This window comes from Quercus suber, unplaced genomic scaffold (assembly GCF_002906115.3).
Source record: "Quercus suber isolate HL8 unplaced genomic scaffold, Cork oak 2.0 scaffold_106, whole genome shotgun sequence".
In the NCBI taxonomy this organism is placed as follows: Eukaryota; Viridiplantae; Streptophyta; class Magnoliopsida; order Fagales; family Fagaceae; genus Quercus; species Quercus suber.
The window spans coordinates 662144-806322 of record NW_027069571.1 but is presented as its reverse complement, the minus strand read 5'-3'; the positions used below and the strand labels follow the sequence as shown (position 1 = coordinate 806322).

General features: G+C 34.0%; 7 protein-coding genes and 2 non-coding genes across 16 annotated transcripts in view; 1 reads left to right on the top strand and 8 right to left on the bottom strand.

Moving 5' to 3' along the window:
• The first annotated feature begins 51103 nt into the window (after positions 1-51103).
• LOC112034269 (glycine-rich protein DC7.1) lies at positions 51104-52263 on the top strand. The gene is made up of 2 exons (XM_024067088.2): positions 51104-51294; positions 51907-52263. The coding sequence occupies exons 1-2, from the start codon at positions 51204-51206 to the stop codon at positions 52047-52049; spliced, it is 234 nt and encodes a 77-aa protein (XP_023922856.2). The 5' UTR covers positions 51104-51203; the 3' UTR covers positions 52050-52263.
• A 2580-nt stretch (positions 52264-54843) lies between these two features.
• Positions 54844-58419, bottom strand: LOC112005682 (GTP-binding protein SAR2). 2 transcript variants are annotated; one of them, XM_024037981.2, is made up of 4 exons: positions 58034-58418; positions 57811-57912; positions 56890-57045; positions 54844-55761 (listed from the first exon to the last, which is right to left on the bottom strand). In XM_024037981.2, the coding sequence occupies exons 1-4, from the start codon at positions 58118-58120 to the stop codon at positions 55450-55452; spliced, it is 657 nt and encodes a 218-aa protein (XP_023893749.2). In that variant the 5' UTR covers positions 58121-58418; the 3' UTR covers positions 54844-55449. The 2 variants fall into 2 exon arrangements, with proteins under 2 accessions (XP_023893749.2, XP_065631263.1); XM_065775191.1 differs by lacking the exon at positions 57811-57912 and having other exon boundaries at positions 58034-58419.
• Positions 58420-67760: 9341 nt separating this feature from the next.
• LOC112005683 (GTP-binding protein SAR2) lies at positions 67761-71927 on the bottom strand. Its single transcript, XM_024037982.2, has 4 exons — positions 71691-71927; positions 71492-71593; positions 69571-69702; positions 67761-68444 (listed from the first exon to the last, which is right to left on the bottom strand). The coding sequence occupies exons 1-4, from the start codon at positions 71832-71834 to the stop codon at positions 68118-68120; spliced, it is 705 nt and encodes a 234-aa protein (XP_023893750.1). The 5' UTR covers positions 71835-71927; the 3' UTR covers positions 67761-68117.
• A 784-nt stretch (positions 71928-72711) lies between these two features.
• Positions 72712-76292, bottom strand: LOC112005685 (small COPII coat GTPase SAR1A). Its single transcript, XM_024037985.2, has 4 exons — positions 75963-76292; positions 75764-75865; positions 74848-75003; positions 72712-73538 (listed from the first exon to the last, which is right to left on the bottom strand). The coding sequence occupies exons 1-4, from the start codon at positions 76047-76049 to the stop codon at positions 73215-73217; spliced, it is 669 nt and encodes a 222-aa protein (XP_023893753.1). The 5' UTR covers positions 76050-76292; the 3' UTR covers positions 72712-73214.
• A 5969-nt stretch (positions 76293-82261) lies between these two features.
• LOC112005625 (GTP-binding protein SAR2) lies at positions 82262-86339 on the bottom strand. The gene is made up of 4 exons (XM_024037919.2): positions 86094-86339; positions 85907-86011; positions 84954-85079; positions 82262-82742 (listed from the first exon to the last, which is right to left on the bottom strand). Exons 1-4 carry the CDS (start codon positions 86235-86237, stop codon positions 82419-82421), a joined length of 699 nt encoding a protein of 232 aa, XP_023893687.1. The 5' UTR covers positions 86238-86339; the 3' UTR covers positions 82262-82418.
• Positions 86340-102042: 15703 nt separating this feature from the next.
• Positions 102043-107688, bottom strand: LOC112005612 (uncharacterized). The gene is made up of 4 exons (XM_024037903.2): positions 107418-107688; positions 107225-107326; positions 105687-105811; positions 102043-102570 (listed from the first exon to the last, which is right to left on the bottom strand). Exons 1-4 carry the CDS (start codon positions 107559-107561, stop codon positions 102504-102506), a joined length of 438 nt encoding a protein of 145 aa, XP_023893671.2. The 5' UTR covers positions 107562-107688; the 3' UTR covers positions 102043-102503.
• A 30797-nt stretch (positions 107689-138485) lies between these two features.
• Positions 138486-144179, bottom strand: part of LOC112005678 (small COPII coat GTPase SAR1A) — a 9790-nt gene continuing 4096 nt past the window's right edge. For 2 of the 7 annotated variants that reach the window (XM_065775185.1, XM_065775190.1), the window contains exons 2-6: positions 142060-144179; positions 140485-141958; positions 140288-140395; positions 139952-140113; positions 138486-139012 (exon numbers count right to left, since the gene is read on the bottom strand). The exon at positions 142060-144179 is cut by the window's right edge and continues 513 nt beyond it. In XM_065775185.1, the coding sequence (XP_065631257.1) occupies positions 138602-139012; positions 139952-140113; positions 140288-140395; positions 140485-140547 (744 nt within the window). In that variant the 5' untranslated portion in view covers positions 140548-141958; positions 142060-144179 and the 3' untranslated portion in view covers positions 138486-138601. The remainder of the gene's footprint in view (positions 139013-139951; positions 140114-140287; positions 140396-140484; positions 141959-142059) is intronic. The other 5 variants (XM_065775187.1, XM_024037978.2, XM_065775188.1 and 2 more) reach the window with 5 other exon arrangements.
• Positions 143491-143610, bottom strand: LOC112005698 (small nucleolar RNA snoR83). The gene has a single exon (XR_010629654.1). It is a non-coding gene; the product is annotated as a small nucleolar RNA snoR83 (small nucleolar RNA).
• On the bottom strand, positions 143916-144035 carry LOC112005696 (small nucleolar RNA snoR83). The gene has a single exon (XR_010629653.1). It is a non-coding gene; the product is annotated as a small nucleolar RNA snoR83 (small nucleolar RNA).

The following is a 144179-nucleotide window of genomic DNA, read 5'->3' as shown; positions in this document are numbered from 1 at the left end:
CTAGGGGTCATTCAGATTGTGACCTATCATATGTAAAATTCTTAAAACTAACATTGTTTCATCACCACAACCCGGTGATCTTAGGCAATATAACTGAAAAACAAAAGAAAGAAGAAGAAAGATAAAACATAAGGAAAATAAGGATAATTTAGGTAGCTGGATTCTGTGGCTATTCTGGTTGAACGAGACTGAGATCCATAGGAGGTTGAGCACTTGGATCTTCTGGTTAGGGTTTGCTGAGGTTGGCACGATACTAGGATTACTAGTGATCTCCAAATCGATCAGCTCGGCGTGAGAGTCAGTAGCTTGCACTAGTTTCCTCATGCTCGAGGTGTCTTCATCCTCAGCTTCAGTAGGGTTCCGAGTTGGGGGCGGGGGTGGCTCTAAGTAGGGGATCTGGTCGGGGTTCCTAAATGGGGAAACCTCTGGTAACCCTATTGCCGTCACGGCAGCCATCCATCCTTCATCGAACCTATAATTTCTATTTTGAAACATAATAGGCTCGACCGAGTTTTCAACATCATTAAACCCCATATTATAATATTTATTCTCCCTCTCCTCTAGGGCAGCTTTGAGCTCTGCTATCTACTTATCCCTAGCAGTGATGATGCTCTTGGCACTAGCCATCTTTAACTCAGTTTCCCCTAGCTTAACCTCTGCCTCTGCCCTCTACTACTCGGTTTGTGCCTGGTCCTTTTCCACTCCCCGTGCCCACGCTTTAGCATTCTCAGCAACATCCTTTAAGGCTCTTTCCTTGTCAGCCTCTTCCATAGCATCCTTCAACTTGTCCTCCATCATGTAGGCCAGTTGTGCAGCCTGCCCGAGAAGTGTTAGTATATATCTAAAGAATGTTAAAATAACATAATAAAATGTAAAAAAGAATGAGAATCAATACCGCAATGCTGTGCCACTACAACCGAACAGTAAGGGCCTCATCACTCCTACCATCAATGTACCTTACATCATCAGGCAGTTGAAGAGCCTGCTCGAGGCTCTGGGCAATCCGCCCACCTCACCTTGGGCCCAGTTCCTTATGGTGGAGGTCATGGGCAGGGGCCCATTAAGTAGTTTGCCACCCAGCAGCAAGAGGGGAGGAGGAAGAAGCCACATTAGATCCAACCTACACAGTTGGGAGAGCATTGCCAACAGGCTCTCTGATCACCACGGTAGCTGCGGTGGGAGCTGGAGGAGTCCTTAAAGGAGTCTATTTAGGCCTTCTTGGAGGTTGCTCAGTATGGTGAGGCCTTTTGCAGTTGCAGGCGGTTGGAGGAGGCTGTTCCCTGTCTTAAGGTTGCTGTTGTTGCACGGTGGGGCGGCCACCAGGCAAAAATCGATTAGTAGTCATGTACCATCTCATCTTCGGCGTTCTCGACTTTGGCATTTGAGGAATTAACTGATTCGACCTCTGCTTGCTCGGTTGCCGGTACTTCAGTTCGCTACTCCTCAACTGGTGTATGCATAGCTTGGTCTTGGAAAACAGTATTAGCTGACCCGTCTTTTGTAGGTACTAACAAGCCAACTCTTATCAAATGGGGGCTGAGATCTCGAGCTTCACCAACAGTTAGCCTAGGAGGAAAAAAATCCTTGGTGCTGCATATCTATGTATGACAGCAATGGGCTACCTATTGTCAAGGCCTGCCCAGAAGGTTGGTAGCTGGTGTAAACTGGGGTAACACCAAGGATAAGATCGGAGGCCCTTAATTTTCCGTCGTAGTGGACAAAAATCTCCAACCTAAGCACGAAGTTGAGGTCTCTCACGTGTATGGCATTAAGGTTCAGTACGAACTTTTTACCGTTTGCATAATGGCAAAATATAAATTAATTAATATGCAATCAATAGAATAATAAGTGAGTTTTAATGTATAACAAAAAGAAATTTAGTGTGCTCGGCACCGACCAACATTTTGGGGTAAGGTCGGGCAGGTGAGTTCGTTGGTGTGCTAGTTGCTGCTCACTTGAACAAACTCTCCTGCCAAATTCCAATTAGAGTAAGGCAGGCACGATATCAGTTGTACCCGAGTATCTCTAACCTACAGGTAGTACCTAGTTCTATCATTACCACACGAACTGTACATATAGTTTATATCATGTTGATCTAATTGTAACACATAAAGGTGGTTTAGTTGGCTAACACAACTTACTACTCGGTAAAAATTTGGTGGAAGTTGGTCAGGACATAGGCCATAAAACCTAAGGGTTCTGAGTAACAAATGATCCATGGGAAATCTAACACCTCCTTCTAAGATACCCATTAATGAAAAAAGGAGCGGGAAAAGTCTTTTCAAGTTACTTTTGTAACTTCCACACGCGTCGCCTCGGTTCACGAATCGTTAGGTCATGATTACAGCTTAATCTGACAAGCTATCTTAACGCTTCTTTTAAAAGAGCATTAATAACTATCTTATCTACCAATAATGACTAACAGTTAAGCTTCCCGAGGAGCCGTTGGCTTGTTGAGGTAAATCCTTGATTTGTTCCCAGTTGCCAGACATGAATCAAAGGGGGGGGGGGGGCTATTGTACGGCATAAGGACATAAGCCCACTTATCTTGGCCCTCGGCCTGGACAAGCACATAAATATACTCAAGCCCAAGCCCAATACCATGACCGTCTCATTAGTCACAAGCTCGGCATGCGAATGCCGCCCATATATAGAATGGTCAGTAGATATCCCTACGATGGGTAGCAATTCCTCGGTAGCTCGGTAATGCCTTGGGAAATCGTGCTAAACGAAGCATATTTCTTGTCAGGAATAATCAATTTGGGCCCCACTCACAAGAGTGAAACTAGAGGGTAATCATAAGCACCCCACTAACCTTAAGTTATAAATAATAGAAAAGAATAGAGAGATGGGGTTGGTCATTTTGGAGGAAAGAAGAGAGAGTAAGAGAGAGACAACAAAGCAGTAGCTAGTGTAGTTTAAGATAAGAAGGAGGAGAGTTGTACTGTGTGGGTCAACTCCTTAGTAAGGCTCGGCCAAGAGCTACCTATGGTAGGAAACTCATTACCCACCATACAAATTAATTGTTAAGTCCAACACCAAGTCCGGTCCAATAAGGGAATTTGGACACGCACAGTAAGTAACAACTAGCAACAAGATAAGATTTAATACTAATAGTCACGGTCTCATAAATTATGGACAATTAATGTAATACAGTTTTTTGAGATTGACATTTGGAGAATCATCTATTCTTGTACTTGAGTTTTTTCATAGGTTGGTTGTGATCGATGACCGCTTGAATTCAACAACTACCATATTTTTATTGCCTTTTAGTTTTGATTGAGAGAAGCCAGCCTATGTAATATCCATTTTCTACTTTATTTTTATATGTCTCACCAAATGAACTTGGATATATATATATATATATATAGTACTACTTAGAAGCTTCTCTTTCGGTCTCTTTCCCAAGCTTCTAACCCCCTTTTGTGTTAATGTAATAGTACACAAATTTAAGAATTTTATACATTACAACCCTATGTTGTGCATAACCAGCAACTGTTTTGTGACCCTTTTTGTGTTTATTCCGTTGGATGCTAAGGCTTGCTATGTATTAAATAATCAGAAGGCTGTGTTTGTCTATCTTGGACATCTCTTGACTCTAGTGCGAATCATTTGTTAGGATATATTGCATTTGCCACTTGCGGGGCACTTCATCATCTGCTTAATTTAATTATTTTTATTGAATATATATAAGAGTTAAAGAGTGCATGTGTTTCAGTTTGTATAAATTTTATACAAAATGGGTACTTATAGTAAGAACCTAGCACTTCATATTAGTTTTATATAAACACTATCCATTTTTCTTTAGCTGAATAGTATAATTACATCCTTTGTTTTTGTCTTGCCAAAGTATCATGAGTCCATATTGGAAATATTCTTTGCTTTTTGCATGAACTCATATGTTCTACTTCTTTATCACTTTTCCATATCTTCCGCTTACCACTGGCCTCTTTATTATTTTTTAGAATTAGTAAGGTCTATTTGGATATTGCTTATTGTAAAGTTGTGATTTACAACTATGTTTTATATTGGCTTTATTCCATAACAAAATGTATTGTAATTACTTTAATTCATTTCCTTGTATTTTGTGGGATTTAATTATATTGGGTTTAGTATCAAGTTGGTGAAGACTCAAGCTTTATTGAAGATCAGTGGATCTCGCGGGTGTGTTGCTGGAAGCTAACCCGCGAAAGAGCCATGTGAGAAGCACATGACTGGAAGCTGAAAAGTCGTGCTAGGCTATCATTTTCCTGAGGGTCTCACAAGTAAGGCCTTCCCGCGAAACATTCTACTTGGAGGTTTTTTTAAGAGTGACTTTCTTACCCTTCACCCATACTATATATATCCTCATTACCCATAAATGTATGAGATACAATTCAGAGAAAAAAACCCTAGAGAGGTTTTCTAAAACACACACACCCATCTTTTGAGAGAGAGCTACTCATCCTTAGTGAGAAATCACTGTAGCCTCTTCTCCATCCCTCTCCCATTATCATACCTTGAGAGGAGATTTGTACCCAAACACAACCCACACCTATTCAGAGTGTAGAGAGTGTTTTGGAGCTGCTGGGAAGCATTGGAAGAAGCTGATGATGGCAGATGCAACATAGAGCTTATTGCAGGATTCGGAGAACTAAGACAAGACACAGTTCTGAGAAGCCTTGTTGGAGTAGGAGCTTGGAGGGCTTAGGTACATAGGGTAGATTAGGCTTGGAGGGTCTCTTGCTAACCCATGTATCCCAACTGATTGTCTAGTGAATCGATTTCTACTTGGAGGGCGGTGGAGAGGTTTTTTGTCGAGTTCTTCGGTTTCCTTTTCGAAAACACGTCTCAGTGTTTTCTGTGTTTGCATCTTTCTTCCCTACTCTTTCATATTCCATTATACTACTGTGTTGCTTAGTTTATGGATTAGAGTAGTTTATTTGTTCATCCGCTCGCATTTACACTATTCCGCATTTAGTATTAAGTTCGTGTAAAATCTATCGAGCCGTAATTTTAATTGGGGGTCTAAATTGCTCTTGTATTTTCAACACATTTTCGAGCTCTCAATTGGTATCAGAGCGGGTACACTTGTTTTGGTTTCATTACCTAAGTGTGATCCTTGACCCCGTGTGTGTTTTGCCATGGATAATGCTTTGTATGCTTCTATGGATGTTGTTGATTGTAACATGCCATATGTTTGTGAAAATGTCTCTATGAGTGATAATCCTCATGATTGTGATGCTATGTTACATGAATCCTTGGGTGTTGTTGATATTCCTAAAATAAAAACTTTGAAGAAAAATGCTAAGAAGTTTCAAAAGAATTTAAGCAAGTTATTTTGTGAAAAGGATGATTTGATTGCTAAGCTCAATGAATCCATCAAATTGGTTGAAAAATATAAGAAACTTGCTGAAAATTCTCTTGAAAAGCTGAAAGAGTTTGAATGTTTGAACATGGACTTGGATGATAAACTTGTTTTGTCTAACAAACTTGTTGATGATCTTAAATATGAAAATGAATCTCTTAAGATGCATGCTAAGTGTTTGATTGCTGAATCTATTGTTAAAAAGGATGAAAATATATGTTGCAATCATGTTGTGGTACCCGATTTTGTGCCTAATGTGTGTTCTGCTTCAAAGGACAAATTGGTGTACATTCCTCCATATAAAAGAAATCAAAAAGTGGAGAGAAAGGCTGTTAAGTCAAAGCCTCTATTTAGGTCCAATCCTAGGGAATTGAGTGGAGCTAAGTATGTTCCTAATTGCCACCATTATGGTGTGATCGATTACATAAGACCTCAATGCCCCAAGTTAAAGAGGGAACAAACTCATGTTGCTAGATCCCTTCCTAAAAGGCCTAATGGACCTAAACACATTGTTTGTCACTATTGTAGTGCCCTTGGTCATCTTAGACCTCATTGTTCTCAATTTCAAGTTTTTAAAAGAATCAAAAGAAAAGAGAAACTTGAGCTACTTGGAAGTTGTGCTTTGCATGATAAACCGGATTTGAGTGAAAATAGCATGTTGTTAAAGAAAGTGTTTAATGCTCTTAACTCCTTGACTATGTGCATCTCCAGTTCTCATTCTTCCAACCCTTGTCTCGCTTCTCATGAGACACTCATTCCAAACAATTTTTCCGTTTGGATGAGAAAGGGTTCCTATGGTTGAGCTTTTGCTCCTTTGGTCCTTGATTTAATTCTTTCGATCTTTGTAGGACCCTTCATGCATTGAATGTCATATCTTCATGCATTTGTGCATTTTGCATTTATTTGTGTGCATTGTTTTTGTTTTGATCTTACTTTTTTGTCTTTGTTTTGTGTGAGTAAAAAATTCAAAACCACATAAAAAGTGAAAAATTCAAAAAGTTTGATCATATATGTTTGAGCACATATCTCATGTGAGTTTAGCCTAGTACCTTCGTATTAATGGCGTAGTGCATTTACGAGCTTAGCTTGTTCTATATGCACATTTATCTTTGTGGAAGAAATCTTGAAAACTATGTGTGATTGTTGTAAATAGATCTTCAAGCTTGTCATGAATGATTGGTCAATAGTCTTGATGGTCTTGATACTTGTATAGACTTGTGTCTATATCTCTTCCCACTTTATTTTTATGTTTTTGCAAAAATAGCTCACCAAATGTAAATCTCCAAATGAAAAGAGATATTGAGCTGCAAAAGCCTGTCGCACATACTAGTATTTGACTAGGAAAAAGGGAAAGCGACTTTTGTTTTGAAATGTATGGTGCTCAAAAAGTCAAAGGCTAATCCTCAATGTTGAAATATAAAAAATTTCAAGTACCGATCTCAAAATGAGATGTTTTGTCCAAAAATGGATTAATTGTTATGCTTTATGCAGAAGCCAAATGAAAAGCTTCTAATTTGTGTATTCAATGTGTGGGAGGTCATATATACTCATTTCTATAATGGAGATAGTCCACTTGATTTCGTATCAGTTGTGTATGACTCGATTGAATTGATCATTGAAGTTTCACTCTAGTCTAAGGACTATTCCATACTTGATCCTCACACACAACACACAAGACTTTTGTTCAATGAATGTCTATTTCATTTGTGTGATTGTACATGTTCAAATGTGATGTGTGTGTGCTCAACCATATATGGTTCAAACTAAAAAGATTTTTGTTCTTTTTGTTTGCTTTTGGAAGTAATTTGTATCACCTATGTTTTTTCAAAGTTTTTAAAGTGTTTTTGTGTGAAAAACATGTTTTCTGGGTGTTTTCGTGACTTATTTCATGTGTAAGTTTAGTCACGAGTGAAAGGGTCCAATTCGCTAGTTTTTCAGCTTTGGACAGAGAGTTTCACGATTGTTTCGCAGCTGTTTTGCGAGTAAGGCTTACCTGCGAGATAACAGCGAAATTTTCGCGGGATTCTAAGTAGCGAGATACCAGCGAAAATTTCCAGATCAACTTTTTAAAGGGCATTTCATGGGTCATTTGTTTTAAACGTCTCCTATCTTCTCCCAAACCCCTGGTTTAATGTTTTTACATCAAAACCCAACTAAATTCAAGTATTTTTCATTTCATAAACATCTCTTAGGTAATCTTTAACTCTTTTTATTGATTTTGATCCTTAGATTACGTTTTTGGGGGGTTTTATGTTCATAGTTGGGATTTTCTCAAATGGGAGTTGGAAAACTTATTTTCTGTCAATCTTTTTGATTGGGCTTTGTTTTAAATGATAATTTGCTTTGGATGTTGGCCCCTTGTGGCAAAAATAACATGTAGTTAGGCAAGATTTTCATATGTTCTTGCATTGTTCATCATACATGTGTAGTGTGTGCACTCTAAGTGTTTGATAAAATGCCCATATAACATTTTCTCGTTGTTTTGGACTTCGATGAGTACCAAATTTTGGGGATCACCATAATTATTCATGTTTATCATGTTTTGATCTTTGGTGGTGTGTTTTGTACACTTTGCCCCTTGAGTGCCTTGCTTATGCATTGGTCATGCATCTCACATGCACACTAGATGCACAGTAGCTGCACCTTGCTACACACACTCTAACACTTGACATGTTTTTGCTTTCACTCATGCTAGTTAAGTTCTTTTTAGACCTTTTAGCACATATAACATGTTCTTTGTGTCTATGTCATGCCTTGGTCCTTAGCATGTCATGTTCTTTATGCTTTGTAACATTTTTTAAAAAAGTTTTTGTCTTATGTTTGAGTTTCATTTTCTCATTCATCTTGCATCCCTCATTCATCATCTTCATATTTTTTTTCCTCCTTCCTCTTGATTCATTTGTCTATTCGTGACAAAAAGGGGGAGAATATACCGGAGAGTATATCGGTGGTTTTCGTCATTTCTATATGACTCATATGCACACTCTTAGGGGGAGAAATTCTACCTCGTGCACATTCGTAGGGGGGGAAAGCCATAAGGGAGATGCATATACCAAGGGGGAGAAGACATTGTTTTTGAGAAAACCTTGATTTAATTTGCTTGTTTTCTCGTTGCTTTATGATGCTTTGTGTTACTTTTAGTATCTATGCTTTGCATCATGTTCAAGTGATGAACACTTTTGTGCCCATGTTGCCTTTGTAAGCTTTTAGGGTTTGTTTCTTTGCACTTTGTAGGCTTTATGGTGTTTACCTTGCTTTATGTAGTCTTTGTGCTTTGTTAAATCAGTACTTCTTGTACGGTTTAAGACCCCTTAAAACACACAGATTGCGTAGCCTAGATTAATTAGCCAAGTTGTTACTTAGTCAAATTAAGCAATTCTAGGTTAAAACAATCCAACAATCATATCAAGAATATATAGCAGCGGAAAAGTAAATAACACAAGATATGATCACCCAGGAAACCACACGGTAAAAACCTGGGGAGGATTTGACCCACCGATCCTCAAGGCTAACCTGAATTCACTATGAAAGAATTGAAGTTCGTACAAAAGGACTACAAGCTCCCCGCTCGACTTCCTAATGCTACCCACCAGTAGAACTTCCTGACACGACCACGCGCAGGCTCCGAATCCACGGACTACTTCTTTCTTGAATTCTTCAATCAGCTACAAGCTCCCCGCTTGCTTTTCTTTTAATCTCCAATGGTAGCAACCTTGTTGATCATCAAGATGTTGAAATAATCTCTACCTTAAAAACCCTAAGTTTATGTGAAGGAAAGCTCCTCAAGGATCTCACAAGAGATTCACATAAACCGCAAATATGAGCAACAAAGACTTAGAGAGGTTTGGGTACAAAACCCTAAAAATAAAAGGAGGCACAAGAGGCACTCTAATCTCTCTCTCAGAAGTCCCAAAAACGTTCTAGGGTTTTCCTTATATATAGAAGTGTTTTACTTGAACCCCAAGACGTTTAAATAGAGTTTGGGCTGAACTGGAACTCTGCAGAAAAATAAATCTGTACGTGGTTCGATCGATCGAGTCTAATTTTCGATCGATCGAGCCTTACAGATTTAGTCCAATAAATCTGCACTCACTCGATTCCAGTTTTACAAATAAACATACTTTGAGCAAGCCTAAACAAGACTAAACAACCTGTTTTGATCATGGTTTGCCAACAATACAAATTAGAGTTCTAAATACATAAGTTCCTAAATCTTTAGAACCTAACACTTCTAACTAAATGTTATGCATTTTCTTCTAAGTACTGTCACTCTTGTTCCCTTGTAGGATTTTTCCTAGATGCACATACTTCATGTACTATGCATTGGTTAAGTGTTGGTCATTCAAGTGATTTGCCTTGTGTTTGTCAACTTGAATGTCCGGATGTTCATTCCAAGTGTGAATGAGCATTGTGATCACTTAGTTATAGTGATTGCCTGTTTGGTCAAGCCTTGGTCTATTGCTTTATTCCATTTTGTTTGATCGCAGTTTACTTGTTGCATTATACTTGTCTTTTTATCACCTTATTTACCTTAAGGGTCTAATGTGTTTTGTGCAAGTGTTTCAGGTTACAGGTATACATGTTCCAAGTTCATCGCAGCTTCTAGATTTAGGTATGAATGAGTTTTGCCATTGTTCCCAAACTCATGTTTAAGTCTAGAGTTTGTTATAGGGTGTTTTGTCACGGAATAGCCAAAGGGGGAAATTGTGAAGTTGTGATTTACAACTATGTTTAATATTGGCTTTATTCCATGATAAAATGTGTTGTAATTACTTTAATTCATTTCCTTGTATTTTGTGAGATTTAATTGTATTGGGTTTAGTATCAAGTTGGTGAAGACTTAAGCTTTATTGAAGATCAGTGGATCTCGCGGGTGTGTCGCTGGAAGCTAACCCGCGAAAGAGCCATGTGAGAAGCACATGACTGGAAGCTGAAGAGTCGTGCCAGGTTGTCATTTTCGCGAGTGTCTCGCGGGTAAGGCCTTCCCGCGAAACATTCTGCCTGGAGGTTTTTTTAAGAGTGACTTTCTTACCCTTCACCCATACTATATATACCCTCATTACCCACAAATGTATGAGAGGCAATTCAGAGAGAAAAACCCTAGAGAGGTTTTCTAAAACACACACACCCATCTTTTGAGAAAGAGCTACTCATTCTTAGTGAGAAATTACTGTAGCCTCTTCTCCATCCCTCTCCCATTATCATATCTTGAGAGGAGATTTGTACCCAAACACAACCCACACCTATTCAGAGTGTAGAGAGTGTTTTGGAGCTGTTGGGAAGCATTGGAAGAAGCCAATGATGGCAGATGCAACATGAAGCTTGTTGCGGAATCCCGAGAACTAAGACAAGACACGGTTTCGAGAAGCCTTGTTAGAGTAGGAGCTTGGAGGGCTTAGGTACATCGGGTAGATTAGGCTTGGAGGGTCTCTTGCTAACCCATGTATCCCAACTGATTGTCTAGTGGATCGATTTCCGCTTGGAGGGCGACGGAGAGGTTTTTCCTCGAGTTCTTCGGTTTTTTCTTTGAAAACACGTCTCGGTATTTTCTGTGTTTGCATCATTCTTCCCTACTCTTTCATATTCCATTATACTACAGTTTATGGATTAGAGTAGCTTATTTATTCATCCGCTCGCATTTACACTATTCCACACTTAGTATTAAGTTGGTATAAAATCTATTGAGCCGTAATTTTAATTGGGGGTCTAAATTGCTCTTGTGTTTTCAACACATTTTTGAGCTCTCACTTATTACTGAAAACTGAAAACATTGTAACAAAATAATTTTTAAATATGTGAATAGTACCGTGAAACTCAGTTTTAAAATTGTTTTTCTAAAAAAAGTACTTGCGGGTCCCATGAATAATGCATAAGACCCATTATTGTTTTAGCTAAACCCTGGAACGCACGTTTTTGTGTGTTCCAAACGCACACTAAGACTGATGTACAAAGAAAAAGAAACAAAAAATTTGTCCGAAATTTTAAATGCCAAATATTATAATTACGCGCCCTACAAATATTTATATATCCAAATTTTTTATTAAAAAAAAAAATTAACACTACAAACCGAGAAATTAAAGTAGATACTTGTCCTCTACCAAGATGGACTTTAAAAAATGATTTATTTTGGAAAATGCAACTTCAAACAGTCATTCATGTCTACCTATATCATAGATGAGTATTTGTATATATAGCTAGGATCTACAGCAGAGGATGGCACATTGAAAGTTTCAAGATTGAAGTTAGTATTTATGTAAACGAAACCAAAAATAAACAAAACAAAACGAAATATGATATTTACAGACAATTTCTTTTGGGAATCAGTAAGCTTAATTAGTTGATGATGAAGAGGAGCCTCATGAGAAATGATATAAGAGAAAACATTCTAGCAGGACTGGTTTTACGCCCGCCAATAAAAAATTGCCACGTGGAAAACACTAAGTTCACACTTAAACCCCTCTCCAAACAGACTCCAAACAGAACGAAGAAAGAAAACCAGCCCTCAGACAAAAGCTCACACCTTCACCTCTACTTCCTTCACGCCGAACCTCCACCACCGCCACACAGATTGCTGGAGCAGAATGATTTCGAAGAAGAAAGAGTTCTCGCCGTGCCCTCTACTTCCTTCTCTGGGGTTGTGCCGTCCTTTGCTTGCCCAAACCTCCACCACACCACACACTGGAGCTCACCGCCACAGAGTTCGCCAGAGCTGTGCGTGGAGCTTGGAAACAAATCGGAGCCACCGTGAGCCACGATCCAAAGGTTTGTTTTTCATGATTTTTCCTTTTCCCCAATATGGATTTCAAATTGGGTGTTTGGATTTTTTGTTTGCTTCATCAAAAAGTTTCAAATTTTAAGCATTTCCTTTTTGATGAGAATAGAGGGTGAGTGTATGTCCATATCTTGTATTGTTCTAATGAAAGATGCTGTGTTGGGTTTTGATATGATTTGGGGTTTGTTTGGTTTTTGAATTAGGGATGCATGATTAATTTGATTAAGTTAGATTGACTGTTAGATAAATTGGCTTTAGATGTACAATGTGATGGGATTGAGTTTGGAAATGATAATTGAATATTGAATTGGAACTTGTTGTGAAGAAGTTGACAATTGTGTTGAAAGTTTCAAGATTTGTTTTACTTTTTCACAAGTGGGTTTTGTTTGGGTTGCTATAGCTGTATTATACTTATAAGATTGATATTGTGTTTTTTCTGATTTCTTTTGTTGTGGTTTGAACTGGGTAAATTTTGGTTTTTGAAGTTTATGTTGGGTTGCTGGAGTTTTTTTTTTTTTTTTGTATGTATATGCATATGTGTATGTGGGTTTTATGAAGGTGCTAATTCATTTACTGGAATAAAATTCATGCTAATTCATTTACATGGAACTCTTATTTTTCACTTTTTGCTCATGGGGCTGAATATCATTGGACTGTAATCAATGCAATTAGCCAATACTCACTTCTTATATTTTTTATCTTCCGTTTTTTTGTCTATCCCAAAATGTTCCCCCACTTGAATAGTCGTATATATTTTATCTTCAGTTTATATTTCAGTCCTCCATCCAACACATGAATGAATTTATATGATTCAGTGCAAATTAGTGAAACAAATTTGTTCCAATTCTCCTAGAAGTATATGGAAAATTTTTTCGTCTATCTTTGCTGACATTGCAGAAAACGATCTCCCATAATTGAATTTTTTTCTTGGATGGTAATCAATGGATGCTCACTTTGCCCGTTTAGATTGTTTTCTGTTTTCATGTGGTCTAACACCTTATTTTCCCATGTTAACTTTCTATCGAACAAGCACTCTGTCCTCTATCAAGCAATATCTTTCTTTAACACTAAAGTCATGAGAATCCATTTGCCAAGATATCTAATCTAGATAATTCAGCTATTTTACCAGTATTTTTAACACCAAAAACAAAACCAGCATACCTCAACCTTATGTTTCTTGCTGCCTAAAATAACGACTATACCAGTTAATTTCAGGAGTTTCGGGTAGTTTTTGATACACCAGCAACAGTAGCATTTTAGACTAAAACCCACTCTTCACTCTCCATCTCCCTCTCTAACCAAATCAGCACCCACCACCTTCCTTTTGTTGTAAGCAATGTTTCCTTTGTTGTGGGTGTTGCTTTTTTGGACATGGGTAGCTCCTCTTTGTATTTCTAGAAATTATTTCTAGCAGAAACTTCCATCTTGACTCGCCCCCTTACAAGCAAAAGCTAATTTGGAGTCCTCTATTGTGCACCTTACACGTTTCCATTGCTACGTTTAACCAAATTGGAATGATTTTAATAATATTTTAGGAAGTTGTTCCTTTGTCCTTGATTATGTGAAAAGCCCAATTATTTTTATGATAATCCGTGTTTGTATTTGATTTAATTCCTTTGTGATAGCCAGAATCTCTCTATGAAATGAAACTTTAATTTCAGTTTGTAATGTATCTTGCTTTGTTTTCCTTTTCGTGTGGAAACCATTTACAGGAAGAGCAAGGTTCGAGAGATAGAAGAAAAGAATCAACCAGGGGGAAATGAGAAATGGAAGATAAAAGGTTAGCAGTCGCAGAAGCGTGCAAAGCAAAGAAGGCACTGAAATATCTTCACCATTTTTTATCAGATATTTTGACATTTATAGAGCACATTGGAAAGAGTACAGTATCAAGATCAACCCAGAGAAATATTTGATAAACTATGATAATTTTACCTAGTGACATGAGAAACAAAATCCACTGAATTGATTTATAATTCATAGCTATAGTCACACGTGCCGTTTCTCTTTGATGTTAGCTCCTTGCCATAGTTTTCATTATAGAGTTGATCATTATTGTTGTAATGTATAAATGCATGCTTCTGGAAATAATATTTATTGTTGGGAATTTTGGTTATTTATTGATCAAAACAAAGATCTTTCTGGTTGATCGCTTCAAGAGTGGAGTAAAGTTCTTTTTATTTCACATTTACTTTCAGAACAAAGCTGGTTACCCTGACAAACTTATAAATTGACTAAGTCGCTAAGCGCTTAGTACAAATAGCAACAGGCCAACACAAAAACTTGTAGCCAACTTCACCTAGGAAGCAAAGTAGACCTAAGACTAATCATGCTTATTTGAATTATGGTGTTTTTGGACCCACTCGTTTCAATTATTTCAAATTATCTGAATGTAGACTAAACACATTTTCCACATTGTGAAGAGTATACATCATAATAACATAGAGCTTATTTTTCCAGGGAGAAACAAAATAGAAAATGCACCTATTGCCTTTAAAATTGATCAAACTCTTTCAACAAAAATGAAAAAAACCTCCATGCTTGCACATACACATATGCTTGCACAGGTTTTTTTTTTTTTTTTGTTAGCAGTTATTTATTTATTTATTTTATTTTGAAGTTTTCTGCAAAAATGAAACTTGAGAATACATTTACTTGAAATAAAACCTGTCACAATTTTTTTTTTTATAATAAAATTGTCTAATTTAGAATACATTTACTTGATATAAAACCTGTCACAATTTTTTCTATAAGGGTTTCTAATCGAGAATACATTCACCTAAAATAAAACCTGTCACAAATTTTTTTATAAAATTTTCTAATTGAGAATACATTTACTTGAAATAAAACCTGTCACAATTTTTTCTATAAGAGTTTCTAATTGAGAATACATTCACCTGAAATAAAACCTGTCACAATTTTTTCTATAAGAGTTCACCTGAAATAAAACCTGTCATAATTTTTTTTATAAAAGTATCTAATTGAGAATACATTCACCTGAAATTAAACTTGTCACAATTTTTTCTATAAGAGTTCACCTGAAATAAAACCTGTCATAATTTTTTTTATAAAAGTATCTAATTGAGAATACATTCACCTGAAATTAAACTTGTCACAATTTTTTCTATAAGAGTTCACCTGAAATAAAACCTGTCATAATTTTTTTTATAAAAGTATCTAATTGAGAATACATTCACCTGAAATTAAACTTGTCACAATTTTTTCTATAAGAGTTCACCTGAAATAAAACCTGTCATAATTTTTTTTATAAAAGTATCTAATTGAGAATACATTCACCTGAAATTAAACTTGTCACAATTTTTTCTATAAGAGTTCACCTGAAATAAAACCTGTCATAATTTTTTTTATAAAAGTATCTAATTGAGAATACATTCACCTGAAATTAAACTTGTCACAATTTTTTTTCTATAAGAGTTTATAATTGAGAATACATTCACCTGAAATAAAACCTATCACAATTCAATTCATAAAAGATCATATGATTGACCATACACCTTGAAATAAAATTTGTCACAATTCTTTTGGGAAATTTCTAATTGAGAATACATTCATCTAGAATAAAACCTATCATAGTTCAATATACAAAAAAGAGGACCCTATGTTGGGAATACAAAAAAGAGTATGATTCTATGTCTATCCACCACAATTTAAACATTATATAACCAAAAAACATTTGCTTCCCAATACATTCTCTTGGACACAAAACTTGTTTGTACATCAACTTTCTTGGAATTGTTGCAATGGATCCTACATAAAAGAATGTACAGAAAAATACAAAAAATAAAAATTAGAATGAACACAGTTAAAAAAAAATCATTATATTCTAATTAAACACTATGTGGTCATACTGTAAATGATGACTGGTTAGGATATATATGCATAGTAGATGATGATGTAAAAGGATATGTCACAGTTGGCAAAGAGTCCTAAAGATGATTGACAAATAAAAAAAAATATGAATAAATAACAAAAACATCTATTACAGAACAATTTATACTAAGTAAAAAAATCAAATACATCATACACATGTACAAAACTTGTGTCCCAGAGGCTAAAGTTGACGGCAGAGAATTCAATAACCACAGTAAGTAAACTTGTTGAAAAGGCACCTGTAAGAAGCAAAATTTTTCTATGTAATAGTAAGCCCCTTTATTTTAGAAAATAACTTTACCCTTACAATATCAGAAAATACTAGGAATTTGAGACAACTATTAGTTTATTATAAACTAAGATTAGATCTAATTGAAGAGTATATAAAATAAAAGAGACCAAACCAATTGCAACACAAAGACCCAGTAAGCACTCAAGTGCAATGATATTTATGGTGCAAGCACACCTCATAGAAGCACCAACAATCTTAGGCAAAGCACACAACTGAAAAGCTCTACGTCAACCAACCCCATTAGCAATCCAACCACTGAGTAGCGCTCTAACAAGGGCACAACCCAGACATGTACTCACAACCAGACCTTCATTAAAATAAATAACCTTTTAGATAAGGGAGCTAGATGCATAAATCAGACATCACATTAGAGCGATTAAGGAAAAAGATCAACTCAATGTCACCTGCTACCAAAGTATTCCAACTGAAACCAAGATCTACAGAAATGCTTTCAAGTGGTTCATTAACTACTCTGAATAGATTAGGTACCAAACAAAAAAGGGCAAAAGTAGAAATTTCAGTTAGTTTTAGTTAGTTGCTTCACACGTAAATAACACTCAGAAAGAGAAAAGAAAAGGAAGAAAAGACTGAGTTCAAGAAAGAGCACCAATCCTATATGGTAGCCAAATAATAAAGAAGATTCAGCAATCCTATCATACAATAAGTAACATTCTTTTGTTGTGTATGGCTTTGAAATGCTACTGTCGTTGGTGTATCAGAAACTACTCGAAACTCCTGAAATTAACTGGTATAGTCCGTTATTTTAGGCAGCAAGAAACATAAGGTTGAGGTATACTGGTTTTGTTTTTGGTGTTAAAAATACTAGTAAAACGGCTGAATTATCTAAATTAGATAACTTGGCACATGGTGTTAAAAAAAAGTTGGTGATAAAGAAAGATATTGCTTGATAGAGGACAGAGTGCTTGTTGGATAGAGGACAAAAGTTATGAACTTTTTTGCGATCCTAACATTTTTCTCCTATTTATTAATAACCATTGGTAATTAACCAATTCCATATTCTTGAAAGAGAGAGAATTGGAAGTCATCCATAATGAAAGTGGTCAATTTTGGGAGTGACACTGACATGAACATACATAGAGAAGTCATCCATTGAGTTGATCTGTGTTTTATCACAAATGAGAGTTATACTGAGATCAAATATTGAAGCCATGGTATCATGTTGACTATAAAAAATCACATGAGAATTATATATGGTGTGGTCAAATGGAATATGTAATTATATGGAGAATGATGATCACACCATAATATGATGCATCCTTATGTACTAAATTGTACCCATGAAAGAATGATTTGATTCACATACAATTATATAGTTTGGTGAAGAAATATGACCCTTCTACAACCCCATATATTCTTCTTTGCGACCAGCATTTTCAAACCCGTATGTTTCTTTCTTTGTTGGGCTAAGTATGTGCCTTTGCTATTTTATGTATATTTAACTCAAATGTCTGTCAACTTCTGCAATTGGTGTACGTATTAGGTTTACGTTAAGTGCACCCACCTAATGCCTTTTAATACCAAATGATGTTAAATTATCTGGCCAACTTATTGCGGAAAATATATGCACCAAATTTTGGATATATAATTGCATGTGTGAGTGTGAGGCGGCTCTGTATGTAGCAAATATACTGCCAAAAATCCTTGCAACCATGGTCAATATTATGTTTCCACTCCACTAACAACGGGAAAAGAAAACCAAAAAAAAAAAAAAAAAAATTCCAAAATGAAAATGCACTTTTATATTTGTTTAAAAACTAAGGGATTTTCATGTGAAGTACTTCAAGCTCTTCATTTTCATGAAAATGCACTTGCAACCATGAAGTAGAAAGAGACTACTTCATTTTCCTAATCCTTACAAATTAAACATGCAAAATGAAAATGCACTTTTATATTTGTTTAAAAACTAAGGGATTTTCATGTGAAGTACTTCAAGCTCTTATATTTTTAAAATCAAAATTTTTAAATGCATTTTAACACTGTAGTTACCCATTTAATTTTAATTCATTTTTGTTAAGAATAGTGTTTAGACTATGACGAGTGGAGCTGAGGAGACCAACTCTACTCACCTTCCATGATGGAGAGGCCTAGCCATGTAGGCGGAATGAGGATGGCCTAGAAACTCAAGCCAAGTGCCAAGTGCCATATAACCCGTAATCCATATGTATTTTCACATCGGTATTTACACAAGGACATGTTCAATTATAGTGGTACTTCCACACACACATATATATAAAGCCAAGTGCTTATAGAAATTTCAATTTAAATCCAAATTGACTTTCAATTGGAGTCTAATGCACCAAGTGTCCAATTGAACTTTCTTAATTTTGGTGTACCACCATAATGACATTGCTTCAATCTCAATACAATATACTTATTACTCAACTATTCTTAAGATGAGAACCCTACAAAAATGTGTGTCCCATTCATTGTTAATTTCTATCTTGGTGTCTCATTCATTGTTTATATATGTGTCACATAAGAAAATGAACCGGTGTAATAGTTATTTAAATAATAACAAAAATGCTATTATATACTCCTAATTTTTGTCAATTTGCTTCAAACCTTATATCTTCATTTGATAGTTGTGCTTCAGATTTAAAGTTAGATCTACGTTTCATTACTTCTTGGCAAAACTCTAAGGTATTTTTTCCTTTTTTCTTCTCCTTTTTATTCTTTAATATGTTATGTTATCTATGTGAATATCAAATGGATATTGTTGGGGAGTGGACTTGAGCCCACCCTCAAGACCTTAGCTTGAGGAAGGAAAACCAAGAAGTCGCCTCTATGGTAAGGGCCTAACCTAAATACAAACGAGGTACAAAGGGAGCCCACTGTTGGGAAGAAGCCTTCTGAGGACAATGTTGAGAAGATTCGAGAAGCTCGTGTTCCGGAGGAAATGCGATCCAACTGAGGAGTGCCCACTTGTGTTGCTAAAGAATCCTCTCTCCATCTGATCACCACGAGAACACATCAAGAAAAATGTAGAACCCAATGCAATAGTCACCTCTGCATTTAAAACTTCTTTTACCTAATCTCAGTCGCATTAAGTGTATGTTTGGTTTGTGCGTTTTGCGTCCATGTCTGGACGCAAACGCGTTTCAGCCTTTTTTTTTTTTTTTTTTCTTTCTCAGCTGTGCCGTGATTGTTGACTCTAGTACCAAACTTATTGCACACCTCAGCAACTTGTCAGCACTTTAATCAACTTTTCAGCATTTAAAAATTATTTTAATCAACTTTTCAGTACTTTTTACAGAATTTTTTAGCAACTTTTCAGTCATGGGACCCACAAATCTCATTTTTTTAACAATTTTTTCATTAAAAATGGGTCCCACAGTACTATTCACACATTTAAAAATTATTCTGCTACAGTGTTTTTCAGTTTTCAGTTTTCAGCTGTATCCAAATGGACCCTAAATGTTGATTGATTGGCTTGAACAGGGAGGACACCCCTAAAATCTACCTTCATGATCTAGAAATGACAGAGAAGAGTGCTGATGGAACAAGTATCTCCCCAAAATCCAGCTAAAGGGTAGGACAATTGGAGGAGGAGGAGGTGGGCTATAAAAGGGGGAGAAGGGCAAGAAGGTAGGGAGTTCGGAAAAATTGAGAGAGGAACTAGAGGGAGAAAGTGAGAAGAGTTTCCCCAAGTGTTCATCCCTTTGAATCATTGTAAGGGAAAACCCTTTCCATATATATATATATATATAAGTAGTTATTTAGTCATTTTCATCTTTGTTTAATTGTTTAGTTCTCCCATTGTAGATTTCCATCTCTCACCTATCTTAAATTAATTGTGTAGATCAAGAACACTCGAGTAGTTCGTTTGTTTTTATGTTTTGACCCCTATATATATATATATATAACATTAATAGTATTGCAATAATTGAACATGTTCATGCATAAATATGGGTTACAAGCTAGTTTTATTATAATTGAAGCTTTAATACTTATTTGAAGAAGTTTAAATTACTACTTGAATTGGAATCTTATTTTAAATTTTTTTTTAAATTACATATTTTAATGGTCTACTGTACTTTAATTTTGATAATTAAAAAAATCGGGTCGGGTTTTAATTAGCAATAGGCTTTTATCATTTAATTTAAGGTTTTTTTTTATTAGCTATTTTATTCTTCAATTTTAAATATTTGAGATTTTTTTACTGTTTATATATATGAATTTTAACCACCATACCATATATCACACTAGCCTACTACTAGTTCGTACGTATTAAACTATAACACTGTTTTCCATGTGATGATCACCCTATTAGGGAATTTTCTCTTGCATGCAAAGCGTGGGAGAACAAGTAAATTAGAAGTTAACTAAATAATATATAAGAATCTCGTATATGAGAAACAAGCTTAAGAATATATACTAAAATGATGTTAATTTTTGTTTTTAATATTATATTTGGAAATACTGGTGAAATTACTATTCTACTTCAAAAAAAAATCTTAAATATAAATGTTTTTAGTGTTAGATCTACAATTAAAATTGAATCCCTTTTTCATAAGTTCATTATAGATTTTCTTCCTAATTATATAATTTTTTTTTACCTAGTATTTTATATTTTATTCTTAAAATTGTATATATTGTATGATTTTGCATAGTTTTTTTCTTTTGACTTTTTAGCTAATTTGCTTATATAAAACTTTTTAAAAATCTCATTTTTTTTTAGTACAACAATAATTTTGCTAGCTTTCAGCAAATAAACAAATAAGTTTTCAACAAAAATCTAATCTAATTAAAAGCGCACCTAGTTTAACATTATTCCATGTTTAATGTATAACATGTATGTACCCCTTTTTTCCCTTCCTTTGTGGAATTAATTATTAAACTAGTAGAATATTAAAATTAATTGTTAGATTATAAAATTAATTATTTTTGGGTCATTCAAGTTTTATCTTTGAGTTTTTTTTTTCTTTTATTTATTTTAATTGAATGTGTTGAAAATATGCACTCAGACTTCTATATGCTTATGCATGCTCACTAGTTGCAAACAATTTTTATTTTCTTTTGAGTTAATAATTGCAGCGCAACTACCTGTCTCTTTGAATAAAAATCCAAATTTTCAAACTTAGGGAGTGTTTGGTTCGCTGTGATATGTTTTTGACGTGATGCATATTATGATAATATGACATTAATATTTTTGGTTTATTTTATTTTTTCTAACATTACCATAATCTAAAATTACAAAATATATCGCATCATCTTAATTTTATCACATTCTTAAACAATATAATGTTGTATTTTTGTATTGAGATTACATTAATATAAGATTAAAATAATGTAATATTACGGTACAATATAAAATCACGGCAAACCAAACGCCCCTTAGAACTAGGTCAATAAACCCCCAGTGTATGATCTGTGTGGCCTATATGCATGAATTAGATTCTGTGATCCCCATGTATGCTCTAGGAGGGATCTAGTTTAGTTAGATGTTTATTTGAACAAGGCCTTATTGATATAAATGGAGGTTGATCCTTGGATTCGGTGGACTTAGAGCATCCAAAGCAGTGGAGCCAAATTTTTAGTTTTTTAGCTCCACAACAAGTCATTTTATCTATTTTACCTTCTCGCATTTAACGACAGTGATTTTATTTTAGCTTTTAACATAATAAAATAATATAAACACTACAATAAAATAATATTTCATTCAACCACCAAAACACAGCCACAACTAAAAGTAGTGTGAACGCATGGTGGATATTAGGAGAGATATGGGGAGGTAGTGAGGAGAGAGACAAAAGTAGTGTGAACACAATTTTTTTTTTTAACCTTTCAGCTACAGTGCACAGCCAAAAGTAGCTGTGCACTATAGTTGTGGAGGTAAAAAATATAGCTTTGGCTCCATTGTTGCAGGGTACATTTTAATATTTAGTGGTGCTAAAAATAGTTATATAGCTATTTAGCACCACTATTCCTAGTGCTCTTAACTATTATCCTACTTTCAAAAGTTAGGTCTACTTTAGTAAGACCTATGCATAGAGGTCTAAGTTGGTTTCTACACTTCATTATATATAATTAGGTAACGACTTCTTTCTCCACCATAACCTCTAAGTTAGTGTTGTATTCTCAAGCCGATGTCTAAAATGGACACACGTCGAGCAACACCTAAGAGAGTCAATCAATTGGTAGCCACAAGCCTAATCAAGGACAAAATATTTGTCTAAGACTTTGCAAATCATACTTTTATTTTAATTTTAAAACTCCATTTATCATTAAAAAAAAAAAACTATTTATCTTATGATTATAGTCATATATTTTGTTCATGGATTTAATAATATAACAAGGTTGGAAATTAAAATCCCAACTAAAAATTGGTTCGTTTGGCTTGGTTTATAAGTTTATGACCTTTAAAAATTAGTTTTTGGCTAAGTTGTAACTCTTTGACTAAGTTGTTAAGAGTCATGTAGTAGGTTTTTTTTGTGTGTGTGTGTGTGTGTGTGTGTGTGTGTGTGTGCGGATAATCTGATAGTTGGGAGAGAGAGAATTTGAATCTCAGATGTATGACATACCAGAAGGTACCAACCAATTCAAGTACAAAGCTGTTGGCCATATTTAATAGTTTTAAAACTAAACATAAATCCATCTAATGCGTTACCTAAATTATCAAAATAAAGGTTTATCATCTTTAAGAGTTTAACCAAGCATAACACATCTGTTTAATTGATTAAACACAACTTTATGCTACCTAAAGCCATTAACTTAATTAGCACATAAATTTTGAGAATATTCATTTAAAAAAAAAAGATCCATTTCAAGTGAAAATGGAAAGAACACCTTTTAGAGTTAATGTTGTTTTTCTTATATCTAACTATGTATATGCTATACTCAAATAATAATAATAATAATTGTAAGGTCGCAATTTGAATCCTAGGCCCAAAAGTTAAAAGGATCTAGGCCCAAAGAGCCCAATACAATGAAATTGTAAAGAGTGGGTTCGAAAACTAGGTTATAATGAGTTAGGTAGTAATTGTAGTGGATCCAAATGACAATAAGGTAGAGATGAACTAGTTTTTACTAAAGAAAATAGTCTTCGGTCCAGTCCGAGGAGATTAGTTCTTGTAGATATTTCTTGACTTTGATTACAAGTGCAGTTCTTAATGTTACAGTATTCTTCTCTCAAATTTTTGATTCCCTTCTCTCAGGACCTTTCTTCTATTTTATACTATCTTTTTCCTTTCATCTCTGCCTTTCATGTGCAAAGCAGATTGTTGGTGTTGATCTTTGTCACATCAGCACCTTCCTGAAGTCTTTAGGGAGTAGCTATAAGGCTGAAAATTACTATTCAAGTATCACTTCCTCATTAATGCGGCCAGAGAGTTAGCTACAAAGCATTCAATGTGGTGGTAGCAGCTTTCCCTTAGATATTTCCCAGCTCCCCATTTGTCCTTTACATTCACAATGCATATCCTTATCAATAGAACTTCCTGAAATGTCGCTTTGGATGACATAACACACTTTCTGCCCTCGGCTTAGTTTTGCTGAGGAGATATTCCTTCTCGACCTACCTTCCCCAGCCTTCCCATTTGTAGCTTGCTCATGGAGCTTTGAGTTTCACATCTTCATTACTGTTTATCTGCCATCAGACCACTAAGCGTCCTCGGACAAAGCCCAAGGCCCAAAATATATTCTTAGGCTCCAAGCAGCGTTTTGTTCCCTGCATCTTACGGTGAGATGTAGATCCTACGGCTAACATTTCTCCTTGAATTTTGAGCGGGATAACTCCCACTTAATTCCGCCTCCTATATAAGGTTCCTGGTGGGTTCACTTTTTTCTTTACTTCACAAATCTGCGAACTCTTAAGACCTCTCAAACTCTTAAGCTTTCAAGACTTCCCAAATCTCCCAACTCTCAAGAAGCTCTTGAAGTGTCACCTGTTTTTATTTTCATTAGTCTTTATGTTCTTAAGTTCCTTTCTTCTCGGCCAACCTCCTCAGCCTTCTAATCTTCAGTTCCTTTTCAAAAAAATTTCCCTTACTTCTCTTTAGCTTGCTTAGATGGGTAGATTTAAGCACCTTGTAGATTCTCCCGCAGGTATGTAGGGCTTTAGGGCTAAGTACCACATTCCCCAGGGAGTTTCCCTGAGGTATTGCGCTCTAGACCAAGTGTTCACTCATAGGAACAAAGGGGAGGTTGTCATTCCCATGATAGCCTTCATAAAAGGAGGAATGACGCTCCCATGGGTAGGATAATCAGAGATTACTTAATTGCCCATAGGTTGTGTCCCTACCAATGCGCACCCAATCTATTTAGAGTCTTAGGCAGCGTTGATGCTTTCAACGAGCAAATGGGTCTGAGACTCACCTAGCATAACATCGTATACATGTACGAGTTCTATTTGCTTGCTGACTTGAGGTATTACCTCAAGTCCAAGTCCTTAATTGTTAGGCTTGTATCATGTCTTCCCAAGTCTAACAAGGGCATGAAAGACGACTACTTAATCACCTTTGAGGAATGGCACGGCGGTTTTCACTGCCTAACTCAAGAGGGAGAGCTAGGTGGGGTGCCCTAGGGTCAGGTCCCTTGACACGGGATTTAGTTTCCAAGTTTTGCTACTCTTACCTTTAACATTTCATTTCTTTTTTATCATGGATTTTATCGATCTGACTATGATTCTTCTCCTCGGCTATTTTTTGTAGATAAAAGGCACGTAGCACCTAGCCTTAACTTGGTCAACGTCGTAGACCTCAACAGAGTCCTAATGTCCGAGGTGTTCGTGAGTGAGGACAGGCAGCTGAGAGTGATCCACCTTATTCTAGACTTCGAACCAATATCAGACAACTTCTAGGAAGTGGGCCATGCAATCAGGGCAGTCGATCCTAGGCTTTGTAGGATAGACTTCTCTATACCTGGTTTTCTTGCTCGAGAGGACTTCGTGCTCGTTGAGCTGCCTCCCCTTCTTGTTCTCCCTGAAGCAGCAACTCCAAGGGAAGAAACTGCTTCCTCGCACTTATCACTCGAGAAGGAGAGAGAGGAGAAGGAGGCTCTTGTCATCCACATATTAGACCCTGAGGACGAGTGTGATAGGACTTCAGGTGTTCGTACCCCAGGCCTTATAGTTGCTAAAGTAGACGATAGCTCCAAGAAGGAAGAGGAAGAGATAGCACTTAACCCAAGGAAAGGCTTGAAGGATTTCCTAACGGGGAGGAACAAAGGGTCATCCTCTAAGGAGGCCCCTAAGTCTCAGACCCTTCCTATTCTTCCCCCTTCTCCTCCTTCTACCACTGGCCTACTCCCCATTCCCAACTTAAAGAAGAAAAGGAAGGAGTAGGAAGTGGAAGTGGGTGAGGTGGTCCGCTAGGAGACCAAGAAGCAACAAATGGCCCAAGACAAAGGGCGAGCCACCTCAATGGAGAGCCAGGAGGACCCTGTGTGGCCAAGGTGCGCCAACAACATCATACCTAGGCTCCTCGACTGGAGTTAGACGAAGCTGCCATTCTATGGAACTCCTCTATTAGGGAGTTTCAGAGAGAGCACTCCTCTTACGTGGCTGAGGCCCTGGAGCAGCCCCTCCTCTTGCCAAAAGACATGGCTTCTTTGAGGCATATGAGATAGCTAGACCTCTTCATGTCCCTGAAAAGGGATCTGGCCTTGGTAGGTTCACTGTCGTACCTTTTAGTTTAAATACTAAGTTATCCTTCTCGTTTGTTTTATTATTACTATTTCATTGTACATACATACATACATACATATCTCTCTCTCTCTCTCTCTCTCTCTCTCTCTCTCTCTCTCTCTATATATATATATATATATTTACATGGTATTCCCTTGTTGTTTTTGCACAGGCTATCCAAGAAGTTTTTGTACCTGAAGAGTGGGTCAAGGACACCCAGAATAATGCCCGAGTTAAGGCCAAACTCAGCGCTGAGGCCAACAAGGCCTTGGGCACATCTGAATAGAAAAATAAAGAGCTTACTAGTAAGCTAGTTGCTGAGAAGAGGGCACGTCTGAGTGTCGAGGTGGGTTGAAGAATGCCTAGGACTAGGCTGAAGACTAGCGTAAAAGCAGCAGCAATGCAGCAGGTCTTGGAGCTGAGTGCTGATTTGGAGAAAGCCAAAGCCATTGATCGAATGGTCGAGGAAGCCGCGAAAGCCTTAAAGCAAGCATCCTACGAGTTAGGGGTGCAGGAGACCGAGGTCCGATTGGCGAATGAACTGGCCAAGGTCTGTAAGGACTACTGCAAGGAAGTGTGGCTGGAGGCCCTCAACCTTGCAGGAGTCCCCACTACCTCGGAGTGGAGGGAGGCTAGGAATGTCTACTACCTTCTTGACATTTGTGAGATTCTAGCCAACCTCCCACCTTCCATTACTCTTGCACCACTCTCAATGGAGCAGCCCCTCACCACCCAGGGCACTCTTCCTCCTCTCGAGGTCCCAAAGGAGCCCAGCCAAGTTGGTGACCAAGGCTAGGGGGTTGAGCTGGCCAAGGATAAGGGTAAGGGAAAGGAAGTCCAGGATTTGCTAGAGGCTAATGACGCTGCTAAGTTCAAGGATGCTGCTGAGGCCAAGGACGCCGCCAAGGCAAAGGATGCTGCCAAGGCCAAGGACGCTGCTGTCAAGGCAAAGGAGGCCGAGGACAAGTCCAAGGATGCTGCCAAGGTCAAAGATGCTCCTGCCTCCCAGCCTGGCAACAAAGAAGGCCCTCCTCCCAATTCCAAGGGTTAGCTTTAGGATTTTATTTTCCCTTTGCAGTTCTTCTTTTGTATTGGCAGTTTGCCATTCTCTATAATGTATTTTTCCTTTATTTAATGAAAAGACTTCAATTTTATTTTCTGACTCTTTATTTTTCTTGCAATACTTATCTCTGGTTGGCTATAATCCTTGTCTTGCTCTTTACTAAGACCTTTGAACTGATGATGCCTTCAAAGGTGAACACCCACACTTTGACCAAAGCTAGAAGTAATAAATAACCGTTAACTTAAATAAATCAAACATGTGTACTTGGTGAGAAAAATGACTAAGTCCTAAGAGATAAGTGAAATGTTTAATAGGGAAATAGGGCACTTGAGGCCTTTCCCTTTAAGAGTATCTTATTAATGTATCCTTAGAATCCTTTAATCAAGACCCAAGGTGGACTTTCCAAGTGTTAACTTCTCCAAGGTACATGATCTGAGGAACTTGATATGTTTGACGTTCTATTTAACACTTAAATGGATAATTCATAATATTAATTTTCACAAAGCATGTGGTCCGAGAAACCAAACATAACCAAAGTTTTGCTTAATACTCATGTAGGTAATAGAAAGTGTTAATTTACCCAAGACATGTGGTCTGAGGGACTTGGCAGTGCCAAAGTTCTGTTTAACACTTAGGAAGATAATAGGAAGTATTAATTTACCCAAAGTATGTGATCCGAGGAGTCCGACATGACTAAGGTTCTATTTATCACTGAGAAAAATGTCATGAAGTATTAATTTAACCAAAGTATGTGGTCCGAAAGACTAGGCATAACTAAGGTTCTGTTTAACACTTAGTAAAATGAACTAAAGTATTAATTTATCCAAAGTATGTGGTCTGGAGAGCCCAGACATAACTAAGGTTCTGTTTAACATTTAGTAAGATGAACCTACAATATTAATTTACCCAATGTATGTGGTCCGAGGAGCCAGGCATAACCAAGGTTCTATTTGATACTTAGAAAAGATAACATGAAGTATTAATTTACCCAAAGCATGCGGTCTGGGGAGCCAGGCATGACTAAGGTTCTGTTTAACACTTAAAAAGATATCATTAAGTATTAATTTACCTAAAGCATGTGGTTCGGGGAACTAGGCATGACTAAGGTTCTTTTTAACACTTAGAAAGATGTCACTAAGTATTAATTTACCCAAAGCATGTAGTTCGAGGAGCTAGGCATGACTAAGGTTCTGTTTAATACTTAGAAAAGATGACATGAAGTATTAATTTACCCAAAGCACTTGGTCCGGGAAGCCAAGCATGACTAAGGTTCTATTTAACACTTAGAAAAATGTCATTAAGAATTAATTTACCTAAAGCATGTGGTCCGAGGAGCCAAGCATGACTCAAGTTCTGTTTAACACTTACAAAATGATTGAAAATATCAATTTACCCAAGGTATATGGTTCGAGGAGTCAGGTATAACCAATGTTCTGTTTGATATTCATGTTAGGACATATGTGATTCACTTGTTAGGAACATATGTCACTATTTTATGTAATTGGCTAATCCTTTGACAAAACGCACTTTACTTATAATTGAGTAGATCTAAGATGTGTTAAATACTTCAAGAAACTTTGTTTCAAAATCAAGTGTTGAAACCATGCAAGTCTGTCCAAGATTCAAGTCTGAAAAGTGCCTGTCATTAAAGCTCGACAGCTAGCCATCAATCGAGCTTGAAAAGCTGTTCTAGCCCCGTGGCTTGATAGCAGCTCGATAGATAGGGTATTTTCAAGGTTTATGAAAAACAGAATTTCAGTTTTGTTTTGATTCCAATTCATGATTATGTGTTTGGGCTTTCTTTTCTCACAATCCTAGACATATAAATGGATTATTTTAAGGGCCGTCAAAGTGGATACAAGTTACACAAGTGTTGAGCAAAGTTTATTCAAGCAAATTGTGAGCGGAGACAAAATTTTCCCTAGTTCATTTTTTTTGTGAAGAAGTTGCTATATTTGTACACCGTAGGGTTTTGTGACCAAGCATCTTCTGGATCTTCATCGCGTGATGAATTAAAGAACTTTGCAGCCAACAACATTCTCTAATTGGTAATTGAAGTCGCACACTGGGATCCGTGCAATTGGATAGTCATGTACTGGGATCCGTACATTACAAGAAGAGATTGTCACTACAGAACAAGTCCAATTAGGTATTGAGGTAAGGGTTCAACTGTAAGTTGGTATAAGGTATTGAAATTCCTTTACTTGTAACCGCTTGTTGTGATAATAGTGGATTCTCGGGAGTGGTGACCTTAAAATCACCCGGTGGGGGTTTTTGCCGTGTAGGTTTTTCCCATTCGTAAAGAAATCACCATGTCAATTTATTTTTTGCTGCGTACTTATTTTAATTGGTGATTTTTTTGTGCTACCATGCATTTGCATGTTAATTTATTTAATTAATTAAACTTGGCTAATTAATCAATTAATTTATCACAAGGGGTCAATACATTTTTGGCCTATCAATTCAAATAAGGACAAAGTTTAGCTACAAAATTAGTTGTAGCCTTAGGCTACAAACTTACTTAATATCTTTTTATTAGATGTGAATTTGACAAATCCATCATTGGATTACATCTTCTTCTTATATCCTCCATGCTTGCAAAATTTCAAGAAAATTAAAGATCAATAACTATGTCATCAATAAATTTTTTAAATTGTAAGTTTTTATAATTTAAAATTATGCACAAAATATAAGCTTATAGATTATATAGTAAATGATATTCGATTGACACAAAATTTAACATGTGTATTAAGGGCATAAAAAATATGCAATTCAACGGTTAGATTTTCAAAATATGTTGTAATATTTATTTTATTGAGTGAGTTTGTAGTCTTAAGTTACAATCAATTTTGTAACTAAACTTTGTCCTTCAAATAAATAATAGGAAGTATAACGCATAATGTAATAAACAAAAATATGATAGGGAAAATTTTCATTAATAATAATATCTTGTCAGGTTGTTTACATTCCAAGGGTATGGTACAATATTTTCATCTAGATCTTCAAGATAATATGCACCTATTCCAGCCATCAAGGTGATGTAATATGACCCTTCCTAGTTGGGTCCTAACTTTTTCCATGCTGGGTTCTTTGCAGTACCCAAAACCTTCCTCAATACCAAGTCTCCAAGCGCTAGTGGCCTTAGCTTCACTTTGGCATCATACCCTTACTTGAGCTTGTGTTGATAATATGCTAATTGGACCATGGCATTCTCTCTTTGCTTTTCGATCAAGTCTAAGCTCTTCCCTAACAGCTCATCATTATTGCCTAGAATGAAAGAACTCATTCTCAGCGTTAGGAAATCAGTCTCTAGAGGAATAACGGCCTCAGCTCCATAAATCATTGAAAATGGGGTCTCCCTTGTTGACCTTCGAGGTGTGGTTCGATATGTCCAAAGGACGTGTGACAGCTCTTACACCTACTTTCCCTTCGCATCATCCAATCTCTTCTACTTTAGGTTTAAATGTATTAGAACTTCATTTTCTAATGTTGGTAAACCATGATTAAAATGTTTAAGTCTTGTTGAAGACTTGCTCAAAGTATGTTTATGTGCAAAGTTGGAATCGAGTGTACCGCAGGATTTACTGTGTAAATCTACCTAGCTCAATCGATCAAAAATTAAACTCGATCGATCGAAGCTCGTGCATATTGTTTTTCTGTGGAATTTTCCAACTCAGCCCAAGCTCGTTTGACTTGTAGGGTTTTATGTTTTGCCTTAAGTGTAAAAGAAAAAACTCTAGCCATGTTTTGTTGTTGTTGCTGTTTCTCTTATGAGATCTAGAGGTGTTTGCCTTCATATATACTTAGGGTTGTCGAGAATCAAGATTATGTCAAGAGCATGATGATCGACTCAGTTGTTTCATAAAGAGCTTAAAGATATACAAGCGGGAATGCTTGTACTTACTGTGAATCCAAGAAAGAAGTAGTTTGTGGACTTGGAGCTGTCATGTAGTCGTGGTAGTAAGTTTCATACTTAAGGTAGTAATAGGATGTCAATGGCTTAAGTCGACATTGTGTAAACTTTAATTCTTTCATAGTGGATCTATTTTACCTTGAGGATGGCTAGGTTAAATCCTCCCCATGTTTTTTACCAGTTTGGTTTTTCTTGGTTATTATATTGTTGTGTTATTTATTTTTCGCACTTTAGAATGATATGATATATTTGTGTTAACCTAGATCTGATAATTTGACTAAATAATCAATTGGCTAATTAACTAGGTTAATCTGGTTGTGTTTTAAGGGGTCTAAAAACGTACAAGTGGTATCAGAGCTGGTTAGCTCTAATGTTTAGATTCTTTGATCTAAGAGTTAATCTTTGACCCATGTTGTCATGGAGCACAATCACTCTCTTGTTATCCCACCTCACTTTGATGGGAATAATTATGCTTATTGAAAAGTAAGGATAAAAGCATTCTTGAAATCTATTGATGGGAAAGTTTGGAATTCTGTTGAATACGGATGGGAGAAGCCCACTACTCCTATTAGTGAATGGAAAACTTCTCAGAAAGAAGCAGTCGCTTTTAATAGTAAAACTGTGAATGCTATTTTTAATGCTGTTTCTATGGAGAAATTCAAGAGAATCTCTAATGTTGAGGACTTTAGACCCAAAGTGACTGTCATCACTGAAAGCAAGGATGTGGACTCCATTCCTGTTGATGAACTTGTAGGATCTCTTCAGTCTTATGAGTTGGACTTACCTAAGACAAGCAAATCCAAATCAATGGCTCTTAAATCTGTTGATGATGTTGATGTGAATGGATTTGATGATGAACTCTCTGCTATAGAGATTGCTTATCTTGCAAAGAACTTTAGAAACTTTCTTAGGAACAACAACAAAAAGGCAAGAGATAAAAACAATGCTGAACCTATAAATTTTAGGAGGAATGATCCCACTAAGGTGAATAACACTGAAAATCCTAAAGAGAAAGTAGGTTAACCTTTTAATAATTCAATGGGTCAACAATGTTTTGGTCGTCAAGGGTATGGTCATGTGAAATCTAAATGTCCTACATTCTTAAGGTCTAAAGGTAAGGTTATGGCTGTAACCCTTAGTGATGATGAGGTTTTTAACAATGAGTCTGATAGTGATGAGAATGAAAACTTCATTGCTTTTACTGCTACTGCTATAGTTGATGAAAGTGTTGCTATTGAAGAGAACCCTTCTGATGAGGAACTTTCTGAGGATGCAGATTTGCAAGAAGCCTACAATAAGCTTTGCAAAGTTGCTGCAAAGGATGCTATGAGTGTTGATTTAGGCTTAAAGAAAATTGCATCTCTTGAACTTGATAAGAAAAATTTGCTTGTGAAACTATTTGATGCTGATGAATTGTTAAATAATGTCAAGACTGAGAACATGCTTTTGCTTGATAAAACTAAGAATTTGGAACTTGAATTATCTATTGCTAGAAAACAAACAAGTAGGTCTACTAGTTCCGAACTTGATCATATGCTGAGTGTTCAAAAGTTTCCCTCAGACAAAACTGGTTTAAGTTTTGTAGAAAGCATCATTGTGCCTGAAACTCATTCCACTAACTTTGTTTCTTCTTTTGAGCCTCCTGTGAGTGAGATTGTCAAATCGGCAGAAGTTACACATCCTAAGAAGATTAGGGTTGATTTTCAAGAGTCTAATCCTAAGACTCCTAACCTTCCTAAGGGCAAATTGCATGATAGACCTACATGAGTTTGTCATTTTTGTGGAAAATTTGGGCACATTCGTCCAAATTGTTTCAAGTTGCAAGATGCTAAGCAAGCAAATAAACCAAAAGTACCTGTGCTTCAAGCACAAGATCCTATGGTACTTATTGGTGAGTTAGTAAAAGTTTTAAACCTTTATTCTAATCCTGGAATTGCTCAAAATTCTAATTTGAAGAACAACTCCAATGCTAAAGTTGCATCTAAAAAGTTTTGGCTGCAAAAGGCTCAATCTAATTGAGTCTTTTTGACATGATCCTTGTGTTTTATCGTTCTATTCTTTGTGACCATTCTTCTTTGTTGTTTTTGGTTTTGTTTTTGTTTTTGTTTTGTTTTTTTTTTTTTTTTTTTTTTTTTAAAAAAAAAAAAAAAAAAAAAAAAAAAAAAAAAGGAAAAGGGAAGCAAAATGTGTTTTGTATTATTCTTGGATTTGAAATCAAGGTTGGCCATATTATCTTTACATAGCATGTTTATGTACCTTGTTTAGCTTTGATGAGCTTAGTTATTTCACTTTACTAGTTTGAGTTTTGTAATGCATGATGTGTGGGAAGATGTTTATAGTTTTTGATTACTTTATCTTGATCTTGAAGTCACATGCCTTTGATTGTTGGACTTGAACTTATTGAGAAATGCATAAATAACCATCTTATCACTATTTACTAGCCAATCATGAACACCTTAGTGCATATCATATGATTTTGTGCTCGAGAAAGTGTAGCATATGCACAAAAAGAACATAAGGTGTAGTCTCGGTTTAGATGTTAAAATTGGTGTGTACATTATTGGGCTATAATAACTTCACAATCAAATAAAATTGGTGTGTACATTGTTGGGAAATTTAGACCCCGGTTGATAGAATTAACAAGTTTTAATCTAAGTTGTTAATTAGATTTATTATGAATAAAACTTGTTAAAACAAACAAACATCAACATCATGTCAAAATCATGCTGCAGAAAAATAAATAAGACAAGATATGATGACCCAGGAAAACTAATGAAACAAACTAGTTTTATAGTAAAAAACATGGGGGGAAACCTTCCCGAAAAGCAATCTACTATAGTAAAGAGAAGTTTCAGATCTAGTACAAAACTTTTGTCCCTAGACTTTACAATCCTTGTAGATGAACTTACAGCAGAAACTTTCTACCGCTTCAGAACCTCTAAACTCTTCAATATATGATCGCCACCCTTTTTGATGCACAGATCTCAGTATGTGACTAACCAAAGATGCACGGCTCCCAGCACGTGACTAACACACCAACTTGAAGAAGATTTTTGGCTGCAAAGTTTTTCACTTCATCAACAATGAGGATCAAGAAGCACTTTGTTACAAAACCCTAAGACGCAAAAGACGCAGTAGCTTTTTTCAGAGAGAATAGGCATCGGTCACCTTTTGCATATGTTCTCCTTGTATTCTCTTATGTGACGATCTCTAAAATAAGTCTTATATAGGTCTAGGGCTGTGAGAAAAGAAACCCTACACATACATGACATTATGGGCCAAAAATCAGATCTGGAAATTTGAATTTCATAAAGCTCAGTAAATCTCGATCGATCGAGGAAGTGTCGAGCCTATTTGTTGAGAGCTATCGAGGGGACAGAAAGTTTCTCAATCGATCGACCTAGTTATTGAGAGGTGTCGAGATTGCGATAACAATCAACTGAAGAGCTCGATAGATAGCCTAGTTGTCGAGAGGTGTCAAGCAGCTATCGAGCTTTAAAAAATCAGCACTTTTTCTCTTGTTTCTTGGACAGATTTGCATGGCTCCAATACTAGACTTGAACTCTTGCTCCTTGAAGTATTAAACACATCCTAGATCTACCAAAATACAAGTAAAGTGCATTTTGTCAAAGGATTAGCCAATTACATAAAATAGTGAGATATGTTCCTAACATGATCCACATATGTCCTAACATACATTATCCTAGCTATTTTAATAAGTTTTTGATCAAATAAAATTGTTGTGTACATTATGAGGCTAATCAAGAAACTTACATTATTGCAAGCTTGTTTTCTAGGAGATGTGAGAGTTATATGATGTAACTCTTTAGGTGATAGTCTCTTTCAAACTTATGTGATGAATTTTGTAGAAATTGTGATTGATCACTATTTACTTATCATCTCACATGTATCTCAAGTTCTTGCTAGTTGCACACACTACACAAGTTTTTCTTTGCTAAACTTGGTACATTGTATTGTGTGTGATCTTGTTGTGGCCATCTAAGAATAAAAGTTACTTGATCTTAATGCAAAATGTGTTTGAAGTTTGAGAATTTAAGGAAAATTGATTGAAAAACTTATTTTTGGGAGATCTGGGTTCAATACAAGTGTTTTTAAAAAGCATCTCATCTCATACTTATGCATTTTATTCATAAAATATTATGTTTTGAGGAGTTTCTCCATTAAACTGCTCTGTTTTTCAAAAAATTGATTTTTCCAGATCTTCGATCGATCAAACCTGTGTCTTGACCGATTGAAATTGCAATTAAAATTTTGTTTTAAATCTGCCTGGTTCGATCGCTGCTTGATTGCTTCTGGATCGATCGAATGTAATTTTTGATCGATCGAATCTAATTTTTTATCAATCGAAAATTGCATAGAGAGTTTTTTTAAAACCTTGAGTTTTCACGTGTTCTATCACTATTCAAACTTTTTCAAAAACTCTCTCTCTCTCTCTCTCTCTCTCTCTTCCATCGGTCAAGGATTCATAGCAATTTTTTATCGTTTTCCCTAAAACTTTTTGCAAGGTTTTTGTCTTCTAAGGCCGGTAAGACACTTTTGCCCCTCCTTTTTCATTTATTTTCATGTTTCATGCATATTTTTCATGCATTTTGGGGAAATTTCAAACCTATGAAAATTTAGGGATTTTGGTGATTTCAATCTTTTCTTTCTAAATTGATCAATGGGTTTTTGTTATGGGATGATATTAACATGATCTTTGTGATTTAATTTGATTATTTTGATGAATTGAGAAAATTTGAATTTTCTAGGGCTTGAAACTACCCGAATTGGGGATTTGTTCAATTGAGCATAATGTGATGAAATTGACTTATTGGGTTAATTAATTTGATTATTATATACTGTTATTTATCTTGTATAATGATCAATTGATCAAAATTTTGAGTTTTTTGAAAGTGGGTTTTCAAAATTTGGGGTTTTTGATATAAGCTCTATGCTCAAGCCAATTTTGTGATTTTAAAGTGCAATTAAACTTATTTTCACTGCATTAGAGCATGCATCATGTGTTGATATTGTTCATGCATCATATAGATTGTGATTTTCTATATTATTTCTGTTCTAACTTGCAGTCTACCCTTGGGTTTTTCTTGTTTTTGTCTTTTGTCTCTTTTCTGTTCTTCTTTTCTGATCTTTAGCATCATGGTTAGGAAGATTAGAGCTCATAGGACATCCACCTCTACTTCTTCTCCTTCATTTGATAGTGAGAGGTTCCTTAGGGAGAAAAACCAGGAAACTTATGAGAAGCTGAACATTCATAGGAATGTATAGGCTGAGGGAAGGTAGTGTTAGATGAGTTAGATGGTGAGATTCGGAGAAACTTTGAGCATAGGGGTTGGCTTCCTTTATTGGACGTTTCACATCCCCCTCCAGCTGCCTTGATTAGAGAGTTCTACTTGAACCTCTCTGTCCACTCCTATGATTCCAACACTCAAGTGAAGAGTTGGATACGGGCTGCAGAGTACACCATTACTCCTTTGTTAGTGGCCTTTGCTCTTAGGGTTCCTTTGGTCCAGCATCTTGTTTATCCTTACGATGAGTCTTCACCCCTTGATGACATTATGTCATATCTTACTGGGTCTTCTATCCAGTGGGGTTCTGATCCTCGAATCACCTCTCACGAGTTGATCGAGATTCATTATCTTTTTTTCCGGATTTCTTGCCATTCCATCTGACCTATCTCTGACCTGCACACTATTCCTTTGGAGAGATGTGCATTTTTGTATGCTCTTGTCATAGACGCTTCTATGAGTTTTCCTTATCTTTTCATTTTTTCTTTGATTGAGGTTTATAGGAGTAGTTCTACTGTTCATGGTATGTTTTTCCATGTTTTTATTCATAGGATTTTATTACATCTAGGATTAGCTGAGTTTCCGGCGTCTGAGCCTGTTCATATTATAGCTCCTATAGGTGCCACCTTTCTTAGGCAAAGGGCTACTCAGATGCGAGTTAGCTCTAAACACCCTATAATAGATTCTTCCTCTTTTGGTACACCTCCTCCTTCTTCTACTTCAGGTGATCTGATTGCAGATGTGTATGTTAATCCGACCGCTGCTGCTGATCCTCCACCTTCTGCTTCAGATGTTTCTAGCATTCGTCGTGATTTGGACACTGTCATAACCATTCAAGCGGCTCGTGGTCAGCTATTGGTGGATGTGCTTACCGAGCTTCAAGCTTTGAGAGAAAATTTGGCGAGTTTTAGACGGTTACCTCCACCACCTTCTTTTGATGATGAGTGATTGCTCTTTGGCAATTCGTCACAAAAAGGGGGAGTACATATGGATATGAGATTTTGTTAATAGGGGGAGATTTTTGTTGTTTTGGAGCTGCTATGGAGCTTTAGATTGTATCTAGGTGCTTCATCATGTTTTTTTTTTTTTTGCTCATGATGTATTTTGTTTCATTTGAGTTGTCTATGATAGGGAAAGATACTATGATGAGTTTATTTCTGTTTCTTGTTTCACATTGTGCTACATTGATTATTGATTTATATTTGTGAGGTTATTCATGATATATGTTTTGTAGTTTATGATTATGTGAAATCAAGAATTTATTTTGTTTTACTTGTATTTTCCACACATGCGTTTATGTGTTTGTTGAGTGTTTCATGAATATACAGGTTGATTCAGTTGTGCTGTTATCTACACTTGCAACTGATAGATAGTAGTTAGGTTGAATTTGTTTTGTTGGGCAATGTTTTTATAATGGGCTATTTTTGTAACTTTGAGCACTTTGTCTAGTTTGTATTTTGTCGTGAATTGCTAAAGGGGGAGTTTGTTGGGTTCTAAGAGTTTAGGTTTAAATGTATTAGAACTTCATTTTGTAATGTTGGCAAACCATGATCAAAATATTTAAGTCTTATTTTAGACTTGCTCAAGGTCTGTTTATGTGTAAAGTTGGAATCGAGTGTATTGTAGGATTTGCTGTGTAAATCTGCCTAGCTTGATCAATCGAAAATTAGACTCGATCGATTGAAGCTCGTGCAGATTGTTTTTCTATAGAATTTTCCAACTCAGCCCAAGCCCGTTTGACGTGTAGGGTTTTGTGTTTTGCCTTAAATATAAAAGGAAAAACCCATGTTTTGTTGTTGTTGCAGCTGTTGTTTATGTTATGTATGTGAATCTCCTGTGAGATCTAGAGGTGTTTGCCTTAACATATACTTAGGGTTATCAAGAATCAAGATTATGTCAATAGCTTGATGATCAATTCAATTGCTGCATAAAGTGCTTAAAGATACACAAGTAGGAGTGCTTATACTTGCTGTGAATCCAAGAAAGAAGTAGTCCGTGGACTCGGAGCTGTCACGTGATCGTGGTAGTAAGTTTCCTACTCGAGATAGCAATATAATGTTAGTGGTCTAAGTCGCTATTGTGTAAACTTCAATTCTTTCATAGTGGATCTTGAGGATAGCTAGATTAAATCATTCCCAGATTTTTTACCGGTTTGGTTTTTATAAATTATCATATCGTTGTGTTATTTATTTTCTGCACTTTACAATAATATGATATATTTGTGTTAACCTATATCTGATAATTTGACTAAGTAATCACTTGGCTAATTAATTAGGTTAATCTGGTTGTGTTTTAAGAAGTCTAAAAACGTACAAAAACAAACAGAGAGAGTACTTAATTTTACTAATCTATGACATGCGCGCATTGTACGTACGTATTAATTTGTTTCACAATATATGAAAACATTATGTTCATATGTGTTTCATAGGATGTACTTTAAGCTCATATTTTTCTTAAATCAACAGTTTTTTTTTCTTTTGCAGTACACTGACATTATAACTTATCGTTCATTTTTGTAGATGAGAGTGATTCAATGGAGGAGGCCAATATAAATGCTGAGCTTTTAAATGAAAGGCACAGGAAAAGATCTATTCACTGCAAAAGTAGTAATCGTGGTCGCTAGGGACCAGGTGCTGATCATCATGATGTCGAGACACATGAAGTAGTCGGAATTAAAACCAAACATGTTACGTTTTGAAAAAGTGTAACAATAACTAAAACCCAGTTTATATATATGCACGAATTTGGTGGTGCATAGTTTGGGGTTCTCTATTTTGTGCTTTTACATTGAATGACATAGTATTCTAGTATTTCTTTTTTCGATTTCAAAACTTTGAGCTTCTTTAAGTTGAAGGGTCAAAGTTTTTTTAAATTGATTAACTGACAACGAAATCAGTATGAGGATCCATTAAAAACATCAAAACTTTACCAAGACTAAATAAGAAACTAAAATTGGCACACAATCAGCCAGTTTGCAAGCCCATTCCTCAATATCCAAAAGAACAAAACTAAAAAAATTTGACATCTATAGCCATTTCAGAGGTTTACAAAATCTTAATGGGGGGAAAATAAAAAATAATATATATATATATATATAAACCCACTAAGGTTTTGTTTAATGGTCCTTAATATTCGAACTACACCGTTCACTGCGATTGAACTCATGATTTCTTATTTAACCATTAGAGATATTGTCAATTGAGCTAATTGAAACCCTTCTTTTAAATGTCGTTTAATATACAAACATACCAATATAAGTAAGGAAATTCAAAAATGGTATTGGGAATTTCATGAACTTCAAAATATATGACAATATACAAGCTATCACCATACTACAACAACATAAGCAACAAGAACAACAAGCCTTAGTCCCAAAATTTTGGAGTTTCCTATAGATCCTCAACGGACTAACAAGTTGGAAGCAGGGGTAGATTTGAACTCAGGTTCGAACCAATAGGAAGAATTGGATAATGCCATTGAACTACAAGAATATTGACTAGTAATGGCCATTCAATTAATGGCTTCTGCTACAGTGAGAACTCCTTACTTGTTAAAATACTCCCATCTAAGATGATGTTGAGATTGTTAAGTACTTCCCACTCAGTGAACTGAACCATCATATTTCATGACACAACAAAACAAAATCCCCCAAGCATCTTAAGCCCAAATCATTACCACATAAAACCTAGCCAAACACCACATATATCATGGAATCTAGAGCTACTTCCTGTAAATAAGCTTCAGTTATGCACTATATACAATCTTGAATTAACAAATGCAGCAACTTTTATAAAATAAGTGTTTTTAGAATTGATCAGATATATCAGATATATGTGTAAATCCACTCACAAGATTGTATGTGAGAATATGTGTTGATCCCTTTACCAGCAGGAGTTAGATGTTGGTATCCGTTCACAAGATTGTATGTGAGAATATGTGATGTGTATATGTGACACTGTGCTCTGATCAATTATATGTATGTGATTTCAAATGATTTTAAGATGTGATTACATATGTATTAAGTGATTCATTATATGTTTTGAAATAATTATTTTTGATATCATTGAATGAGTTTGTGAAAAATCAAAATACTCATGCTTTGCTTGACTCTATTCCGTTGTGTATTCTATTTACTGGATGTGTGGCTCACCCCATCAATTACAATTTTCATATTAAAGTTTAGTTGGGGAACAGAACCTTTGGATTGCTTTGTAAGGTACAAGGTAGAGTGTGGGAGTTTTAGGCGAAGTCAATAATACTTGAAGTCTTAAAAAGATTATTAGTTATTTTTTTATTCCTTTAGATTTCACAGTATTTTGGAGATTATTCTAAATTTGTGGATTTTAGTTATTGTAAGAGATTTATCAATAGCATTGTTTATTTGGAGTTTGAATTATGTTTAAATTAATCATGTTTAATGAGTTATGTAAGATCAGCAAGTTAGTCATGCATCTAAATTCATGTTCCATGAATTTAGGTCGTGACAGTGTTGGTATCAAAGCCGAGGCCGACTCTCCTCTTGAAGGTGTTGTAGGGTGAGGGGACCTCTAAGCCCAAAAGTCCTGATCCCACATCGCAAAGTGAGCAACCAAAGTGAAGGTTCATAAGCAATGGGCAACCCCTAACGTGTGCACAAGCTCTTGCCCTCGAAACTTGTGAAAACTCAGGAACCTAAGCCCGGGTTGAAGTATGTACACATGGCAATCGGGAACTGGGGGGGTTCTGTCGTTACAAATGGTATTAGAGCCAAGGTCGGCTCTCCTCTTGAAGGTGTGGTAGGGTGAGGGGATCTAAGCCCAAAAGTCCTGATCCCACATCGCAAAGTGAGCGACCAAAGTGAAGGTTCATAAGCGATGGGTAACCCCTAACGTGTGCACAAGCTTTTACCCTAGAAGCTTGTGAAAACTCGAGGACCTAAGCTCGGGTTGAAGTATGTGCACATAGCAATCCGGAACTGTGGGGGCTCTGTCATTACAAATGGTATCAGAGCCGAGGTCAGCTCTCCTTTTGAAGGTGTAGTAGGGTGAGGGGATCTAAGGCCAAAAGTCTTAATCCCACATCGCAAAGTGAGCAACCAAAGTGAAGGTTCATAAGCGATGGGCAACCCCTAACATGTGCACAAACTTTTACCCTAGAAGCTTGTGAAAACTCGGGGACTTAAGCTCGGGTTGAAGTATGTTTACACGGTAGTCGAGAACTGTAGGGGCTATATCATTACATAGCCAATCTGGTGAGATTGCTTCCTTTTTTTTTTCTACTCATGTACACCAATTTGTTTTTGTTTGTTTTATATTATATCATTTATATACAAAAAGAGCAAATGCATTGAAGCTATAGTATTTTTGATTTGCTCAACTTGCATGCATTGTTTCACTAGTTGCTTTTTTTTTTTTTTTTTTCTTTTTGAATGTGTAAAGCTACAGAAGTTTTGCTACATTATATTTGGTTTGTTCAATTTGCAATGTTTCATAAAATGATTTTCAATAGGCTTAGGAATAGTGTTTTGATTTAGTCAAGTTTTTGGATTCATTCTAATGCTACTAAAAAACGTTTCATACTTATTCAAGGCATTTGGCCAATCTGGTGGGATGGATTTTTTTTTTCTTCTCATGTACACCAATTTGTTTTTGTTTTTGTTTTTATATTTTATTATCTATATATAAAAAGAGCAAATGCCTTGAAGCTATAGTATTTTTGGTTTGTTCAACTTGCACTCTTTCACCAGCCACTTTTTTTTTTAATGCATAAAGCTAGAGTAGTTTTGCTATATTATTTTGTTCAATTCGCAATGTTTCACAAAATAATAAAATAGTAACACAACAAATTGGCACAATATTTTCACAATTGTTGAGGTATTAATTTCTTATAGTTCAAAATAAAATAATAAAATATCATATTGGAACCAACCACAACTAAAAATAAAGTTATTGTGCCAAACAAGTGTTACATCCACAACATTTTTCACAACACTTTCATAACAAACCACAGGTTATAAATTGTTATTGGTTTTAATTTAAACTTACTAATGAAATAACTTTTTTGCTCACCAATAACTTTATTGTTGCTTCTACATAAAGAAGTTTTTCAAAATTAAAATTAATAAAATCATATCTAGCTAAGATGGACAATGTCCCAAGAAAGATTAAATGGATTAGCTATATTATCGATTGAAAATGAATTATTAGAAAAACTTGAATACAAAAAATTAAAGAGTCAATTTGCATCTTAAAAGACAAGAAAAATATATTTTAAATGAAATATATTATATATAAAAATATTAAATAAATATTAATTTAATTAATACATAAATATAAATAATAATAATAAAATGACCCATTTTAGTTCTCGCTTAAGGCCAAAATGTTTAGAGCGGGCCTTAACAAGTTATACTCAAATACACACGAAACTTCTTAATTCTTATTAAAAAGAAAAGTTAAAAATAATCCAGATTGTTCAATATTTTTAAACTAAATATATATTAGATTTTTTTTTGTGATCTCCCAATTGTTAAATACGTTTCTCAAAAAAAAAAAAAGAAAAAAAAAAAAAGAGTTAAACACAATTGAGATTGTTGTTGAAATTAATATGCAACTATTTATATGTGATACTACTCACACTAGGTATAGTCTTTTTTTTTTTTTTTTTTTTTTTTTTTTTTTTTTTTTTGGTGTGGCTGAGAATAGGTAAAGACATAGTCATTAATTATGTATAAAATATGGTAACAAAAATCAACATTAGCTGCGCGCTGCACTGTTTACCATGAAAAATCAAGAAGGGAAGAAGAATAACTATAAACAGTGTGCATCGGTAGATTCAATTCAATACCATTCATGATTGACAGCAGTCTCGCAGGTAACATGGATATTTTGCGAATTTTTTTATTATATATCCACTTATTCTTTTACGTTCTGCGTCAGACATGACATCAAAAGTTCATACTCCTTTCGTTTCTTGTTGAATTCTGGTGTAAACTATGTGAGTTTGATATTCAGTCGTGTGTTCGGTGAAGTTATGTCGGCATACATTGATTTTCTTTGTTTTTTTTTTGTTTTTTTTTGTTTTTTAAAGGTTTTTACGATGAACACGGAAGCTTTATTAAACATATATATATATATATTAGGTCGAAGAGAACTTGAATCGTAAATGACTTGGTTAAAAATACCAACAAAAAAAAAATTAATTGAATTACAAAATTTTTAGAGTACTATTAATTATTGACTCCAAATATATTTGGAGTTATTTTTTTTAACCAATAATGAAGAAAACTATAATACTATCTATATTTATTATTTAAACAAATCACATAATTATTAAAAATGTTATGTGATCAAAACCACATATAAATAGCCTATATAACCGTCATATATTAAGTCAAAGTAAGATAATTCAATTGTGTTAAAAAATAAAATAAAAAATTCCATTAATTATAGGATGCAGCTTCGTGTTTGTGTTTCGCCTTCATTGCTTAATGTTCAAGATAATATATACAACTGAAAATACCGAAAGAAGTAAAGATCTCTCTCTCTCTCTCTCTATCTCTCTCAATATTTATATATATATATATATATATTTCAATAATAATTAACCTGTACACAGTTAACTAAAAAGCAAAATGAATGACGTGACTACGTTACTGATAAGGATTAATTTGTAAGTGATAATTTTTTTTTGGTTATCATTTGTAAGTGATAATTGAAACTTCCCATTTATATGCAAATGACTATATTCCAGGTGCGGAGCCCCCCGACTCATCCCAAAAAAAATCCTTTAGTTGCTTCTGTTCTACGAAGTTGCCTACTACAGCTATGTTAAATCACAGCTACAAATTTATGATAAAGAATTAAAGTTAGGGCCGCGATGGCCTCCTTTGGGACCTCTAACTTCGTCCTGGCAGTCATAGCCTTCCCAAAACTGATGGGACGCAGCTAACACTGTCCACACTTAAATGGACCATTAATTGTTACGTACATCTATGTTAAATCACAGCTACAAGTTTATAATAAAGAATTAAAGAGAAAGCTGCACGATTCTCAAAAAAAAGAAGATAAAGCTGCACAGTGCATAAATATTTAATTCTGTATCATAAATAAATGTAGGTTGCGCATGCATTTATTTATCAAAAAAAAAAACACATGCATAGATATTTGAAAAGCTCGTTGACGAAAATTTTAAAAGACATTATTATCTACGACATTATCTACGACACTACTGTTACCATGACGTAAGAAGGGACGCCACTATGCAAAAAGAATTAAAGTGGTGCTCAATAACTCAACGCGGGATAAAGTTGCGGTAAAAATATTGCTTTAGTATTACTAAAAAATAAAAAAATATATTAAAATCACAATTTTTATTATAATTTTAATTTGTTATAATTTGTCCACATAGCAAATTATAAGTTTATAATTTTACCACTCATAATTTATTGTGTAAGTAAACTGTGGTAAAATTATTATAAAAGTTGTTGTGGGAGGTAAAAATTGAGAGCCACTTAACAGGCTTGGAGTACCGGGTTAAGAAGTATCATACTTCCGAAGAGATATAGTTGGGTAGGAACGACCCATTTGAAGGCAAGAAGCCCAGAAGTAGAGGGAGAGTACTGTCTGAAGAGACCACCACGTGTCCGAAGACGTCTCACTCCTCGGCCACAAATAGTCTTGATCAAACAAACATGAGGAAGATCCACACAATCTTCCCAGCGATCCCAATGATAATGATAAGTTCTAGGTAGGTCTGGAGATGATCAGAACAATAAGATACCTAAAGGAAAAGCTGCCACCACCGTATTTAATGCGCTGCAACAGCTTTTCTGGCCGCATTTATGTGGAGAAGACCCCTGAACAGTGCAACCTTAGCTACCGCCACTCACCAAGAACTAAAGCAGACACCTGACGTGACGTGCACTTGAGTGGATACGCAGATGAAGAACAAATGGACGGTGGAGATGATGGGAGAGAATACTATATAAAGAAGAAGGGTCCCTAACAAGAGGGGGGGAGAGAGAAAAAAGGGAGAGAAAAGCTTGATTGTAGCTCTGAATGTTGTAATCACTGTTCATTTAAAAAAACACCTCTTCGGACATTCATTCATGAAGTTGTTTGAGTATTATTTCATGTTATCCTCACTGCAAGTAATCTAGCCCACCACCGTCTACTTCATAACTAGCCCAGCTCTTTCGCCCACTCTCTACAAATTCATTGTTCTAGGTTTGTTGGGCTTTTAACCCATATCCTTTAGGCTTGGGCTGCAAAAACTGACCCTACAGTTGTGATTTTAGCATTATTCAAAAAATAATAACAATACTTTTTTTATTTCTATAATAGCTTGTAAGATAGCTTTTATGATTAGACTAACTTATAAGCTAACTTTCTACCTTTTATATTCAGTTTCTTAATTTTTTTTTTAATTATAAGTATATTTTAACATATTTTTAATAATAATAATAATAATAAAAAAAAAACTAAATAGGTTGTTTCTAAATGAACACAAATTTCGAAGCCAAAAAAACATTCACAACTGCTGGGGTGATAAATTATTGGGTAAAACATTATTTTCGTCCCTAAACTTTTATAAAATATCATTTTTCGTCTCTAAACTTTACAAAACATTCTACTTTTCATCTTTTTATCGCTATATGGCCTAATAGAGTGATGATGGAACAAAGTTTCTCTCCAAATTAGTTTGAAAAAAAACTCTTCAAACTTTTCATATATCTCTTTTTGGTTGTGAATTTTGAAAATTGAACTGTTAAATTTCATGTTCTTTATATTCTTAACATGTGTATCAAATTGGAAAAATTTCATTCAAATCGGTTGTTATTTACTATTCGATCAATAAACTTATTTTTTATACACAATTTTAGATTACGAAAACTTGAAATTTTATCATTTTTTTGATGACATGGCAATTGATTTTTTATCTTTTTGAAATTTTACAAGTATAAAGGATATAAGAAAAACATGTAATCCAATGGTTAGATTTTTAAAATTCACACTCGATATAATAATATATAAGTAGTTTGTAGGATTTCTCTTCAAACTAGTTTGGAAAGTTTGGAAAGAAATTTTGTACATGACGTAGTATCTCTACTTTGACCAAATTATTTTATTTATAAAATTATGGGCAGATGACAGTCATTGGTACACATTAATTTTAAAAAAAAAAAACACTAATAGTTTAGATTTTAATTTAAAAATTGATCAAGATTGCCCTCCCATCTCTCAATGTCGGCACTCGGCACTGATTCAAGCTCTATTCTCTGGAATCTACCACCCACCCATGTCCTCATTATTTTGATCCATCCAAGCATTCATCCTATCTTGCAATGATGACAATCTTGCAATGATGACAAGCACTATAGTAAGAAGAAGGAGAGCACTAGAGACGAAGAAGGAGATGATGACAATGACAAGGAAGAAGTAGTGGGTTTCTTAGCCATGCTACAAGAAGATCCGGTGTTTTCTCAAAAAATAGAGAAAATCCCATCTATATTCATGCCTCACAGTATATAACACCCTAAAGATCCAAAACCTAATCATAAAATAACAGAAGCTAATGCTACAAACAAAAAAAAAAACCCATCAAAACATAGAAAACGAATGAAAGATATGGAAAGTTTTGGTTGAACGTCCGACGTTGCTGGAGAAGGACAGCTTGAATTGGGTTTATTTATTTATTTATTATTATTATTATTATCTTAATGTTTTGGTGTTTAAATTTTTTATTTGAAGTTCTAATAAATTCTCAACATAAATATGAGCTAATTTTTTAGTTATAAAAATTGTACATCAGTTTGTAAGAATGCCACCTCACTCAATATTTAATTTATGTGTGTCAATAACTCTTTGCCACGTGTCTCTAATTTTTTAAATAAAATAATTTGATCCAAGTCAAATATTATATTATTCTGCTAAGCCACGTCAGATATAAACTAACAAATTAACAAATATAGACAACAAGATGAAAAGTAGAATATTTTACCAAATTCATGGACAAAAAATAAACTTCTATAAAAATTTAAGGATGAAAATAATAATTTTACCCTAAATTATTATTATTGATGATGTTGGTGGTTACTAGTTAGTCCACCTGAGATTCATGAGATCCAATAAAATATTTATTAATTAAACTACTGTAAAAATTATTGAATATGTAGCGTAAGGTAACACGTTGCTCAAGAAAGAATATCACCATAAAGAGAGATAATGATTAGAGATACAAATTCAAGAATTGTGATTACTGATTAGGTAGGTATTCAAGAATTGTGATTACTGATTAGGTAGGTATTGCATCGTATGCAAGAGCTTTTAATGACGGAATTTCAATCTCATTAATCATTGAATATAAAAAATTAAAAAGTTAAAAATGAATTGCCAAATAAAAAATTTTGAGATAAAAATGGAAGTAATTGCACGTGGTTGAATACCACCCGAAGTCAATCCCAACTTCATTGCAGTTTACAGAAAATATGGTCCTGTAAGGGCTGTAAGCCCGTGTTGATATTGGTTTAAAGTCAAACTTTTGGGACAGCTTCCTATCGTTTTGTGACACAATGACGCAAGGAGGGACGTATGCATGTAGGTTAAGTACCTAGAATTAAACTAGTGCCACAAATTGTATCACAACTTACTCATATTGCGATTTGTTATTGGTGGATGGGTGATGGTGAGTCCATGTGAAGAGACACTTCTACCAACTACAATTTGCCACATGAGCGAGTTGTGGCACAAATTGTGCCACAAATTGTGACACCAACATTCCTCAACTACCTATTGAGCTTTTTTTTTTTTTTAAAGCAAATTAGAAATACAAGTGGACCTATTATATTGTGAGAATTGTTAAACTTTGATTCGATTTTGGAAGAAACGAGGAGATAAGGAAAGGAGTTGAAAATTGAAAGGGTCTAGTTTTTAAATAGGTTTTCCTTTAAAATATTCTATCTCTTTCTTCAATGTTGAAAAACCGACGTAACCTGCAGACAGCAAAGAAGGAAAAATAGAAGATGATCAACATTTGATGTGACTTAAAAAAAAAAAAATGGCAGAAAATTTTATGTGACTTGAAGTAAACATTTGAGTAGTAATTGTTGAGGATCGTTGGGGTTTATACAATTATGGCCTTCGTTTATAGCTTTCTTATACATTTGCATGAAATATAAAGTCATATTTTTTTTACGTGCATGAGAAACATTTTTCTTGATTTATTAGATACCAATATTTTTTGACATGGATCTACGATGAGTGCAATCACTTCATTCTCTACACAATGTATACGTAAAAGAATTCTGGTAAATAGTTATCTTTTGAATACCCACTTAAAATCTAAGAAGGGTGGATACTATATTTAGGGTGCCATATCTATATTATACTAATATCATACTGGTGTCGTATTAATAATTTTATGTTATAATTTTTCAAAAATTACTCATATCACTATATCATACTTGTATTCGTGTCTATACTTGTACTCATGTCCATATCCATGATTCTTAACTTAAAGTTCACCTCAAATATGTTAAAAAAGTCGGTAAAAAAACATGATTCAATGGGTGATAAATTCATAAAACAAAAGAGAAGATTTTATGGGTTATTAATTTAATTATTTATCCCAAAAAGAAGATCAAATTTAATAAAGACATTGTGCATCTAAAGCAAATGAAAAGTAATATCGTTCGATCTATTCTAAATTTATATTTTTCTCACATATGGAGATTTGCAAATCTTTTTCATTCGAGGTCGGATAAAGAGATTTGTTATTATTCAGCTTATTTTGCTATTATTTATGAGTCCCATTGCACTTTTTGATATTATTCATGGGTCGCACTGTACTATTTCAGCTAACTTTTACATTAATAACAAAACTTAGGTACAATATCTTAAGTGCTGTTTCTTAGGTTCCTCTTTTAAAATTTAGCCATGTGATTATTTAACTAAAAAATATACCTTCATCTTATGAGAAAAAATCCACATGACTAAATCTTAAAAACAAAATCTAAGAAACAGTACATAAGTACTATACGTAAGTCTTGTCATTACTTTTATTTACAGTATTTTCAATAAAATGTTTTTAATTTTAACAAAATAAACATATTCCAATAAGATCATAAATTTATATTTTTCTCGTGTGGGAGAGATTTGCAAATCTTTTTCATATATACCACATCGGATAAAGAGATTTGTTACGTTAAAGCGATTTTTTTTCTTTTTTCTTTTTCTTTTTTGGCTAATGAAAGCGATGTTAGATAACGCAAAGTTCAGTAAAGATATTGGTCCCTGCCGACTCAACCTCTTTGCGACAATGTCTTTTCGCATTTGCTTTACAATATGAAATAAAAACGAGGAGTTAGAACATAGCAACAAAGCACAACTTGAATCGTCAATGGTTTTTGTTTAAGCAAATTCTTTTTGAGACACACAAACATTGGGGTCCTACGCCATTTATCGCATTCCCACGCCAATAATTCTGGCTCCTCCATGTGGCTTGCCGTTTGTGGGCAATAAAACTTTGCCACCGGCCTTAGATGCACCCATATTCCAAACTCTAGAGTAGTAAGAATATTAGGTGGTAATTCAGACCCCAAAAGAAAATGAATTAGGTGGTATACAATTATTTATAATTTTTGTCAACAAATAGGTCAGTAACGGTGGAGTGCAAATCTTAGGACAATATTATATAGATTGAGGATAGGTTTTCAATATCATAGTAGATTATAAATATTAAAAAAAAAAAAAAAAAAAGACTGTTTCTCATGTGATTGTAGTCATATTTTCTTATTTCAAAGATTGTAAGAATATACTAATAAACAAGTTGCAATTTAAATTCCCAATTCTAGAAATTGATTCACCTAGTACGGTCCCAACTCATAAGAGTTTATAAACTAAGCCTCAAATCCTTGAATATATAAGATGCAATTATAGTTGAACTAAGCTGATCAAAATGACCCATTTAGGCCATTATAATGGATTAAAAGCAATTTACTTTACACAAACTAAAGGCTAAAGGTGTGACCGTGTGAGCACATAGGATAGGAAGGCTTTTCATAATGAGTCGACACGCATTACTATTATTGTCCATCGATTTGAACCTAACTATTTACCACGTGCTTCCATGAATATCCATCTTGTAATGCTTAGAGCTTGATTGGTTAGCTAAAAAAAAACACCGTTTTTTATTTTCATTTTCAGATTTTGGTAGGTCCTACTACTAAAAAAACTGATTTGATTTTAATATTTGTATTCAGTTTTCATTTTTAATATAGTAAAAGTTGAATTTAAATACAAAAAATGAATACAATTTTTCAGCCTTTTTGTTTTATATGAATACGATTATAGTAGTATATTCGTAAATATTGTGAATACACAAAATTATTTTTATTTTATTAATGTGATGTGTGAATGAGAAAAGTTACTTAAAAAAAATACTAACCAAACTTTGGTATAATATATTTTACACTTAAATTATGTATTCAAAATAACTTACTAAACACTACTAAAGATGAAAATAAGTATTTTTTTTGTTTTATATTTAAATTCAAAATTTGAATATAAAATAAAAAAAAATAAAAAATAAATACACCATTTTTTTGAAACCGCACAGGCTCCTAATGATTCTAGACGAAATTGGACTCAATCAATCTGCACCAAAGCTACGTGCCAATTCGATCATATATTTTTTGGGATAATGGTCATTTTCTTTGGCTAAAAAAATAAAATAAACTTTTGTGGTCCCATTCTCACCTTCCAACATAATTAATTTTAGACTCTTAATACTCCAATGTTGACTTCACACTTCACACATATCATCAAAGCCAAAAAAAACTTTGAGGTCCCATCTCTCTCCCTTCCTCTCTCTCTGTGTTTCAAAGTTCTATAAATTGGGAGAACCACCCTGCTCTTACTTATCCACTACTACAGAGAATCTTATTAGAGTGTGTGTTTGCTTAGTACATTTGTCTTCAATCCTCTTGTGTTGCTAAGGAAAATGGCTTACTCAAAGACTTTCCTTCTTCTTGGTCTTGTCTTTGCTGTGGTTCTTCTCGTCTCCTCCGAGGTCTCAGCTCGTGAGCTAGCTCGTAAGCTACTTTCTTGAGCTAAATATATGCCTTTATTATTTTTTTTTTAAAGCCCAAATGTTTTTTTTTTTTTGTTCGAGAATTGGTGTTTTTGGTTTATGTCAAAGACAGAGGTTCACCAACATGCATCAAATGCCTTCAAATACCAACTCGTCATAAGTGACCCTCCTTGTAGCAAATATACTGCCAATAAACCTATTCGATCGGTTGGAGCTAGTTTTTTTTACAAGTACATAAGGTTACCAGGAATCTTGGTCACTTGGTTATAATATCTCTGAATCAATCAAAGTGTAAAATGACTGTTCATTTATAATGATAATATGCATTCACTCTGACAAGAAACGATAATAAAATAAACAAAGGAAAAAAAAGATGTAGTACATAGTTTTGTTAATCCATATTGATTAAGGAAAAAAGTAAAAGAAAGAAGCATTGCATCTTTTTGTTTTACAAAATAATGGAGCATCATTATCATGAGTTCCATGTGGGAAGTATATACTTTTAAGCTCTTATGTTTTGTAATCCATTTTTTTTTTTTAATTATATATTTTCCAGTACACCTTGACCTTATATTTTAGCCATGTTGTAAACATTTTTCATTTCTTTTTGTAGAGGAGACTGTGCAAACTGACGCAGTGAATGAGGACAAGCATGGTCATCACCATGGACACGGACACGGCCATGGCCATGGACACCATGGCAAACCAGGTCATGGTGCTGCTGGAGAGGAACTTGAAGAGACCGACCAAAATTAGATTAATCCCTTGTCCTACGGTTTCTGGATGGGTGTGTCTTATCAATATGTGTTACTTGTCTAAGCTTGTATGCCAATAAGGTTGAACTTTCAACCATAGTTTCTACCCAAAAAAAAACTCTCAACCACAGTAGGTGTATAAGCTTTATCTTTGTACTCTTTGTCATGTATGTCCTGCTTTTTATGTTATAAAAAACGTGCTTGGACTTGTGAAATTCGGGATGTCTTGCAATTTGTCTACCTATAATTTCTTTTGCTTATACCCCTACCTATAACTTCAATTGCATTACGCATTGACTGTTTCAAAATGAACTTAAGTAGGTAAAAAAATTATCACCTAAATCTTGGTAATTCCTTTGATATGGATAATTATTTTGTGGGGGCAGTTGTATGCAACTACAACTGCTTCCTCATAGCATGTGAGGTCCATAGAGACAAATGTATTAAATGAATAGAAAAATTATTTTATAAGACCGTTTTATTTACAAGACATTTCTCTTACTTGTGGGTATTCACAAGTTGTGAAAAAGAAATCTCATAAAATACGTTGTTAAGACCCCATCAATCCGTGATGACAATTAGAAAAGGAAGGTATTATTGTCCGCCGTGCCGGGTGGTTGTAACTTTGTAAGTAACAACTAGCAACAAGATAGGATTTAATACTCCACTAATAGTCACGATCTCATAAACTATGGACAATTAATGTAATACAGTTTTTAGAAATTGACATTTGGAGAACCACCTATTCCTGTACTCGAGCTTTTTCATAGGTTGGTTGTGATCGATGACCGCTTGAATTCAACAATTACCATATTTTTTATTGCCTTTTTGTTTTGATTGAGAGAAGCCAGCCTATGTAATATCCATTTTCTACTTTATTTTTATATATCTCACCAAATGAACTTGGATATATAGTACTACTTTGAAGCTTCTCTTTCGGTCTCTTTCCCAAGCTTCTAACGCCCTTTTGTGTAAATGTAATAGTACACAAATTTAAGAATTTTATACATTACAGCCCTATGTTGTGCATAACCAACAACTGTTTTGTGACCCTTTTTGTGTTTATTCCGTTGGATGCTAAGGCTTGCTATGTATTAAATAATCAGAAGGCTGTGTTTGTCTATCTTGGGCATCTCTTGACTCTTGTGCGAATCATTTGTTAGGATATATTGCATTTGCCACTTGCGGGGCACTTCATCATCTGCTTAATTTAATTATTTTTATGGAATATATATAAGAGTTAAAAAGTGCATGTGTTTCAGTTTGTATAAATTTTCTACAAAATGGGTACTTATAGTAAGAACCTAGCACTTCATATTAGTTTTATATAAACACTATCCATTTTTCTTTAGCTGAATAGTATAATTACATCCTTTGTTTTTGTCTTGCTAAAGTATCATGAGTCCATATTGGAAATATTCTTTGCTTTTTGCATGAACTCATATGTTCGTATCACTTTTCAGTATCTTCCGCTCACCACTGGCTTCTTTATTATTTTTTAGAGTTAGTAAGGGTTTGTTTGGATATTGTTTATTGCTAAAAACTGAAAACTGAAAAATATTGTAACAAAATAATTTTTAAATGTGTAAATAGTGCCGTGAGACCTAGTTTTGAAATTGTTTTTCTAAAAAAATATTTACAGATCTCGTAATTAGTGCACGAGACCCATCATTGTTTCAGCTAAATGCTGGAATGCACGTTTTTGTACGTTCCAAACGCACACTAAGAATGATGTACAAAGAAAAAGAAACAAAAAATTTATCCAAAATTTTAAATACCAAATATTAAACTACACACCCTACAAATATTTATATATCCAAATTTTTTATTAAAAAAAAAAAATTAACACTGCAAACCGAGAAATTAAAGTAGATACTTGTCCTCTGCCAAGATGGACTTTAAAAAATGATTTATTTTGGAAAATGCAACTTCAAATACTCATTCATGTCTACCTATATAATAGATGAGCATTTGTACATATAGCTAGGATCAGCAGCGGAGGATGGGGTACTGAAAGTTTTAGGATTGAAGTTAGTATTTATGTAAACGAAACCAAAAATAAATAAAACAAAACGAAATATGATATTTACAGACCATTTCTTTTGGGAATCAGTAAGCTTAATTAGCTGATGATGAAGACGAGCCTCATGAGAAATGAAATCAGTAGCGTTTAGTGGTTGTTGAAGAAGCCTTGAACTCCAAAGTTTCAGACTTGGGCTGGGTCTGAGACATACAGTCGCTCTCTTATTAGTAGTTCTCTCAACATCAAGCGCGGTAATAGCTCCTCTAATTTTTTGTTTTTTGTTATTTTGTTTTTTTTTTTTTTTTTTTTTTTTTTTTTTTTTTTTTTTTTTTTTTTTTTTTTTTTTTTTTTTTTTTAAGAAACTATCTATGTTCGTTAGCATGATCATATTACTTTTTCTCACTATTTACAATTAATTATCTCATAATGAGAAAATCTTCTACACATCTATATTATGTAATTTTGTCATTTTGAGTTCTACCATACATGCATACGGGAAGAAATTTGGCTATCACACATTTCACACTGGTGTTACTCAAAACTCAGTGTGATTTATATCCTTACATGTCTTGCCAAAACTCTCTGAATACTGTATCCCATGCACTCCAATTATTACTTATTAAAAATCCGTTTTGGAATACCATAATCACGTACGGAAACAGATTTTGATCAAGAAGAATCTTGTTTGGGACTTCGTATGATGGTATCGTTCAAACTTTGGTAAGTAATTCAAGTACTATGAAATTAACGCACTTCGCAAAAGTGATTCAAGTAATATGAATGTTGCTTTGGTTTGTTATTGTCAAATTTTTACAGATGGTCAAGTCTTTCTGTTTTATACTTTATTTGGTTTGGAAAGCAAAGTGAAGCTAAGTTTACTTCCAACATATGAAGTACTACCGGAAATAACAAAAGGTAACCTCAATTTGAGAAATGATGAAGCATATTATTGCTTTTAAGCAGATACATAAGCATTTAATTAGTAAAAGTTATAGCATCTGTGCTCTAGGTGTGTCTACTGGGTAGAGGTATAAGAATTGTTGGTAAAGAGCCTGCTGAAGGAGGCACTTGCTTCAACATCAATCTCAAGCTTCCCAAATGCAGACACAGAAGAACTCCCTAGTATGCTCAGTGATTGCCCTCTCCAAACGGATTTCAATCTTTTGCATTACTTTTAGTCCCTTCACCTAAACCAGATGGATAGCACAATCATGTGCTATTACTTATTATAGCAGGTGATCAACTCACCTAAACCAGATGGATCTCATGTGGTAGTTGGTGACTCGCGTAGTCAAGAATTGAACTGGCAGTGCGCCCAGCATCTCCACTTGAAATAAGATGTGAAATCTTCACTTGTAATGCCTACTACTTAATGTACTTAGAAAGCCACTTGAAACCATCCAGATACTGCTTTTGTTGCATGATTCAGCCACAAAAACTTCAAGGGGCGGGCATTTGTGACTGCCAGGTCTACCCTACCCTTCCCTGTGGTGATGTTGGTCAGGTCCAAGAGGGAACACAATTCCTCTTCTGGGCAAGAAGAAGGTTCAGCAGTTGTTATGCAAAAAATAAGAAATGGGACATTTGCAAAGGCCTCATCAGAAAGTAGAGCGCTCAGCTCTTCTCTTGGCCCTGAAAATTGCTCTCTGGTCTTGGTATTAGCATTCACAATGTACACAACTGCATCCATCTACAGAACAAAGATTGAAATGTATTTAGCAAAAATGCAATACTTAACAAGGAAGATATCACCGTGGAGCAACACATAATGACAAGCACAACTTGAAACATCGACACTTTATTAGGCAATCAGGCAGCAATTTGCCAAATTCCCACCCTGAACCTCAAGATATGATCACTTTTTTTTTCTTTCACATATCCCAGATGGTATTTAAAACAACTAACAAGAAACAAGGGCTAACAAGAAAGAATAATTAACATGTAAGAGGTAAATGATGTACTAGTAAAATTATGAAATTCCATATTTTAATGGAAGAGATCTGCATTGTAATATTTGAACTACATAAACTAGGTAGAATGACAAAGAGAATGAGTTATGCATGTTGAGACACTATTGGCAGCCCTAGCAACAATATCAGCAAAATCCCATGATCAATGTTCTCCCACGAATCAGACATAAACACAAAAAGGTTTTCCAAGGATTATGAAGGCAAAATTATATTAAGATTTAGGTTCAGGCAGTAACATAAGTAAAAACAAATTGAACAGGCCGCTGGTGTTCAGTTGGGATAGCAAAGCTCAAGCATATGAGACAGTGACACATAGAAGAAAGTTAATAAATGTAGATATATAAGAGCACCAGAATTCTCATTTTCTTAAAAATATAACATGTAACCAAATATTACAAAGGCAAACTTTTCCATTCTAAACCAAAATACTCAATTCTATCAAATTTATGGCATATACAGTCACAACTCAAAGTTTATCATGGTTCAAATCAGGGTGAATTCTAGCAAAACCTAGTCACAATCATGTAATTCATGTTCTCTATTAGTCAAAATTGAATCAAGAAAAAAAAAGGACTTAGACAGAAGGATTCCATTAAACAGAAACAGATAGTAACTACTAAGTGCATCAGATATAACAGCCAGGTCTAAGTCTAACAGAGCAATATGGTTTTTTTTTTTTTTTTTTTTTTTGGAGGGGGATAATCAGCAAGAGGGTTAGAGCTAGGCTACCCTAAAACATGCAAGAATTCTCAAGAGTAAATATGAAATTAGAACTACAATCACAATATCTACGTAGATATTGCACTTATCATTAACTTAATATTCTCATCAAACAAAATTAAATGTACCTTGGCAGAGTAGTCTCTCCAAACTCTACGAGCTATCCAGTGGCTTCCTAAATCATAAAATTTAAACTTGATTTTGCCAATACAAGATACCCATGATGTCAAATACGAAGCTGGTGTAGTATTTGATGACATCTCATTTCTAGATATGCTCTGCCTCTGCAATATTCATTCATCAATACCAAAAAAAAAAAGAATATGAAGTCAAAGGTAATCGAATTAAACAAAACATCAATCCACCATTTGTTTGCTGAGAATCAAAATCAAACCAAAAAAGAAAGAAAGAGAGAAGCTTTTTCAGAATTAAGTTTCGGCTTCAAAGCTCAAAAATATCACATTCACTAACACAAGAAACTGTTTTGAGCCAAAGAGTCGATGCACCACTCGGTTTTTTGCCCTCTTTACACCTTTAACTAACGTAACACTTTATGCACTCTCTTAACCTAAAACCTTCACATTCCGTATGTCTTTAGATTTTCAACTAGGTCTTAGTTGATTGATTAATTTCATCTACTAAAACTATATCATTTGCAAAAGGCATAATCAATTAAAATTATATACCCTACAGAAAGTATACAACATCTACTTTATCTAGCTTCTTCCTCCTACTTATTATTTTGTTTACTAGCATTTAACTTTTTATAATATAACCAAAATCCCATTTTCAATGAAAAACAAAATCGTAACTTGTGGGCTTATTGGCCGACCCTAACTAGTTTGTTGAGGATCTATAGCCGATCTCAAAATTCCCAAATTTTGACACCAATCTTGATGGTTGTTGTTGGACCACGTTCCTTAAACATCACCACAACCTATTCTCTACTCAAAAAAAGAAAAATAATTCAGGATTTCCTTTTCTTTTAAAGAGAGAGGTACCTCATCTCCTGAGCCAAAAAAAAAAAAAAGGGGGAGAGAGAGAGGTACCAAATCTGAGAGGCTCAAAATCACTGACAGTTTGTAGAGCATATCCTGGCCTAAGAACAAGACGTTGGCCTCCTTTGGTTTGAAGGGATAAAAGGTGCTCAGCTTTTCTCATGAAAAAAAATAAATAAAGAAGATCACATAGAAATTAACACAAAACTTTGAGAATGAGCAAAATGCTTAAGAAATTAGAGTGAGGGAGAGAGAGAGAAAGAGCGAGAGGCACCTCAATGTTAAAGAAATGGAAAAACCATTTATTCAGCAAAAACAATATAACATAAGGCAAGACTTGAACCCAATTGATCAAAATCATCCTTTTTTTTTTTCTCTCTCTCTCTGTTCTTTTCTTTGATGTGTGTGTGAGACTCAGTAAGAGAGACACCGTGTGAGTTTTATTTGTAAAACTGAGAAAGCCATGGGTGTGGAAGAAGTAGTTTTCCTAGATAGTCAAAATGGTCGGTGACCGTTGACAGGTTGTACCCATTAAGGTGGAGTTGGAACATTCTAGACTGGAGTTGAGAACAAATATGAGCTTTGCCTTGTTGCGCAAAAAAGCGCCAAACATTTCACAGTTTTTCTTTTTTCTACTCAGCTCAACTGAGTTGACCAGAACTGATCTAGATAGAATTAAAACTGGTAAGAGTGTCACTCAAAACACGCAACCCTTTTGTCTTAAAAATAATTAGAGTAGTTTTTCAACCACAAGTTGAAGATTTATGATTTATCTCTAAAAAAGAATCATAATGATTTTATTATTAGTCAATATAACCACGTGGATCTTTAATAAAAGAATCTAAATTAATTTTTTTTTTTTTTTACAAAAAATGTAGTTAAATTTGAACTAACAAAAATAGAAACTTTTTTAAGTATATATATTTCTTCTAAAAGTAAATGAGAAAATACAATTTCATTGCTCGTTCCACTTTAAAAAACTGAAATTTTAATGAATCACCCTTGGCATTATCTAAATTAAACTTTTAATTCATATTAAACAATTACTCCAAGAACATCGCGCATTTTTGGTTCGGTGATCACTCCACAAGTATAAGTATTTGTGGGGTGTGAGGACAAAGGTCGGAGTTCAAGTCTTTAAAAATGAGTTTTACATACATATATACACTTAAATTAAGTTAGAGTAAAACTTTTATTTTATATAAATAAATTTAAAAAAAAAAAAACAATCGGTCAAAGAATTGGCCCCATTTCCTAACCTCGCATAACATTAACATGACACGTTTGCTTGCCAATAGAATATTCTATTTGAATGTTCTATGGTATTTGGGTTGGGAGGCCTATGCATTGCATAGTTGGTGTGCTATGCTATACTATTACTTATGGATTAAGATTTCTAGATATATATATATTTTTTTTTTTTTTGAGAAGGAAGATTTCTAGAATTTGTATGCTATTTTTACAGTAAAGTTTCTAAAATTTTATTTATTCTTTTTGAAACGAGTAAATTAGATTTTACTATTATTGAATAAAATACTGGCCATTTTGATGATATGGTAAATTCTAAATGCAATCATTTCAACATAAATGGATAATAATTTAAAAGCTTTTGATGTCCATAAGTTAGCATTTTTCATGTTTAGCCAAAAAAAAAAAGTTAGCATTTTTCACGCTGTGATTCTTTTCCGTTGCTAATTGTATTGTCTCGTGGAGAATTCTTATCAAGTAGTTGTTCTTTTATTAAGCCTTCCTTTGTGATGATTTTTTTTTTATTTTTGATGAATCCTTTGTGATGAATTGAAAGTTGAAATGTGGCAATTGAAACAAATGTTTTCTCAAATGAACCCACTATTTACTCAAGTAAATTTTTTTTTTTTTAATGTTATGCACAGGTATATATTTAATATATTCAATTGGTAATGGATTAGTTTTACTGTGTTATTAATTTAGTAACGCTGTTGTTAAATGAACTTACTGCCGTCGATTTATTATATTTTACGATGGTGATGATGCAAATGACTATTCTCCAGCTGCTATAAATTTATCATTAGGGAACCACATTAGAAAATACGCAGCTGGTGGTTTTTTTTTTTTTTTTTGGGTTTGATGACTATCTACTTTATATTATCCTACTCAATGTATTATAAAGTTTCAAATGTTGATATATATCAAAGTTGGAAGCTTTATTACAACATTCCAGACATTTGGAATGTATTCTTTTGGGCATAACTGTTATTATAGAAAAAAAAAAAAGTTATTTTGGTATTGTATTATTAATTTGGTAATGTGTATTGTGTGCATAAAAATTTACAGTTTAAACTAGATCCAGTATTGTATTTAGTATTAGTTTTTGTTTATCTATAAACAGGTTGTGAAAGCAAAATGCAGAGAAAATTTGTGTGCCTATGAAAAAAAAAAGGACCTATAGTCTAAAGGTTATATTATAGAAAAATATAATTTTAAAATATGCCTATAACAGTGGTTTAAAACAGCTTGTATAGGTTCAAGTTACTATGGCAGTTAATAAAACCACCGATATAGGTTATTTTGACAGTTTCTAATAAACACTGGTATAGGGTTACAAAACTATCAGGACTTATACTTGCAATCGATGTAGCTCACTCGGGGCTATTGTCGCACTTATTGGCTAGAAGTTGAAATCGGCGACATCATGGTTATCAAAATCGCGATATGGATTGTAAAATCACCCGATTTTATGATCACATCTCATCAAAACGTTTATGATTGCACTAGGATCGTAAAAATGGTAGGATTGTATGGGATCCTACCAAAAACATAAATTTTTGGTTTTTTTTTTTTTTAGATAAATTTTTTGTTTTGATGAAGTTTCAAGGGTTTTTATTTTTTCATGTTGTGATGGTATGACTTTTTTTTTTTATTTTATATATAAATAAAATTATGTTAACCTAAGCAAATATTTTCTAATTTCTAGTTCACTTGTAATCAAAATGAAGGAATGCTTCATCATTTCCAAATGAAGAATTTAATGTTGGTTTTGTTGTCTTTTAAACTATAATGCTCCTAAATTTGTTTGATCAATATACTAATTTATGTTCTAATATTACTAAAATGTTTTTTTGTATATAATTTTATCAGTTATGCTTGTATTTGTATATTAATTGATTGATTTTTTTGAGAATGCTATTTAATTATTGCTGAGTGGTATAACTTAAATAGTTGAGTGTGAAATTGTATTTTAATGTCTTTTACAGCTCTAATATACAAATATTTAATGTCTACATAGAGAGACCGTGTGAGTTTTATTTATAAAACTCAGAAGGCTATGGATGTGGAAGAAGAAGATCTTCTAGACAGTCAAAATGGTTGGTGACTGTTGACAGGTTGTGCCCGTTAAGGTGGAGTTGGAACATTCTAGACTGGAGTTGAGAACAAATATGAGCTTTGCCTTGCTGCGCAAAAAAGCGCCAAACCTTTCACACTTCTCTTTTTCTACTCAGCTCACCTGAGTTGACCGACCAGAACTGAACTAGATAGAATTAAAACTGGTAAGAGTGTCACTCAAAACACGCAACCCTTTTGTCTTAAAAATTAATTAGATTAGTTTTTCAACCACAAGGGGAAGATTTATGACTTATCTCTAAAAAAGAATCATAATGATTTTATTATTAGTCAATATATCATGTCGATCTTAATAAAAGAATCTAAATTAAATTTGTTTTTTAATAAAAATGTAGTTAATTTTAACTAACAAAAATAGAAACTTTTTTTGTAAGTTTATATATTTCTTTCAAAAGTAAATGATAAAATTCAATGCCATTGCTCATTTGGCTTTAAAAAACTGAAATTTTAATGAATCAACCTTCGTATTATCTAAATTAAACTTTTAATTCATAGTAAACAATTACTCTAGGACTACCACGCATTCATAATGTAGTGATCACTTTACAAATATAAATACTAGTGGAGTATGGGAGTAAGGGTCAGAGTTCAAGTCTCTAAAAGGAAGTTTTACACACATATACACTTAGATTAGAGATTAGGTTGAAGCAGAATCTCTATCTTATATAAATAAAAAATAAAAATAAAAAAACAATTACTCCAAGATTTCCCCATTTCCTAACCTCGCATAACAATAACATTAACATGACACGGTTGCTTGCCAATAGAATATGCCATTCGAATATTCTCTTTGGATGTTCTCTTGGATTTGGGCTGGGAGGCCTATACATTGCATTGTTGGTGTGTTATGCTATACTATTACTTATGGATTAAGATTTCTTATAAAAAAAATTTGAGAAGGAAGATTTCTAGAATTTGTATGTTATTTTCACAAATAACGTTTCTAAAATTTTATTTATTTATTATTATTTTTTTTTTGAGAATGTTTATTTATTCTTTTTGAAATGAGTAAATTAGATTTTACTATTATAGAATAAAATATTGGCCATTTTGATGATATGGTAAAATCTAAATGCAATCATTTCAACATAAATGGATAATAATTTAAAGACAAAACTTATATACAGTATCTTAGGTTCTGTTTCTTAAATTCCCCTTTTAAGATTCTGCCATGTAACTATTTAACTTAAAAAATACATTTCTATCAATGAGAAAAAAGCTACATGACAAAATATTAAGAGAGAAATCTAAGGAACAGTACCTAAATACTGTACCTAAATACTGCTCATAATTTAAAAGCTTTTGATGCCTATAAGTTAGCATTTTTCATGTTTAGCAACCAAAAAAAAAAAAAAAAAAAAAGTTAGCATTTTTCACGCTGTGATTCTTTTCCATTGCTTTGTATTGTCTCGTAGAGAATTCTTATCAAGTAGTTGTTCTTTTATTAAGCGTTCCTTTGTGATGAATTGAAAGCTGAAATGTGGCAATTGAAACAAATGTTTTCTCAAATGAACCCACTATTTACTCAAGTAAAATTTTTTTAATGTTATGAACATGTATGTATTTAATGTATTCAATTGGTAATGGATTAGTTTTATTGTGTTATTAATTTAGTAACGTTGTTGTTAAATGAACTTACTGCCGTAGATTTATTATATTTTAGGATGGTGATGATGCAAATGACTATTCTCCAGCTGCTATAAATTTATCATTAGGAAACCACATTAGAAATTAGGAAATATGCAACTGCTTCTTGTTTTTTTTTTTTTTTTTAATAAATTTTTTATGACTATTTACTTAATATTATCCTACTCAATGTATTATAAAGTTTCAAATGTTGATATATATCAAAGTTGGAAACTTTATTATAACATTCTAGATATTTGGGCATAACTGTTAGAGTAATACTACAGACACAAACTATTTTACAACATTTTTACAAACTATTGATGTAGCAAATTCTTATTAGTTCTAATATGGATCCACCACTAACATCATATTTATGTTTATTAATGATTATTTGAAAATTATTAAAGCCACATCAGTAATTTGTAAAAATGTTGTAAAATAGTTTATATCTGTAGCAATATTCTAACTGTTATTATAGAAAAAAAAAATTATTTTGGTATTGTATTATTAATTTGGTAATGTGTATTGCGTGCATAAAAATTTACAGTTTAAACTAGATCTAGTATTGTTTTTAGTATTAGTTTTTGTTTATCTATAAACAGGTTGTGAAAGCAAAATGCAGGGAAAATTTTTGTGCCTAGAAAAAAGAAAATAGGACCTGTAGTCTAAAGGTTATATTATAGAAAAATATAATTAAAAAAATGCCTATAGCAGTGGTTCAAAACCACTTGTATAAGTTCAACTTACTATGGCAGTTAATAAAACCACCGGTATAGGGTTACAAAACTGCCAGGACTTATACCGGCAGCTGGTGTCTCTCACCTAGGGCTATTGTCACACTTATTGGCTAGCAGTTGAAATCGTCGACATTAAAAGTATCAAGTTAGCACAATTAGATCTATACCAGCATTTTTTAGACTTATAGTGACAATTTAGAAACACTAGTATAGGACCATATTTTTTTTTAGACCCATGTTTCATCACCATAGCTAAAACCCATGTTTCAAAAGCAAGTTCAGATCTCTCTGTCTCTCTCTCTCTAACTCACTCTCTTTCTTTTCCTCTCTTACTAGTGGTGGTGGTGGAGTCATTGCATGATGAGGAGAGGAATGAGTAGCAACAAACGGATTGAGTTGCCATCAATGGATGGACCTCAGTTTGCGTTGGAGGGAGCCGATTGGGTTGGAGGTTGGGTGAAGAAAGAGAGATCGTAGATCTGGGTTTGCTTACCCAAACGAAAATCTCTAAAGATCTCTTTCTCAAACCAAAATCTCCCTCTCTCTTTCATCATTCTAAAGCTTTAAAACTCTAAAGTCTTTCTCTTAGATCGTGGATTTGGAAAATTCTCTAAAGCTCTCTCTCGGATCAATGGTCGTGAAGTGGTGGTTGGTCCGATGGTCGGTAGGGGTGGATTGTTGGATGGGTTTGACGTTGGTGTGGGTTGCAGTGGCTTGATGGACTGATCGGTGACAGTGGTGGTGATTAGTGGTCTGATCTGTTCGTGTGGGTTTCAGATTGCATGAGTAGTTGGTTGGTTGGTCAGATCAGTGATCATTGGTTGGGTTTGTTGTTGGTTTGGGCTTCGGATTGCAAGGTAGTTTCTGGGTTTCAATGAGGCAATTGACCAAAAACGCTGAGCACAACAATGTCGGGCTGAGTTTCGGGTTGTTGCTGTGTTTATTTTAAATTTCTGGGTTTGTTTTTTTCATGTGGATTTTATTATTTTTCTGGGTTTATGGGTTTGATTTGTTGGAGGATTCGGTAAAGAAAAGGGATTTTGAATGAATTTTTAGATATTTATTTGCTGAGAAAATGTAATAAAAGAAAAGAAAATATTGATTATTTTAATTTTTTGGGCAACCTTCATGTTCTTTCCTGAAGAACATGAAGAACATGTTACTTTGTTCTACCGAAAATAATGAAAAGAGAAAAAAGAAATTTTTTTAATTACTCTTTAATTGGTTTATGTTTGTTATTGTGTTCTTTGTGTTTGTGATCTTGTGTTAATGTTTAAATTTGAGTTTGTGTTTTTTGTGTTTGGTTCTAAGTTTATGCTTTATGTTCTTGTGTTGATGTTTAAATCTGTGATTGTGTTCTTGTTCAAAATGAATTAGATCTCAATTGATGTATTTTTTTTGTTTTTAATTTTGTTTTTTCTTTTTTAATTTAGTTAAAATTGATTAATAAATTTTTTTATATTTAGAAGCAGACATGGAATGCTAATTAAAAATTTTTATTATTTTTTAATTGGCCACGTCAGCATCAATTTGCCACCTAAGCAATTTCCGTTGGTGGGTTAACGGAAAGGACCAAAATAGAACGCGTTAATTGATTTAGGGACTAAAAGTGATAAAATTAAAATGTAGGGACTAAAATGAAAAAAATCAAAATGTAGGGAATAAAAGTGCATTTACGTCATTTTTAAATGGGCAGAATATAATGTGTCATAAATTACACTCATAAATTATCCACTATTAAAGGTTGCCGACTTTTTATTTGCTTTCCATGTAAAGAAGTCTACACATAATTTTGTTCATGAGTGATGCTACAATTACAAAGTATTTTATAAAAATTTTACAAAATGTTGATGTGGCCAACCTCCTATTAGTTTTCATTTAAACCCACTATTAATATCATTTTTTCATCTACCAATAATCACTCACTATATTAGCAATTTGTAAAAAAAATTGTAAAATAGTTTGTATCTCTAGCATTATTCTTTTGTTCACCGTGTAGAAATTTCTTTCTAACCTTTGGTAGAAAAAAAAATGAAAAAAAAAAAAAGAAAGAAAAAAGAAAGAAAAGAAAAAAAGTAATGCTAAACCCACAAACTATTTTTCAACATTTTTACAAAATGTTGATGTGCCAACCTCTTATTGGTTTTCATTTAGGCCCACCATTAATATCATATTTTTATTTACCAATAATCACTTACCACAAAAGCACATTGTAAACTTTTTTGTAAAATAGTTTGTATCTTTAGTATTATTCCAAAAAAAAAAGTGTAGAAATTAATTGTTTTTGTTTTTATTTTTTTTTTATCTCTCTCTCTCTCTCTCTCTCTCCCTTAACTGCTAATCTCTCCAATAAATAAGAATATTATCTAGACATTTCATTATGTATGTACTCATAAAGAAAAATAAATTTTAACGGATGTCCTAAGAGTATTGGTTTATAAACTATTTAAAGAAATATTTTACGAGAAAATGATAAAACAATTATGTTATGTTTAGTAACAGTTTTTGTTTTCTGTTTTTCAAAAACTTATTTTTGGGAATATAAAGAAAAAACAATTTTCTTGTATTTTTGAAATAAAAAACATGTTTTGTTAGTTGAAATTAAAAAAAAAAAATTGAAGAAAAAAATAGAAAATACTAAAATATGTTCTTACTAAGATTTGAACTCTAATGCTAACTCATTAAATGAGACAAATTCATTAAATCAAATGCGTGTTTTCATTGAATTTTGAAAATTAGAAATTGAAAACAGTTTTTTGCATGTTTTTAGTTTTCTTCACAAATTAAGTTTTGAGAACAGACTGAACAGTTTTTGTTTTCTGTCCATTTTGAATTGTTAAACAAGTTTTTAGTTTCAAAAATAGAAAATTGTTTTTGGAAACAAAAAAATAAGGAAAAAAAAAAAACAGTTACCAAACATACTCTTAATTTTTTTTGATAATTTTTTTTTTATTTTTTTAAATTTTTCTCATAAAAGTGATGTTAAAACTTTTCTAATATAGTTTATTAACAATTACCTTAATGGCACCCATTAACGTAACTTGTAGAGGCTTTATACTTTATAGTAATCAGACATTAAATTAGGTAGCTTTGATTTAAATAGACATTGGTCTTGTGTCAAAAGTCAAATTTATTGTGCTAAGCTTTTTGCTCAAAAAGAAAAATTAAAAAAAGAGTTGGATGCTTTGGGCACACGAAATGTGAAAGTAAACAACAATTAAGTTTGATTCCTATGCTTTTTTTTTTTTTTTTTTTGAGAATCAGTGTGATTCCTTTGCTTTTGGAAAGAGTCAAAAGTTTGGAAAATAAAATAAAGTAAAATCCAACAAAAGTTTATAAATCAATGCATAATATATACGGATAATAATAATAGGATTGGGTTTAGGTTATACTTAGTGTAATTTTAAGTAATGTTACACCACCTAATAACTTATTATTGAATTCATATTTTGAAAATCTAACTAAATGTTCTATATGTTCTTAACATATATGCCAATTTTCATGTTAATTAGATGTAATTTACCATTCAATTCATAAACTCATCTTTTATGCATTATTTTAAACTACAAAAACTTGAATTTAAATAATTGATTGATGACATGGTAAGGATGGAGAATATACAAAGATAATATAATTTAACGGTGGATTTATCAAAATTTATATCTAATTAAAAAGTATCGAGTGGTATAACATTGTTTAGATTTTGCCATGCGGCTACTTAAATAAAAAATATACTTTCATCTTATGAGAAAAAATTCACATGGCAGAATCTTAAGAGAGGAACCTAAGAAACAGCACCTAAGTACTGTATCTAAATTTTGCCTATAATATAATGAGTGCAACATATATGGAGATTTTTTTTTTTTTTTTTTTTTTAGAAAATGTGCCATGGAGTTGGATGAGCTGCCATGTAACAAGTGATCTAGGTGACATGTGGCCAAGAGTTTATATCAACAATTGCCATTTGTTAATTTTAAAGAATAATGTTACAGACACAAACTATATTACAACACTTTTACAAATGTTGATGTGGCTTTATATATATTTATATAATCAACAAATAAACTTCATTCCCTACCAATAACTACCACTTCTCAATCAACATTTTGAAGGATCTTGCATAATGGCTGAAATAATGTTTTGAGAATCACCCTAAAAATGACAAACTTTGAAGGAATCTAAAAATATTGTTTGTCATTTTTTGAATGTTTTTCATAAAGTATTGTTTTTCTAATGTACTCATACATATGGAAGTTGGTCGTACTAGAAGCATATTATTGCTTTTAAGTTGATACATAAGCATTTAATTAGTAAATGTTATAGCGTCTGTGCTCTAGGTGTGTCTAAAGGGTAGAGATACAAGAATTGTTGGTAAAGAGGCACTTGCTTCAACATCAATCTCAAGCTTCCCAGATGCAGACACAGAAGGAGAACTCCCTAGTACGCACAGTGACTGCCCTCTTCAAACGGATTTCAATCTTTTGAATTACTTCAAGTCCCTTCACCTAAACCAGATGGATCTCATGTGGTACTTGATATAGCTGGAGATCTGGCAGCGCGCCCAGCATCTCCACTTGAAATAAGCTGCGAAATCTTCACTTCTAATGCCTACTACTTAATGTACTTAGACAGCCGCTTGAAACCATCCAAATACTGCCTTTTGTTGTATGATTCAGCCACAATAACCTCAAGGGGACAGGCATTTGCGTCTGCCAGGTCTACCCTACCATTCCCTGTAGTGATGTTGGTCAAGTCCAAGAGGGAACACAATTCCTCTTCTGGGCAAGAAGAAGGTTCAGCAGTTGTTATGCCAAAAATAAGAAATGGGACATTTGCAAAGGCCTCATCAGAAAGTAGAGCGTTCAGCTCTTCTCTTGGCCCCAAAAATAGCTCCCTGTTCCTAGTATTAGCGTTCACAATGTACACAACGGCATCCATCTACAGAACAAAGATTGAAATGTATTAAGCAAAAATGAAATAGTTATCAAGGAAGATATCATGATGAAGCAACACACAACGAGCATAACTCAAAACATTTTCCACTATGTTAGCCAATCAGGCAGCAATTAGCCAAATTCCCAATCCAGAATCTCAAGAGATATACAAGGATCAGTTTTTTCATTTTTAAATTTTTTCCCCACATTTCTCAGATGTATTTAAAGCAATTAACAAGAAAGAATAATCAACATGTAAGATGTAGATGATGCACTAGTGAAATTATGAAATTCCATTTTTCAATGCAAAATATCTGGAATGTAATATTTGACCTAGATAAATTTGGTATGATGACAGAGAATGAATTATGTATGTTGAGACACTATTAACAGACCTTCTAAAACAAAATGTGCTATTACCGAACTCCCATGGTCAAGGTTTGCTTCTCATGAATCAAATATAAACATGGAAACGTCTGCCTGGGATTATGAAGGCAAAAGTATTTATGGTCAGGCGTAACACAAGCAAAAACAATTTCACATGTTGCTGGTGTTCAGTTGAGCTACCAAAGCTCAAGCATATGGGACACAAATTAATGAAAGTTAATAAATGTAGATATATAAGAGCACCAAAATTCTCATTTGCTTAGTACATTGGTTACAGTTTAGCCAGATCAGTTAAAAATATACAATGGCTAACTTTTCCATTCTAAACCAAAATATTCAATATTGACAGATTTCTGGCATATCCAGTCACAACTCAAAGTTTTTCATGGTTTAACTTGTGCTGAATCTGAATTCAGCCTACTAGAAAATTCTAGGCACGATCATGTAAGTCATGTTTTCTCTATCAGTCCACATTGAATCAAAAAAGGACTCCACTTTAATTAAAAAAAAAAAGGACTAAGACGTAAAGGATTCCATTAAACTAAAACAGAGAGTACATCAGATAAAACAGCCTGGTCTAACACAGCAAGAGAGTTAGAACTAGGTTACCCCAAAACATGCAAGCTTTCTCAAGAGTAAATAAGAAATTTAAATTACAATCACATATTCACAATATCATCATATTGCACAAATCATTAACTAGATATTCTCAACAATGATAGTTGATAGATTGAGAAACATACCTTGGCACAATAGTCTCTCCAAACTCTACGAGCTATCGAATGTTCTCCTAAATCAAAGAAGTTAAACTTGATTCCCCCAATACTAGACACACATGATGTCAAATATTGTGATGTCTCATTCCAAGGTATGCTCTGCAATATTCACTCACCAACATCCACAACAAACAATATCAAGTCAATGGTAGTCAAGTTAAACAAAAAACCAAGTCACCATTTGTTCACTGAGAATCAAATTTAAATAAATAAATAAAAGAAGCTTTATCAGTATTAAGTTTCAGTTTTAAAATTCTCACATATACTAATAATAATAACTGTTCTGCACCAGATAAGTGTACTGCTCGGCCTTTTTTCCCTGCTTTACATTCTTATGAATTATTGACCCAGGAAATCAAACTCACTTGGTTTCTCTTTGGCATCAAGTTCTTACCTTTTACAAATTACAACCCTATTTGATTCTCTTTTTACTAATTTCACACTCTGCTTAACCTAAAACCTCTATCACTATTTTTGGTTGTGGAAGGGACAGGAAAGGAAGTAGAGGAAAGTAAAAGGAAGGGAGGGATTCCCTCCCTTAGGCCATTAATTTCTTTTCTCCCAATTTGAGAGGAAATGGAGACTGGAGAGAGAAGAAAGGGCTTATGGGTGGGATCAATCAATAAGCTATTTCCTTTCTCTTACTTTCTTATTATAAACCAAACACTTGAGAAGGTAACTTCTTTCCTTTCTCTTCTACTTCCTCTTCTCCCCTCCCCTTCCTTTCTATTCCCTTCCTTGTGTTTTTCAAACAGAGTTCTAAAAATTCTGAACTCTTCTAGATTCCCAAGTTCCAACTATGTGTTAGCTGCTAGATTGAGATCTTCTAGAGTTCTTATGTGGCGTTTGGTATGGGGGAATTCATATTACTCCTGGCATCCAGATTCCTAAGAATGTGATTCCTAGGAATCACATTCCTAAGAATGTAGCTATTCCTATGTGTGGTTTATTCCTAGAAATCTTAAATGAATTATTTATTTTTCCCATTCTATCCTTAGATTTGAATGTGAACTACCAAGTCATTTTAAAAAAATGGTTAAAATTGTCAATTTATAAAAAATACACTTTTCTTTAAGTTTGGGAATCTGGATTCCCACTTGTTTTAAAGGGAATCTACATTCCTACTGAGAGGAGTTTAAGGGGGGAATCCAGATTCCCCTGGCATCTGATTCTCTAGCATGATTTGTAACCAAACATGAGAATCTTTAAACATTCCTAGGAATCTTAAAACATTACCCTGTACCAAACGCCACATTAGGGTACTCTACTATGTAGAGTTCTTTTAATTTTAACATTTCATTTGTAATAAAAAGTCTAGATTTTTCCATATTATTAATCCACTAAAAAATCTACAAAAATAATGATTTTAAAAAATAACTACTCATAAATGATAGTTACTACCTTAAATGCAAAAGAATCGGTAATGGCTATGACATTGCAGCATTAAATACAAAAGCAATTTTCTTATAAACCATGAAGCATATATATATATATATATATATGATAGACGAATGGCACAGACATCTAAGTTTTCATTCCAATTTTTTCAGTCTTCTATTAATTTTATTAAAATTAGGCATATACATGTTTTTTTTTTTTTTTTCAACCACATGATTGGCACTTAGGATCATAAAATATTATTTTTCTATGTCCCATTTCAGTCGAACTTATGCTTTGAAATTAACAACCAAAACGATTTGGGGAACAAACGGTAGAGTACCCTATGGTAGATACCCTGAGAACTTTAGAGGATCTCAGTCCGTTAACTGCTAGTCTAGTCGTATGCCCAAAAACATATAATCTACTAAAACTATATCCTCTGCCCAAAAAAGCAAAAAAAAAAAAAAAAAAAAAAAAACTTAGTAGGAAAATATTTCAGGAGAGGTACCTCATCAAAGAGTTTCAAAATCACTGACTGTTTGTAGACCATATCCTGGCCTAAGAACAAGACTTTGGCCACCTTTGGTTTGAAGGGATAAAATTCGCCTAGCTTTTCTCAGAGGAAAAAAAAAACACTAATAAACGCAAAGCTTTAAAATGAGCAAAATGCTTAGGAATTGAAGAGAGAGAGAGAGAGAGAAAGGTACCTCAATGTTGAAGAAATGTGAGAAAGATAGATTCACCAAGTACACTAAAATATAAGGCCAGACTTGAAAGAGGAAATGAGAGTACCATTTCAGCAAAATCAATAAAATAAAGGGCAAAGCTTGAGCTCTGTTGGGCAAAACCATCCTTCTTTCTTTCTTTCTCTTTTCTGTTTTCTGTGTCTCTGTGAGAGATAGAAAAGGAGAGGTAAAAAAAGACTGACTTTGTTCAGTTGTTGTATGTCAGAGAGAGAGAGAGAGAAGAAGACTGTGACTTTGTTCTGATTGGTGGATCCTAAGACTTTTGAGACAACAATTCTCCTTAAACAACTCCATTTGCCACACCTTTTACCGCGTGATTAATAAATACTGTAATAGTTTATAGAAAATTTTAACAAATACTCAAATGACATTTGATAATAAATTTTTTTTATGAAAAAAAAAATTGACAGTTTTTTATAATTCTCTTTAAAATGATATTAAAACATTCATAAAAAAGTCATTTAACAAATACTTTGAAGCCATCAATTAACAAGACTATCTTATATTACTTTGAAAAATACTAACGGATACCCTTCAAAAACAATCAATACTCGTTAGTATGACCCCATTACTCTTTCTTCACAATTTACAATTAATTATCTCATAATGAGAAAAATCTTCTACACCTCTATATTCTGTAATTTTGTCATTTTGAGTGCTACCATATAGACATGTGGGAAGAAATTTGGCTATCCCACATTTCACACTGGTGTTACTCAAAACTCACTGTAATTTATATCCTTACATGTCTTGCCAAAACTCTCTGAATACTGTATCCCATGCACTCCAATTATTACTTATTAAAAATCTGTTTTTGAATACTATAATCACGTACGGCAACAGATTTTGATCAAGAAGAATCTGGTTTGGGACTTGGTATTATGGTATCGTTCAAACTTTGGTAAGTAATTCAAGCACTTAGCAAAAGTGATTCAAGTAATATGAATGTTGCTTTGGTTTGTTATTGTCCAATCTTTACAGATAGTCAAGGTCTTTCTGTTTTATACTTTATTTGGTTTGGAAAGCAAAAGTGAAGCTAAGTTTTACTTCCAACATATGAAGTACTTCCGGAAATAACAAAAGGTAACCTCAATTTGGGAAATGATGAAGCATATTATTGCTTTTAAGCAAATACATAAGCATTTAATTAGTAAAAGTTATAGCATCTGCGCTCTAGGTGTGTCTACTGGGTAGAGATATAAGAATTGTTGGTAAAGAGCCTGCTGAAGGAGGCACTTGCTTCAACATCAATCTCAAGCTTCCCAGATGCAGACACAGAAGAACTCCCTAGCATGCACAGTGATTGCCCTCTCCAAACGGATTTCAATCTTTTGCATTACTTCAAGTCCCTTCACCTAAACCAGATGGATCTCATGTGGTAGTTGTTATAGCATGCAATCAACTTGCATAGTCAAGAATTGAACTGGCAGTGCGCCCAGCATCCCCACTTGAAACAAGGTGTGAAATCTTCACTTGTAATGCCTCCTACTTAATGTACTTAGAAAGCCACTTGAAACCATCCAGATACTGCTTTTTGTTGTATGATTCAGCCACAAAAACCTCAAGGGGCCGGGCATTTGCGACTGCCAGGTCTACCCTACCCTTCCCTGTGGTGATGTTGGTCAGGTTCAAGAGGGAACACAATTCCTCTTCTGGGCAAGAAGAAGGTTCAGCGGTTATGCAAAAAATAAGAAATGGGACATTTGCAAAGGCTTCATCAGAAAGTAGAGCATTCAGCTCTTCTCTTGGCCCCGAAAATTGCTCCCTGGTCTTGGTATTAGCGTTCACAATGTACACAACTGCATCCATCTACAGAAGAAAGATTGAAATGTATTTAACAAAAATGCAATACTTAACAAGGAAGATATCAGGGTGGAGCAACACACAATGGGAAGCACAACTTGAAACATGGTCCACTATATTAGGCAATCAGGCAGCAATTTGCCAAATTCCCTATCCAGAGCCTCAAGATATATATATATATATATATTTTTTGTTGAATAAAAACTTTATTGATGAACATCGGAGTAAAAAAGGAGGGCCTGGAACCATATCTCTCCACAGCCTAAGTAACCAGGAGAGGGACACTAGAGATGGGAACTGGCCCTACCCAATTAACAAAAACAGCCCATTGGGTTAAAAGATGGGCTGAAACATTACCCTCTCTATACATAATGATCACCTTTTTTTTCTTTCACATTTCCCAAATGGTATTTAAAACAACTAACAAGAAGCAGGTGCTAAACAAGAAATAATAATTAACATGTAAGAGGTAAATGACGTATTAGTAAAATTATGAAATTCCATATTTTAATGCAAGAGATCTGAATTGTAATATTTGAACTACATACAGAGAGAATTGAGTTATGTATGTTGAGACACTATTGGCAGACCTAGCAACAAGAGGCGCTATCAGCAAAATCCTATGATCAATGTTCTCCCACGAATCAGACATAAACACAAAAACGTTTTCCAAGGATTATGAAGCCAAAATTATATTAAGATTTAGGGTCAAGCAATAACATAAGCAAAAACAAATTGAAAAGGCCGCTGGTGTTCAGTTGGGATAGCAAAGCTCAAGCATATGGGACATATATAAAAACAAGTTAATTACTGTAGATATACAAGAGCACCAAAATTTTCATTTTCACATGTAACAAATATAACAAAGGCAAACTTTTCCATTCTAAACCAAAGTACTCATTACTACCAAATCTATGGCATATACGGTCACAATTCAAAGTTTATCATCCTTCAAATTGGGGTGAATTCTAGCAAAACCTAGTCCCAATCATGTAAGTCATGTTCTCTATTAGTCAAAATTGAATCAAAAATTGACTCTACATTCAAAAAGAAAAAAAAGGACTTAGAAAGGATTCCATTAAACTGAAACAGAGACTAAGATAAAACAGCCAGGTCTAACAAAGCAATAGGGTTTTTTTTTTTGGAGGGGGATAATCAGCAAGAGAGTTAGAACTAGGCTATCCTAAAACATGAAAGAATTCTCAAGAGTAAAATGAAATTTAAACTACAATCACAATATCTACCTATTGCACTTATCATTAACTAAATATTCTCATGATCTCATCAAACAAAATTGGTAGATTGAGAAATGTACCTTGGCAGAGTAGTCTCTCCAAACTCTACGAGCTATCCAGTGGCTTCCTAAATCATAAAAGTTAAACTTGATTTTCCCAATACAAGATTCCCATGATGTCAAATACGATGCTCGTGTAGTATTTGATGACATCTCATTTCTAGATATGCTCTGCCTCTGCAATATTCATTCATCAATACTCACAAAAAAGAATATGAAGTCAATGGTAATCAAATTAAACACAACATCAATCCACCATTTGTTTGCTGAGAATCAAAATCAAACCAAAAAAAAAAAGAAAAAGAAAAAAGAAAAAGAGAAGCTTATTCAGAATAAAATTTCAGCTTCAAAGCTCAAAAATATCACATTCACTAACACAATAAACTGTTTTGAGCCAAAGAGTAGGTGCACCACTCGGTTTTTTTTCCCCCTCTACACCTTTAACTAATGTAACACTTTATGCACTCTCTTAACCTAAAACCTTTACATTCTGTATGTCTTTAGACTTTGAACTAGGTCTTAGTTGATTGACTAGTTTCATCTACTAAAACTATATCATTTGCAAAAGTCATAATCAATCAAAATTATATAGCCTACATAAAGTATACAACAACTAATTTATCTAGTTTCTTCCTCCTACTTATTATTTTCTTTACTAGCATTTAATTTTTCATAATAGAACCAAAATCCCATTTTCAATGAAAAACAAAATCGAAACTTTTGGGCTTATTGGCCGACCCTGACTAGTTTGTTGAGGATCTATAACCGATCTCAAAATTCTCAAATTTTGGTACTAATCTTGATAGTTGTTGTTGGACCAGGTTCTTTAACCATCACCACAACCTATTCTCAGCTCAAAAAAAAAAAAAAAAAAAAAAAAAGGAGAGAGAGAGAGAGAGAGAGAGAGAGAGAGAGAGAGAGAGAGAGAGAGAAGTACCAACTCTGAGAGGCTCAAAATCACTGACTGTTTGTAGATCATATCCTGGCCTAAGAACAAGATGTTGGCCTCCTTTGGTTTGAAGGGATAAAAGGTGCTCAGCTTTTCTCAGGCCAAAAAAAAAAACACATAAAAATTAACGCAAAACTTTAAGAATGAGCAAAATGCATAATAAGAAATTAGAGAGAGAGAGGGGCACCTCAATGTTGAAGACATGGACAAACCATTGATTCAGCAAATACAATAAAACATAAGGCAAGACTTGAACCCAATTGATCAAAATCATCCTTTCTTTTCTTTTCTTTTCTTTTCTTTGTTGTATGTGTGTGTGTGTGTGTGTGTGTGTGTGTGAGGTCAGTAAGATGGAGACTTTGTGAGTTTATTTATAAAACTTTAGTACTGGTGGTGACGGCTACGGTGTGGAAGAAGAGGAATTTCTTCTAGATAGTCAAAATGGTGACCGTTGACACAGGTTGTGGTTAGGAGTTGGGAACATTCTAGACTGGAAAAAAAGCGCCAAAAACACAGCTCAAGTGCTTGACTCTCTGTTGACCACAACCGAAGTAAAAGTGTTAAAAACACGCAACACTCTTGTCATAATAAAAAATAATTAGAGTAACTGTATTTTAAATTCAACTTTGCAGTTTTTTTCAACCACATGTTGAAGATCATAATGATTTTATTAGTCAATAATATAGTCATGTGGATCAATCTAATTGAAGAATCTAAATTAAATTACTAGTATTATTTTTAAAATGTAGTTAAATTTTAACTAACAAAAATAGAAACTTTTTTTTTTGTAAGTTTGTATATTTCATCCAAAAGTAAATGAGAAAATACAATGCCATTGCTCATTTCACTTTCTTTCTTTTTTAAACCGAAATTTGCTATGTTAAATTGTTAATGCTGATTTCAAGTTTTCAACTAATAAATTCTTATTATTAAAAAAAAAAAAAAAAGTGAACAACCCTTCAACCCCAATTTTTCCTTCCGTTTAATAAATCAACCTTGGCATTATCTAAATTAAAATTCTAATTCATAGTGAACAATTGCTACACGGATTGGCCCCATTTCCAAACCTTAACATGACACGTTTGCTAGCCAATAGAATATGCCATTAGAATATTCTCTTTGGATGCTCCCTTGGATTTGGGTTGGGAAGCCTATATTGCATAGTTGATGTGTTATGCTGTATTATTACTTAAGGATTAAGATTTCTAGAATTTTTAAGTTAATTTTAGGTTAAAATGTAAAATTCATATTTTATGTTTTATCAAAATTCATTTCAATTATTTAACTTTACTTTTGTTCATTTAAGTATTCTATATTTCAAGATTATTCAATTAAGGCATCTCCATCAACTTATGTTATAATTTTAATTATCCAAATTTTTTATTTTTTTTCTTCAATTTTTTTTATTAAAAAAATCCAATTAATGTTTGAAAAATATTTTACAATTTTTCTTTACAAAATTTTAACGGAAGTTAATGGAGAGGCATTGATTGAATAAACTTAAAATTTAAAGGATTGAAATAAACGAAAGCAAAGTTAGATGATTGAAATAAATTATGATAAAACTTCAAGAATAGTTTTTGTATTTTAACCTTAATTTTAAAGTAAATTTTCTAAAATTTTATTTATTCATTTTGAAATAAGTAGATTAGATTTTATTATTATAGGATAAATTAATATTGACTATAAGGATCAGATTTAGACTCCTAGCCCATTACGTGGATGGACTTAGGCCCAAAAAACCCAAAACAATAAATTTATAGAAAATGGGTTGGAAAACTGGGTTTTAGTTAATCAAACGAACACTAAAATGGGTTCAAGTGATAAGAGAATAAAAAGAAAAAGGTTTATATTGAAGAAAAATCATTTTCAGTAAGATCTGAGGAGGTCTGTTCTTATATATTATTCTTAAGTTCAGTTACAAATTTGGTTCCTGAATGCTATAGTGTTTTACTCTTGAATTCCGATCCTCTTTCTAATTGCCCCTCTTCTTCTTTTATACTCTTTTTTCTTTTTATCCCCACCTTCCACGTGCATGCTAGATGGTTGGTGTTGATACTTGTCCTATCAGGGTTTCACATAAGTCCTTATGTAGTAGCTGTAAGGCTGAAAAATCACTGTTTAGGTATCACCTCCACATTAATACGACCAGAGAGTTAACTGCATAGCATTTAATGCAGTGGCAGCAGCTTTCTCCAAAGATATTTTAGGACTTTCTCCTATCTGACATTTCTATAATGCTTATCAACACCAACGAAACTTCTTAGAACGTCACCTTAAGCAATAGACAACCTCTTCGGACCTCAGAATTGGTCAGCCGAGTACGCATTTATCCTCGGCCCACCCTCTTAAGCCATTATGACCAAGATTAACCTCTATCTACCAACACAATCTTTTCTAATAAAGATTTCTCTTCCTCGGACAACGCCTCGTCCTCGTGTTGGGTCACAAGCTCGAAACGTAAACAAATGACGAACCTCTGGGCCTAATATCCCTACATTGACCATTTTGATGGTACAGTAAAATCCATATCCAATCATTTCAAAATGAATTGGATTAGAATTTAAAAACTTGTAATGCCTTTTCATGCTGTGATTCTTTTCCATTGCATTGTATTGTCCGGTAGAGAATTTATATCAAGCAATTGTTCTTTTATTAAACTTTCCTTTATATTGTAACTTCTTTTCAATTCTAGCAAGTGATAGATAAGGAGTGGTGTTTAGAGAATCACCCTAAAAGATGACGAACTTTGACAAAGGAATGGTTACAGTATTCAAGGGTTTTTCACTATGGATGCAGTTGTTTTTGAATACTGTAACTCTTGCACTCCCATTAGTGCTTATTAGAAATCTCTTTTTAGATTCTATAATCAAGTTACAGAAATAGCTTTTGGTCAAGAAGGATCTGGTTTGGACTTGGTATTGTTCGATCAATCATTGGTAAGTAATTCAAGTAACATGTACTTCATTAAGAAAAGGCCCAATCTTTGGAAGTTAATGTTTACTTTGGTTTTTTGTTGTCCAATCTTTATAAATAGTTAAGGTCTTTCTGTTTAATTTCTTTTGAAAGCAAAAGTGAAGCTAAGTTTACTTCCTACTCCCAAGGAGATATAATTATAAATTACTTCCAAAATTGGAAAAAGGAAACCTCAATCTAGAAATGATGAAATGTGTATTTGCAACCAATTAAAAATTAGTTTTTTTTTTTTTTTTTTTTTTTGTGTGTAAATTATCAACTGTTTGTGGATCTCACATTACTTTTTGTCTTTACTTTATTTCAAATAATCTAACTTTCAGCCTTTTGAAATAAGCTTGCGGAAATAAGCAATTTTCAAATGGACACAAAGTATATCATTGCTTTGAAGTTGATACATATATGTCCTTTATCTAATTTGTTGTGAAAATAATTTATTTACGTAATATTAAAAAAGAGAGAAGAAATATAGACACAAATTTTATGTGGTTTAGAAATATGCCTACATCTATGAACATCAACAAAATAAAGTGTTACCATGAAATAAGAATATTATAATAGTAACACAATAACACTCTTACAAAGACTAAAACCCCAAAGACACTTTTAAGTACTCCCTCCCAGAAAGAATAGAAAATACCCTATTTAATATGCTCTTGAGCTTGCAGAACCACTCTTTCCCGCACTTGTATTATGCAGCACACTAAATATATATATAAGACACTAATCAGGTAGAGCTTTTCACACTACAAAAAATGAGGGCTATAGTCGCGTTTCAAAAACACGGCTATAGACCCTAAAAATGCGGCTATAGGCTATGGCTGCGTTTCAAAAAAAACCCTGCTAGGTCTGTAGCCGCATTTTTAAAAACGCAGCTTAAGTCCTAGGGAGCTAAACGCAACTCCAGCTTTGGAAAATGCGGCTTCAGAGCTAGTAAAAAACACGGCTCAAAGTCTCACCTATAGTCGTGTTTTTCAAAAACGCGGCTCAAAAGTGCGTTTTTTGTAATGACCTCAACTTAGAGTGATTTACCTATATAATTAGGGATTTAAATTTATTTGAATAATTTATTTCTGTCTTGGAATGCTAATATTGTTGCTAAATGCTTCATATGAAATTATTTGGTGTATTTTTTTATATTTTTTATATTTTATATATATATATATATATGAATATTTTGAATAGATGGTGTCACATGTCTGAATATGATTTGTACATATCAATTTTTTTTTTTTTTTTTTTTTTTTTTACAACCTACCTGCCATGTTTGAAGAATAAATATGCCCTTAAATGTCTCTATCATTGACCTTTCAAATCCTACATTAAAGTTTTTGCCATCTTCCTTTCAGTTAAAATTACTATCAAATCTCTCATTTAAATTCTACATATAATTATGTATATATAATGCAAATTGATTCCTTATTCATAAATAATTTAAATTAAATAAAAAATAAAAAATAAAAAACAAAAAAAGCTAATCGGTCCCTCAAATCCCTCTTTAACATTTTGCCATTTACAGATATATCCAAAAATGGGCTACATGTAATTATGTATATTTGATGCAAAATGGATTCCTCAATTCCCCTCTTTTACATTTTACCAAATACAGATATATTCAAAAATGGACAATAATATACCTCTATATACTTGGCTTCTTTGAGGTTTAAAAAATGTTAAAGGCACGAACATTTTTGCGGACGGTTGATGTGGTGGGTAGTTATTCTGTAAAGATTTGTCAAGTTTGTAAAAATGTTATACAATAATTTATATAATTCATTTTCGTTGTCATGAGCATCATCAAAGCCACATTTTTTTTTCTTCAGTTTTGTTAACGTTTCAGATCCTACCTCTTCTCCCTTTTTTTTTTTGGGTTCTCAATCAAACCTTTGTTTTCCTATCAATCTCTCTAAAAAACAAAATACTCTTCGTTTCTCATCTTAAATAAGACCGTTACCATTAAACCCAATCTCCTCAGTTGTCAACACCGTTTCATCTTCTCCTAATGATTTTTACATAGGATTAGACAGAAGAATTTGATGAACATTCAGAGAGCCTGTGGAGAAATTGAAGTCAAGCTTGGTATGTTTTCTCTTGCTAAATACATTTTTTTTTTGTTTGGAGAATGAATTTTCTAATATGTTTTGGTTTCCTTCTATTTGATTATATTGGTTGGCACTTGGCTATATGATTTTTCCAAAATGACTTTACTACTTAAATTTTATATGTTAATTATCCTAAATTTATTGTTAAGTTGGTGCTAAATCAGTGAGTTGATGGAAAATATGTAACAACAAATGAAGCAAAGAGATTTGAAAGTACTGAAAGTCTTTGTGATTTTACTAGAGAAAAATGAAGTGTATCATACTGACCTGAGAATACTTGAAAATTCTGATGTCCTAATTTAGCACAAGTTGTTCAAAATTGATTCCTAAAATCCGTCTTTCACATTCTACCAAATATAGATATATCTAAAAATTACAATAATATACCTCTAAATACTCGGCTTCTTTGAAGTTTGGAAAATACTAAAGCCATAAATTTTTTTACAAACTGTTGATGTGCAAATTATTGATATACTGAGTAATTATTAGTAAGTAAAAAAATGATATTAGCGGTGAGCTTAAATAAGAACCTGTAAGAATAGACGACCTTTGTTTTCATTGTCACAAGCATCATCAAAATGACAACCTTTTTTTTCTCAGTTATGTTAACGTTTTAGATCCCTCCTCTTTTTTCTTTTTTTTTAATCAAACCTTTGTTTTCCTATCAATCTCTCCAAAAAAAAAAAATCCCTTCGTTTCTCATCTTAAATAAAACCGTTACCATTAAACCCAATCTCTACGGTTGTCTACACCTTTTCATCTTCTCCTAATGATTTTTATATAGGATTAGAAAGAGGAATGTGATGAAATTCAAGAGAGCTTTTGAGAAATTGAAGTTAATTAAGCTTGATTTGTTCTCTCTTGATAACTACTTTTTTTATGTTTGGAGTGTGAATTTTCTAATATGTATTGGTGTCGTTCGATTTGATTATTTTGGTTGGCACTTGGCTATATATGATGTTTCCAAAATGACTTTGCTATTTAAATTTTATATGTTAATTACCCTTAATATATTGTTAAGTTGGTGCTAAATTAGTGAGTCAATTGAAAATATGTAACAACAAATGAAGCAAACAGATTTGAAAGTACTGAAAGTCTTTGTAATTTTACTAGAGAAAAATGAAGTGTATCATACTGACCTGAGAATACTTGAAAATTCTGATGTCCTAAAATGTGACAATGAATTTCCTAAATTCAAATTCAGTTATGCATATGATTGTACGTTAATTTCTTTTTCATCAAAACTTTGCTTGGTTAGAAAAACTTTGGCTTAATGGGTATAGACTATGGAGGTGCCGCGACTTTCCAGTTCCATGACAAAATTTTTTCCATTGTGTTTTGTCTTCTCATGGCACAAGTTGTTTATGAGGGCAGAGTAGTCGATTTGAAATTAAAATTTTAAATAGTTAAATGTTAAAACATTTAACTTAATACCTAAATAATAACATAATAATAATGTAGCCCTATTGATTAGTATGGATCTCATTCATGCAAAAATAAAAAATTTAGTATGGATCTCATGTGGTATTTGTTATAGCTAGCACGCAGAATCTCTACTCTAATGCCTACTACTTGATGTACTGAGAAAGCCACTTGATTGCATCTTGATGCTGCTTTCTGTTGGATGGTTCAGCCACAAAAACCTCAAGGGGACGGGCATTTGTGCCGGCCTGCAGCTTTACCCTACCCTTCCCTGTGGTCTTGTCTGTCAGTCCCAAGAGGAAACACAATTCCTTTTCAGAGGGATAAGAAGGTTCTGGAGTTTCGCAAAAAATAAGGAATGGAACATTTATAAAGTCCTCATCGGAGAGTAGATCACGTAGATCTTCTCTTGCCTCAGAAAATTGCTCCATGCTCGTATCAGCATTCACAACGTACACAATTGCACCTCTCTACAAAACAAAGATTCAAATGCATATTACTTAACAAGGAAAGGTAGCACTTTTCACTTTTCACTTTGCTAGCCAATAGCGAGCACAACTCAAAACACTTTTGGTAGCCAATCAGGCAGCAATTTTTGCCAAATTCCCAATCCAGAATGTCAATAGTGAGCACATTTCCCAACAAACTTTTCTTTTCTTTTTTTAGGTTTTTCCACATTTCCCAAATGATATTTAAAACAATTAACAAGAAAGTATAATCAACAGGTAAGATGTAGATTATGTACTATTATAGTTATGAAATTCCATTTTTAATGCAAGAGACCTGCATTGTAATATTTGAACTAGATAAATTCAGTAGAATGACAGAGAGAATGAGTTATGTATGTTGAGTCACTATTGGCAGACCTAGGTGCTATCAGCGAACTCCCATTAATCAGATATAAACACAAAAAGGTTTGCCTAGGATTATGAAGTCAAATTTATATTAAGATTTAGGGTCAGGCAGTAACATAAGCAAAAACAAATTGAACAGGCCGATGGTGTTCAGTTGAGATAGCAAAGCTCAAGCATATGGGACATATATTAAATAAAGTTAATAAAGGAGTGTTCGCAGTACAATGCGGTTTTGTGTGGTTTTTGGCCATTTTTAGCACCATACTTTGTGATGCGGTTTGGCCAAACCCATTATTGCACCGCATTTTAGTTTTGCGGTTACATGTGTGGACCGACAGTATGGTGTGGTGCGGCATTCAAGGTGCAGTTTGGTCGGTTTTAGGCTAATATTTTTTTCAAGATGTCATGGACAATTACTAGTTTACTATTAATAACCATGACAATATGACTGTAAGTTTCAAAATATATATATATGTATGCATATAACATGTGTAACAAAAAAAGTAACTCAAATATATACAAGAGAAAAGAAAATCCATGATGTAGTAAACTAAAAAGTACCACAAATATATACCCAAAAAAAAAAAAAAAAATCCATGACAGGAAACCATACACAATTATACATGTTAAACAAATAAAACATGTAACTCAAAAATGCTTAACAAGCAACAATCATAAGGTCCATAACAGTGTATCGTATACACAAGCTAGTCATTTCTTCTAGTTTGAAGTTTCAGTTATCACAACCATAATGGAAACAAGTCTAAAGCAAGCATGAAATAAATTACAAACCCAAAACAAGTATTAAATTACAAACCCAACAAGAAATTGTTTAAATAAATATGAACGCAACAAAAAAGGTCCATCCATCCAATGCTATCCTTGAGAGAGAATGAGAGTGGGTGAGACTTGAGAGAGACTAAGAGTGAATGAGGGTATTAGGAGAGGAGTGAGAATGTGAGATGGAGAAGTGAATGACGTTTTGAACTTTTGATTTTGTATTTATTCAAAACAAAGCCATTTTATCATGAAACTGGAATGCACTCATGCCAGGCTGGCCACTTACTATATGTATGTACACACACACACACACACACACACACATATGGGAACAGTGCGGTTTTCTTATTATAAAATCGTACACTGCACCGCAACATGCGATGCTTTTGACTATCTCTTGTACTGCAGTGCAGTTACTTCATTTTATGGGCAATTTTGATCAATTTGAGTGCAGTAATGCAATTTGAGCGGTTTGTTGAACACTCAATTTTAGGGGTAGATATATAAGAGCACCAAAGCAGCAACATACTAAGGTTTTGACCGTTAAATTAAATTTCACTTTTGATATATCAAAGCGGCCTACATTACATGATCGGGTTCACTATTCTCTTAGGATTAAGAGTTTATGTAAATAAAAGTCATAAGATTTATTATTCACTTAATAGTCATTAATAGAATAATAAATCTCACAGCAGTCCCGTTCAAAATGTCTTATATACTTAAAACATATTAACATATCAACTAGAAGTCTCCACTTTCATAATCAAGACAAATCATCTTAGTTAATATGTTAAAGTCTTCGCAAATGAAATACTCAATTTCATCACTAACTACGAACTAAGATTCTGAGTTTACAAAGAACTTGTGATTTACATCTTTTATGAATAAATCACATAAGTCACATACTAAGCATTTCAAGGACTATATGATAATGTCAAAATATTCATGTTAAGCATTATTTGATAATAAAACAACTTTATTACTTATAACATAATATCATACATAGCATTATACAATAGGATTTTAGAGCACTAATCCTAACACTACCTTGGCACAGTAGTCTTTCCAAACTCTACAAGCTGTCCGAAGTTCTCCAAAATCAAATAAGTTAAACTTGATTCTCCCCATACTAGACAGCCGTGAATATGGTGGTGCCTCTATTCCAAGTATTCCCTGCAATATTCACTCACATTTACAACAAAGAATATCTAGTTAATGGAAGTCAAGTTAAACAAAACGCCAAGTCATCATTTGTTCAATGAGGATCAAATCTAAGTAAATTAATAAAAGAAGCTTTACCGAGAATCAAGTTTCAGTTTAAAAATTCTCACATTCACTAATGATAATAATAACTGTTTTGCGCCAGATAGGTGTACCGCTCGGCCTTTTCCCCAGCTTTACATTCTTTTGAATTATTGACCCAAGAAATCAAACTCACTTGGTTCTTCTTTGGCATCAAGTTTTTACCTTTTACAACCCTAATAGTTTCTATTTTTAGTAATGTCACACTCTACTTAACCTAAAACCTCTAACATTATGTTTGGTTTGAGGGAAAGTGGGGGGAAGGGAAAGGGAATCTATTGTATGGTTGAGATTAATTGAAGTAGAGGAAAGTAAAAGGGAGGGATTTATTTCCCTCTCCTAGACCACCAATTTGGGAGAAAATGGAGAGACAAGAAGGGCGTGGGATCAATCAATGAGCTATTTCATTTCACTTTCTTTCTTATTAGAAACCAAATATATACTTGGGAAGATAACTTCTTTGATTTCTCTTCCATAACTTTCTTTTCCCTCCCTTGTTTTTGCCAAACACAGTGTTAAATTCTGAACCCCTTTAGATTTTCTCTAGATTTCCAACTGGGTGTTAGCTGCTACTCTAGTTGCATTTATTACAACTATATCCTATTCCAAAAAAAACATAATCTACAAAACTATATCCTCTGCACACACCAAAAAAAATAAAAATAAAAAAATAAAAAAAGAAAAGAAAAAGAGAGTACCTCATCTTCATCTGAGAGATTCAAAATCACTGACCGTTTGTAGTCATCACTGCCTAGGAACAGCAGATTGGTTGCCCTTGGTCTGAAGGGATAGAATTCTCCCAACTTCTCTCAAAAAAAAAAAAAAACTTTAAAAATGAGCGAAATGCTTAAGAAATGAGAGAGAGAGAGAGAGAGAAAAAGCTACCTCAATGTTGAAGAAATGAGAGAACAATGGATCCAACAATAACAATAAAATATAAGGCCAGGCTTGATTGAAGAAATGTAAGTACCAATTCAGAAATTTCAATAAAATAAAGGGCAAAGCTTGAAACCAGTTCGGCAAATCCATCCCTCCTCCTTTTCTTTTCTGGTTTTTGTGTCTCTGAGAGAGAGAGAGAGTGGGTGATGGAAAAGTTGCAGCGACAAACTTAGAGAGAAAAAATGAGTACTGGTGAATGGTGATGGGGAAGAGTGAAGAGAAAAGCAACTTTCAGTTTCACACGTACAACTACCTCACACGTTCGGACAGTCCACACATGAACATTAGGGGTTTTTTTTTTCTTTTTTTTTTTTTTCGAGACAATAAAATTGTCCAGCCAGCGTACCATTTCACACACTTTTTATCACTTTTTTTTTTTAACCCACTTTTTATCACTTGGTTTATTGTTATAAGTGAATAATTACTTTCTGGTTAATCTGTTGCTACTTTTTTTTTTTGGTCAGTCATGGATAACCATTTCATAATTGTAATAAAAATGCTTGACATAAAAGTTGCTCCTAAATTTTTTTCTCTCTCTTAATTGCAAAAATTACTTTTTGTAATGATGATTTTCTTGTTTCATTTACATTCTACATAAAACAAATTGCATATTAAATTCAGAATTTAGAAAACTGTCTAATTTTATTTTAAAATTTCTATTTAAAACTTATTGAGAACAATTATTCAGTCTCTTTTCTTTTGTTTGAATTTTGTTAATATTAAGGATATACATTAACTATCTATTTTGGAAAAAAATTTTAAAATATTGAAAAAGTTGTCAAAACAGTTAATCACTTTTTTTTAATTTTTCTATAAAAAGATTCTTAAAATAGTGAACATTCACATCAGCATGTGTATTTTACACATCTATTTTTACACTAAAAACCTACTTTTTCTATTTTACACATTCACTTTTACAAAACACCTATATCAATTCATCTATTTTACAAGTTATTCCAATAAAATATACATTATACTCTAATTTTTTATTATTTCTCACCAACCAACTCTCTTAAATACGCGCCCTCTCTCTCTATACCCATTTTCTGATTTCTCACTCTCTCACTCTCTTTCTCTCTCCATCTCTCTGGCCTTCCTCTTCCAAATCACAAAACGCCATATCTCCGCTCCACTCTGCTCCGCTCCGATCCAATCCGCTCCGCCCTGCTCCGATCTGATCCGCTCCGCCCTGCTCCGATCTGATCCGCTCCGCTCCGATCCGCTCCGATCTGATCCGCTCCGATCCACCAAACGCCATATCTCCAATCTCCGCTCCGATCCACGCTCCGCTCCGATCTCTGCTCCGATCCACCAAATGCCACATCTCCGATCACCGCTCCGATCCACCAAATGCCACATCTCCGATCTCCGCTCCGATCAACGTCCGCTCCAATCTCCGCTTCGATCCACGCTCCGCCCCGATCTCCACTCCGATCCACCAAATGCCACATCTCCAATCTACGCTCCGCTCCACCAAATGCCACATCTCCGATCTACGTTCCGCTCCATCAACGAGCTCCGATCATTCCAGTCAAGCTCCGATCAGTATCTTTGTTGTTTGTCCGTGTGGGTTTGCTTGTGTGTGGGTGTGTTTGTGTATCTCGTGTTTTTTTTTTTTTTTTTTTTTTGAGCAAGTGAATCTCTGTGTTGATCGGAGCTGTGTGTGGATGTGTTTGTGTGTGAGTGTGTCTGTGTGTATCTGAGGAAAAAGAAGAAGATGAGAAGTGGTGAAGTTACTGAGGTTGTTGAGCACGGAGAAGAGAGAGATAAAAAAGGAGCGAAAGAAATTAATAAAATAATCTATACATGAGCTACAGTAACCGTGTAAATTTACACGGTTACTGTAGCTCGTGTATAGATAAACACGATTTTAGACATTTTTAGAAGGACTGATATAGTGTAGTTTTGAGGCAAAATGTGTAAAAACGGCTTCTTTTTCTATCTTACATGATTTTACATACACTGATGCGAATGCTCTAATGTATGCCCTTATATGTTCGTAAAACCTTTTAATATATATATATATATATTTTTTAATTCTAGTATTTTAAATAAGGATTTTGCTAATGTGTGCCCTAAAAGCACGTAATAATTAATCATTTTTGGAAAAAAGTTTTCAAAAATTGAAAAAGAATGTTTTAACCAAACCCTTTAAACAAAAAGCTTTATTTATGTTTTGGCCCTCCAAACCTAGGATATTATTATTATTTTATTATTTTAAAAACAAACACAAACATAAGAAAGAAAGAAAAATAGTATTAGACCGTATACGATTGCTCTCAATAGTTAAGAATGAGTTTTTAACTCTAGTCCCGTCTTTGAATAAAAAAAATTAAAAAGTGAAAAGTAAAAAAAAATAGCAATATTCTAGGATTGGAAGGATCTTAGTCCACATTTGACATTCCGCGGCAATCAGCATCACATTTCAAGTAACATGCTAATTTATTCGGCAGTACTTGTCTTGTCTTAAAACGACTTTTAAAGAGTGGAATATGATTGGTGGATACCCAATGCATTGAATGTGGTCAAAATCATTAAGAACTAGTACTAATAATTTGTCATTTATGGTAGCGACAATGCCGACACATGATGCTTGAATCTAGTTAGACTTGAGAGGATCCCGTGGAAAATGGAAACCTTATCTAATAATGAAAATGCGCCGTTTTAGTGCATTTCCTTTTTATTTATGCTTTTTGATTGGCTGTTCGAGATGTTTTATTCATTCACCACGTGGGTTTTTTCAGACATGTGACCAATTGGCTATCTCACAAATTATTTGCAACGTACGTGGGCCCCACACCTTCTTTATTGTATAAACCAAACAAAATTATAATGAATATTTTTTTTTTTGGTTAAATGCATATATTTTAAAAAGATTTTGTAAGGGTATACATTATTTTTTATTTTTAAAAAAGTTTTTTTTAGAATTGAAAAAGTATTGATAGTTTTTTCAATTTTAAAAAAAATATTTTCAAAAATAGATAGCTTTAACTGGACATTTTTAAATAGTAACCTATTTTAAGAAATTTTTTATAGAAAAGAAAATTATTAACTTTTTTGACAGTGTTTCAGGTCTCCATAAATTGTTTTTAAAAATTGATGATTAATATGTACCCTTAAGAATGATTAATTATGGGTTATGATGTTTCTTGGAAAATCAGTAAGTTGAATGATACGGATTCCGATGATGTAAGGCCTGAAAAGAAAATAAAGATAGTCAAAGGAGACCGGTAGAAACCTGGTCAAAGATCCTCCGATGACAAAGTTAGTATTGTTTGTAGTAATAATTGTAAAAAAAAAAAAAAATTCTCCCTCTACCTTTTTGCAAGTGAGTCCTTTATATAGTGCTCGCTTGAGGCAGTTACTTTGTAACTTCTTCTGTCATTGCGGATCTTTGAGGTAACTTCCATAACTGCTATAGAAGTTACAACATTTGGGGTTTTATACTTAACTGTTTATTGTAGAATGGTTAGTAATGGTGAACCATTGCGTCTGATGAGAACATACACGGCCTCGTTCGTCTGGTCCGTCCGTCCTTAAGGGAGGATGACACTGTTACAACGTTTCGTCTGTTAATCCTTCGGGACGGATGAGATTACTTTGGACAAGTTCATTGGATGAATGTCTTTGGTGGTCTCTTTTTTTGGATGAGGCATGTGGATGACCTCACAGAGACGAACCTATCAAAATACTATCTTTCTTCCCTTTGGACGACTTCAATTGATGAATTTGGAGTTGGTTTTTATTATGCACCATCAGGTTATAATACATATGAATGATTTATTGTTTTACATTTACTTACAAATTTATTGTAGTCATGTGTATTTTTTATAATTTTACTTTATTTAAAAAAAATGTATAACAACATTATTTAATAAAGTATTAAATAAATCTTAATCCCTACTTTTAGGATATTCATTAACAAAATCATTATATATATATATAATCATTTTATTCAAACAAGTAAGATTATTATTTATTATAATTTAATATTTAGAAGTTAACATTTATGGTTATAGCAATTTGTTTCTAGGAAAAGTTAATGGACGTTATTAGATTATTGGTTTAAGAAATATTTTTAGAAAATTTAGTTTGGAAAAAAAACTGAACTTTATTTTTTATAGTTTTCTTTTTAGTATTTTTCATGAAAGCGGTATTAAAATTTTTTTAAAATAATTTATTAACAAACGTCCTAAACTAACAAAACCCTTTGTTTTTATATAAAAGTTACAAATATGGAGATTGCAATTTTGTACAAAGGACAATGATATTAATTTTAAAATTATTTAATTTATACACAATAAACAAGAACTACAACAACCCTTTGTTTTTATGTTAAAGTTACAAATATGGAGATTGCAATTTCGAACAAAGGACAATAATATTTGTGGGGCCTGTTACCTAAAAAAGGTACAGTAACCCTCAGAATTGGGCCCAGGGCCCAAAGGCCCGATCCGAGGATACGCGTATGTCCGAGGACAGCCTAAAGAAGTTTTATTCACGTTAAATAGGTGATATGAAAGGTATAAACAGGTGTTATATACGGTGGTATAGCACACGTCCGAGGACGCCAAAGTCCGAGGTGAAGGTAATCTTCGTACTGACTGAAAGATTCTGCCAGGTTGTAGCTGAATTGGAAGTTGGATATAGCTTAAAGAGGCGTCGGAGAAGGTAGAAAATATCTTCTAAAGTCTATCACCTCCTCATACATTAAATGCTGTCCACCTAACACTCTGGCCGCATTAATGTGGAGGTGATACCTGAATAGTAACTAAGCAGCTTTATGACCACTAAGCTGAAGGTTCCGGTAGGGACTAGATGGGACAGAAAGGAGCTCCCAGGATAAGAACTACACGTGTACAAAGGAAACAAGAGGAGAAACGAAGTATATAATGTAGAAACGAAGAAAACAGAAGGGACTTCTGACCAGAAAAAGAAAAAGGAAAAAGAGAGAGAGAAGAACAGACCAATTGAAAGAGGGCCGATGAGAGTTTTTCCTCATAGAGCGAATCAATAGTATCCCTTGTTACTTGATGAGTAGAACCCTTCCTAAAAAACAGTACTAGTTCTTGAGCCCATACTCTATAAATTTATTGTTTGGGCTTATTGGGCTGAAAACCCAACACTCAATTCAAATTGAGTCCTTACAATTATTATTTTGTCTTTGTTGGTAGATGATTGTATCTTGATGTATTAAGAAACAACAATTTTGTGTATTTATAATTTGTTAATACTATATGGATGCTTGAATAATCACTTACTTTACTTTACTTTTTTTTTTTTTGAATCACTAACTTTATAACAAAAATTATTACAATATGATATCAATAAACAATAACAAACCCTCTGTATTGCCTAATTATTAAATTATATAAAATTATATTATATTTATACTATATAATATGTAAAAATTAATGGGTAAATTATTTTCTTTTTAGTTTTTTACCCTATAAACTTTTACATCTTATACAAGTGCCTTTCCTATTACATTAGATCTCAATCTCGTGTAATGACCAAGATTATGAACACTTATCCTTTTTTTTCTTTAATTTAAAACCACCGCTTAGAGGTGTTTGTGGTGCAGTTTTGAGCTATTTTTAGCATCATAAAGTGTGGTGCTATTTGGGCAAAACAATTTCCACACCTCACTACAATTTTGTAGTCACGTGTACTGTTTGGTGCGGTGTACAAGATGCGGTTTGGTCGATTTTGGATTGGTATATTTTTCAAGATGTCATGGTCAATTACTAGTATATAATAAATAGTTTCTACTCATGACTCACAAAAACTCACCCTTTAGGCTTTTTTTTTTTTTTTAAATTCAAATTGAGTCCTTACAATATTAATTTTAAAATTATTTAATTTATACACAATAAACAAGACCTACAACAAGTATAAATATAAATATAAATATATAAGGCTCAAATTATATATTACTGTCCATTGAATGTGATATATATATATATATATATATATATAAAAAGAGAGAGAGAGAGAGAGAGTTGTGTTCAAATTTAAGTTACATCTTGTGTAATTACTGTGCATCTTTGGTGTAATGGCTTCACAAGTACAAAATTTTTATGATATAAGAGAACAAGAAGAAATGATTATAAATTTTTTATTCAACTATAAGAGACCTTATTGAAGAGGATAAAAGTTAAGGTTGACAGATTCGTTCAAATAAGCCAGCCATAAGTGATGGTAGTCAGTTAATGAATGATCAACAATAAGACGACGGGTTGAGGTAATAAACGGAGAGATCACACGATGGATGGTTTACCATAGTGGACGGATGATCCTCCATAATGGATGGATTCTAGGTACATGGGACTGAGACTGACAGATATCAATGCCATGTGGCTCCTACATAGCTTAAGTAAACCCCAAGGAATCATAAATGGAGATATCTTGCACTCTATGATTGACCTTGGTCAATGGAATCATTACATGGGAAGAATCTCGCAAAATATGTATATTTATTAGGATCTTCCTCATAAGGAAACACCTTCTTGCCCAAGAAATAAGAGTCGGTTCTACACTACTATAAAAACTCCAAACCCTCAAAAAATAAGGTATGCATAATTTCCCATAATTCTAACATTCTAGAGTTGTGAAATTTTTCTAACTTAACATTCGGAGGGCTTTTGGCCGGTAGCACACCGTGCTCTTTGTATGATTTTTTTTTCTTTTTTATTGTGCAGATTTTGTCTTGAGTACATAAAAACTATGCGGCTTATTGACAATTTTCGGCACCATCGCTTATCAATTAATTAACTTATAATAAAAGTTAAACACAATAGGACTTGGTCAGGTGCCTATACACGGTCCACACCAATCATATTCCAACGCTGGGCTTCGATTTGATTATTAAAAAAAATGTTAATTTATTCAACGGAACTTGTACCCAGCGACATTTTTGGCAAAATCGTTACAGGAAGACCGGAAGAAACTTCTTGGACAGTGGAAACACGAATGTCTGGCATTTTCGGTAGAGAAACATGATGTTGGGGGTAAAAAAAGGAAAGAAAATGAATATCCTCTGGAATTTTTTTTTTTTTTTAAGAATCGAATATCATCTAGATTCTAGATACCTACCTGATAACAATTTTTATTATTTTTATATTTTTTAGGCGTAAATATACTTTTAGTTCATACATTTTGTATTTTTTTTTTTTTAAATTTTGGTCTATACGTTTTATTTTTATCACTTTTAGTCTCTAAATCAATTAACGTTTGACATTTAAATTCTTTCCGTTACCCAACTAGCAGCAAAAGCTAATGTGGCTGACGGTGGAATAAAAAAAATAATATAATCATACGTTAATTAATTAAATTAAAAACAAACATTTAAAAAAAAAAATCATTAGTTTTTGAGAAGAACATGATTGTTCATATTCTTCATGTTCTTTCCTAAACATGTTTGATTGCCCAAAATTTAAAATATCGAAGGTTTAAAATATAGCATCAATGCCCTTGAGCCCTCTCACCACCATTTAAAAAAACCTACTTTGTATAAATTTATGATCTTTCCTTTTCTTCTTCCATTTCAATTCTAGACCCTCTATTTCTCTTTCTCTTTCTCACGGTGCATGTTTGTGTTTGTATCTTTCTTTTTCTTCTTCCTTTGATCCAGCTGTCGATCCCTTACTCTCTCTTAAATCTTAATCTCTGACTCTCTCTCTCTCTAAACCCGACTCTCTCTCCCTCTTTGTTGACAGGTGTGCCCGTTAGGAGTTAGGAACATTCTAGACTGGAAAAACAAGCGCCAAAAACTTTGGCACTCTCTCTTTCCCACTCAGCTCAACTCAGTTGAACACAACCGAAGTAAAAGTGTTAAAACACGCAACACTCTTGTCTTAATAAAAAATAATTAGAGTAACTGTATTTTCAATTCAACTTTGTAGTTTTTTTCAACCACATGTTGAAGATCATAATGATTTTATTAGTCAATACTATAGTCATGTGGATTAATATAATTGAAGAATCTAAATTAAATTACTATTATTATTTTTAAATGTAGTTAAATTTTAACTAAAAAAAATAGAAATTTTTTTTTTTTAAGTTTGTATATTTCATCCAAAAGTAAATGAGAAAATACTATGCCATTGCTCATTTCACTTTCACACAAAAAAAAAAAAAAAAACACTGAAATTTGCTATGTTAAATTGTTGATGCTGATTTCAAGTTTTCAACTAATAAATTCTTATTATTAAAAAAGAAAAGAAAAAGTGAACAACCCTTCAACCCCAATTTTTCCTTCCGTTTAATGAATCAATTAACCTTGGCATTATCTAAATTAAAATTTTAATTCATAGTGAACAATTGCTACACGGGTTGGCCCCATTTCCTAACCTTAACATGACACGTTGCTTGCCATTAGAATATTCTCCTTGGATGTTCCCTTGGGTTTGGGTTGGGAGGCCTACGTTGCATAGTTGACGTGTTATGCTGTATTATTACTTATGGATTAAGATTTTTAGAATTTTTACGTTAATTTTAGGTTAAAATGTAAAATTCATATTCTATGTTTTATTAAAATTTATTTCAATTTTTTAACTTTGCTTTTGTTCATTTAAGTGTTCTATGTTTCAAGATTATTCAATTAAGGCATCTCCATCAACTTATGTTAAATGTTACAGTTAATTATCCAAATTTTTTAATTTTTTTCTTCAATTTTTTTATTAAAAAAAATCCAATTAATGATTGAAAAATATTTTACAATTTTTTTTACAAAATTTTAACGGAAGTTAATGGAGAAGCATTGATTGAATAAACTTAAAATTTAAAGGATTGAAATAAACAAAAGCAAAGTTAGATCATTGAAATGAATTATGGTAAAACTTCAAGGATAGTTTTTGTATTTTAATCTTAATTTTAAAGTAAAGTTTCTAAAATTTTATTTATTCATTTTGAAATAAGTAGATTAGATTTTATTATTATAGGATAAATTAATATTGACCATTTTGATGATACCGTAAAATCCGTATCCAATCATTTCAAAATGAATTGGATAAGAATTTAAAAACTTTTAATGCCTTTTCATGCTGTGATTCTTTTCCATTGCATTGTATTGTCTGGTAGAGAATATTTAGCAAGCAGTTGTTCTTTTATTAAGCTTTCCTTTATATTGCAACTTCTTTTCGATTCTAGCAAGTGATAGATAAGGAATGGTGTTTAGAGAATCACCCTAAAAGATGACGAACTTTAACAAAGGAATGGTTACAGTATTCAAGGGTTTTTCACCATGGATGCAGTTGTTTTTGAATACTGTAACTCTTGCACTCCCATTAGTGCTTATTAGAAATCTCTTTTTAGATTCTATAATCAAGTTACAGAAATAGCTTTTGGTCAAGAAGGATCTGGTTATTTGGGACTTGGTATTGTTCGATCAATCATTGGTAAGTAATTCAACATGTACTTCATTAAGAAAAGGGCCAATCTTTAGAAGTCAATGTTTGCTTTGGTTTTTTGTTGTCCAATCTTTACAAATAGTTAAGGTCTTTCTGTTTATTTTCTTTTGAAAGCAAAAGTGAAGCTAGGTTTACTTCCTACTCCCAAAGAGATATAAATTATATAATTATAAATTACTTCCAGAATTGGAAAAAGGAAACCTCAATCGAGAAATGATAAGACGTGTACTTGGCAACCAATTAAAAGTTAGTTTTTTGTGCAAATTATCTACTATTTGTGGATCTCATACTATTTTTTGTCTTTATTTTATTTCAAGGAATCTAACGTTCAGCTTTTTAAAATAAGCTAGCTGAAATAAGCAATTTTCAAATAGACACAAAATATATTATTACTTTGAAGTTGATACATATATGTCCTTTATTTAATATCTAATTTGTTGTGAAAATAATTTATTTACGCAATATTAAAAAAGAGAGAAGAAAAATAGACACAAGAAATTTATGTGGTTTAGCAATATGCCTATACCTATGAACATTAATAAAATAAAGTGTTACTATGAAATAAGAATATTATAATAGTAACACAATAACACTCTTACAAAGACCAAAACCCGAAATACACCTTTAAGTACTTCCTTCTAGAAAAAATAGAGAACACCCTATTTAATATGCTCTTTAGCTTGAACCACTCTTTCTCGCACTTGTATTGTGCAGCACACTTAAATATATATAAGACACTAATCAGGTAGAGCTTTTCAATTGCAAGTGGTATTCAGTCAACTTTAGTTTGACCGACTTGGCTTATATTGGCTTGCAATTCAAGCCATAAGAGTAATATCTATACAACAAATCTTCGCATTGGCCTAAATTGATAGAGCGTCACAAACAAACTCCTCCATCGCCACCACTTTAATCTTTTAGAGTTATCACAAGCTGCAAACACTGAACAAGTCCAAGCAATGCCTGAACTTAATTGCATGTTAGAACCGGCTTTGTCAACATATCAGTTGTGTTCTCCAAAGTGTGAATCTTCTTAAGAACAATGTCTCTTGTAACAATCATCTCCCTTATTGTGTGGAACCTCATAGCAATATGATTTGTCCAAGTATGATAAACCCAATGCTTTGCCAAATAAATGGCACTCAACTAAACTCCACCTTATTTCAAACCAAGCTCTCTAACTAGTCCCTTCAACCACAGTACGTACTTCCTTTGTAGCTTCAATAGTAGACATGGTGACAATGGATTGTATATGAGACCTTTAAAATGTATTCAATCCTCTATCATCCTTCGGGCACTGACTATTAGATAGTCTAAAGCGACTTGCCAATGGAAAGCTTATTGGATTAGTATATTGCATGTGGAATTTTCCAAGGACCTTTCTAATGTAGTTCATTTGATACCTCTTGTTATCTGCCCAACAAATGGTATTAGAACTCAGGGTGGTGTGCAATGAAAGTGGTGAGGTGTTCAGGGTCCTTCCTAGCGACAACAAAGCAAGTCTAAAGGACCTACACAAACGATCTGGAGAAATGCCTAACAAATTAAGGAGTATTGCCAATGGTGCTAGATCACGGTGAAACGTATGGTTCTAAAAGACATGGATGTGTGAGCCGATTCTCATAGATGAGTGTGTGGGGTTAACACATAGTTCTCATGGATAGTATACAAGAGGCTCACAGATGATGTGTTGGTGATAGAAAAAAAACCCATAAGCAATGAAGAGTAAGTAGGACTTGTTAATAGTCTACAAAGTGGCAAAGAGTCCAACACACACACCTGAGAGGAAAATTGTTAGGAAGACACATGTTTTACATTAAAGAAAAATAAAAATAACAAGAGGGAGTGATTAATAATTTAATATAATATAGTTGGACACAAACTTATAAATTGAAGTTTTTTTGAGTTAAATTGTGTCCTTATATGTTATACTAACTATTCAATTAGAAACTCGTGTTGTCTCCCTCAACGTAGTCAAATCTAATCTAATCCAGTTTTATATACAATTATGAAAACCTGTGCTAAAATTCTTGCATTTGTCAAAGTTGAAGCACCCATTACCTGACATGTGGCAGCTTCATCAGATTATTTAGAAGCATGAGGACTAAAAATTCCACATGACTAGTTATAATACCTACACTTTAGTTTTATGAGTCCACGTGTTTGTGTCAAAAGATTTAAATTTAGAGTCTTTAATGTACATCATTAAATTGCTCCTAAAGAATTTGAATTTTTAAATGGGTAGAATAGAATATAATGACATAATGTGTCATAAATTATTCTCATAAATATTTATCCACTATTAAAGGTGGCCGACTTTTTATTTCCTTTCCATGTAAAGAAGTCTACATATGATTTTGTTCACCGTGTAGAAATTTCTTTCCAACCTTTTGTCAAACAAAAAAAAAATAAATGAGTAGAAAAGAAATTAATTGTTTTTATTTTTTATTTTATTTTTATTTTTATTTTATCTCTTTCTCTCTCTCTCTCTCCCTTAATTGTTAATCTCTCCAATAAATAAGAATATTATCTAGGCATTTCATTACGTACATACTTATAAAGAAAAGCTGTGGAGCCCTTTATAGTAATCAGCATTAAAAGTAACTTTAATTTAAGTGGACTTTGGTTGTGCCTTAAAGTCGAAATTTGTTGTGCTAAGCTTGCTCAAAAAGAAAAATAAAAAAAAAGAGTTGGATGCTTTGGGCACACGAAATGTTAAAGTAAACAACGATTAAGTTTGATTCCTAAGCTTTTTTTGAGAATCAGTTTGATTCCTATGCTTGTGGAAAGAGTTAAAAGTTTGAAAAAATAAAAGCCAACAAAAGTTTATAAACCAATGCACAATAATAATAATAATAATATAATGGGTACATGGTGTTGGTTGAGCTGCCATGTAACAAGTGACCAGGTGACACGTGGCTAAGAGTTTATATCAACAATCTTTCTTTTGAAATTCATAATTTTTGCTCTCTATTTGAAGCCATGGTTTGTAAATATCAAATACTATTTGTTCAAGATTTGGTAATTTCCGCTCTCAATATGAAGTTTTGGTTTGTGTTAATTGGTTTTGGTTCAACGAGGAACAAAGATGAAGGTTGATTTGCGCTTGAATTTTAGATCTTTCATCTAAATTTTTATTTTAAACATTAGGTTGTGTGATTGAACATTACTATTCCTTATTTGGGTTCACGATGAAAAACAAAGAGATAGTAGAAGACAATTAGTAAAAATTAAAAAAAGCCAGCCGACTTTATCTTTACCGGAGTTTTTCACTCTAAAGAAAGCTATTCAAGCAGTGACAATGATCAAAACTACATCCTTAGCATAGGGTAAAAAAAAGGGTAAATGTTATTAACAAATGTTGAAAAAACTAAACTAGTTCCAAAAATAGGAAGCAAATTAATACAAGAAAATCTATTATCCATCTCAACTTAGAGTGATTTGCCTATATAATTAGGGATTAAAATTTATTACCTCCGTCCCACTTTTTTTGTCCTTTATTCCATTTTGAGATGTCCCAAAATATTGTCCTATTTCTAAAAATAAAAGTTATTAATTTATTAATATTCCTATTATACCCATATTAATTTACTAATTCAATTTTTTGATAAATTTTTTTAAGAGTAGTTTTAGAAACTTATACATTTTTTAAAGGTAGACAAAATAATAAATGATGTTTCCTTAAAAAGTTTGACTTTTCAAACAAGACAAAAAAAGTAGAATGGAAGGAGTATTTTAATAATTTATTTCTATCTTGGAGTGCTAATATTGTTCCTAATTGCGTCATATGAAATTATTTTGATGTATCTTCTTTTTTTTTTTCTTTTTTTCTTTTTTTTTTATTAGAAATATATTGAATAGATGGTGTCACATGTCTGAATATGATTTGTATATGTCATTTTTTTTTTTTTTTTTTTTTTTACAACCTACCTGCCATGTTTGAAGAATAAATATGCCCTTAAATGTCTATCATTGACCTTTCAAATCCTACATTAAAGTTTTTGCCATCTTCCTTTCAGTTAAAAATTACTATGAAATCTCTCATTTAAATCCTACATATAATTATGTATATATAATGCAATTTTTTTTTTGAGAAAGTATATATACTGCAAATTGATTCTTTATTCATAAAAAAAAAAATGCAAATTGATTCCTTAAATTAATCCCTCTTTAACATTTTACCATATACAGATGTGGGGCCTAAGAATTTGGCAACCCCGGCCCACTTTATACTCGCCCAAGGCCCATTCCGAGGAGGAAGAAATGCCCGAGGACGAAATGTGAGAGTCTAAGTTGCCTAAGAGCCTCGCCGAGAACAACCTTGCCCTCGGCTAACGTAAGACCATGGGAGGAAGGGGTAACGAGCCACCAAAAGCAGCCTTCCTGAACATCTAAAAAGAAGGAACAAGTACAACGTGTCAGCCATGGAAGCATGGTGGAGGAGCAAGCCCAGGATGAACTGTCACCTCCACATTAAGTGCGCCCACCTAAGTTCCTGGCCGCATTAATGAAGATGTGACCCCTAGGCAGTGTTGTCTCGGTTGCTGCAACCTACCGGGGAATTGATAAGGTGACTGATGGGACGGGTTGTCAGGGAAGGTCATGGATGATCAATAAGTGGAGGAAAGGGATTGTTGGAGGATAACTATATAGGGGAAGAAGCAGACCAAAAAGGGGGAGGGGGGATTCCCAGGAGAGAGAGACCACTATCAAGCTCCTTAGACAGGCCGAGGACAGATTTTGGAGGGTAATCTCAATCCATCTGCGTTTGGTGGTGGCGAACACTGCAATGGGCGTTGTCTGCTTGCTAATGCCTAGTTCTTGAACCCGCTCTCTACAAAATTCATTGTATGGAGCTAGTTAGGCTTAAGTCCACTCGCTCAACAGCAGAAGTGCTCAAACACGAACCCTACAACAGATATATCCAAAAATGGGCTACATATAATTATGTATATTTGGTGCAAAATGGATTCCTTAATTCCCCTCTTTTACATTTTCCAAATACAGATATATCCAAAAATAGACAATAATATACCTCTATATACTTGGCTTCTTTGAAGTTTAAAAAATGTTAAAAGTACAAAATTTTTTGCAAACTGCTAATGTGGTGAGTGATTATTCTGTAGAAATTTGTCAAATTTATAAAAATGTTATAAAATAGTTTATATAAGTCATTTTCATTGTCATGAGCATCATCAAAGTGAAAAAAAAAAAATTTCTTTAGTTTTGTTAACGTTTCGGATCCTACCTCTTCTCAGGGTTTTTTTTTTTTTTTTTTTGTGTTTTTTTTTTTTGGTTCTCAATCAAACCTTTGTTTTCCTATCAATCTCTCTAAAAAAAAAAAAGAAAGTCTCTTCGTTTCTCATCTTAAATAAAACCCTTACCATTAAACCCAATCTCCACAGTTGTCAAGACCTTTTCATCTTCTCCTAATGATTTTTACATAGGATTAGAAAGAAGAATGTGATGAACGTCAGAGAGCTTGTGGAGAAATTGAAGTCAAGCTTGGTAGGTTTTCTCTTGCTAACTACTTTTTTATTGTTTGGAGAATGAATTTTCTAATATGTTTTGGTTTCCTTCGATTTGATTATATTGGTTGGCACTTGGCTATATTATGTTTCCAAAATGATTTTACTATTTAAATTTTAGATGTTAATTAATTATCCTTAATATATTGTTAAGTTGGTGCTAAATTAGTGAATCGATTGAAATTTTGTAACAACAAATGAAGCAAAGAGATTTGAAAGTATTGAAAGTCTTTGTGATTTTACTGGAGAAAAATGAAGTGTATCATACTGACCTGAGAATACTTGAAAATTCAGATGTCCTAAAATGTGACAATGAATTTCCTAAATTCAAATTCAGTTATGCATACGATTGTACATTGATTTCTTTTTCTTCAAAACTTCTTGGTTAGGAAAACTTTGGCTTAATGGGTATAGACTATGGAGGGGCTGCGACTTTCCAGTTCCATGACAAAATGTTCTCCATTGTGTTTTGTCTTCTCATGGCACAAGTTGTTTATGAGGGCAGCGTACGTAGTCAATTTGAAATTAATTTTTAAATAGTTAAATGTTAAAACATTTAACTTAATATTTGTGTTCTAATTAGTTCAACTGATAAGGTTTCCGATAGTTGTATAAGAGATCTGGAATTCAATTCCGCCTATATCGAAAACCGAACGCCATAGGTTGAAACTCTCTTTTTTTTTTTTTTTTTTTTTCAGTAAACAGCAATACTTATTAGAACACATACAAAAATAGTAATATTAGTGTGTTTTAAATCGAGTTTATAATACATTACATAATCAACATACAACTACAAAAAGGTCTAATCTTTATAGTTGTAGACTGGAGTTATAAACAGCAGACGCTAAACACACACAACCAATATGAAATAAACATCTCCCCACACACACACACACACACACACATATATATATATATAAACAAATAAAAAAAACACTTAATACCTAAATAATAACATAATAATAATGTAGCCCTTGCAAAAGATGCATTTATTGATTAGTATGAATCTCATTCAGCTAAAAAAAATAAAAAATAAAAAATTTACTATGGATCTCATGTGGTATTTGTTATAGCTAGCTAGCAATCAAAAATCAAGAATAATTTATCAAAAATTTAACTGACAGTGCACCCAGAATCTCTACTTGAAACAGTCTTCACTTCTAATGCCTACTACCTGACGTACTGAGAAAGCCACTTGATTGCATCTTGATGCTGCTTTCTGTTGGATGGTTCAGCCACAAAAAGCTCAAGGGGACGGGCATTTGTGCCGGCCAGCTTTACCCTACCCTTCCCTGTGGTCTTGTCTGTCAGTCCCAAGAGTGAACACAATTCCTTTTCAGAGGCATAAGAAGGTTCTGGAGTTTCACAAAAAATAAGGAACGGAACATTTGCAAAGTCCTCATCAGAGAGTAGATCATTTAGCTCTCCTCTTGCCTCCGAAAATTGCTCCATGCGTGCATCCACAACGTACACAACTGCATCCCTCTACAAAACAAAGATTTAGATGCATATTACTTAACAAGGAAGATGGCACTTTTCTCTTTTCACTTGCTAGCCAATAGCGAGCACAACTCAACACTTCTCACTTTGGTATCCAATCAGGCAGCAATTTGCCAAATTCCCATTCCACAATCTCAGGAGATATACAAGGATCTTTTTTTCTTTTCTTTTCTTTTTTTGGTTTTTCCACATTTCCCAAATGGTATTTAAAACAATCAACATGAGAGTATAATCAACATGTAAGATGTAGATGATGTACCAGTAAAGTTATGAAATTCCATTTTTTAATGCAAGAAATCTGCATTGTAATATTTGAAGTAGATAAATTCGGTAGAGTGACAGAGAGAATGAGTTATGTATGTTGAGTCACAATTGGCAGACCTAGGTGCTATCAACGAACTCCCATGAATCAGATATAAACACGAAAAGACTTGCCTAGGATTATGAAGTCAAAATTATATTAAGATTTAGGGTCAGGGAGTAACACAAGCAAAAACAAATTGAAACAGGCCACTGGTGTTCAGTTGGTGTTAGGGTTTTAGACCCTAGTTGTCTAAGATTTTATTAAATATTAACTAAATAATTAATTAGATTAATTATGCAATAAATCTGAATCAAATAAACATAGATTACAAGAACACCAAGAATGATGACCTAGAAAAACTTTTGAAACTGTGGTTTTAAAGTAAAAAACCTGTGGAGAATTTAACCTAAACAATCCTCAAGGCAACATTTCACTAATAGAATAGAAGTTTGTACAATAAACTTGACCCTAAATCTACTGTTACCTCACGTAGTACTTACTCACGTGACTACACGCAACTCCGAATCTATGGACTCTTCTATTGTGAAACTGTTGAACACAAACTCTCTAGTTTGTGACTTTGAGATCTCTACTCAAAGGTTTTGACCAAAAATTGTTGTAGACAGGAATGCTCTATGCTCTATGGCTTCATATAGATATGCACTATGGCAGCAGCAACATTGTGTTGATCTTTTTCTATGTGCTGTTGAAATCTCACATGTTGAATAGATAAAGGCTCAGATCTACTTTGAAAGTTAGTATAGTGAGATTGAGAGAAACTTGGTTATATAAACCCTAGCCATACATATAGTGATTTTTCTCTCTAAAAAGCCTTTCTAGGGATAGCTTATGATGTCCTTTGAATAACACACCAAACAAATTATGAATTGGGCTTGAAATGAGCAAGTTATGGATTTTTTTACATTTCAGATTTTTGCTGATATCGCAATCTCAATCGGTCAAGTCAGGTATCGAGCTTGTAATCGAAAATCTCGATCAGTTGAACTAGGTTTCAAACTGAAAGAAACTTGTTTTCTTGCTTTGAACTTGATTCTTTCTTGATTTGAACTTGGGTCTTTGTCTTGGACTATAAAATACACATTTAACACACTCAAGACTCATCAAAAACACTATAAATGGATTACATTTGATCATGGTTTGCCAACCTAAAAATATGGACTCTACAATTCGGATAGCAAAGCTCAAGCATATGGAACATATATTAAGGAAAGTAAATAAAGGGGCATTCGTGGTGCAGTTTGGTGTGGTTTTGGGCATTTTTAGCACTGCACTTTGCAGTGCGGTTTGGTCAAAACTATCATTGCTCCACACCTTAGTTTTGTGGTCACATGTGTGATGTAGTGCAGAATTGGTGCAGTGTACAAGGTGCAATTTGGTCGGTTTTGGGCTGGTATATTTTTCAAGATGTCATGGCTAATTACTAGTTTACTATTAATGACCATGAAAATATGACCATAAGTTTCCAAAAAAAATATAACTTATGTAACAAAAAAAGTAGTAGAAATATATAATAGACCCCAAAAAAAAAAAAATCCATGATATAGTAAACTAAAAAGTACCACAAATATATACAAAACAAAAAAATAATCCATGAAAGTAAACGATACAAAATTATACATGTTAAACAAATATAACATATAACACAAAAATGCTTAATAAGCAACAACCATAAAGTCCATAATAGAATATCTTATACACAACTAGTCATGCCTATTAGTTTCAATTATTACAACCAAAATGGAAACAAGTCTAAAGCAAGCATGAAATAAATTACAAACCCAAAACAAGTATTAAATAACAAACCCAACAAGAAATTGTTTAAATAAATGTGAATGCAACAAAAAAGGTCCATCCATCCAATGCTATACTTGAGAGAGGCTGAGAGTGGGTGAAACTTGAGAGAGACTGAGACTGAATGAGGACCAGGAGAGAGGAGTGAGAGTGTGAGATGGAGAAGTGAATGAGGTTTTGAACTTTTGATTTTGTATTTATCCAAAACGAAACCGTTATAACATGAAACTGGAACACACTAATGTTGGGCGGGCCACTTATTTCGTATAATATTAAATTATTAATATATATTTAATACTCCATATATATATATATGGGAGCGATGCGGTTTTATGTAGTTTTCTTATCATAAAACTGTATACCACACCACAACATGCAATGCAATTCATTGTCACTTGCAGTGTGGTGTGCTTACTTCATTTTGCGGGCGATTTTGATTGATTTGGGTATAGTCATGCAGTTTGAGCGATTTAGGGGTAGATATATAAGGGCACCAAAATTTTCATTTTCTTGTTATATTGGTTAGAGTTTGGCCAAATTAGTTTAAAATATAGCAGAGGCTAACTTTTCCATTCTAACCAAAATATTCAATATTGCCAAATTTATGGAATATCCAGTCACAACACAAAGTTTATCATGGTTCAAATTGGGGTGAATCTGAATTGGCTTACTATCAAAAACTAGGCACAATCTTGTAAGTCATGCTCCCTATCAGTCAATATTGAATAAAAAAAAATGACTATAAGTATGTTAATTATTAAAAAAAAAAAAAAAAAAAAAAAAAAAAACTAAAAAAGCCTAAGACATGAAGGATCCCATTAAACTAAAACAGAGAGTAGATCAGATAAAACAACCTGGTCTAACACAGCAAGAGAGTTAGAACTAGGTTATGCCGAAACATGCTAGCTTTTACAATATCATCATACTGCACAAATCATTAACTAAATATTCTCATCAATGATAATTGATAGATTGCGTAACCTACCTTGACACAGTACCCTTTCCAAACTCTACAAGCTGTCCGAAGTTCTCCAAAATCATATAAGTTATACTTGATTCTCCCATAATAGACAGCCGTGAATATGGTGGTCTCTGTATTTCTAGTATTCTCTGCAAGTAAAACAAACACCAAGTCACCACTTGTTCAATAAGAATCAAATCTAAATAAATTAATAAAAGAAGCTTTACCGGTATCAAGTTTTAGTTTAAAAATTCTCACATTCACTATTGATTTTAATAACTGTGGGTGGATAAAGTTCGTCCTAGACCTAATTCAGCCTGAGGCCCAAACTGGCTCATTACATAAGTAACTGTGTTAGGGTCCGGATAGATCTTTCTTATACCCCAAGGAAGAGAAGTGCTACCAAGGAGAAATAATGCCTTGGGAGAGTCCGCCATCCAAGCATAGGTCTCGATGCATGGTTCAAGTTACAAGGGAATCATCACAGTGACGAAGCCAAGGGGACCTATCTCCTGGTACGAAATTAGACATGCTAGAACAGTGCTCTAGACTCAAAGAGCCACCCAAATCTTGCAAGTGGTAGGGCTCATGCACAAGTGGAATATTCCCATCATTATTGACCCACTAACGGGAGAGTATAAAAGAAGATAGATTCAAAGAACAAAGGGTTGGAACATTTTTTGGGGGTGAGAAACATGAGCGAACGAGAAGACGACACACTCCTTTTGGGTAAGAGTGTCTAGTCTGGAATTCTTGAAAGGTACTTTTGCCGACTGAGAATCTTCTCGGACGGCCTAATAGATAATCCCAAACCACCATATAATAGCCTCTAACCACCAACCACCAGTTTAATCTTTCCTTGAACCTCCCATTGTGAGTTATACCCTCAGTTTTATATAAATTAATTGTGACCCAAGCCTAATGATTGCTACCATAGCGTGGGCTTCACCTCCACCATAACTGTTTTGCGCTAGATAGGAGTTCTGCTCGGTCTTTTTTTTTTTTTTTTCTTGCTTTACATCCTTTTGAATTATTGACCCAAGAAATCAATCTCACTTGGTTTCTCTTTGGCATCAAGTTTTTACCTTTTACAACCCTATTTGCTTCTATTTTTAGTAATGTCACACTCTGCTTAACCTTAAACCTCTAACATTATGTTTGGTTTGAGGGAAAGTGGTGGAAAGGAAAGGGAATCTATTGTATGGTTGAGATGAATTGAAGTAGAGGAAAGTAAAAGGGAGGGATTTATTTCCCTCCCTGGGCCACTAATTTGGGGAAAAAATGGAGAGAGAAGAAGGGCTTTTATCTGTGGGATCAATCAATGAGCTAACTTCTTTAGTTTCTCTATCCTCTTTACTTTCTCTTCCATAGTCCCTTTGTTTTTGCCAAACACATTGTTTAATTCTGAACCATCTAGATTTCCAACTAGGTGTTAGCTGCTACTCTAGTTGCATTTATTAAACTCTATCCTATACCAAAAAAACATAATCTACTTAAACTATCTCTCTCTCTCTCTCTCTCTCTCACACACACACACACACACACACACACAAAAAGAGTACCTCATCTGAGAGATCCGAAATCGCTGACCGTTTGCAGAACTCATTCCTGCCTAGGAACAACAGATTGGCTGTTTTTGGTCTGAAGGGATAAAATTCACCCAACTTCTCTTATGCAAAAAAAAAAAAAAAAACTTTAAAATTAAGAAATGAGATAGAGGTTTATCTCAAAAAAAAGAAAGAGAGAGAGAGATACCTCAGTTTTGAAGAAATGATAGAACAATCGATCCAGTAAGAGGAATAAAAAAAAAGGCCAGGCTTGAATGAGGAAATGAAAGTAACGATTTACCAAATTCAATAGAATAAAGGGCAAAGCTTGAACCCAGTTCGGAAAATCCATCCTTTCTTGTTTACTTTTCTGGTTTTTGTGTCTCTGTGTGACTGTGTGTGAGAAAGAGAGAGATTAGAGAAGCAACAGAAAGCAGTGCAGAGTGTACGGTAATGATGAATGGGGGATGAGACAAGGCTCTCACACGGACAACAACCTTTCACACGTATCAGTGACCATTAGGTGGCCATTTATTACTTTTGACTTTGGAGACAAATTGTCCGGGCACCATGCTATTTTTACAATACTTTTACACTTTGTTGAATTTAAATGCACTTAATGATTTGCCTACTTTTGGAAGTGAATATTACTTTGTTTTCTATTGTCCAATCTTAGCAGATAGTTTAAGGTCTTTCAATTTTATGCTCTATTTGCTTATGAAAGAAAAATTTAAGTTTTTGTTTTGGTGGTAAATGAAAGAAAATTGAGGCTTAGTCTACTTTCAACTTCCAAGAACATATCAAATATTTCCGGAATTAGCAAAGGGTAACCCTAATTTGGGAAATGATGAAGCATATTGTTGCTTTTAATTTGATACATAAGCTTCACATCCACCAAAAAAAAAAAACCTTGATACATAAAATACATTTATAAGTAAATTTTATAGTATTTGTGCTCTAGGTGTCTATGAATGCATTTATAAATATGCATAACCTCGATACATATGCTTCACATAAATGCATTTAATAAGCATTGTGGAGCAACACACAATGCCAGGCATAACTCGAAACATTCTGCACTTTGCTATCAAGAAATATATATATATATATATAAGGATTACTTTTTTTTTTCTTTCACATTTTTCAAATGTTATTTAAAACAATTAACAAATGAACGTAAACAAGTTTTCAGCTAGGGACGGAGGTAGCCTTTGACTTGTGGGGCAATGATCCCCCCAAAGTTTTTTTTTTTAAAATATTAGAATATATATCGGGTATTAATTTTAGCAATTTTATTCTATAAAATTATACTTTGCCCCCTTAATAATATCATTAATTCTTTTAAGAGTGATGTTCTAGCTACAAATTTTTCTAATATATTATTACAAACTATTGAGGTAGCAAATTCTTATTGGTTCACATCTAAGCTCATCACTTATACCACTTTTTTACTTACCAATAACTAATCACCACATCAGTAATTTGTAAAAAAATTTGTAGCTCTAGCATTTTATTCTTTTTAAAGACCATAAAAAATCTATAAATTTTAATTTTAAAACAAAATATACAAGCTCAAAAAAATTAACCCAAAAACAAAAATTACCAATAGTGAAGCTAAAAAAATTAAGTTTAATCAACCAATTTTACCTAGAACAAACAACCCAGCCTTTTAAAAAATTTTAAACAAAATAATTGTCCTTACCCAACAACACACATCAAAGTCAACACGCATCAAAGTCACCCAAAAAAAAAAAAACCAACTCAGTGGCTAAGCAACCGCACACAACCAGCAACAAAGTCGCCATCTAACTACAAATCCTGGCTCGGTCCCTTTTGCAGCCTAATATAAAATAAATTATAGATTATTTTTCGGGATTTAAAAGAATGTCTAACTTTATTATAAAAAATAATTGATTTAAAATTTATTGAGAATAATTATTTTCTCCCTTCTCTTTTGTTTGTATTTTGTTAATATTGAATTAGTGGTAGTTTTATTATTCATAGTGTATTTAATCCTGGATTCTATTATATATATTATTAATTCTAGAATTGTAATATATATATATATATAATCATAATTTGGCCCTCCAAATCTAAAATGCTGGATCTAGAATATTCAACACATATATTTTATTGTTTTAAAAAAGTATATATTATAACTCATAATTAAGTATTTATTAATTTTTAACAATAAAACAAGTATGGTATTATAAATTTTAAAAAATATAAATTTTTTAAATTAAAAAATAAAATAAACAAAGTAGGCGTGGGTCCATGTAGTTGCAACGCTGTGAGGAGGCAATTGGTTCACATGTAGGAAAACCCCACATAGGGAATCACATCTCAAAGCATAAATAGAAAGGAGATGTTTACTTAAAAATCCGCATTTCTTTATCAGGTAGGCTTTCCGCTTTCAACGGGATATTAATTTCAACTCTACCCAGATAGAATCCAGCATTCTTGTGTCGGCTAGTCGCCACCACAAATAACAAAGAAAACTCTTGTACTTTACCTACCTTTTCAAAATTTAATTGGTTTTTCATCATTTGACCTCTTTTCACATGCAAAAGCATTGGGTGTTATATCCACCAATCATATTCCAGTCTTTGAGGTCGTTTGGGGTTCAAGTACCATTGAATAAATTCTCACGTTGCTTGGAATTTGATGATGGGTATGGAATGTGGACCAGTCTTTGAGGTCGTTATTTATTTCTTTTATTTTTTTTAATTTTTAATTTTTTAAAAATATTGGGAGTTATTTTTAAAAAGTCATATTAGGAATATTTAGAGCAATTATTAGTAAATCATTCTAAAATTATTTTTATACAGTTTTTTTAGGTAATATAAAAAGCCCTCAAAAACATTTTTTTTTCTTATAAAAATTTCCTGAACATATTTTTAAATCGTCGCCTCTGATGCATCTGTCAACTTTTCCCATTTTGTAAACTCATTCTTAACCGTTGAGAGTAATTGCACATAGTCGAATATTCTAGATCCAGCATTTTAGATTTGGNAAAAAAAAAAAATGGTGATGAAACCATTTCGTTGCCTAATATTTTCCTCGCTAAATACATTATTTAGCAAGGAAATAGTTTTGTCGCCTTATATATTTTGATGGCCACAACGTTTCCCTCTATTTAAGACAATTCCTCCATAGGAATCCCACAAAGTAGATATTTTTGGTACATTGGGAATTATTTAAGCAAAATAGTAATTTAGGTATACTGATAACTATGGTCGCAACTAAATAAAAACAAGTTTGCAGTAACCTTTAGGTATACTGATAAATATGGCTGCAACAAAATAAAAGGCAAATTTACCAAAAATGAAAATGGTTGAATTTTTAAAGTTATGAATCTTATCTGCTTATACATCATGAATTGATGCAACTTGTCACTTGAGGTTATTAAGACCTTTTTATCAAACATGTAAGATATACCCAAAATACCACCCACAAACCCAAAAGGGTCACATCACTAACAACTAACACCCAAACACCCGAGCAAAACCACAACACGCCCATCAAAGTAGATAAAGTGCAGACCATCACAAGTCCACCTAATAGATACAAGGAAAGAAAGAAAAAAAAAAGTGTGCAAAAAAAAAAAACTCACCTTAAGGTTATTGCTAACACCATAATTTGTAGTTACAATGAAGAATTTAAGAAGTAGATTGTAGAATTAAAATCCAAATTTAAATAATGTGAAAATTCATTAAATGCTTTAAGGAGTACAAAACAGCAATCCTACTAAGCTTCATTTCAAAAGGCAAAAAAAGAAGAAGAAAAAAAAAAGTTCCCTAAACTACACAAATAGACAGTCATAATAACACATAAGATTTAGCAACAAAGAATTAAGGCTCGACCCAAATGAAAAATATACAAATTAAAATTAAAACGACATTTTTCTTTCTATAAACAATTATTGTGTATATTGAAATTACATTGGATAGATTTATAGATCATTTGGGTCATTGAGGTTTGTATCTTTACAGTCAAATTAATATGTAGCATCTCCAAACAAGTGGCTAATATATCTATTTCTTCCAATTTGAGTCTTTCCCAATAATATATTTGGAATGAGTAGGATATCTACAATTTGCACAATAGTAGAACCATTGCTTAGGATCTTGTTCTTCTTCACAAATGTTACAGTAATATTCATCGAATTCATCTTCAGGAGAATAACATAGAGAGAAGGTATTCTCATGTTGGTTGTACCATGCAGTTTGTAGTAGTGTAGCACATTTGAAGTCTAGAACAAATTCACATGTGGTACAATATAATACATGGTATCTTTTAGAACCACAAACACTACACTTCTGTTCATAGTTTGTGATGGAGAGGTAAAGATGATGCTCATCACAGGTATGAGTAATTGTATTTGAGATCAAACTACATTGAACATCGAGTTTAAAGTCGCATTTAGTACAAATGTACCTAAAGCCATTACAGCCCTGGACACATGCATCACACCAAAAACCATATTCTAGATAAGTGAGCATGAGTGGGTGTTGATGAAGTGGGTAAATATTATTTTGGGTAGTTTAATACAAAATATATGAAGTAGGAAGCCACAATTGACACAACTATAAAAGGGAGGGAGAATAGCTCGTATGCACCCGTTGCAAATTTTGTTATTTGGAACCTCATCAGTAAGCTTTAAGTCATGCTTATGGCTGAAGTATTTGATTTCTGTGGCAAATTCAGTTCCGTCCTCCCCCACAGTGGTTTTTATGACTTTGCAAATTTTTGAGTCAACAGATTGATCGAGCTTTGAATTTGTATTTTCTGGCATAGCTTTTGACTTGATGGACATCTCCTCTTTAAGTTTCAACAAAATCATGTCCTCCATGTTTCTCTCGTCAATAGCACAATCGAGGTGGGCAGAGAAATAACATTTGGAGCAATAGTAAAGCCCATAGTTTGTGTCCACTTTTTGAAAACAGACTTGACATAATTGGGAGTAGGATTGATGAAATTCAAGACGATCGATAAGGTTGAGGAGGTGAATGTGTCATATGACTTTGAGTCTTCCTGGGAAATTAGCACATCTTGTATGAATCCCAAAACCACATGGGTTACACAGATAGAGCATACCTTTATCTTCTTTGGCACAAAGGTTGTAAGTGAACGTCATCCACTTCCAATAGGGCACTAAAGAACCACATTTGATATGAAGATTAAAATTGCAATGGTAACAATGATAAGTGTATTCAAAATGATCTTTTTTGCAGACATGGAAATTGTAAAATTGTCTTTTGTTTTCTGAAGTAATCCATGGGGCAAAGAGAATAAAAGGATGTAATGGGTGAAAGGGATGGTACAGCAACCCAAGGGGTAGTTTTGCACAATATTTATGATGGTGGTAGTATGGCCAGCATTCTTTACAACTGTAGCTAGGACCCAATATTGGTTCTTTGCACCCTCGATAAGCTTTGCTATAAATTCTTTCTTCATAGAAGACCAACAGATGCCTTGAATGGTAAAAACACTGAAGCTACTTCATCTTCTTTGACATACACGGACACAATAAACAAACGGAGAGAGAGAGAGAGAGTGCACATTAGATATTTGATTTAAGTCAAGGAGAATTTGTTTTGCTTTCTCAAGTAATTTTTTAGTTTTATTTATTTCTTTTGATATTAACCTGTCATTACATTATTAAAACCTCATATTTGAACAACACATTCGAAAGCAAACCATCCATACAATCCAAAAGTAAATAAAACAAGTATTAGATTCAATCTATTCATACAAATTGTTTGCAACACAAGAAGTCTTATAACAATACAAAAATATTAATGTAATATAAATAGTGTCAAAAGAAGATGTCTTAAAATGTCTTTAAGTAGTACCAAAAGAAAATGCCCAAAAAGCCACCAATAAGATATCTACACAAATATAAAATATAAAAATAAACTACATTAAAATCATAAAGCAATAACATTAAATGTATTATAAGAAATATTTCTAACAATGCATTAACTGTGTTATAAGAATCATTTTATAACAATGCATTAAAAGTAGTCACACCATGTATTGCACAATTATTAAAATAAAATACTAACCAATAAGTCTTTTAGCTCGAAGATGAGCTCTCTTCATAGTTAAGAGTATCATTGTAACCATTGCTCCTAAAAAAGTGTAAGCTACTATTGTTCACCTCGCCTTACTTTGCTTTTGTCTCCTTGAGCTCAACTATCTGACACTCTAGATGCTGGATATATTAGATTGAGGAACTAGATGAGGCGGTGGTCCTAAGAGATGATGAAGACCTCATGCCAAGTCCCTTTACAGTGCTAGATTTCTTCTAAAAAACTATGTTAGATATCTCCCTTGATACATATAGCAGCCCTATCGTAAGTACCCAACCAACGCATGTTCCTTCGAAGTGGGTCTCTGATCTCCACTACCCATCTCTAGACAACCTTTTCCAAATGCCTTTGATACTTCTTAACCCCATCTTCGCTACTTAATGAGTCGGTAGCCTTATTGTTGGTGACATAGATCTGGAAGATTTTTGATTTCTTATCATTGGATTTAGGAAACTGTTTGCCCAAATAGACCAACTTATACATAATATACCAATGTTTTGAATACTTCACTAATAACTTATCATTCATTTTTCTTGAAGAGACTTACATGCAAGAATGGTTTTCTAGACGAAGATTATTAAGATGACTTATTTGTGAAGTTTTTGAGTTGTATATAAAGTAGTCACACCATGCAATGCATTAAAAATAGTCACGCCATGTAATGCACAATTGCTAAAATAAAATACTAACCAATAAGTCTTTTAGCCCTAAAACAAGCTGCCCCGTAGTTAAGAGTGTCAACGTAACCATTACTCCTAAAAAGTGTAAGATATTTGTTCACCTCATCTTGCTTTGCTTTTGCCTTCTTGAGTTCAACTATTTGACATTCTAGATGCTATATATATTCTACTAAGAAACTAGATGAGATGGTGGTCTTAAGAGATAAGGAAGGCCTCATGCCAAGTCCCTTTACAATGCTAGATTTCTTTTGAAACACTGTGTTAGATATCTCATTTGATGTGTATAGTAACCTTATCGTAGACCAAGGTGGCCTCATTTGTAGTGTCGTAGGTACCCAACCAACGCCTATCCCTCTAAAGTGAGTCTCTGATATCAGCCACACATCTCTCGGAAGGCCTTTGCTGAACACCTCGATACTTCTTAACCCTATTTGGCTTTCTTTTTGCCTTTGCGTTCTATGCTAGCTTTGAATTTTGGTTCATGTCTCAGCTTGAGGCTTTTTAAAAAAAATATATATTTCATTATGATCTCGCTAACTTGTTTATTCACTCGGTTTTAAACAATTGGCATTTCTTCATCATCTTCACTACTTGACAGGTCGGTGGCGTCATTGTTGGTGGCATAGATCCAGACGATTTTTGTTTTCTTTCCATTGGATTTAAGAAATTGTTTGCCCAAATAGACCAGCTTGTACATAATATACCGATGTTCTGAATAATTCACTAATAACTTATCATTCATTTTTCATGAGGAGACTTGCATGCAAAAGTGGTTTTCTAGACGGAGACTATTAAGATCACTTATTGGTGAAGTTTTTGAGTTGCAAATAAAGTAGTCACACCATATAACGCACAATTGCTAAAATAAAATACTAACCAATAAGTCTTTTAGTTGGAAGACAAGCTACCCCTATAGTTAATAGTGTCATCCTAACCCTTGCTACTCAAAAAGTGTAAGATATTATTGTTCCCCTCGTCTTTCTTTGCTTTTGTCTCATTGAGCTCAGCTATCCGACTCTCTAGATGCTGGATATATTGGACTAAGGAGCTAGTTGAGGCGGTGCTTCTAAGAGATGAGGAAGGCCTCATGCCAAGTCCTTTTACAATGCTAGATTTCTTCTGGAAATCTATGTTAGATATCTCCTTTGGTGTGTATACAGTCCTATCATAGACCAAGGTGACCTCATCCGTAGTTGTAAGAGACCTTGAAAAAAGAACGTCCCTAAAAAAAAAAGATTCATGTACCTTTTAGGGCGCCTCTCTTTTTGGGTAAGTGGTGTGGAGTCGCCACTTTTTTTCTTTTTTTTTTTTTAATGCAAAAAAATAAGAAAAAACTAATTGAATCGTTCTCTAAAAAAAAAAAAAAAAAAAAAAAAAAAAAAAAAAGAGAAAAGGAAGAAGAAGAAGAAGAAAAAAGGAAGAGTACCTCATCTGAGAGATCCGAAATCGCTGACCGTTTGCAGAACTCATTCCTGCCTAGGAACAACAGATTGGCTGTTTTTGGTCTGAAGGGATAAAATTCACCCAACTTCTCTTATGCAAAAAAAAAAAAAAACTTTAAAATTAAGAAATGAGATAGAGGTTTATCTCAGAAAAAAAGAAAAAGAAAAAAAAAACAGAGAGATAGAGAGAGAGATACCTCAGTTTTGAAGAAATGATAGAACAATCGATCCAGTAAGAGGAATAAAAAAAAGGCCAGGCTTGAATGAGGAAATGAAAGTAACGATTTACCAAATTCAATAGAATAAAGGGCAAAGCTTGAACCCAGTTCGGAAAATCCATCCTTTCTTGTTTACTTTTCTGGTTTTTGTGTCTCGGTGTGACTGTGTGTGAGAGTGAGAGTGAGAGAGAGAGAGAGAGATCAGAGAAGCAACAGAAAGCAGAGTGCAGAGTGTACGGTAATGATGAATGGGGGATGAGACACGGACAACAACCTTTCACACGTATCAGTGACCATTAGGTGGCCCTTTTTTACTTTTGACTTTGGAGACAATAATTGTCCGGGCACCATGCTATTTTTACAACACTTTTACACTTGGTTGAATTTAAATGCACTTAATGATTTGCCTACTTTTGGAAGTGAATGTTACATTGTTTTCTATTGTCCAATCTTAGCAGATAGTTTAAGGTCTTTCAATTTTATGCTCTGTTTGCTTATGAAAGAAAAATTGAAGTTTTTGTTTTTTTGGTGGTAAATGAAAGAAAATTGAGGCTTAGTCTACTTTCAACTTCCAAGAACATATCAAATATTTCCGGAATTAGCAAAGGGTAACCCTAATTTGGGAAATGATGAAGCATATTGTTGCTTTTAATTTGATACATAAGCTTCACATCCACCAAAAAAAAAAAAAAACCTTGATACATAAAATACATTTATAAGTAAATTTTATTGTATTTGTGCTCTAGGTGTCTATGAATGCATTTAATAAATATGCATAACCTCGATACATATGCTTCACATAAATGCATTTAATAAGCATTGTGGAGCAACACACAATGACAAGCATAACTCGAAACATTCTGCACTTTGCTATCAAGAAATATATATATATATATAGAGAGAGAGAGAGGTGCTATGTCTACAACAATTTTACAACAAATCACAAGTGGTTAGTTGTTATTGGTTCAAATTTGAAACTAACACTAAGATTACTTTTTGCCCCAACAATAACAACCAGTAACAACCTGCCACTTAGGATTTGTTATAAAATTGTTGTAAAATTGTTGAAGACATATCATTTCTCATATATATATAAGGATTACTTTTTTTTTTCTTTCACATTTTTCAAATGTTATTTAAAACAATTAACAAATGAACGTAAACAAGTTTTTCTGCTAGGGACAGAGGTAGCCTTTGACTTGTGGGGCAATGATCCCCCCAAAGTTTTTTTTAAAAAATATTAGAATATATACCGGGTATTAATTTTAGCAATTTTATTCTATAAAATTACACTTTGCCCCCTTGATAATATCATTAATTCTTTTAAGAGTGATATTCTAGCTACAAATTTTTCTAATATATTTTTACAAACTATTGAGGTAGCAAATTCTTATTGGTTCATGTAGGGACTCAATTTGGATTGACCCTGAGTAGAGTAAGAATGGGTTTTCAGCCCAATCAAGCCCAAACAATAAATTTGTAGAGAGTGGGTTAAAGGTTTAGGCGCTGACCGTCGATCACCAGACATGAACGTTCTTTATAAAAAAAAAAATACTAAGAGTTTCTTTACAAATGGGGGGATGCTCCTCGGCCTGTGGCCGAGGATACCTTTTTGTTCTCTCTTTTTTCCCCCCCTGTTTTACTTTACTTGCTTTTCTTATATGATCTTCATCTTCCTATCTCCTTCTTCCATCTGTTGATCATCCGTTTGCCTTTCTTCTGGCCATTCGTCTCATCAGAGGCCTTATCAGTACTCAAGTGGTTCACTCTGACCAACGTTGCCCTGCTAAGGGGTTACCTCCCCATTAATGCGGCCAGGGGGGTTAGTTGAATGCATTAAATGCGAGGGTGACAGCTTACTTTGGGGTTAGTCTTTCCCAAGAATCATCCTTGTCAGGCCGAGGATAAGGAGGTCCTCGGCATGGATTGGGAAAAGAGGCTTTCCCCAATTTAGCCTTGAATAATCTGTGTTCATCGGCATGGGCCTTGGGCCTGCTACCCGATGGGCCGAGGCTATCAGGCCCACAGGCCCCACAATAGCCCCTCAAAATCCTGCTGCACGTTCCCGGGGACGGGGAGGAGGGTTTTGATACCTGCGGGCCCTCTAGACGAGTCGCCCCACTTCGGTTTGTGTTGATGCTGGCGGCTTTTTGACTGCCCAATGCGCGTTTTTAGCGTTTCAAGACTTGATGGGTGCCCACATTAAATTTTGGCAGCACCACGTTTCCCACTTTCAACAGCATGATCTTTTGCTTTTATGAGCAAGCGGTTACATTTGGGGAACCTAAGGGGGAGTATAAGTACCTGTTTGAACTGCCTGGTTTCATCACTTTCGCGCTTACAATTATTGACGCGTATGATTTGAATCTGGTTCGACTTGTACACTATCTGAAGAGTATCGTCATACTTCTGTAAGTCTTCTTTTTCTAGCGACCCTAAATTTCCTTGATTTTATTCCTTTTTTTTTTTTCTTTTTTTTCTTTTAGAACTTTTAGTCGTCTTTGGGGAATGGGTAAGTTTAAGAAGTTGGTTGAATCCGAAGAGATGATGAACAAATTCATTGTCGACTATGGAATACCCAATAATGTGAGTTTGAAGTACTGTGAAGAAGGGGAGTGGTACCTTAAGAGGAGAGAGGGTGAAGTCGTGATCCCGATAGTCGCTTTTGTAGAAGGAGGGATGAGAATCCCTATGAGGCCTGTGACCCTCAATTACCTTAGGCATTTTCGCCTGGCTTTTACTCAGTGTGCCGTGAATGTATTTAGGATATTAGGGTGTGTAGATACCCTGAATGAGAAAATGGGGTTGAGAGTGACTCACCACGATGTGAACTGGTGTTACAACCTTCATCACCTGAGGGGTAAGACGTACTATATGAAGACAAGGGACGATAGGGTTCGTCTTATCTAGTGTCTTCCTGACTCCAATAAGGGGTTAACCCAAGATTTCCTCATAGTGTCGGGAGAGTGGCACGACGGCTTTCATTGTCCAACAGTAGAGGGGGAGCCAGGTAGGGCATCCGAAGTACAAGACAATCTAGGTTTCAGTATTTTCAAGTTTTATACCTGTATATTCGATTTGGTTGATTAACCATAGGAATTTCGCTTTTCTTTTCGCAGATCCGCACGACTTTGCACGTCATTTCCACCTGGTTAACAGAGCGGATTTGGAAACCGTTCTTAGGTCGGACCTTTTCTTAAACAAACCTGATAACCAGGTCAGAGCTGCTCATCAAATCCTCGGATGCGACCCAGCTCAGAAATCATTCCTAGTCCCGAAGCACGTAATTAGAGCTCGTGACCCTCGGCTTACGCAGATTACCGTGGTGGAGGATGGTTTTGCTTTTACTGAGGGGTCTTATATACCTGAAGGCATTCCGCTATCAGGCCCCTCTTCATCCCAGCAAGTAACGGTGGCGGAGAAAGGACTATCTAAGAAGACAAGGGAGGTGGTTGAACTGAGTTCCTCCGAGGACGAATATAGTGTGTTTGACCTAGCTGATCAGTCCGAGGATCCTCCTGGTGACCTAGGAGACCCCCATTTGTCTGAAGCCGATCTCCAATCCCTAAGAGTTGGTACTCAGGCTGAGATGGGTTTAAAAAGACAGCCCCAAACCAATCTTCTTGACTTGCTCGAAGGAGGTTTCAAGAAGGGTGTACCAGAGGAGTCACAGCCCCAGCCCCCAGCGCCTCAGCCCCAAATTTTAACCATGCAAACTAGGTCGTCCTCTGTCCCCACAGTATCAGACCCTCAGACCGGATCTCACGACCCGAAAAGGAAAAGACTTTCCAAGGGTAAGGAGCCAATGGACGGGAGAAAATCCCATTTCCAATCCGAGGAGGGTAGGTTTCGCAGGCCTTCGAAGCAACTGAAACTCGGTGGTCAACGAAAGGGTAAGAAGGTCACCCAGCAGTCCGAGGCTCAAGCCTGGCTGCCTGCTGCCATGCTCCATGATCAGCCCTTGATGGATAACGCGTCGATGCGGGAATCTCAGGGAGACAAGGGGGCTCTCATGGCCGAGGCCCTGGAGAAATCTCTTCTTCTTCCCACTGACATGGCCGAGTTGGAGAAAATGAGTGGGTCAGAGATTGTCCTCGACCTTAAGAAGTATCTAGGCATGGTGGGTCCTTTGGCACCTATTTACTTTATTCAAAATTTTGTCGCTTAGTATCTTTCTTTCTCTTTACAGAGTTGCTTATTTTTATTGGCAGACTATCCAGGCCCTTTTCAGGTTGGGCGAGGAGGTCGATGACCATAGCAATGCCTTAGCGCAAGAGCGCGACAAATTCTTGGAGGCTGCCAATACTCTTAAGAGATCTGAGGCCGACCTAAAAAAGACGACCGATGATCTGACAGAAATGACGAAGGCCAGGGATACTGCTGTCTCTGACCTAGCCGTGGCCAGGAAGCAAGCTGAGGATCAAACTAATCGCTTGCAAGACGTTGAGGGTCAATTACAAACTGTCAAAGAGAACATTACCTATATGAAGGAACAGTTGACCAAGGCAATCCATGAGAAAGGTGTTGCCGAGTATGCCAGGGACGAGGCTGTGAGAGCCAAAGACGAGGCAGTATTTGCAAAAACAGACGCTGAACGCTCTGTAGAACAGGCAGAGGAGAATGCTTTCGCAGAGGGGGTGGCTAAGACTGAAGCCACCCTTCGGGCTCAAGTTCCTGCAGTATGCAGGCATTACTATTCTCAAACCTGGCATGAAGCCCTCAACCAAGCAGGGGTTGATGTCTCATCTGATCTTAGAAGGGAGGACAGGGTATATTACCCTATTGCCATTCGCGAGGTTACACCTGCTGCTCCCGAGGAGGGGTCTTCATTACTAGCGGTTGAGAGTCGCAATAAGACCGCCGAGGATACACCGTTAACTGACCAACCATCTGAGGAGGTTGAGCCCCAGAGAGCGTTGGGGGAAGTTATAACCGAAGGTCAGGAAATACCACAAGACGTGGCAAGTTCTCCGACGGACCTTCCAGGATCAAGCCCTTAGGCCTTGGCCCAAGCCTTTTGATTTGCTTACTGACTTAATTTGCCTACTGAGTTGAGGAGACTAGTATACGACATAGGATAACTTTGTTTATTTTTTCTTTTATCTTCTCTTTTATCTCATTTTGTTTCTTGCCTTAGTGGCGTTGTAAGGGAGTTGCATACTTTCCGTTTGAACTGAATACTTAATACTTTGCTTCCAAATAATGATATGCTCTTTTATTTCCTTTACTATTGTATTCTGCTCAATATTCGTGTTCTATTCTTGAGTTGGCCTCATAAAACCATATGCTATCCTTCAAATATAAGTCTAAGGATCGTATTATAGCTTGACTCTAAGTAACGCTTTGGTTTTTCTCCAGATAGTTATTTTCTTTATAGGTTCGAGTCCGAGGACCATACAATACCCTAGTTATGCCCAGTACTTCTATTTTTCTATAAGTATCTAGTTTTCCATAGGCTTGGGTCCGAGGACCATGCAAGACCTTGGTTCTATCTAATACCCAAGTATAAGGGTGTGTGTAGTTTTACCATAGGTTTGGGTCCGAGGACCATGCAATACCTTGGTTCTGTCTAGTACCCAGGTATAATGGTGTGTGTAGTTTTACCATAGGTTTGGGTCCGAGGACCATGCAATACCTTGGCTCTGTCTACTACTTCTATTTTCCTGTAAGTATCTAGTTTCCCCATAGGTTTGGGTCCGAGGACCATGCAATACCTTGGTTCTGTCTAGTACCCAGGTATAAGGGTGTGTGTAGTTTTACCATAGGTTTGGGTCTGAGGACCATGCAATACCTTGGCTCTGTCTACTACTTCTATTTTCCTGTAAGTATCTAGTTCCCCATAGGTTTGGTCGAGGACCATTGCAATACTTGTTTCTGTCTAGTACCAGGTATAAGGGTGTGTGTAGTTTTACCATAGGTTTGGTTCGAGAATCATGCAATACCTTGGTTCTGTCTACCACTTCTATTTTCCTGTAAGTATCTAGTTTCCCATAGGTTTGGGTCGAGGACCATGCAATACTTGGTTGTCTAGTACCCAGGTATAATGGTGTGTGTAGTTTTACCATAGGTTTGGGTCCGAGGACCATGCAATACCTGGTTCTGTCTACCACTTCTATTTTCCTATAAGTATCTAGTTTCCCCATAGGTTTGGGTCCGAGACATGCAATACTTGGTTCTGTCTAGTACCAGGTATAATGGTGTGTGCAGTTTTACCATAGGCTTGGGTCCGAGACCATGCAATACCTTGGCTCTGTCTACACTTCTTTTCCTATAGTATCTAGTTTCCCCATAGGTTTGGGTCCGAGGACCATGCAATACCTGGTTCTGTCTAGTACCCGGGTATAATGGTGTGTGTAGTTTTACCATAGGTTCGGGTCCGAGGACCATGCAATACTTGGCTCTGCTACCACTTCTATTTCCTATAAGTATCTAATTTCCCCATAGGTTGGGTCGAGGACCATGCAATACTTGGTTTGTCTAGTACCCAAGTATAATGGTGTGTGTAGTTTTACCATAGGTTTGGGTCCGAGGACCATGCAATACCTTGGCTCTGTCTACCACTTCTATTTTCCTAAGTATCTAGTTTCCCCATAGGTTGGGTCCGAGACCATGCAACCTTGGTTCTGTCTAGTACCCAGGTATAATGGTGTGTGTGTGGTTTACCATAGGTTTGGGTTGAGGACCATGCAATACCTTGGCTCTGTCTACCACTTCTATTTTCTGTAAGTATCTAGTTTCCCCATAGGTTTGGGTCCGAGACCATGCAATACCTTGGTTCTGTCTAGTACCTAGGTATAATGGTGTGTGTAGTTTTATCATAGCTTGGGTCCGAGGACCATGCAATACCTTGGCTCTGTCTACCACTTCTATTTCCTTAAGTATCTAGTTTCCCCATAGGTTTGGGTCGAGGACCATGCAATACCTTGGTTTTTGTCTAGTACCAAGTATAATAGTGTGTGTTAGTTTTACCATAGGTTTTGGGTCCGAGGACCATGCAATCCTTGGCTCTGTCTACCACTTCTATTTTCCTGTAAGTATCTTAGTTTCCCCATAGGTTGGTCCGAGGACCATGCAATACCTTGGTTCTGTCTAGTACCCAGTATAATAGTGTGTGTAGTTTTACCATAGGCTTGGGTCCGAGGACCATGCAATACCTTGGCTCTGTCTACCACTTCTATTTTTCTGTAAGTAGAGGTTTGTCCTCAGACCGCTTTACTGGAGATGATTCTTCTTTTGGGTCAGATTATGATCTTTACACGTGGCATTGATCTCGCCTCCAGCTCGAGGCCCCATCTTTTTCATTTATGAAGCGCCCTTGTCTATTCGTGTTCCGCGCTGGACGCCTCGGCGCGAAACGCGCCTTCATTAATGTCCTCGTGAATTAACACGAGTCCAACGGTCTACGGCCTCCTTGGAAATTGGCAGCTTCATTATTAGCCCAGCTGATAATTCTCTTTTCGAACTCTGCATGAATTAATTCTCACCACCCCCATCCCCTATATAAAGTAAGGAGATGGTTCCCCACAATCCATGGACCTCTCAACACAAACAGAAAAAACACGTTCTTCCAGCTCCCCAAGCCCTTTTAACATCCCGCCGGAATTGTTACCGGATTGACAAAAACCGGTATGGCCGCAGCCCCCACTGGGCTTTCGGTGCGGCAGAGTCTAGGCGTAACCCCGATGGCGCCCTTCGAGGTTTCCCAGAAGGGTGTTGTTAGAGAACCTAACGTCTTTCCTTGACACACCCCCGATGAGGAAGATGTGCGAATTCACCTCATGGGCGTGCTCGAGTGTTGCCGTCTCCAACGGCTAACACTCGTGAGGATCGAAGAGAATCGAGAGAACATCATGGGGGAAGGTATCCCGGAGCCCCTGCATCTGCTCCTCTCTATGTTTCAGCTCTGCCTGGCCGAGAAGGAGTTGTTGGGGCCTGGAAACATGATTGCCCTTCCCCTTCTCCGCCTCTTGTCAAGCTCTCTCATTCTCTTTATACCAATAAAGGGACGGCTTGACACTTCCCACCGGCTAGTTTTTTCTTAGGGCGGCTCCACCTGGGCCTCTGATTGTAGAAATAGCTGGTAGTATTAGCTTGTAAATTGCTTGTAAAACAGGCCTGCCTGAGCCTCTGATTGTAATATGTACTCTTTCTATTTATGAAATAATAATATCAATATTTTTTCACTGTCAAATCTTCTATTTTTTTTTTTTTTTTTTTTTTTTTAACCTACTGTAAAACGAATACTTAGAACACTCGCCTGGTGCGCCGGCCAGCACCCTAATCCTTCCCACAGACGGCGCCAATTGTAGGGACTCAATTTGGATTGACCCTAAGTAGTGTAAGAATGGGTTTTCAGCCCAATCAAGCCCAAACAATAAATTTGTAGAGAGTGGGTTAAAGGTTTAGGCACTGGCCGTCGATCACCAGGCATGAACGTTCTTTATAAAAAAAAAATACTAAGAGTTTCTTTACAAATAGGGGGATGCTCCTCGGCCTGTGGCCGAGGAGACCTTTTTGTTCTCTCTTTTTTCCCCCCTGTTTTACTTTACTTGCTTTTCTTATATAATCTTCATCTTCCTATCTCCTTCTTGCATCTGTTGATCATCCGTTTGCCTTTCTTCTGGCCGTTCGTCCCATCAGAGGCCTTATCAGTACTCAAGTGGTTCACTCTGACCAACGTTGCCCTGCTAAGGGGTTACCTCCCCATTAATGCGGCCAGGGGGGTTAGTTGAATGCATTAAATGCGAGAGTGACAGCTTACTTTGGGGTTAGTCTTTCCCAAGAATCATCCTTGTCAGGCCGAGGATAAGGAGGTCCTCGGCATGGATTGGGAAAAGAGGCTTTCCCCAATTTAGACTTGAATAATCTGTGTTCCTCGGCATGGGCCTTGGGCCTGCTACCCGATGGGCTGAGGCTATCAGGCCCACGGGCCCCACAGTTCAGATCTAGGCTCACCACTTGTACCACTTTTTTACTTACCAATAACTACTCACCACATCAGTAATTTGTAAAAAAATTTGTAGCGCTAGCATTTTCTTCTTTTTAAAGACCATAAAAAATCTATAAATTTTAATTTTAAAACAAAATATACAAGCTCAAAAAAATTAACCCAAAAACAAAAATTACTAATAGTGAAACTAAAAAAATTAAGTTTAATCAACTAATTTTACCCAGAACAAACAACCCAGCCTTTTAAAAAATTTTAAACAAAATAATTGTCCTTGCCCAACAACAACACACATCAAAGTCAACACGCATCAAAGTCACCCAAAAAAAAAAAACCAACTCAGTGGCTAAGCCACCGCACACAACTAGCAACAAAGTCGCCATCTAATTACAAATCCTGGCTCGATCCCTTTTGCAGCCTAATATAAAATAAATTATAGATTATTTTTCGGGATTTAAAAGAATGTCTAACTTTATTATAAAAAATAATTGATTTAAAATTTATTGAGAATAATTATTTTCTCTCCTCTTTTGCTTGTATTTTGTTAATATTGAATTAGTGGTAGTTTTTTTTATTCATAGTGTATTTAATCCTGGATTCTATTAAATATATTATTAATTCTAGAATTGTAATATATATATATATAATCATAATTTGGCCCTCCAAATCTAAAATCCTGGATCTAGAGTATTCGACTATGTGCAATTACTCTTAACGGTTAAGAATGAGTTTACAAAATGGGAAAAGTTGATGGATGCATCAGAGGCGACGATTTAAAAAATATGTTCAGGAAATTTTTATAAGAAAAAAAAAAATGTTTTTGAGGGCTTTTTATATTGCCTAAAAAAACTGCATAAAAATAATTTTAAAATGATTTACTAATAATTGCTCTAAATACTCCCAATATGACTTTTTAAAAATAACTCCCAATATTTTTAAAAAATTAAAAATTAAAAAAAATAAAAGAAATAAATAACGACCTCAAAGACTGGTCCACATTCCATACCCATCATCAAATTCCAAGCAACGTGAGAATTTATTCAATGGTACTTGAACCCCAAACGACCTCAAAGACTGGAATATGATTGGTGGATATAACACCCAATGCTTTTGCATGTGAAAAAGAGGTCAAATGATGAAAAACCAATTAAATTTTGAAAAGGTTGGTAAAGTACAAGAGTTTTCTTTGTTATATGTGTTGGCGACTAGCCGACACAAGAATGCTGGAGAGTTGAAATTAATATCCCGTTGAAAGCGGAAAGCCTACCTGATAAAGAAAATGCGGATTTTTAAGTAAACATCTCCTTTCTATTTATGCTTTGAGATGTGATTCCCTATGTGGGGTTTTTCCGACATGTGAACCAATTGCCTCCTCACAGCGTTGCAACTACATGGACCCACGCCTACTTTGTTTATTTTCTTTTTTAATTTAAAATTTTTTATATTTTTTAAAATTTATTAATAAACCATACTTGTTTTATTGTTAAAAATTAATAAATACTTAATTATGAGTTATAATATATACTTTTTTAAAACAATAAAATATATGTGTTAATAATTCATTGTATTTATGTGTGCTTTGTATTATTTTTTACTTTATTTTTTCAAAAATGTATAACAATATTATTTTAATAAAGTATTAAATGAATCTTAATCATTGCTCTTATGGTATTCATTAATAAAATTCTTTTATATACACTACAATAAAATTTGTTTTTCTTATTTCGACAACTATAACATTTGATGACAAAATCGCTTTTGTCGCGTATACCCTGTCACCAAAAGTACTGGGGACAAAACAATTCATTGCCAAAAAGTTTCAATTATTTATAAAAAAAAAAAAAATGGTGATGAAACCATTTCGTTGCCTAATATTTTCCTCGCTAAATACATTATTTAGCAAGGAAATAGTTTTGTCGCCTTATATATTTTGATGGCCACAACGTTTCCCTCTATTTAAGACAATTCCTCCATAGGAATCCCACAAAGTAGATATTTTTGGTACATTGGGAATTATTTAAGCAAAATAGTAATTTAGGTATACTGATAACTATGGTCGCAACTAAATAAAAACAAGTTTGCAGTAACCTTTAGGTATACTGATAAATATGGCTGCAACAAAATAAAAGGCAAATTTACCAAAAATGAAAATGGTTGAATTTTTAAAGTTATGAATCTTATCTGCTTATACATCATGAATTGATGCAACTTGTCACTTGAGGTTATTAAGACCTTTTTATCAAACATGTAAGATATACCCAAAATACCACCCACAAACCCAAAAGGGTCACATCACTAACAACTAACACCCAAACACCCGAGCAAAACCACAACACGCCCATCAAAGTAGATAAAGTGCAGACCATCACAAGTCCACCTAATAGATACAAGGAAAGAAAGAAAAAAAAAAGTGTGCAAAAAAAAAAAACTCACCTTAAGGTTATTGCTAACACCATAATTTGTAGTTACAATGAAGAATTTAAGAAGTAGATTGTAGAATTAAAATCCAAATTTAAATAATGTGAAAATTCATTAAATGCTTTAAGGAGTACAAAACAGCAATCCTACTAAGCTTCATTTCAAAAGGCAAAAAAAGAAGAAGAAAAAAAAAAGTTCCCTAAACTACACAAATAGACAGTCATAATAACACATAAGATTTAGCAACAAAGAATTAAGGCTCGACCCAAATGAAAAATATACAAATTAAAATTAAAACGACATTTTTCTTTCTATAAACAATTATTGTGTATATTGAAATTACATTGGATAGATTTATAGATCATTTGGGTCATTGAGGGTTGTCTTTACAGTCAAATTAATATGTAGCATCTCCAAACAAGTGGCTAATATATCTATTTCTTCCAATTTGAGTCTTTCCCAATAATACATTTGGAATGAGTAGGATATCTACAATTTGCACAATAGTAGAACCATTGCTTAGGATCTTGTTCTTTTTCACAAATGTCACAGTAATATTCATCAGATTCATTTTCAGGAGAATAACATAGAGAGAAGGTATTCTCATGTTGGTTGTACCATGCAGTTTGTGGTAGTGTAGCACATTTGAAGTCTAGAACAAATTCACATGTGGTACAATATAGTACACGGTATCTTTTAGAACCACAAACACTACACTTCTGTTCATAGTTTGTGATGGGGAGGTAAAGATGATGCCCATCACAGGCATGAGTAATTGTATTTGAGATCAGACTACATTGAACATCGAGTTTAAAGTTGCATTTAGTACAAATGTACCTAAAGCCATTACAGCCCTAGACACATGCATCACACCAAAAACCATATTCTAGATAAGTGAGCATGAGTGGGTGTTGATGAAGTGGGTAAATATTATTTTGGGTAGTTTAATACAAAATATATGAAGTAGGAAGCTACAATTGACACAACTATAAAAGGAAGGAGGGAGAATAGCTCGTATGCACCCGTTGCAAATTTTGTTATTTGGAACCTCATCAGTAAGCTTTAAGTCATGCTCATGGCTGAAGTATTTGATTTCTGTGGCAAATTCAGTTCCGTCCTCCCTCGCAGTGGTTTTTATGACTTTGCAAATTTTTGAGTCAACAGATTGATCGAGCTTTGAATTTGTATTTTCCGGCATAGCTTTTGACTTGATGGACATCTCTTCTTTAAGTTTCAACAAAATCATGTCCTCCATGTTTCCCTTGTCAATAGCACAATCGAGGTGGGCAGAGAAATAGCATTTGGAGCAATAGTAAAGCCCATAGTTTGTGTCCACTTTTTGAAAACAGACTTGACATAATTGGGAGTAGGATTGATGAAATTCAAGACAATCGATAAGGTTGAAGAGGTGAATGTGTCGTATGACTTTGAGTCTTCCAAGGAAATTAGCACATCTTGTATGAATCCCAAAACCACATGGGTTACACAGATAGAGCATACCTTTATCTTCCTTGGCACAAAGGTTGTAAGTGAACATCATCCACTTCCAATAGGGCAGTAAAGAACCACATTTGATATGAAGATTAAAATAGCAATGGTAACAATGATAAGTGTATTCAAAATGATCTTTTTGCAGACATGGAAATTGTAAAATTGTCTTTTGTTTTCTAAAGTAATCCATGGGGCAAAGAGAATAAAAGGATATAATGGGTGAAAGGGATGGTGCAGCAACCCAAGGGGTAGTTTCGCACAATATTTATGATGGTGGTAGTGTGGCCAGCATTCTTTACAACTGTAGCTAGGACCCACTATTGGTTCTTTGCACCCCCGACAAGCTTTGCTGTAAATTCTTTCTTCATAGAAGACCAACGGATGCTCTAAATGGTAAAAACACTGAAGCTACTTCATCTTCTTTGACATACACAGACACAATAAACAAACGGAGAGAGAGAGAGAGAGTGCACATTAGATATTTGATTTAAGTCTAGGAGAATTTGTTTTGCTTTCTCAAGTAATTTTTTAGTTTTATTTATTTCTTTTGATATTAACCTGTCATTACATTATTAAAACCTCATATTTGAACAACACATTCGAAAGCAAACCATCCATACAATCCAAAAGTAAATAAAACAAGTATTTGATTCAATCTATTCATACAAATTGTTTGCAACACAAGAAGTCTTATAACAATACAAAAATATTAATGTAATATAAATAGTGTCAAAAGAAGATGTCTTAAAATGTCTTTAAGTAGTACCAAAAAAAAATGCCCAAAAATCCACCAATAAGATATCTACACAAATATAAAATATAAAAAATAAACTACATTAAAATCATAAAGCAATAACATTAAATGTGTTATAAGAAATATTTCTAACAATGCATTAACTGTGTTATAAGAATCATTTTATAACAATGCATTAAAAGTAGTCACACCATGTATTGCACAATTATTAAAATAAAATACTAACCAATAAGTCTTTTAGCTCAAAGATGAGCTCTCTTCATAGTTAAGTGTATCATTGTAACCATTGCTCCTAAAAAAGTGTAAGATATTATTGTTCACCTCGTCTTACTTTGCTTTTGTCTCCTTGAGCTCAACTATCTGACACTCTAGATGCTGGATATATTAGATTGAGGAACTAGATGAGGCGGTGGTCCTAAGAGATGATGAAGACCTCATGCCAAGTCCCTTTATAGTGCTAGATTTCTTCTAAAAAACTATGTTAGATATCTCCCTTGATACATATAGCAGCCTTATCATAATTACCCAACCAACGCATGTTCCTTCGAAGTGGGTCTCTGATCTCCACTACCCATCTCTAGACAACCTTTTCCGAATGCCTTGATACTTCTTAACCCCATCTTCGCTACTTAATGAGTCAGTAGCCTTATTGTTGGTAACATAGATCTGGAAGATTTTTGATTTCTTGTAATTGGATTTAGGAAACTGTTTGCCCAAATAGACTAGCTTATACATAATATACCAATGTTTTGAATACTTCACTAATAACTTATCATTCATTTTTCTTGAAGAGACTTACATGCAAGAGTGGTTTTCTAGACGAAGATTATTAAGATGACTTATTAGTGAAGTTTTTGAGTTGTATATAAAGTAGTCACACCATGCAATGCATTAAAAATAGTCACGCCATGTAATGCACAATTGCTAAAATAAAATACTAACCAATAAGTCTTTTAGCCCTAAAACAAGCTACCCCATAGTTAAAAGTGTCAACGTAACCTTTACTCCTAAAAAGTGTAAGATATTTGTTCACCTCATCTTGCTTTGCTTTTGCCTCCTTGAGTTCAACTATTTGACATTCTAGATGCTATATATATTCTACTAAGAAACTAGATGAGGTGGTGGTTTTAAGAGATAAGGAAGGCCTCATGCCAAGTCCCTTTACAATGCCAGATTTCTTTTGAAACACTGTGTTAGATATCTCATTTGATGTGTATAGTAGCCTTATCGTAGACCAAGGTGGCCTCATTTGTAGTTAGGTACCCAACCAACGCCTGTCCCTCTAAAGTGAGTCTCTGATATCTGCCACACATCTCTTGGAAGGCCTTTGCTGAACACCTCGATACTTCTTAACCCTATTTGGCTTTCTTTTCGCCATTGCGTTCTATGCTAGCTTTGAATTTTGGTTCATGTCTCAGCTTGAGGCTTTTTTTTAAAAAAAAAAAAAAAATCATTATGATCTCGCTAACTTGTTTATTCACTCGGTTTTGAACAATTGGCATTTCTTCATCATCTTCACTACTTGACAGGTCGGTGGCATCATTGTTGGTGGCATAGATCCAGACGATTTTTGTTTTCTTTCCATTGGATTTAAGAAACTGTTTGCCCAAATAGACCAGCTTGTACATAATATACCGATGTTCTGAATAATTCACTAATAACTTATCATTCATTTTTCATGAGGAGACTTGCATGCAAAAGTGGTTTTCTAGACAAAGACTAATAAGATCACTTATTGGTGAAGTTTTTGAGTTGCAAATAAAGTAGTCACACCATATAATGCACAATTGCTAAAATAAAATACTAACCAATAAGTCTTTTAGTTGGAAGACAAGCTACCCCTATAGTTAATAGTGTCATCTTAACCCTTGCTACTCAAAAAGTGTAAGATATTATTGTTCCCCTCATCTTTCTTTGCTTTTGTCTCCTTGAGCTCAGCTATCCAACTCTCTAGATGCTGGATATATTGGACTAAGGAACTAGTTGAGGCGGTGCTTCTAAGAGATGAGAAAGGCATCATGCCAAGTCCTTTTACAATGCTAGATTTCTTCTAGAAATCTATGTTAGATATCTCCTTTGGTGTGTATAACAGTCCTATCATAGACCAAGGTGACCTCATCCGTAGTTGTGAGAGACCTCGAAAAAAGAACGTCCCTAAAAAAAAGAGATTCATGTACTTTTTAGGGCGCCTCTCTTTTTAGGTAAGTGGTTTGGAGTCGCCACTTATTTTTTTTTATGCAAAAAAAATAAGAAAAAACTAATTGAATCGTTCTCTTCATTGATTGAACAAAAATTACATAATTGGAAAACTGAAAAGTTACATAACTTTGGGTCCTATTTAAAATCTACCAAAATACATGGCTTTTTGTCCTAGTTACATTCTACCCAAAACAAACAAAGACAAGGCTAGACCTACTTAGCCAAAGACCTAAATCTGGAGGCAGGGTTACAGAATGGGAAGGTGTTAGGCACCTATTCCGCCCATACCGAGTTTGGTCTTCTAGACTCTTGTGAACAATGTACCTTTTTATGCATGTTATGAATGATATGTTGAACATGTGAATTAAAAACCAAATCACATAAATTTATTTATGAATGAAGTCTCTTCTTTTGTTTTTAAAAAATTTAGATATGTTTTGGTTGGTAAAAAAATGATTTTGGTTTGTCAAAATACCAGATTTATTTTGTAGTATGTAGAAAAAAGTGGTTTTTGATAATAAAAATTCAAATTTGTTTTTATTACATAAAATAAAGTCTTTTGATTTGAAAGAAAACATCAGATCTGAATTTAGGAGCTTAAAACAGTGGTTTTTCCATAACAGAAAAATCAGATCTGTTTTATGATGAAATAAAAAAAGGGTTTTTGACAATAGAAAAACCATATCTATTTTTTATATGTTTTGAAAGAATGAAAAAGATTTTTTTTTTTTTTTAAGAAGAGAGTTTCACTCATAATTTAAATTCATGCAAAATGAATAAAACAAACACAAACACAACAAGGTCTTATCTTTTTCTTTATTTCAAAAATCTGCATATGTTTTAAGAAAAATCATATTTGTATCTTAAGAAAGATACAAATCAATTTTGATATGAGAAAAATTTAGATCTGCATTTAAGGAAGATGCAAATCCCTTTTATTTTGAAGAAAATTCAGATCTACATCTAAGAAAGATACAGATCTATTTTATTTTAAGAAAAATTCAGATCTACATCTAAGAAAGATGCAGATCTATTTTATTTTAAGAAAAATTCAGATCTACATCTAAGAAAGACGCAGATCCATTTTATTTGAAGAAAAATTCAGATTTGCATCTAAGAAAGATGCAGCTCTATTTTATTTGAAGAAAAATTCAGATCTGCATCTAAGAGAGATGCAGGTATATTTTATTTTGAAGACAAAAAGAGTTGACTACATGCAGATCTTTAAAACTAAGGAACATATTATATCAACAATAAAGGAATCAAGAACATATTTTCATGAACTAAATTAACAAGGTAAAATATGAATATCTTAAACAATTAAACATGCATCATCATGATAAAGAAAAGCATAAAAACAAAAGGGTTAGAAAACAACCTCTTGCATGAGCACACTTTATTCTTAAGAGGATGTTTTAGGGTATAAAGAAATTTATTCAGTTATCTTTAAAACCTAAAAACCCTAATTTAAGCAGCAACACTCAGAGAGAGGATCAGAAAATATGAGCAATTTGAGAGCCTAAAATGTATGCCTCCCAAAGCGTAAAAAAAAAGGTGTTGAATTATGAGGTTCAGTCTCTATTTATAGAGGTCAGAGGACTCTAAAAAATAGGTACAGACGATTAGGGTGTGAATTTGGACGCATCCTTTTGCGAAAAGATTGAAAAGAGTGTGCCTTATCGTCACCCGAAGGCCGTTGGGCCAAAACCCAAAACATGGGAATTCGGCACTTTTAGAGTGTCGTTTGGCACTCCAAAAGTGTCAAATTGCCCTTTCGACTCCGAACACTCTTTCGTGTTCGGGTGTCATTTGGACTCCTCCTCTAGGGTTTCCTGGCCGATCCTTGTACCTAGACGTGTTTTCATCCACCGTCTATGATTTTTCATCTCTTTTTTGGATCATGCAGACTATTTAAGAACAATTATCTTGTAGATAAATACCCTAAAATAAATCTTGGTAAAGTTCAGATTATCCACAATTTTATTATTATCCAATCATCCCTTTTATTCCTATGCATGCAATCCTATTTTAACACAAATTATCAACCAATCACAAAATTATCTAATTAATTGTAATTGTTTATCCAATCAGAATTAATTTTAATTGATCATGTGTGGTCGATTCTACCTAAACATAATGCATGTTGACTGTGCAAACTTGATCATACAATATCTTTCGATGCAATGGTCCGATTTGAAAACCAGAAACACCGTTGCGACCGATAGAATCTCAAGATCATTTTTATGATATGCAATGAATAAATTAATGCATGTAATGCAAAGACAAGTTGATGCATGTAATGCAAGAATGATTTGATGCATGTAATGCAATCATGATTTTGAAGTACATAAATGGTCATTCAAGTCATTTTCCTTAATTAAATCATAGGTGCAAAATTGGGTGTCTACAATGGTGTCATAGGTACCCAACCAACGCCTAGCCATCTGAATTGGGTCTCTGATTTCCACCAACCATCTCTCGAACGACCTTTGCCTGAATGCCTTGATACTTCTTAACCCCATTGGGCTTGCTTTTCGCCACTGCGTTCTGTGCTGGCTTTGCATTTTGGTTCATGACTCGGCTTGAGACTCATTTTGATAAATATTTCATTATGATATCGCTAACTTGTTTCTTCACTTGGTGTTGAACAATTGGCATTTCTTCATCATCTTCACTACCTGCCAAGTCGGTGGTGTCATTGTTAGTGACATAGATCCAAATGATTTTTTGTTTTCTTGCCATTGGATTTAGGAAACTGTTTGGCCAAACAGACCATCTTATACATAATATACCGATGTTTAGAATACTTCACTAATAACTTATCATTCATTTTTCATGAGGAGACTTGAATGCAAAAGAGGTTTTCTAGACAAAGATTATTAAGATGACTTATTAGTGAAGTTTTTGAGTTGCAAATAAAGTAGTCACATCATGCAATGCAATAAAAGTAGTCACACCATGTAATGCACAATTGCTAAAATAAAATACTAACCAATAAATCTTTTAGCTTGAAGACGAGCTACCCCTATAGTTAAGAGTGTCATTGTAACTCTTGCTCCTCAAAAAGTGAAAGATATTATTGTTCACCTCGTCTTGCTTTGCTTTTGCCTCCTTGAGCTCAGCTATTTGATTCTTTAGATGCTGGGCATATTAGACTAAGGAAGGGAGCGAGATAGAGTGAAGGGAGGTGAAAAAACCTAAGTTTAAAAGTTTAAGTGAGCTTTTTAAGGATGACTTATTTCATTGTTATTGGTGATCTTTCATGATGAATATTGTTTCTTCACCTAATTTGTTCCCAAAAAACCTATAGCGACAAAATTATTTGTTGACTAAATGTTACACTTTGAGCGATGACCAATTTCGTCGCTATGAATCAATTTAGCTTCGCACCTCACTTTTTTCTTTGGCACCCTACTTTCAGTACAACTAATAGTGATGAAAATATACTTATGTCACCAAAAGTTTTTATTATTATTTATAAATAGCAATGGAATCTATATTATGTTTTGGTGACAAAAAAGTGTTTCGTCACTAAATTTCATCACCAAAAATGTATTTTGTTGTAGTGATATTTGTGAGTGTGTGTATATATATATATATATATAATCGTTTTCTATAGTGGGTACAAATATGGATTGAACAAAGGACAATGATATTAATTTTAAAATTATTTATTTTCTTCAAAATAAGCAAGACCTACAACAATTGACAACAATTGATACAAAATCAAGAAAAAAGAGAAATTTTTTTAATGAAACATGCAATCATGAATATAATAAAATGATTGTGCGCTTACGTTAGTGGAAATAATTAAAGATTTTCAATTCACTTAAAAAATAATTTCATATTCTTAATTATAATAATCATAAAAGTTTATGTTGTTTCCTTTTTTACAACAACGTACATTATAATTGAAATAAATTCCTCAACAATTATACATGAGTCATAGAAATAATTTTTTATTAAAATTTTCAAAATGAACTTATAGTGTATAAGTGCATCGCATGTGAGATAGGCTAGTTAAATTTTAATTGCACTCCAATTTTGTGACAAGTGTCATTTTACTTATCTTATTATTTGATGTCAAGTGTCTCTATATTTTTTAATATTCATCTATAATGCACCGAACACCATTCAATTTTATCGTTTTTAGTTCCCTTATCAGTTATATAATTTATCATAAGCCTTACATTTTGCCTCTTGGACAACTTTATTTTTGCGTCAATATTTGTTAATTTATAATTTTCATAAACTGCATTGTGTCTATATTTAGGTTTACATAAAGACCCCTTTATAACTTTCTCAAATGAAATAAAGGTAGCTTAAGTTCACCAAATTACGGACCAACGAATTAATTTATCTAGAGGAATAACAAAAATTAGACACCGAGAATCTGATAGCAAGTTTTTCCATTCCCCACCAATTTTACCACTTCCCCACCCAAAATAAAATATAGATAATGTGCAAGTGCTGGTTGAGAATAAAAATTTAAAGAATGACTCTCAATGGAATAATAAAATAAAAAATAGGTTGAAAAAAAATAAAAATTTTAAAAAAAGAGAAAGAAATAAATAACAATATACACTAAAGTACCGGTCAGATCCTTATCCACACCACACGGACCGCACCAATCATTTTTTCCAACGTTGGACTTTGATTTGATAAAAAAAGAAAAAAAAGCGTTACGTTAAAATATTCAATGCTTACAAGAAGACTGGAAGAAACTTCTTGGACACGACAGTATTTATGTTTTGATTGGCTGCGAGATTATTCCCCCATGTGGGTTGCTGTGATCCACAAGGACCACAGCTCCTTTATTTTATTTATTTATTTTTGAAAACAAACAAAATTATAATGACCTATTTATTAAAAACAACTCCTTTATTAAAAATAAACAAAATTATAATGGCCTATTTATTGGTGGCTTTACTGCTTATTCCTTTTGTTTCAGATTGTTGATTTTTTATTTTATTTTGGATCTAAAATAAAATTCATTGTTTAAAATTAATAAATAAAATTTTTATCTCACCTTTTTACTTTATCTAAAAAGTCAATATCATTCTTTTTGTATAATTTAAATCAATGGGAGTAGGACTAAGTATAAAAAATGCATTAAATAATATTCTTTTAAAAAGTTTGATTTTCTAAATAGGACCAACAATTTGGGACAAAAAAAGTATTTTATTTCCCTCTTTTATTTATTTATTTTTTTTTTTTGGGTTTTGAATTTGTTTGTATTTCAATTTCAAATATGTATGTAACTTATAAGTTATTTTTAGTTAGTTTAATTAATTCAAAATTGCATAATTGGGTTAAATAATTTTCACAATCCTTAACACACACATCAAATTTCATTTTAATAAGATGCTAATAATTACTATAAATGTATGTATGTATAATTTTTAAATACATACAAAAAGAAAACTTAAAATTATAAAAGGGATGTGATATTTAATCAATAGTTTACATTTTTTTTTAAGTAGAGTTTACAAGGGTAAATGTATTTATTTCATTACTAATTATAAATGGTACAACGAATATTTATATCAAACAAAATTATTTTTTTTCTAAATTTTATATGAGAGACTATTGATTAGGAATATTGTATTCTTGCTTGAGTTTAATTACTCTGACAAAAATTGAAACAAAATCAAGCAAAAGGAGAAAAAAAATATTTGATTAAGAAAACTAGCAATCAAAAAATAATAAAATAATTGTATGCTTAAGTTAGTGGAAATAATAAAATTTTTTTTTCAATTTACTTAAGAAATAAGTTCATATTCTTCATTATAATAATCACAAAAATTCATATTTCATTTCTCTACAATGACATACAACATAATTGGAATTAATTCCTCAAAAATGAACTTATGGTGTATACATACATCACACGTGAAATCGATTAGATTCTAATTGCACTCCAATTTTGTTCCAGGTATCATTCTAATTGTCAGGTTCATATAAAAACCTCTTCATAACTTCCTCAGATGAAATAAAGGCAGCCTAGTTAACCAAATTATGGGCCAACGAATAACTCTCTAGAGGAATAACAAAAATTAGACATTGACTCATTGAGAATCCTGATAGCAAGTTCTTTCATTCCCTACCAATATTTACAACTTCCTACTCAACATTTTGAAGAATCTTGCCTAATGGTTGAAATGGTGTTTTAAGAATCGCCCTTAAAGATGACAAACTTTCAGGGATAAGCTTCCATAATTACTATGAGTGCAACACATTACAGAGTGGCTAGTACCCGCTACATCCCTTACTATCCATGTTAGACCAACATTCTTCTATGAAAAGAACAATCTTAAGTTGTGTATTATTTATTATAATCATCTTCCTAGCAGTTATAGCTACAAGTGAGTTGAATTGATTTATCTTATCTGTTTTATTCACAATTCATCCTGTAACAAAGACATTTTTTTATCGATAAAGAGGAGATACTTCACGTACAAAGGATGTATCTACAAAGTTCAAGCAAAAATTAAAAAAAATAGAAGAGCTACATTCCAAAAGAAAGTGTTGCTTTGGTTTATTGTTGTACAATCTTTACCAATGGTTAAGGTCTTTCTGTATTAATAATTTTTTTTTCTTTTGAAAGCAAAAGTGAAGCTAAGTTTACTTTTAAGGAGATAAAAAGTACTTCTGGAATTAGCATAAGGTAACCTCAATTGGGAAATGATGAAGTATATCATTGCTTTTAAGCTAAAAATATATGCATACACCTAGATGTTATAGTTTTTGTGCTCTAGCTGCGTCTAATGGGAGGAGATATAAGAATTTTGGTAAAGAGCCCACTGAAATAGGCACTCACTTCAAAGTTCAAACATCCATCTCAAGCTTCCCAAATTCAGAAACTGAAGGGGAATTGCCTAAATGCACAGTGATTGAATCCAAACGGAATTCAATCTTTTGCAATACTTCCGATCCCACCTCTCCACCTAAACCAAATGGATATACTTCTTATAGCAGGCAATCAATAGAGGAAAATCAACAATCAAACTAATAGTGTGCCAGCAACTCCACTTGAAATAAGATGCCAAATATTCATTCAAACTGCCTATAAGATTCATAAAATACAACCTCATTGTGAGAATAATGTTACATGTGTATGTATGAAACATAAGATACACCCCCTACTACTATTTAATGTATTGAGAAAGCCACTTGAAACCATCTAGATACTGGTCTTTGCATGATGCTTTAGCCAAAAAATGTTCAGGGGGACCACCTAGATACTGGTCTTTGCGCAATTCTTTAGCCACAAAAACCTTAAGGGGACGAGCATTTGCAATTGTGAGCTCCGTGGTGATGTTGGGCAGGCCAAGGAAGGAACGCAACCTCCTTTCTAGGTGAAGACGAGTTCTAGCAAATGTTACGCCAAAAATAAGGAATGGAACATTTGCAAAGGCTTCATCAGAGAGTAAAGCATTCAGCTCATCTTTTGGTCCCAGGAAATGCTCCCTGAGTATAGCATCCCGCTTTTCTCTTGGCTTCAGAAATCGCCACCTGAGTAGAGCATCAGCATTCACAATGTACACAACTGCATCCATCTACAGAACAAAGATTGAAATGCATCACTTAACAAGGAAGATAGCATGGAGGAGCAACACACAGTGACAAGCATAACTCTTTTGTAAGCCAATCAGGCAGCACTTTGCCAAAATCCCAATCCAGAATCTCAAGAGATATACAAGGATCATTGTGTGTGTATATATTCACATTTATCAAATGGTATAAAAAAAACAACAAGAAACAAGGGCTACACAAGAAAGAATAATCAACATGTATGTTGAGACACTATTAGCAGACCTTCTAAAACACAACATGCTATAACTGATATACCATGATCAATGCTTGCCTCCCATGAATGAAATATAAAAACGGAAAGGTTTGCCTTGAAGTATGAAGGCAAAAGTATATTAAGATTTAGGGTAACGCAATACCATAAGCAAAATGAATTTCACAGGCCACTGGTGTTCAGTTGGGATAACAAAGCTCAAGCATATGAGACATATGTAAAAGAAATTTAATAAATGTAGATACGTTAAAGAGAACCAGAATTCTCATTTGCATAGTATTTTTATTAGACATTAGCCAAATCAGTTAAAAATATAGCAATGGTTAACTTTTCCATTCAAAACCAAAATATTCAATATTGCCAAATCTATCAGGCAAATATAAACAGTTACAACTCAAAGTTTATCATGGTTCAATTGGGGTGAATCTGGATCCAGCTTACTAGCAAAAACTAGCACAATCATGTAAGACATGTTCCCTATTAGTCAAAATGGAATCAAAAAACTGACCATATGTTAAAAAAAAAAAGACTAAGACATAAAGGATTCCATTAAACAGCTTGGTCTACCACTGCAAGATGCAAGCTTTCTCAAGAGTTAATAAGAAAATTAAATTGTAATCACAATACCATCATATTACACAAATCATCTAAATATTCTCATCAAAGATGATTGATAGATTGAGAAATCTACCTTAGCACAATGGTCTCTCCAAACTCTGTGAGCTATCCCATGTTCTCCTAAATCAAAAAAGTTAAACTTGATTTTCCCAATACTAGACACCCACGATGTCAAATACTGAGATGGAAACATAGATCGCATAATATTTGTCCTTTTCCTATATATGCTCTGGATCTGCAATATGCCCTCATCAACACCCACAACAAAGAACATCAAGTTCACCATTTGTTGGTTGAGAATCAAATTTAAATAATTAAATAAATAAAAGAAGCTTTATCAGTATTTTCAGCTATTTCCTTTCTCTTTTTTTTCTTAAAAACCAAACACTTGAGAGAGAGAGAGAGATACCTCATCTGAGTGGCTAAAAATCACAGCCTCTTTGCAGTCAATATCCTGGCCCAAGAACAAGATATTGGCCTCCTTTGAATTTGTTTCAGAGGGATTAAAGACGCCCAGCTTTTCTCAGGGAAAAAGAAAGAGCACATACAAATTAACACACAACTTTAAAAATGAGCAAGAAAACAGAGCGAGAGAGAGAGAGGCACCTGATAAATGAAGAAACGAGAGACCCGAGTCATCGACTCTTGAACCCAGTTGATAAAATCCATTTCCTTCTTTATTTTCTTCTCTGTTGTGTGTTTCAGTGACAGAAAGAGAGAGAAAGAGAGAGAGAAGTAGACAACCTAGGTGTTATGTGTGCGTGTGCGTGTGCGTGTGCGTGTGCGTATGCTTTGTCTGTGAGGGTTTATAAGGCAATAATTTTGGAGCTTTTGGTACCCTTTAAAGGCACAATTGGTCCACAATTTCCACAGCTGGAATTGTGGGACCGACTAAGCTGTGTGTCAGGGTCAAGAGAGGAAATTCACAAAAACTGTCAATTTGTCGCATCCTCAAACGATCAAACCCACTTTTTAGTTTACTTAGCAACACCTACAATGACTGACAGTTGGATTTTGACATTTCAGTCAAAATAGGCGACACTTATTAGTTGCTTTTAGTTATGTATTATGTTTATAGATAAGATAACATTGACTTTCTTGCAATGATTAATATAATCAGGTGATTAATTGAAAATTTTAAAGAATAGTTTGCTTACTTTACCACCAACAAACAAGCCCAATAGGCTTATAAAATATAAAAGCCCAATAAGATGTTCTCTTGGATTGAGTAGAGGACAGGAGGCAATCATTTTTAATTACTTCTAGTCTTCTAGTCCTGCAATTGCTAATCATCATCTTCACTCACCTTAATTTAACCTTACTTTTCACAATATGTCCCTCTTCTCTTGACTCTTAAAAGCTTCTCTATCCTTTATAGTTTATTATTCTTGTCCTAGAGCTTTTGGAAAGCAAGTGGGGGTTTCTCTTGCCCTTCAGTAGCTGTACTTTATTGGCTCAAAGTAGCTGTACTTTATTGGTTCAATGAAGTTTCTGTTTAGATCTTTCTCTGTGCCCCGTATGCAGCAACTGATTAACACTGCATGGCGTCTCAGAGGCATAGTGAGTGTGTTGAATATGGAAGCTTCCTTTTATCTACTTCATATCTTTTCTAGAATTGATCTAGACTTCATTTGTGCTAAAGGGCCATGGTCCCTAGATGTGATTTTTTTTTTTTTTTTTTGGAAAAGAAAAATGGTTAGAGGGGGGCAACTAGTGTAGCTTTCCGACCTAAGCATGATCATAGTAGCATCCTAACCACTTCCAAGCTAAGACCCCACACCACAGTCGCTAATGAGAACATTGGAGACCCAATCTGGTTTTTGGGAACCTGGAACTTCAAAGTATCTCTCTCTTGGGGTCCAATTTCATGGATTACTGATAGAGTACCAGTTCTTGTACAGTGGAAAGAATGGGTGGTCTGATTGGCTTGGTTGAAAAGGAAGATTGGCAGAACCAGACACCACAGCAGCATTAAAGTTCAAGTGGACCCGTTGAAGCCTCTCCTTGCAGACTTTGTCCTTAAGATGGACAATGCAGTAAAGCAATGGATGCAGTGTTGATATGAACGAGTTTTTTTAAGCTGTGTACAAAGTGCAGGATGATAGGTCATGAAAGGCTTCAATGAAGCTTGGAGGCAGATGAAGTGGAAAGAATGTTGAATGCTCAAACGTTAAGACTTACCAAACTCCATGGAGTAGAATTCAAATTAGAAGTTACAGCAGCCCACTTCTCAAATGAGATGATGGCATTCTACAATAGGCAAAGGAGGCATACAACACAACCTTCAAAACATGGTGGATCAGTAGCCATCAGTAATTGCTTGTGTAGAAGCATGGGAAGAAGAAGAAGAGGAATTAGGCAGGGGGATCCTCTATCCCCTTACCTTTTTATCCTCTGCACAAATGTTTCTCTTCTGTTGTTCTTGATGGCGAACCGTCCAAGACCTTCTGTGGCATCAAAATAGCCAAAAATGCTCCTGCAATTACATATATCTTGGTGGAAAAACTTGATTGGTATTCTAGAGTTTCTAGACAAGTGATCAACACATCCAAATCTCAGATTTTTTTCAGTCCAAACACAGCCATAGATCTAAAACTAAAATGGGAAAACTCCTTGTACATTTGAAGTGTGAGCACTATTGGAAGGTACCTTGGTTTTAATTTTAATTTCAGCAGGCATAAGGTGCCACACTTTCACTCCTTGCTGGATAAAATTAATTCTAAGCTTCATGGATGGAAAGCTAAACTCTTATCCCAGGCAGGTAGAATGAACTTAATTAAATCAGTGATTAGTTCCTTGCCTTTATACACATTTTCTTGTTTCAAGATTCCAGAAACTGTGTAGTGCCATGGTTAGGACACTGCAATTTTTGGTGGGGGCATGAGAATGAAAGTAGGAAACTCCATATGGTGGGTCGGGATGCCTTATGTCAACCTATTTGGAGAGGGGGCTGGAGTTTAGAGAAGCTTCGTTGGTTAATAAGGTTGTGCTAGCTAAACAGGTCTGGAGATGAGCCAATCAGCCCCAATCAATCATGTCTAGAACACCGAAAGCCAATATTTTCCCAAAACTTTCCCCTTTGAGGGACAGTTCAAACCACTAGACTCATGGATTTGGAATAGTTTTTGCTCTTACAAGAATTCCCTTCTGACTCAGGCAAAGAGGAGAGTGGCTAATGGTTGTGGTATTGCCCTTAATCACAAGGACTGGTTCTCTCCTAAATTAACCCCCTCACATGCAGTTATCTATTTAGCGGGTTAATTTAGGAGAGGGGGTTAATTTAGGATTGTGAGCCAACATGCAATCTTTGTTAGGCAATCAGGCAACATCTTGCCAAATTTCCAATACAGAAGTTCAAGTTTGATTTAAGGATCACTATTTCTTTACATTTCCCAAATGGAAGCATTTTTACCCTCAACAACTAAAAGCATTCCTCTGGTTTTTAAAACTCACAAGAAAGAAGGTCCAATCAAGAAATACAAATTAACTTGCAAAGAAGTCACCAACACACCAATGCACTCGTAAAATTATGAAATGCCATATTTTAATGCAAGAGATCTACAATGTATATTTTGATGTAGATAGATTTGGTACAATGGCTAAGAGTATGAATTATGTATGGTGAGATACTATTAGCAGACATTCTAAACACTGAAGGTGCTTTCATCGAACTCCCACAATCAAATTCTGCCTCCTATGAATCAGATAAACATGGAAATGCTTGTTTAAGATTATGAAGGTAGAACTATCATAACATTAAGGATTCTGCATGCAATAACATAAGCAAAAACAATTGCAAAGAATGCTGTTACTCAATCAGGATAGCAAAGCTCAAAAATACATAAGAAGTCACTATTTTTCTCTGGTTTAAGAAAAATTGACAAGAAACAAGATCAGATCAAGAAAGAAAAAATTAACATATAAGAAATCTCTGATCTACTAGTAAAAAAAAAATTCCATATTTTAATGAAAGAGGTCCAAAATGTACATCATGATTCATGACCTAGATAGATTCGGTAAATAAAGCAGAGAGTGAATCGTGTATGGTGAGATACTATTAGCAGACCTTCTAAAAGCAAAAGGTGCTATCAGCGAACTCCCACGATCAATATTTGCCTCCCATGAATCAGATAAATACTGAGAGGTTTGTCTGGGATTATGAAGGCAGAACTATCCTAAGATCATTCTACAGGTGACAACATAAGCAAAAGCAACTTCACAGGGCGCTGGTATTCTATTAGGATAGCAAAACTCAGGAATATGGGACATGGATTATCATCTAGCTAGTTGAGAGGGAGGGA

Bases quoted from the DNA above. Each gene is read 5' to 3' on its own strand.
- LOC112034269 (XM_024067088.2), top strand. From the start codon at position 51,204: ATGGCTTACTCAAAGACTTTCCTTCTTCTTGGTCTTGTCTTTGCTGTG. The intron at 51,295-51,906 runs GTAAGCTACTTT...TTCTTTTTGTAG, and splicing joins CTCAGCTCGTGAGCTAGCTC to AGGAGACTGTGCAAACTGAC.
- LOC112005682 (XM_024037981.2), bottom strand. From the start codon at position 58,120: ATGATTTTGATCAATTGGGTTCAAGTCTTGCCTTATGTTATATTGTTT. The intron at 57,913-58,033 runs GTGCCTCTCGCT...TCATGAGAAAAG, and splicing joins TCCATTTCTTTAACATTGAG to CTGAGCACCTTTTATCCCTT. The intron at 55,762-56,889 runs GTACATTTAATT...TTTGTTCTGTAG, and splicing joins GGAGAGACTACTCTGCCAAG to ATGGATGCAGTTGTGTACAT.
- LOC112005683 (XM_024037982.2), bottom strand. From the start codon at position 71,834: ATGGTTTTGCCCAACAGAGCTCAAGCTTTGCCCTTTATTTTATTGATT. The intron at 71,594-71,690 runs GTACCTTTCTCT...CTCTGAGAAAAG, and splicing joins CACATTTCTTCAACATTGAG to CTAGGCGAATTTTATCCCTT. The intron at 69,703-71,491 runs GTACCTCTCCTG...TGAATATTGCAG, and splicing joins TTTTGAAACTCTTTGATGAG to AGCATACCTTGGAATGAGAC.
- LOC112005685 (XM_024037985.2), bottom strand. From the start codon at position 76,049: ATGATTTTGATCAATTGGGTTCAAGTCTTGCCTTATGTTTTATTGTAT. The intron at 75,866-75,962 runs GTGCCCCTCTCT...GCCTGAGAAAAG, and splicing joins TCCATGTCTTCAACATTGAG to CTGAGCACCTTTTATCCCTT. The intron at 73,539-74,847 runs GTACATTTCTCA...TTTCTTCTGTAG, and splicing joins GGAGAGACTACTCTGCCAAG to ATGGATGCAGTTGTGTACAT.
- LOC112005625 (XM_024037919.2), bottom strand. From the start codon at position 86,237: ATGGATTTGCCGAACTGGTTTCAAGCTTTGCCCTTTATTTTATTGAAA. The intron at 86,012-86,093 runs GTAGCTTTTTCT...TTTTGAGAGAAG, and splicing joins CTCATTTCTTCAACATTGAG to TTGGGAGAATTCTATCCCTT. The intron at 82,743-84,953 runs GTAGTGTTAGGA...TTTGTTTTGTAG, and splicing joins GGAAAGACTACTGTGCCAAG to AGAGGTGCAATTGTGTACGT.
- LOC112005612 (XM_024037903.2), bottom strand. From the start codon at position 107,561: ATGGATTTTCCGAACTGGGTTCAAGCTTTGCCCTTTATTCTATTGAAT. The intron at 107,327-107,417 runs GTATCTCTCTCT...GCATAAGAGAAG, and splicing joins ATCATTTCTTCAAAACTGAG to TTGGGTGAATTTTATCCCTT. The intron at 105,812-107,224 runs GTACTCTTTTTG...TTTTACTTGCAG, and splicing joins TTTCGGATCTCTCAGATGAG to AGAATACTAGAAATACAGAG.